This window comes from Solanum lycopersicum, chromosome 6 (assembly GCF_036512215.1).
Source record: "Solanum lycopersicum chromosome 6, SLM_r2.1".
Lineage (NCBI taxonomy): Eukaryota > Viridiplantae > Streptophyta > Magnoliopsida > Solanales > Solanaceae > Solanum > Solanum lycopersicum.
This window is the reverse complement of record NC_090805.1, coordinates 2,606,621-2,719,539: the sequence shown is the minus strand read 5'-3', so window position 1 is coordinate 2,719,539 and position 112,919 is coordinate 2,606,621. Positions and strand designations below refer to the sequence as shown.

Below are 112,919 nucleotides of genomic sequence, written 5' to 3'. Positions count from 1 at the left end.
ACAGAACCACATAAAAGAGTTGTATGTTGTGAATTAAGTTAAATCTCTAAGGGCCTATGGGCAATTAAAGACTTTTATTGGGATCTAGCCCCAATAATCATTTGTTAAATAAGATTAAGAGTTAAAATAACGGTTATGAAAATTATGTCGAAATTTTGACTTTCAATTACTTCTCATCTCCTTTCTCTGTTCTAGTATCTCATCCCCTTCTTGTTACCTTCTTCTACGTTAATCTATATGTAATTAGTTTATGACTTTGTTATGCGTATTATACATTGTAATTTATATTTTCCAAATAGTATTTAAATATAGAAGTGACATCTATATTAAAAGTAGCATATAATAATAGTTGCACCTCTCTAAACAAAGATAGAAATTTAAATCTTATATCTATTTTATTTTTTTAGCTACTCCTCGAAGTGGTTTTTCAGAAACACTTATGGCTTCCAAGCATCTTTTTTGTTTGTTTTTTATTTCATTATTTTCAAGTGTGTTATATTGAAAATTCCTAAATAAAATAGTAGCGTGAATCTTTTTTTATAATTAAATCTATATATTAAAATTTAAAACTAGTAGTATTATATTTACTGGACCTATAATTTTTAAAATTTAACGGTTCAATGTTAAGAACATAAAGGTCAAATCAATTAAATTTATATCTTTGATGCATTTTTTTCGTAATAGTGCACACATCCTTCCGAAATCCTAGATACGCCTCTGCATGTATTATATCATGTAGGAAGCGTGTGTTTACCTCTTCAATTTTATACAAGTTTAAGTGTCTACTTGCGTGCTCATCCAAAGTTGGAAGGCGTAGATGTCCGTTGAAGCCAAGTTAAAAGGACATATTTATGTATCATATCATACAAAAATAGGTCTTTTAACTTAGCCACACTTTATATTGGATACATAAATATGACCTTTAACTTTGGCATCATTTCACATTTGATTCTGTCACGACCCAAATTTTGCAAGTCGTGATGGCACCTATGTTCCCAACCAATAGGTAAGTCAACCCAACATATTAACCCAACTAAACCAACAAATGAGTAAAAAAGACCAACGCTTAGCAAGAATCTTCAACATTGAGTTCCTTATAAGTACGAAATGCGGAAGATAAAATATATCACCCCAAGAATTGGTGTCTTAAGTACAAGAGCTTCTAAAATTTGATGCAAGTCTGAAACTAAATGACAAATCTAACATAAGGGATATCCTGTTTGAATACTAATAACAGAATAAATAAAAGATAGAGGGAGGTGTGGGTCACGGAACAGCCAAGCAGCTCACCACAACTCCAAGCTCGGACTCAAATTGCTCCACGAGATGTGCTTCTACTCGAAATCGAATCTGCACCACAAAGAGTGCAACAAGCGTAGTATGAGTACGAAACCACGTGTACCCAGTATGTCTCATTGACCAACAACGAAGAAGTAGTGACGGGAGTTATATAAGAAAATAAATTCTTAGATTGTACAAGTATATATATATATATATATATATATATATATATATATATATATTACACTTACTATTTAAGTTTCATCAATAAAGGAAATCAACATTTAATACTTTCCAAACACCAAACGAAACATATAGTCATCAAGAATGAATGATGGGATGAAATGCAATGCAATATGATGCCATGTAATGATATGTCTCAGAATACCCAGTATTCACTCAACCGTATATACATGATACTCCTCGGAAATACATCGAGAGTTCATGACCCATGGGGGACTCGCGAGGTCCATATACCGACGCGGACGATCTTCACGTGTCTGTGCGGACGATCTCAACGCACTATCATAATATCAAACAATTTTCGCACGGACGGTCTCCACGTGCCCAAATTACAATCTTAACATCTCACCATCCCCAGTACGGACGATCTCCACGTGCCCAACTTATACTCAGTCTCATATCTATGCATGTGCACAATATTGTTTCAATAGAGGGAATGATGATGCATCTCAATCAATCAATATGAATATAATACATAACCACCTCAATTATCTCAACTATACGGGTGAAATAAATAAAACACAATCACACAAGGAATTCAAGTCAATAATATATCAGCTAATGCCCATATGCTTTGGCATTCTCAAATTTCAACCCACATTCTATAATAGAAATTTTCCGTTTTATAACACCGGTACTCGTACAAATGCCCGTCACACCATTGATACGAGACCACCATATTTTCCCCTTACCCCTTTGTCTATTTTTATTTTTAATCTTTAATTAGGAAAACGTCCTTCAACAAGTCTAACAAGTCTTAACATACCTTAGATGCCGAGCTTGTGCCACGAATCTTTTAAGATTTTTCCTTTCCTTTTCGCAAGGTTTTGGAACGTTCCCAATCTACCAATTTTGCAAAATTCGTAAGTAAGCAATTTTTGTAGACATTCAAATTATTATATGTCTATCATAGACGCTAACACTCACTCATTTTTTTCAACAAACTCCAAATCTTGATATATATTGGCATGCCAAATTTTTCATACTTGCTAAATTTCAAGCCAAGAACTTAACTCTAACCTCTTCAAATGGACTAAAATTCAATGTTAGATCATATAAAATAACACCAAATAATTAATTACCAAACCCAATATATATTAAAAACTAGTATTTTAATATACGAATAAAACACGAATCAACTTCCAACTCATTGGCAGAAGCGGAACGCCCCTCCCCCCCTTTTCACGTTTTTTTTTCTTTCTTCGTTGGCACTGCCCATTTCAAACATCTCCCATGCCAATCATTGGCATATGGTTGCCCAATGATTGGCATCCATTTTTATCATCCCCACTATATAATCCAAACATAAAAACATAAAAAAAAACTTCCACCATTAATTTCCAATTAAAAAATCTATTATCATTGTATACATTATTATTATTTTTTTGCAGAAACCCATTTGTAAACAAGTGCCAATTTTCTAGAATATTTATCAAATTCCAATCATTGGCAATCATTGACAATGATTGGCTCAATCTTATTCCTACCATTCTGAAACTAACAATATATATAATAAATTCTTTTGACAAAATCACAGAAAACATTAACCTGCAGCCATTCAACTATTCGACTTCGATCGACTTTTATATATATATATATATATATATATATATATATATATATATTTTTGAATACTAACCCAATTGCTAACAATGTAATATAATTTAGTAATCATCACCAACTTACCCATTATCTCTTATCACCCATTATCAATATAGCATAAAATAATAACATAATCCCAAGCACTCCGACAATATATTAATATATATAGAATTGAAAAGAACGAATATCTCATATCTTTACCTGAACAATGGCTATGATTTTTCTCCCTCTCGCTGGTCGCCTGTGGTAAGGTTTCGTCTCCCCACTTCTCGTTTTCCTTTTCTTCTAAATAAGAAATTATTAACCGTGAGACTCCACTAACCTATTATCTAATTATTTATTTAATAAAAGTTTCATCAATTGGGTACTCATAGTTATCTAATAGTTTAAAAATACCCCTTTAAATTTTCAAAAGGAGTCAAACTAGTCCTAGTTCTCAAAACGACCTAGCGGGTCGTTACATCACCTACCACTTAAACAAATGTTCGTCCTCGAACGGAAAAAGAAAAGAGCTAACCTGGACGCTCAAAAAGATGAGGATATTTGCTCCTCATGTCTGCCTCTGTCTCCCATGTAGCCTCCTCCACTGGACGATGCTTCCACTGAACCTTTACTGAATCAATCTCTTTGGACCTTAGCTTCCGAATTTGCCTATCCAAAATGGTGATCGGCTCTTCCTCAAAAGTCAAATTCTGATCAAGTAACACTGAATCCCATTGAATCACGTGATCACCACCCTGATGATACTTCTTAAGCATTGAAATATGAAATACAGGAAGGACACCTGACAACCCAGGTGGCAAAGCCAACTGATATGCCACCTCACCAATACGCTCCACAACCTCGAAAGGACCAATGTACCTTGGACTCAACTTGCCCTTCTTTCCAAATCTCATCACACCCTTCATGGGTGAAACCTTAATTAGAACCCTCTCTCCAACCATAAACTCTAAATCACGAATCTTTCGATCTGCATAACTCTTTTGCCTACTCTGAGCCATGAGAAGTCTATCTTGGATCAACTTGACCTTGTCCAAGGACTCCCTCAACAAATCTGTACCCCATGGTCTAACCTCAAATGCATCAAACCAGCCAATTGGAGATCGACATCTCCTGCCATACAGAGCCTCAAATGGTGCCATCTCAATGCTCGAGTGAAAACTATTATTGTAAGCAAACTCCGCTAGAGGCAAGAACTGGTCCCACTGACCACCAAAGTCAATCACACACGCCCGCAACATATCCTCGAGAACCTGAATAGTACGCTCAGATTAACCATCAGTCTGAGGGTGAAAGGCTGTACTATGATCCACCCGAGTGCCCAACTCTTTCTGCATAGACCGCCAGAAATGAGAGGTAAATTGGGTGCCACGATCAGAAATAATAGATATAGGAACCCCATGCAAACGAACTATCTCTTGAATATAGATCTTGGCTAACTTCTCTGAGTTATAGGTAGTCTGAACTAGTACAAAGTGTGCAGACTTAGTCAGTCGATCCATGATGACCCATATAGCATCAAACTTACCCAAGGTACGTGGCAACCCTACCACAAAGTCCATAGCAATGCGCTCCCACTTCCACTCAGGTATGGGCATCCTCTAAGTCACACCTCCAGGCTTTTGATGTTCATACTTCACTTGCTTATAATTCAAACATCGAGATACAAAATCTACCATGTCCCTCTTCATAAGACACCACCAATAGTGTTGCTTCAAGTCACGATACATCTTAGTAGCCCCCGGATGAATAGAGTACCTCGAACTATGAGCCTCCTCCATGATCAATCTAGTCAAATCACCTGTACGAGGAACACATATACGACCCTTAATCCTCAAAACTCCCTCACCATCAAGAATTGCAGCCCTAGCTTCTCCTTTTAAAACCTTGTCCCTAATCTTACATAAATCACCATCATCAAACTGTTAAGCTCGAATTCGCTCCAACAAGGATGACCTAGCCTCCATATAAGCCAATACCTTACCAGATTCTGAAATATCAAGTCTCACAAAGCTATTGGCCAGGGATTGGACATCCCTAGCTAGGGGACGCTCGCCAACCGGTAACATGGCTAGGCTACCCATACTTACCGCCTTCCAACTCAAGGCATCTGCTACAACATTTGCTTTGCCTGGGTGATAAAGAATAGTCATATCGTAGTCTTTGAGCAACTCCAACCATCTCCTCTGCCTCAAATTTAGATCCCTCTGATTGAATATATACTGGAGACTATGATGATCCGTGAACACCTCACAATGCACACCATAAAGATAATGCCTCCAAATCTTTAATGCAAACACCACAGCCGCCAATTCTAAATCATGAATAGGGTAGTTCTTCTCATGAACCTTTAACTGCCTCGAAGCATAAGCTATCACCCTTCCATTCTGCATCAACACACAACCAAGACCAACCCGAGAAGCATCACAATATACGACAAAACCCTCTCCCTCCACGGGTAGGGTCAAAATCGGAGCAGTAGTCAATAAAGTCTTGAGCTTTTGGAAACTAACCTCACATTCGTCAGACCACTGAAAAGTCACCTCCTTCTGTGTCAATCTAGTTAATGGAGATGCAATGGATGAGAAACCCTCAACAAACCGTCGATAATAACCTGCAAGGCCCAAGAAACTCCGAATCTCAGTAACTGAAGTAGGTCTGACCCAATCTCTAACCGCCTCAATCTTCTTAGAATCCACCATGATACCCTCCTTCGACACTACATGTCCCAAGAATGCTACCGAACTAAGCCAAAACTCACACTTTGAAAACTTTGCATAAAGCTTCTTCTCCTTTAGAATCCCAAGAACAATCCTCAAATGATGCTCATGCTCCTCCTTAGTGTGTGAGTATATCAATATATCATCTATGAAGACAATAACAAAGGAATCTAAATACGGTTTGAACACTCCATTCATCAAGTCCATAAAAGCTGCTGGGGCATTAGTCAGTCCGAAAGACATCACCAAAAACTCGTAATGACCATAACGTGTTTGAAAAGTCGTCTTAGGGATATCCTCCGCCCTAACCTTCAGCTGATGATAGCCAGATCTCAAGTCAATTTTGGAGAAAACTGAAGCACCCTGCAACTGATCAAATAAATCATCAATACGAGGTATCGGATACTTATTTCTGATGGTTACCTTGTTCAAATGCCGATAGTCAATACACATACGCATATATCCATCTTTCTTCTTCATAAATAACACTGGAGCACCCCGAGGAGATACACTTGGTCTAATAAAACCTTTGCTCAACAAATCCTGCAGCTACTCCTTCAACTCTTTCAATTCAGCTAGTGCCATACGATAAAGAGGAAATGGAAATAGGCCGAGTGCCTGGCTCCACATCAATACAAAAATCAATATCTCAATCTGGTGGAAGACCTGGCAAATCTGTCGGAAATACTTCTGAAAATTCACTCACTACTGGAATAGACTCAAGCATAGGAGTCTCAATACTGGTATCTCGAATGTGGGCCAAGTACGCCAAACATCCTCTCTGTACCAACTGACGAGCCTTAAGGAATGATATCACACCCTTAGAAGGATGACTAAGAGTACCTCTCCATTCTACTATAGGAATTCCAGGCATAGCTAAAGTGATGGTCTTAGCATGACAATTTAAAATTGAGTGGTAAGAAGATAACCAATACATACCAAGAATCACATCAAAATCTATCATTTCTAAGACCTTTAAATCTGCATGAGTGTCATACCCCATCAAAGTAACAGTACATAAACGATACACTTGATCTACAACTACAGAATCCCCGACAGGAGTAGAAACACGTATCGGCAAATCAAGATACTCACACAATATATCTAGACTAGGAGCAAAATATGTGGACACATAAGAATAAGTATAGCCTGGATCAAATAATACAGTAGATGGTCGATGACAAACCAGAATAATACCTGTGATAACAGCATCTGAGGCTTCAGCCTCTGGCCTACCTGGAAAAGCATAACAGTGAGAACGACCTCCATCAAATTGTGAACCTCCACAACCACCACCTCGACCAGAACGAGAACCACCTCTACCTGAATGAGAACCACCTCTACCATTCTGTGCACCACCCCTAGCTGGAGGTTGTGCAGCCCTGGAAGTCGAAACCTGAGAACCCTGATGTAAGCCACCATGTCTGGTCCTAGGGCAGTCTCTCACAAAGTGTCCCATATCACCACACTCAAAGCAACCCCTACGAGACGCCGGCTGATGAGAGGAACCGGAATGACCGGAATGCCCTCCACGAACTACAGGTCTAGAAGATGAACCCTGCGAAGTATGTACCGAGCTCGAAGAGTTATGCCCAGCGTAACCAGCCTCAGACGCTGGTATAGCAGCATGAATGGGTCTGCTGGACTAAGGGTGATAACCTCTGCCCAAGTAACCCCGACTCCTAGGCGGAGCACCACCATAATCACCTGAATAACGAGTCCTCTTGCCCTCTTGCTGCTCAAATTCCTCACGTCGAATCATCTCCAACTCCTTAGCAGCATCTACCACTTTCTGGAATGGAACACCAGAAGCAGCAACCTGAGAAACTCCTAGACGGATCGGAATAATCAGCCCCTTAACAAACCTTCTCACTCTCTCAGCCTCTATGGGATGTATCATCGAAGCATCCTAGCCAAGGCATGTAATTTACCCTCATACTCCGCAACTGACATACCATTTTGCTGTAAACACTCAAACTCGGCCCTCTTGCGCTCCCTCTCACTGCATGGAACAAAGTTGGATAGAAATACTTGAGTAAACTAAGTCCAGGAAAGTGGATGGGATACAGCTGGCCTACTACTAATATAATCCCTCCACCACTGCTTAGCAGAGCAAGTTATCTGAAACGCTGTGTAGTCAACTCCATGAGACTCCACTAATCCAAGATTATGCAACCTCTCATGACAACTAACTATGAATTCATATGCATCCTCAGCTAAGTCACCAGTATAAGTAGGAGGATTCATTAGTCTGAACCTCCCAAACATCTTTTGCTCATCAATAGTCATAGAAGGCCTGTTCACCAAATGTGATGTCATATCTGGAAACTCCATACTATCCAAACGAGGAGCTACAGCGGCAGCTGGCTGAGTCCTGGGAGTTTGAAAATCTGGAGCAACTATCGGATCTGGAGTTTGACCTCCAACACGGGTCTGTGAGCCATCAGAAGTGACAGGCAAAGCTCCTGCCTGGGCCATCCCCTCTAGGATTCCTAACATACGAGCCAAGGTATCTTGAAGCACTGGGGGGACAATAGTACTGGTTGGAGCTTGAGCTGGCCCATCCCCATCGACACGATCTTGCACATCCCCATGAATAACCTCTGCATCAGGAGGTACGGTCCTATCACGACCCTGAGTAGCTACTGGTACTTGAACATCCACAGGTGCTGCAACACGGCCCCTACCCCGACCTCGAGCTCGTCTCCTACCTCTACCTCGGACAGTGTTCCCAGAAGCAGGCGCAGGAATAGGATCCTGACCACCACTTGCCGATGTACGATTCCTCGCCATCTGAGAGAGAATGAGAAATCAAGATTATAATTTCTACAAGGTCAAGTGTGCACGATAAGGAATAAAAGAACAAAATATTTCCTAAATGTCCTATAGCCTCTCGAAGATAGGTATGGACGTTCATACCGATCCGCAAGACTCTACTAGACATTGCTCTTGTACTTTTGAGACCGATGAACCTAGCACTCTGATACATAATTTGTCACGACGCAAATTTTGCAAGTCGTGATAGCACCTATGTTCCCAACCAATAGGTAAGCCAACCCAACATATTAACCCAACTAAACCAACAAATGAGTAAAAAAAGACCAACGCTTAGCAAGAATCTCCAACATTGAGTTCCTTATAAGTACGAAATGCGGAATATAAAATATATCACCCCAAGAATTGGTGTCTTAAGTACAAGAGCTTCTAAAATTCGATGCAAGTCTGAAACTAAATGACAAATCTAACATAAGCGATATCCTGTTTGAATACTAATAACAGAATAAATAAATGATAGAGGGAGGTGTGGGCCACGAAATAGCCAAGCAGCTCACCACAACTCTAAGCTCGGACTCAAATTGCTCCACGAGATGTGCTTCTACTCGGAATCGAATCTGCACCACAAAGAGTGCAACAAGCGCAGTATGAGTACGAAACCACGTGTACCCAGTATGTCTCATTGACCGACGATAAAGAAGTAGTGACGGGAGTTATATAAGAAAATAAATTCTTAGACTGTACAAGTATATATATATATATATATATATATATATATATATATATATATATATATTACACTTACTATTTAAGTTTCATCAATAAAGGAAATCAACATTTAATATTTTCCAAACACCAAACGCAACATATAGTCATCAAGAATGAATGATGGGATGAAATGCAATGCAATATGATGCCATGTAATGATATGTCTCAGAATACCCAGTATTCACTCAACCGTATATACATGATACTCCTCGGAAATACATCGAGAGTTCATGACCCATGGGGGACTCGCGAGGTCCATATACCGACACGGACGATCTCCATGTGTCTGTGCGGACGATCTCAACGCACTATCATAATATCAAAAAATTTTTGCACGGACGGTCTCCACGTGCCCAAATTACAATCTTAACATCTCACCATCCCCAGCACGGACGATCTCCACGTGCCCAACTTATACTCAGTCTCATCTCTATGCATGTGCACAATATTGTTTCAATAGAGGGAATGATGATGCATCTCAATCAATCAATATGAATATAATACATAACCACCTCAATTATCTCAACTATACGGGTGAAATAAATAAAACACAATCACACAAGGAATTCAAGTCAATAATATATTAGCTAATGCCCATATGCTTTGGCATTCTCAAATTTCAACCCACATTCTATAATAGAAATTTTCCGTTTTATAACACCGGTACTCGTACCAATGTCCGTCACACCATTGATACGAGACCACCATATTTTCCCCTTACCCCTCTGTCTATTTTTATTTTTAATCTTTAATTAGGAAAACGTCCTTCAACAAGTCTAACAAGTCTTAACATACCTTAGATGTCGAGCTTGTGCCACGAATCTTTTAAGATTTTTCCTTTCCTTTTCGCAAGGTTTCGGAACGTTCCCAATCTACCAATTTTGCAATATTCGTAAGTAAGCAATTTTTGTAGACATTCAAATTATTATATGTCTATCATAGACGCTAACACTCACTCATTTTTTTCAACAAACTCCAAATCTTGATATATATTGGCATGCCAAATTTTTCATACTTGCTAAATTTCAAGCCAAGAACTTAACTCTAACCTCTTCAAATGGACTAAAATTCAATGTTAGATCATATAAAATAACACCAAATAATTAATTGTCAAACCCAATATATATTAAAAACTAGCATTTTAATATACGAATAAAACACGAACCAACTTCCCACCCATTGGCAGCAGTGGAACGCCCCTCCCCCCCTTTTCACGTTTTGTTTTCTTTCTTCGTTGGCACTGCCCATTTCAAACATCTCCCATGCCAATCATTGGCATATGGTTGCCCAATGATTGGCATCCATTTTTATCACCCCCACTATATAATCCAAACATAAAAACATAAAAAAAAAATTCCACCATTAATTTCCAATTAAAAAATCTATTATCATTGTATACATTATTATTATTTTTTTGGAGAAACTCATTTGTAAACAAGTGTCAATTTTCTAGAATATTTATCAAATTTCAATCATTGGCAATCATTGACAATGATTGGCTCAATCTTATTCCTACCATTCTGAAACTAACAATATATATAATAAATTCTTTTGACAAAATCACAGAAAATATTAACCTGCAGCCATTCAATTATTCGACTTCGATCGACTTTTATATATATATATATATATATATATATATATATATATATATATATATATATATATATATATATATATATATATATATATATATATATATATATATTTGAATACTAACCCAATTGCTAACAATGTAATATAATTTAGTAATCATTACCAACTTAACCATTATTTCTTATCACCCATTATCAATATAGCATAAAATAATAACATAATCCCAAGCACTCTGACAATATATTACTATATATAGAATTGAAAAGAACGAATATCTCATATCTTTACCTGAACAATGACTATGATTTTTCTTCCTCTCGCTGGTCGCCTGTGGTAAGATTTCGTCTCCCCACTTTTCGTTTTCCTTTTCTTCTAAATAAGAAATTATTAACCGTGAAACTCCACTAACCTATTATCTAATTATTTATTTAATAAAAGTTTCATCAATTGGGTACTCATAGTTATCTAATAGTTTAAAAATACATCTTTAAATTTTCAAAAGTAGTCAAACTAGTCCTAGTTCTCAAAACGACCTAGCGGGTCGTTACAGATTCAACCCCCCCCCCTCTTTAACTTTCAACTTAAACTTGTATAAAGTTGAATATGTAGACACGTGAATAGGATTGCTCAAAAGTGAATTGGAACCGATAGCCCGAGCCAAAAAATCTTTATTGATTTATTGATAATGGTTTAGTGGTTTAATGGTATTGATTTTTTTATTATCGAGTTATTAGTTTTTAATGGTTTGAGGTTTTTTCTTTACGGGTTAATTGATAACCCAATAGTAATTAATAAATTGTATTTATACAATTATGTAAATAAAGTCCTTGACTTAGAATTTAATTTCATATTGTTTTGTTTATTCTACAACTAGTTCTGGAAACGTGTCTTGCACGTTTGACCTCTGTTGCTGTTATAATTTATATAGGACCAACTCTTGTTGATATGAAATTGCTCAACATTGTCTAAAGTACTCCTATATGTGTTTTTGTGCATATAAAATAAACTCTTTTTAGTGTTTGTTTTCTTCCTAGAATTTAAACATCAACAATTTTTTGGGGAGATAATGAGCAACTTGTAAGGATAGAACAATATTTTACCAATTAGAATTATCATTCAAAAATTCTAAGCCCCAAGGCTTAACTTTCTTGGGACATAAATACTCCAACTATCATTAAAATAAAAAGTTGAATGAAGGGCACAAACCAATAAGAAAAATAGTAATCAATGGAAAAATATTACATGAGATCTATTAGATGATGTGTTTCTCCAACAATCATGAAAATAAAAAATGAACAAACGCACAAATCAATAAGAAAAATAGTGGCCAATAAAAAAATATGTACATAAGAACTATTAGATGATGAAACACAAAGTGCAGTGGATTAATATTTTTTGTCCAATTTATAAAGGGAGAAATTAAGTATATGAAAGGTTGTGAATGAATGTGTTTAGTGGTAGAAACTAAAAGGTTTAACAATCAAATTATTAAGAAATGAAAAATGATAAGTTGTAACATCTAATCATGTATTTGGTCAAGTTAAATTGTCATTATTGATTTAATTTTAAAAATTAGTAAAAGATTTTTTAATTTTTTTTAAAAAAAAAAAGAAAAATTAGCAAACTAGTCAAAATCCAATATGTCAAAAATATCATTATTTTTAAAAACAATATGTATCCTAATTAAATCCCTATTTTATCTCCTATTGCCTACATGTTTTCCAACTAATTTTATGAAAAAAATTACTTTATTTAACTCCACTTATTCAAGTTTCCCATGTATATCCCATTCATACGTGTTACCCAACTATTTTAATTTTTAAAAAAATAAAAATCTTTAGTTTTCATTTATTCATGTTTCCTACGTATCTCTCTTCCAATTTGGCTCATATATAAAATAAATCGTTTTTCTCTCTCTTTCATTTTTTCTATTTCATATTCTCATTCAACTTTCAAATTTCTCATATCTCTCTACCGTAATTTTTGATGTTTTTTATCTTCAGAAATTGAATTCACACAAATTCCATTAATTAAGGTATTCATCTTTATCTTTTTTTTTAGATTTATTTTCTGATTTTATATTTATCTAAATCATTCATAATTGTTGAAAGTAGAAGAAATCTCTATTAGACCTCTATAAAAATCTTCAATGGATGAATCTAAGAGACTTACTAGAGTTATTCAACTTAATCGTCAAATTTCTAGTGATTTTTCACCTTTACTCTATGTATTATTCAAGAAATAGCGGATAATATAGGATCCACTTTTAAAATGAGGGAAGAGAGACGATCAGAATAAATTCTTCCTCAAATTCTGATAAAAAAATGTAGTATCTTCATCTACCCGTGGGGTACTTGAAAAGGACGGAGAAAACCAAATAGTTGTGAAGAGGTATATAATTATTTTTGCATATTGAGCTGAAGTTAAAAAGTAATTTTTTTTCAACAATGTAGTTTGATTTTATTTTTTATCTATATCCAAAATCAATTTAGTATGTGTATTGAATATATTTACAAATTTCTTATGTAGACCGTGCAACTTTTGCTAGTTTTTATTTGTATTCCTTTTTTATTTTGTTCTTGTATTTTGGCGACAATTATTGTTATTTTTGATAATGTATTAAATTTTTAATCATTCCTTTATTTGTTTTTTTCCATTGGTAGATATTCAATAATTTAAGAATACATTTTACATGAATATGATATTTCAGATTTATTAATGAATTCTAATTGGATGATTTTGTATTCGATGTGGTGTATTTGTTGTATTTGTGTTGTATGCTATGTAATTTTCATGTATTTGTATTGTATGATATTTATTAATGAATTCATTTTGGATGACTTTGTATATAAATGTGTTTATATTCATTATGTTTTGTGAGACTCTTGTTTGTATCAGTAAAGTAAACATACATATAAACTATATACATTTTTTTGACAGATAGTAATGCTATTTGAATGTTTTCAAAGTTACATTATTATCTATATTGTTTTTATGTGATGTAGTTTCTATGTTATATTATGTATACTTATTATATTTTTATGCTTGCCAAGTTGAATACTTTTTCTTACATATATCATTTATTCAGGGAACTGCATTTGCATTCAAAGATTATAGTTTTTTTGTATCCAAGCAACAAATGTATGTATTCACAATAGTACTTGCATCATGTTATGAACAAAATTGCATTCAATTAACAAATGTATGTATTCATAATAGTACTTGCATCGTGTTATGAATAAAAATGTATTTTTCATATTTCAATGTAGTCTGCCAACATATATGTGTACTAAACAAATATTGAAATTGTATTCAGAACTATCACTTACAAAATACATTACATTGATCATATCTATTTCAATAAGGGTTACAACATATTTAAATAAACTGAAATTAAAAAAAACTAAATAAATAAATGAAATTGAAGATTTGTAACGACCTGTTTAGTCGTTTTGAGCAGCAGATTTTATTTCTGGAAAAACTGGTAGAAGCGACGGACCCCACGACGGACCGTCATGGGCACGACGGACCGTCGAGGGGTCTCGTTTCAAAATACTTAGAAAATCTGAAATTGGATACTGAAAATCGACTTTCTGAACTTCGTGACGGAATGGCAGGACGGACCGTCACAGGCGTGACGGACCGTCACAGAGCCTTCAGTGTAAATCCATTCTCTGAACCTTGCGACGACCTGCAGGACGGACCGTCGCAGGCACGACGGGCCGTCGCAGGTTGCGTAATCCCAGTCTGGGTCGGATTTCTTGATACGTTTTAAGGGACGTTTTTGACTATTCCTGCTTTAATTATAAAGTTAGTGAGTTAATGTTAATAAGTCTAATTACTTGGGGTTAAAAGAGGTAACCTTAAGTTAATTAGTGGGTCATTATTACCATATTTTATTCTTAATTATATACTAATTAGGGCAAAAGAAAGAGGGTTTGAATAAAGAAAATAGAAAGAACAAGAGAGAGAGGGAGAATCGAACGAAGAAGAGAGAAACAAAACTTGGGAAATTGCTTGTTTGATCACGAATCTTCGGTGGAGGTAGGTTATGGTTTTCATGCTTTCATAGTAAACTCTTAATAGCGAATGATATGTATTGATAGTATTGTAAAACCCTGCTATGTGCTTAATTGTATGCATGCATGAACGTGATTATATAATTGTGATTATATAATCACAAATCTTGCAAAACCCTAATCTACTTTGTTAATGATGATGCCTTGGTATAAAAGAAGGCGTAATGAACGAAAGTAGTGAGATTAGGGGATCGGGTGCCACGTTCCGGTACCAGGATAGTATATGAGGATCGGAGTGTCACGTTCCGACACCAGGATAGAATATGGATCGGGTGCCACGTTCCGGTACCAGGATAGAATGAGGATTGGAGTGTCACGTTCCGACACCAGGATAGAATATGGATTGGAGTGTCACGTTCCGACACCAGGATAGAATATGGATCGGGTGTCACGTTCCGGTACCAGGATAGAATGAGGATCGGAGTGTCACGTTCCGACATCAGGATAGAATATGGATCGGGTGCCACGTTCCGGTACCAGGATAGAATATGGGTCGGGTGCCACGTTCCGGTACCAGGATAGAATGAGGATCGGAGTGTCACGTTCCGACACCAGGATAGTATATTGAGGAGCGGAGTGTCACGTACCGACACGAGAGGAATAAAGATAATGAATCTTGAAAGATGTTAATATATTCAATCTAATGAACTTAATTCCCAAATGAGTATGATGAGGAGGCGTGAGTCCTCATTGATGAGCTTGGTGTTGTAACCAAGGTTTACGGTAATTGTTAATGATATAGTACTTGCTGTTGCTACATGTTGAGTATCATAGTTGATTTTATGATATTACTTGGTATATATTGTTTTCTGTTTTGAGTTGACCGATGATATCTACTCAGTACCCGTGTTTTGTACTGACCCCTACTTTTATGTTTTCTTCTTGTTATTTGTGGAGTGCAGCAAACGTGCCGTCGTCTTCAACTCAACAGTAATTCTAGCCAGTCTTCGTCACACCAGATCTTCAGGGTGAGCTAACGCTTCTAGCTTGGACTGAATCTTCTCCTTCATGTCTTGATGCCTTGAAGTTCCGGCATGGACTAGCTTTTACTTGTTTTAGCTTTTAGTATACTCTTAGATTTAGTAATTTGATCATAGATGTTCTTGTGATGATGACTTCCAGATTTTGTGGATAATAATAGTAATTGGTTTTTATTAATGAGTTTAAGTCTTCCGCATTACTTTATGTTGATATTACATTGAAATGTTAAGGTATAGATTGGTTGGTTCGCTCACATAGGAGGGTAAGTGTGGGTGCCAGTCGCGGCTCGATTTTGGGTCGTGACAAAATTATCATAAAAAATTGCATTTGCTCCTATTCGTATTCTGTTACAGATACAATTTATTTCAATTCATTAAAAACAAACATACAGTTAACAAAATCATGTCTTCAAACAAAACATAAACAACCAAAAAAAAAGTCAACAAATCAATTATTCATACGTTGTTCATAGTTCTTAGAATTTACAAAGAAAATAGAATACAGACGAAAACAAATAATGTTTTACAATTATTTTCAAAATTTCATATCAAAATTATGAGCAATTAGAAAAAAATATGAAGCAGCAATTAGCTTGTTAAATTTGTATTCAAACAATTTGATCGAACTTGTAGTAGAAAAATCTTTCTCCAAACATTGTTTATCACGTTTGATCTAAAATTGTTCCTATCAAACAAAAACTAAAAAGAGGTTTTCAATTGTATGAGAATCTTAAAAATCAAAATTTGAAAGAATTCATCAGCTATGGAATTGTCGATTGATTATTTTTATTTTTGAATTTTTGTAACTGATGAAAGTTTTAGTCAATCATTCATCTTTAGTATTTTTCTCTTCCCTTAATTTCTCCTTTTTGTTTTTTAACATTTAATTCTCTCAATTCATCTTTTGTATTTTTCTCTTCCCTTAATTTCTCCTTTTTGTTTTTTAACATTTAATTCTCTCAATTAAAACAAATAAAAAAATAAACAAATGAGATACATAATAAATTAAAACTTTGACATTTTTATCAAATAATAAAAGTATTGACAATGGGTCCTATTAAATGTCAAAATATTGACATTTTGAAAAATTTAAAAATTAGTGAAGGACATTTTCGTAATCTAACTTTGAACTTAAAATTTTCCCACTTATAATAATATATGATATATGATATGATATATGATATGATATATGATGTGTTAGTGTTACTTTTGAGCAAGACACGATATATCAATTCATGCATGGTTTATTTGATCTGTTACCATGTTTCTAAGTAATTTTCAATCATTTGTTTTTTGTGTCAAATCTTTATGGTTAAACTGATATCAATAACAGATAAACTGATAATCGATAAATCAATATCTTAATGGTCCTAAACGGTTTAGCATGTCTACAAATCGATAATCAATAAGTCGAATCAATAAACTTCAAAACCAAACCAAAACGACCAATACACAATCTGGCCTACACATGAATCATACATGACATAATGCAGTTATCAAGTATGATACCACATAGGACACATATATATATAGTTCATGATAGGTAATTATCAAATGACTAATAATTAGGATCAATTAATATCTCACAAAATACATATAATCACAAACTATTACAACATTGATCATATACTATACCATGACCTTGATCTACATGACTAGTGTCATTAGTCGATTGAGCCATTAACTTTTATTCGTTTGTTATTTTAACCTTTAAATTTCTTTAATATTATATATCCTCCTAATTCATTAAGTACTTTCTTTTTCTTATTTCCCTTTAAAGGTGAATAATTTCACTCTCCAATTCTCCAATTTATTTTATTTTAATCAGGTAGATATGGCTTGAGGAGTTGAATTAGGGATCCTTTGAGATGAAGTGACATAACTTCATTTGTTGATCCAACTAATTTCCCCCCTATAAAAACTGCTGGAACTGAGACATTACAACCCATCCTCACAAGAGCTTTTTCCATATCTTTTCCCTCAGAATCATGATCAAGTTCATGCACATATGGATCAACACCAAGATCTCGAAATAGTATAGTGACCGCGTAGCATAAACAACACGTACTCTTGCTGAAAATCATCACCCCGTGCTCTGATGACATTCGTTGTACCTTATCAGCCATTTACAACGACTAGCAGTACGATGAAATATGAGTAAAAAAGGTGGTAGGGTTAGTTTTCAAATATTAGGGTTTTTTTTCCTTATTTGATTTGATCGGCCTAGAAGTTCAACGGATAGATTGTTACGAGCTATACTTGATATTTTGGTATATACGTAAAGTTGTTGAAATATAGGGGTAAATATGGAGGTACTCTTTAGTATACCATCGGATCTTAAGTTCAACAGAATTTGAACATCGATCCGATGGTTATAAAATTTGATGCTAGAAGAGATGAAGGAATTAAGAAGAAAAATAGCAAGAAAAAACTTGTTAATTTTTTTTTTTAAAGAGATTGCTTGGAAATAGAGGGTTTTAATAGCTACACTATTTATAAAAGAAAAAAAAATTGGAACATCTAAAAATGAAAGTGGAGTTCTCTGTCTAAATTGTAAAGATTCAAAAGATGGTGTGCTTTATTTAGATGCTCCAAGAACTGGACTACAGCTCTACTAAAGAGAATTTTAATAAATATAAAGAAAAGATTTTTAATAAATAAATAGTAAAGAAGAGAATTTTAATAAATAAATAATAAAGAAGAGAATTTTAATTAATAAATATAAAGAAAAGAATTTTAATAAATAAATAATAAAGAAGAGAATTTTAATAAATATAATAAAGAAGAGAATTTTAATAAATAAATATAAAGAAAAGAATTTTAATAAATAAATAATAAAGAAGAGAATTGTAATAAATAAATAATAAGGAAGAGAATTTTTAATAAATATAAATAATAAAGAAGAGAATATTAATATATAACTAAAAAAGAAGAGAATTTTAATCATAAAAAATGAAAATAAAAAGATACTGTTTCATTCCCCAAATCAACTTTGAGCAAGTTGGAAGATAATACATATATTCTATATGGTCATGCACTTTTTGAATAGAATCTTTTTGGTGGAAAAAGCTTATTTGGAACACCTAAAAATATATACCTACATGCACTTTCCACATAACTAATTAGGATTTTGTTAATTTCTTTAGTACATATATAATTAGATATTTTTATAATCAGTGGCGAAGTTACGTGATTATCAAGATATTTTTGTCAAAAAAAAAATATCGTATATATAAGTAAAATAATATACGAAGTGATTGAATACATATTTTAGACACTCTTGATCCAATAGATTGTTATAGCATAGTAATTTCAGACGCCTCGAATGAGACAATACTTGCGTGTTTAAATTTGACTAGCAACAATTTCTTTTTACTTTTTTAAAAGAGCTTTTATCGTGTAATATCGTAAATCTGATGGGTGGCCTCTGAAATTATCCCATATACTTAATATAATTTCATAAATGGCATCGAAGGGAGTATTTATATGTTATTTATAGTAACACTTTAAATATTGTGTGTTCGTGTTAAGATAAATAATTAGATTGATGATTATCCATAATTAGTCATTAATTCATACTATAAGAAGTTCTCTAGACACGTGGACACAAAACTAGCCCTATATTATAAAAGTTTTATTCTTGAAGATACATATTATAATATATAATAATGATTTTTCTATAATATAATATGTTGTCAATTTTTTGAGATTCTTTTCCCAATATTCTTGGATTATATTCTTTGCTCGAATATATAGCAAAAAAATTGAAAAGTTTTTTGGTGGCTTCGATTCTTTCTTCATGTGTCCACTTCCAACTTGAGTTATTCTTCACACACAAAATTTGATCATTGACCGTACACTTGTACATACACTATTATTAAACGTGTAAAAAATAGTAACGAAATTCAGAATTTTATCAAGTGAAGAATTCGAAAAATAAAATTTTAGCACATAGGATTTGAACATTAAAATGAATTTTGAACCTCTAGATCACTAAGTCAATCTGTAGTCTTATTTTCAGAAAATTTAAATCTATACATATGTTAAAATTAAATTTTATATATATATAACACAAATTTTAATCGAACGATTCAGGATAATATCCTAGCTCCTACCTAGATCCACCCCTGACGATGCAACTGCGAGTTTTAGCCTAATTAATTGGGAGCATAAAAATATGTATTTCTTATGTTCAATGGGAGTTAAAAGGGGTTAATTAACTAATTAATTAAATTTCTACTTACCATCTCATTTGATGCGAAAGTATTTAACTAGACATAATGATAAAATAATTATATAGCGACAATAATGTAATAAATTGGCCCTAATTTGAGTATTTATGTTAAAGTTGCACTGTCAAATCATTCTAGTCTAAGAAATATTTGAAATTGATTGAGTTGGTAATATTACAATAAAATTATCTGAAAATATACTATTCAACACACATAATTAAAAATAGTATAACTTACATAAATATCATAGTGTAAAATCTAAATTACCTTCTATCTCTATTACTTTTATGATTATATAAATCTCATATTTTTTAGACATTTCAGATACATAATTAAGGATCCAGATACAGTATTGTTGATACATTATGTATCAATTGTTGCACTTATTAAGGGGGGAAAAACTGTAAAATCAATTTAAAATCTCATAGTATCCATTTGTTCCATTAATTAAGGGGGAAAACTGAAAATTAAATTAAGATTCCACAAATTATGTTATTCCATTTAAAATTATTATCAAGAATTCAAAATCCTATAGTGCTACAATCCAAAAAAAATAAAAAGATAAATTTCTTCTTGTTGTTCATTGTTCTCTCTGTTTCATAGAAAAAATTTGTCAAAATTTTGAAAAGCGGGATAAGTTATGAAGGACTGTATGAATTTGTTGTTGGACAAACGATTTCTTTTATAAATCTTCAAGTTCATCGAATATCTTTTTTATTTTGATTCAAGATTATCGAAAATTTTGAGATTCTAAATTCTTCTCCAGTCATTGAAGATCCTTTCCATTTTGATTCAAAATTGACGAAAATTTTGAATTTCAAAATTATTCTCCTAGTTCATTGAAGATTCTTTCAATTTTGATTAAAAATTATCAAAATTTTTGAGACGATACATCATGAAGATCCTTTCAATTTTAAATTGACAAGTGTTGTATTTCAACTAGGTACACTAAATAAGAAAGTGTTGCCCAAAATATTTTAGGTTTGAGATCAATACATTATTATTTGGTTATGTTACAGATACATTTAGTATAAATTCAAATTTACGTATCATAACTAAAAAATTAGTGCATTATTATTATTTATGTATGTTCTTTTTTGTTTGAGATCATGAAGATCCTTTCGATTGAATTGATAAGTATTATATTTTTACTAGATACATCAAATAAGTAAGTGTTGCCCATAAGATTTTAAGTTTGAGATTGATAGATTATTGTTTGGTAATAGTTATGTATAAGATACATCTAGTATAATTTGAATTTACTTATCATAACTAAAAAAAATAGTGTTTGATACATTATTATTATTTATGTTTGTTATTTTATTTGAGAAATACTACACTTTAATATTTTTTTTGAATGCATTATAGTAATTGTTTGAGATTGATACATTATTGTTTAGTAATTGTTATGTATCAGATACATTTAGTATAAATTTGAATTTACGTATCATAACTAAAATAAGCGTTGATACATTAATCGTTAAGTAAGATACATTACATTTTATACATGATACATCAATCTGATGTGTGAGATACATTAATCTGCTGCGCTGATATATTAATTTAATGCGCAAAAATGAGGAATTTTGAAAATTTGTAAAACAATAGATTTAAAGCTCGAGCATCTGTCCTTTCTCGATTTCTTCGCTCATAAATATATCACGAATATAATTTGATATTATGTACGGATACATATTCTTCTAAATTTGAATAACCGTAGAAGATACATAGCAACACTTGATACATGATAAAGTGATACATTTGGTAGAAACTACTTTTTTTCATTTCATAATATACTTTCCCCCGCAAAAGAGGATCTCCTAAAACTAATTTTTTTTTTCCAGGAAACAATATGAATAGATTTTTGGTGGCTTGGATTCTTTCTTCATTTGTCCACTTCCAACTTGACTTATTCTTCACACACACAATTTGATAAATGACCGTACACTTGTACATACACTATTAGTATACGTGTAAGAAATAGTGAGGAATTCAGAGTTTTTATCAAGAGAAGAATTCGAAAAATAAAATTTTAATACGTAGGATTTGAATATTAAGATAAATTTTGAACCCCTAGATCACTAAGACAATCTATAGTCTTATTTTCAGGAAATCTAAAATCTATACATATGCTAAAGATTAAATTATTTATATATATATATATATATATATATATATAACGCAAATTTTAATCGAAGGACTCGAGATAATATTCCTAGCTCCCTCCTAGATCCACCCCTGACGATGCAAATACGAGATTTAGTCTAATTAATTGGGAGCATAAAAATATGTATTTCTTATGTTCAATGGGTGTTAAAAGGGGTTAATTAACTAATTAATTAAATTCCTACTCACCATCTCATTTGATGCGAAAGTATTTGGCTAGACATAATGACAAAATAATTATATAGCGACAATAATATAATAAATTGGCCCTAATTTGAGTATTTATGTTAAAGTTGCACTGTCAAATCATTCTAGTCTAAGAAATATTTGAAATTGATTAAGTTGGTAATATTACAATAAAATTATCTGAAAATACAATTATACTATTCAACACACAAATAATTAAAAATAACCAATTTTTCTAGTTTAAACATTCCCCCCTAATTAATTATTAACTATATTATAGTTTCTTTCATTGTAGTACAAATTAAAACAACTACCAATGAACCAAATTAAAGAATATCAGGCCAAAATACATTGGCAAAACTCGATTAGTGTCGAAATTAAAAAAAAAAATTAAAGGTGTTCAAAAGTATTTAAATATTGAAGTATACATATAAATAACAAAAAATTAGCATTAATTTAAAATATTTGACCATCTCTTCCATCTTAGTGTGTGCTGCATGAATATTTTTATCATCACTTTACTATAAAGTGAGTTGAGGGATCGAATATATGAATACATATCTCAAGTTCTTGTCCATCTTTAGCTTTTATTCCAAAAAAAATATGATAATTAAGTTCTTCTCATGGTTATTTCTTTATATTCTTTTCCTCACTATCCGGAGAAAAAGATAAGATATTATATTCCTTCGAGAAGTAACGAACTCAGAATTTAGATTTTATAAATTTTATATTTTTTATATATATAGTATGTGTTAATTCTTTTCTCACACATGATATTCATTCACGTTTATTCTGGCTTATAAAGTGATTTCGGATGCTCCTTGTCCTAAGCCATTACCTTTATGAGTGTATATTGCTTATTTTTTGTGTCAATTCTTACGCAAATTATAAAGCTAGTATGCTTAATATAGTTACTACCTTATGCCTCAATTAGCAGTCATAAGGTCAACATGTGCTCTTCGATCTGAAATAATTTTATTTAAAGGAGAGTAAAAAAGTTACTTAACTGTAAGGAGAGGAGCTCTAACCTCTCTACTATTGAACACCGTGACATCCTTCCATCCCTCATTCAATATTAAACCTTTGCTTTCAATGCCTTGAAGACTCAACAACAATTCAGAGTTCATGATTATTGACTAATTAGTCATTGTTTTCTAAGGATCGAAATAAGAGGTTTTGGCTTTTCGGAATATTTAATATGACTAACAAAAGAAATTTGTTCTTTAAAAAATTATATAATTAATAACATGTAAGATTTTGAAAATAAATTTTTTATCACAATTCATGTTGGAACTTCAATACGTAGTAAAGTTTTTGATGAGTAACTTATGCATATAATAAGAAAGATGGTCAGTCTATAAGTTCAAATGACTTTTTGTAACTCGAAAATATAAAGTCGAAATAGCTAGTAATCATATATCAAAACATGTAGTAAATGTCTTGGGCCCTAAATGCATAGCCCATCACACTTCAAAAATTGATTTTCCTTGTATCGCATCAATGATTAGTCAAGACTCTTTTGGCACTCTTCCATGAAAATTGATTAAAAAAATAGGATAAATTACTTATATACATACCTTTATTTTTTATAATTTCTATTATTACCTTCCATTTTAAAATATCTCCAAAATTCCTCTTTTTCCTCCCAAACCTCACTTTTCAGATACAGAAAGTTTCAATATTCAAAACACACGTTTTTATTCCTAATTTCACTCTCTTAATCTCTCCCTACTTGACTTTCTCAATCCATTCCTATTTTCACTCCCTCAATCTTTACTTCCTTTCTTTTTAGTTTTCAGATTTTGTTCTCTCTCCTGTCATTAAGTTCCCTACATAACTTTTTTCAACAACTCAATTAAGTTTCTCTCCACAATTTTTTACCAGATAACTATCGGATCTCCTCCCTTCCCACCTTCACAAAATGTATAAGGGAAAGGTGAAAGAGTTAGTGTATCGACATTAACAAAATTGTTTCCAATGAATCCTCTTTTGTGGGTGAAATCTCTTTTCATTGTTGACGGTGGAAAAAAAGATACAGAAGTTGATATAGGGAAAAGAAAAAAGTGCGGGGAATTTCTCAGTAATTTTTTTACTTTCCGCAGATCAAATTGTTGATTTTTTTTCGATTCTTTGTTGTTCATTCTATATAATACATATGGATTCAAATTTTAATGTATCTAGTTGATTTTGTTTCTTAAACTAATGTATAATGCCTTCGTTGATTTTCAATTTATCTCGTTTATTTTGATTCTTAAATTAGTCTACTTTTGTTTTATGTAATGTGTCATATTCATATATAAGGTGTTGATACATAACCCTGATGTTGTTCAATATTCTATTAGTTTTTATCACATTTAATATAAATATTGTTGATACATAAATACTACCGAATGTATCATTTACATGTTTCAAGTTTTTTAATGTATCATCAATCTTATTCAAATTTGAAAGGTTATATAGCAGTAACAAATTAGTTGTGTGTTATATATCTGCACTCTTTAATATTTGTTCAGTCTTACCCAACTTAGAAAGCGATATATATGTAAATTTACCCAATAATAATCTTGATACATAAATCATAATGTTCTATAACTGGAGCACTATGTATCAAACCCAACAATAGGTATATGATCCATTTTCATTCTTTGAAAAATTAAAATTATATTTATATGATACTTAATAACTACCACACAGTAATGTATAAATCTAAAATCAAACATTTTACTGGCAACTTTTACTTATCTAATGTATTTAATAATAGATTACAATACTTAGCAATGTACTTAATATTTTAAGAATAGTAATGTATCATGAGTAATATATCCTTCCTGTCCACAACGCCCACAAGGTATCTCGTCTAGCTAGTTGAAATCTACTACAATTACATATTTTCGCTTAAGGCAAACAATGTATTTTCTTCCAGCATCAAATTAACACATAGCGACACAATTTTGTAACCATTTTGTAACATCTTTCACTAGATACATTATAATAACCAATGATACAAATTCAACAAAATTCGAGATGGATATATATTAATGTATCACCCACAATTGTTTCTTGATTAAAACAATTAATTTACATATCTTGATTGTTACACTATTATATGTACAATATGCACAATAATAGCCTGATACATTTATACGAATTTGTTATACACACACTTGATTAAAGACGTATTTGATCCATTTCAATTGTTAATCCAAATATTACATGTATCCTATACAATATATTATAATGATACATTTTTATACAAATCATATTCAGATACAAAAAAAATGACCACGTCATAATTCATAGATTCAAAATTACAATATACGGCGTCGTTTACTGCCAATGTATCATGACTTACATTTTAACATCAAAATGACAAAGAAAAAATGTCTTCTTCAACCTTTTGCAACAAAGTCTAAACTTGTCCCATCAATAAATTCTCAATAGATCTAGGAGTAACCAAACATTTGTCTTGATAAAGAATCATTTTTTGGACATTTCTGAATAAGGTGTCTCTAAAATCCCCATAGAAAGATCAACAATCGGGGAATTGTTCTTTATATCGATCTGATTGGTTTCCAGTTCTTTTTCATGATTTCGCCAATAATTTCTTCTCGATTTCATTAATTTCTCTGAACAAGTAATTGAATGACTTTCCAAAATCAAATTAAATAAATGTTAATAAAGGAAAGATGAAAAAAGGGGATAAAAACATACTAGTTGGCAGAGAGATCTTGTTAGCAATGGTAGCAACAACCAAGGTTGTTCAATCAGATTTTTGTGATACATTGACTTCAAATTACTCAACGATTAATTATATTAACGATTTTGAATTAATGATTCAAAATCGTGAATCATTTGTCCAATCATCTACGACAACAGATTTAAGATTCAAGATTTCGAATTGATGGAGAAGACGAAAAAAATGATTTTTGAATATTGTGAAGTTGTTATAGATTGGAATAGATGGATATAAATCAATCTTTGTGATTTGTGGGAAAAGAAAATTTGTATAACGTGATTTGTGGAAAAAAACTGTTATGCGTTATTTTGGGAAAGAAAATCAATTTTATGTTACCATTCCATATTAAGCACAAGAAACAAGTTTATAAGGTATCATATATAATGTATCTGGATGAAATTTATGTATCCGGATGACTAATATTTTAAGGGATTTTTGTAAAATAGAAAAGAGTAGGAATAGAATGTAATTTAGGATCTAACACTATGCTATATAAATCGTCATTATCATAAAAAAACTTTTAGCGGCAAAAAATATATACATTAACAAAGAGTGCTAAATACTTTACTGGCATTAGTTGAATGTCATTGAATTTGATGTCGCTATAGGCTTTAGTGACATTTACAAAGAATACTAATTGACGCAAAAAAATATATGTTTATCGACAATTAAACTAGTGTCATTAATTAAATATTGTTGCTAAAGATCATTTATGGTGTAGTGCGCATGTCAAATGGTTTTGAGTACGCAGATGATTCAAACAAGTTGAAATTGCCTAAATATTAAATTTTATAAGTTATAATATATTGCACCCTAAACTTGGTTTCAAATTTTAACTTTGACCTCCAACTTTCATAGTGTACAAATAGGCACTTTAATTATCCTACCTTTTAATAAATAAACACGCGAGTCCTATTTGTTAAAGTGTCTATTTGTGCACTATGAAAGTTGGAGGTCAAAGTTAAAATTTGAAGTCAAGTTAAGGGTCTAATATATGTATTATGCCTTTATGTTTCTTCTGAACGTGTACGGTTAAGTAACCGAGATTTAAATCCAAACGTGAATTTAAAATTTTAAGTTTATGAATTCTCGCAATTTTTTGTTGGTCCCTGCACCCGCAATCCATAGGGTTCGATCGCAATTTATTATACATGTACTTCGGTAAATTCTTTCACATATACTAAGTTCTTCCAAATTTATACCATAATAACTTGAGAATATATACAACAACAACAATTATTATTATGTTTCAGTCTCAAACAAATCAAAATTGACGAAAACTAAATTTTTTACAAGTCTGAGAAAAGTTTTCCATTGAGCCATTTTGACAAAATATGGCTTCCTTTTCTCCCTCAACCTCCATTTCTTTAAAAGGAAAAAGAGGATTAATTAATTAGAAAGAAAAAATAATAACATTGGGTTAAAATTGACACACAAAAAAAAAGTTGTGTACAAGCTAAGAACCTAGATGTTATTTTTAGTACAAAAACTTACAATAAACCTAATTTGGTCCGACCTTTTTTCGGACCTACCCACACGCATTAGACTATTCTTTTTCTTCTTTCTTTTTCACTACTAGAAATCAATCAATTTCGACTTACAACCCGTCAAACTCTAATCGAATTTTCGATAAAAAGTCTGTCGAAAACATTCCCGCGAGTGCTTTTTTGATGGTTTTTAGATTGAATTCCCAATTAAAGTCCGTTGGAAACATCTCAATTGAGTGTGTTCTTCGATCGAAACACCTTCGGAAACATCCCGTACAAGTGCTTTTTTGACGGTTTTTCGACCGAATTCCCAATTAAAAGTCCGTTGGAAAAATCCCAATTGAGTGTATTTTCCGATCGAAATACCTTCAAAAACATTCTGTACGAGTACTTTTAAGACGTTTTTTTGATGGAATTTTCAATTAAATGTCCGTCAGAAACATCTCAATCGAGTGCTCCAATCGAAAGACCGTCAGAAACATCCCCTAGAGTGCTTTCCCGACGATCTTTCGACCAAATTCCCATCCAAAAAAACATCTCAGACGGGTGCTTTTTTGACGGAATTTTCAATTAGAAGTCCGTCAGAAACATCTCAATCGAGTGCTCCAATCGAAAGACCGTCAGAAACATCCCCCAGAGTGCTTTCCCGACGATCTATCGACCGAATTCCCATCCAAAAAAACATTTCAGGCGTGTGCTTTTTTGACGGATTTTCGATTGATACGCGATCGAAAAATTGATTGATTATTGTGTTTTTTTTTGGTTAGTTATAACCAAATAGCTTTGGCATCAATGAGCATTTGTTTGAGTGAACCATCAACTTGTAAGGATATAACATCCTTACATGATCCAACATATTTTCCACCAATAAAAACAGCAGGAACACATGGATTACAACCTAAACTTCTCAATGCCCACTCCATTTCTTTCCCTTTTGGATCTTCATCAAGTTCATGAATTGCTGGACTTGCTCCAATATCATAAAATAGTGCTTTAATACTATGACACATAAAACATGAACTCTTTGTGAAAATTACTGCTGCCTTCTTTGATGCCAACTCTCCTATTCTATCCATAGCTAACTCGATATCGATCGATACAAATAATTAATTGATATGTATGACCAAAATTATCAGAGAAAATTATGAAGAAAATATTGATTGATGATCACTAGTGTTATAAACTTTGTGTGGTAGATGGTGATGATATTTTGAGGTTATTTATAGAGATTTTTTACATATAGTAGATATGGATTACATTGTTTATCCAGAAAAGGCAAAAAAAAAAAAATTATATTGATGCATAAATGAAAAGGCAATGTTCCTTAAAGATATTTTTCCTTTGGCTAAAGGAAAGAAAAAGTTATAAAGGAAAAAATAAATGTCATACGCCCTTTGAGAACTGAGTTTAACTTATGTACACTAACAATAATATAATCTTTAAATGTTTTGATGATGAAAAATTTTATTACCTTTCATTTTTAAAAAAAAAAAAAATTGAAATGAGCTATATGAATTTTCACCGCTAATTTATAGCTAAATATTGTGTATAACCTGGTTCTTTTTTTATAATTTTGTTTAGCTGTGTAACTTGTCTATTGTAATTTGAATTTTATTAACTCAATATCTCTTCATTTGAAAATTACACTATGCATATAGGTCAATTTCTTTTCTTTTTTTAAATTGTATATATACTATTATCCCTTGGTGTATATTATTTTTTTAGCTAAGAGTTTCTTTAGTGAATACTCTAATTCGACCAATTAGTTTATAGTGAGATCATTTAAAAGACATATGTTACCAATTACAAAATATTAAATATGCACTCATATAGAGTAAACTATTTTCCATTTCGAGTGTACATTAAACTAATTAATTCTCTGGATAATGACCCCTTAATGGTATGAAAAGTTGATAGACCATAACGATCCCGTAGAATGTTAGGATCGAATCTATACACACACTTGATGAATTAAGAACACAAGAACTTTTCAGAGAAAGAAATGAGAGATCTAGAGAGAGAAACCAATGTCTCGTGGTAATACCCGTGAGTAAACTTCCATGGCGATGGGTATATATATTAATAATTCAGAGTATTTTAGAATGCAGAGAATAAATATTGCAGCCTAATCAGTACATCAAATATTAATCAGGCTCCACGAACTAACATAGAATTCCTACAACTTATTATATTAAAGGCAAAGATATTATTCCTTAAATCTTTTCTTGAAATTTTTTTTTGTTTAGTGGGAAAATTAAAGCACTTCTAATTTTGGAGATCTAGAAACTAACACAGTACGTAATAGATACTTTAATGATGTGTAAAGACAATGCTACTGGTACAGGAGATGTATAGGAATATCGAATAAAAATAATATATATATATATATGAAAAAAATTCTTTAATAATTGGTAATCTAAAAGATAATTAGAAGTAATTGCTCATAATGTTGGCTTAACTATATATATATGAAAAAAATTCTTTAATAATTGGTAATCTAAAAGATAATTAGAAGTAATTGCTCTTGGCTTAACTTAAAGAGATCAACTTATATCGACGGAGTGGATAAGAAAATTACACCGTCAGTTCATTTATAGAAATACCTATTCTCTTTCTCTAACTTAAATACGAATGATTAAAAAAAAAAATTGTTCATAGCATTAGATCAACGTAATGTTAATGTTGTATTATTAGTTATTTGAAATAATAATATGAAACTAAACAAAACATTCATGGTTAATGTGTATTAGGTTAAAGCATTATTGATATGTTGAAAAATTAAACAAAATCAACGTAATGTTATAGCAATATGATTATTATTGGTAGAGAACTTAGAGGATCTTCAGATGATGTGGAAAAAGATAAGAGCTTATCCAATATTTTTTGTTTTTATAACCTTGAGATTCAATATTCTTTGATCACTAGGGTCTGAGATGTGCCTCAATTTTAACCAAGTTGAGTACTCTTTTATTCTATTATATTTCCTTTTTTATTATTCTTATCGAATATCAAAACAAATCATGAAAATTATTTACTGTCAAGAGTTTACCGTTGACCTAAACACATTACGGTAAAATATTCATGTCTATGTACTCCTTGCATTTAAAGTTTCCTCTTCTACCTCAATCATCATTAGCATCGTTAGCACTTGGTAGTGTATACAAATAAAGTTGTTAAATAGAATATATTATTAATACTTACAGTTATAATTTTTGAATTAGTAATGCTTACATCAGTTATACATAGCTTATTTCATTTCTAATCCTTTGATTAATCTGATGTATTAAAAATAGCATGTCTCATAAAAATATTTATTTCTAAAATACCCTTCATAATTATGATGAAAAAGACGTAAAAAAAAAATATTATAAGGGGCAATAGAGTCTTTTACCGTGCTAAAACATGCATTAGCAACACGTAGAAGTCTATACACAATAGAGTACATAGCATGAAAAAATGTACCAAACAAGATATGACTAATACACAGAGTTACGCATGCATTATTTTTGTTAATATACTCTACCAAGCAATCCCTTAGTTCTAAAGAAACTAACAGAGATTTATATAGATCAAAACTAAGGGACAGAGAGTATCTTGTGGTGATAGAGATGCATCTTAATTTGCTTCATCTCTTACTCTACTGAAAAGTCTCTGGCGCAGAAAGCATCCCGCGTTTAAGCAGGGTGGGGGTAGGGCCGCAACCTAATTGGTCCAAATAATGACAAATTCCTATATTTGGATAAGTTGCAACTTCATACCATTGATAAAATGAGACAATGAGGAGATACTTCAATTTTAAAGAAGAAAACATTAAGCTATTTATTGTTGATAAATATACAGAAATTACCAGGAAAGCATTAAATAAGGCTTGATGTTTACATTAACTTCACTGGCCAACTTCCCCGACTCAACAGTTGCATATTCGGGATTGAAGAAGTACCAGATGCTGCACTATGAGAAGGGATCCGCCTTGGATCCTGTAACAAATCCGGGTTGTTACTCTGGCGATGAAATAGGAGCCAAAGTAAGGGAAGATCCCGACATCTAAGGGGCATTCGGTATATCAGGAAGAGAAGAAGCTGATGGACTATATCGTACTGTTCCCATAGGATGATCGAATTTACATGTGCCACCAAATTTGCAGAATCCTCTTTGCATGTAAAAGGAACAAGACTGCACCCCCTGCTTTCAGAATGAAATTTAGTCGAGTATCCAAACAGGTAACGAGTTACACACACAGCAATACTACAGACTCAAGAAAGATCATATAACAAGATGCTATCTTCTAGCTCAAATATGTAAAAGTTTCCGTAAAGGTTCAGATATGTTAAAACTCAGCTAGACAAAGGAGGATATAAGAAATACATAAAATGTACACCGATAATGAAACCTTTGAAGCCTGCATTCATAAGCCAGAGAAAAACAACACAGTAACCCTTTTAATAGTTATACAAGCAGACGAGTGTACTAGAAACTACAAGGATAATTAAAAAAACAGCCTGAAAGAAAGGAGAGGAATTTACACTTCTTCCAAGAAAGAAACAGAAAGAAGTATTCTTGTATCAGACTTAAGATGATAACAAGCATGCTTGCTTATACTGGAACAATCCAAGGAGACTGACATCTCTAGTGTTCTGAAGTTGGAAGATATGCTGCCATCATTTTGGCATTTGAAAATTAGACAATTGCAAAATTTCAACTGTTTGTAATCTGTAGGGACAGGCATTAACGCTAGATATCGTGACATTTTCAAATTGTAACAAATTATGTTTTCATTTCATGGGACTGATAACTAACAGCAGCCTAATAAGTCATAGGGTCCAGCTATAATTTCAAACGCAAGTTTGAACAGAGACTGCTGCAGAACAGATAAGAGAAGTCAGACTGCCCTTTTGCAGTTTCTCTACATGGCACAGAGCATGCAATAGGCAAGTATCTCCATAGCTCCAAGAAGAACCGTGAATATAGATTCAATAAACTAATACTTCTTGAATTCGGTAAACAACCAAGCGGAAGGCAAGCAAAGGACAGCATGCATACAAAATCTTCCAAATCACAATGCATCCAGCAGCATAATAAGTCTTGACATGATCTCAATTTTCAGGCAGGACCAGATGAACAACAATGTCCATCACAGAGTATCCATATTGGATTATTAATTAGTGATGCCAAGTCAAACAAAAGGGAGAACGAAGGATATTGGTCATACCGGACGCAAAGGAAGGCCTAAGGGACTGAAAGTACAATCTGTCTTTGATGCAATCCAGTCAGCAGGATGATGAAATTTACAGGACGATCCAAATTTACAGTCCCCAGTTTTCATGTAATATTGACATACTGGTTGGCCTGGTCTTTCTGGAAAACGATTTTCTCTCAGTGCACTGCTTGAAGGGCCAGCAGCAGAGTGTAACGGAGAGTAAGGTGCTGCAAAGGCAGCCGTAGAAGATGCTAGTTGTGGCATCCCATAAATAGTTGCCATCCCAGCAGAGGGTTGAGCACCAGGAGAAAGTGCAGGACTCACTGGTCCCTGCAAAAAAGCAAATTAATCACCCCATAAGATTATTATTTAAGTCATATCAGAATGTTGATTGAGAGAATATCTCTATCATTACCGAGTAAGTGCTCCAGTTCTGAATGGTCACCACTCCTGGGTGAAGCAAAACTGGACCATAAGTACCAGGTACATAAGGACCGGGTAAGAGTTGAGGTCCTGCTACTCTAGAGCTAGTTGATGTACTGTTATATTCTTCAGGAGGAACAGGAAGAGAAGGCGATGTTGGATAAAATGGACGTGCAGTCACTGGCGCTGATACCTCAGCATGGTCAGGATGATGGAATTTACATGTTATACCAAATTTGCATTGCCCCGTTTTCAAATAATAGGAGCATTCTCTTTCCTCCTGTTGCAATTGATGAAGTTCAAGAGATCTTAGATAACCTTATTGGTAGAAAACACAAACGCATACATACATGATACGACACAACAGATCAATTACCGGATGTAATGGGTATCCATAAACATTTAGTGATATATTGCTCAACGATCCACCTAAGTTTCTTGGATGGTGGAACTTGCATGATGCACCAAATTTACAGGTTGCTGTTCTTAGATAGTACTGCAAACAGAAATTATCCATTCATCACACATTAAATCAATATTCTATCCACATAATGAAAAGAAAAAACAGAAATGAAGGACACACATACTTGATCAAACACGAACAATCTCAGGAAGAGAAATAGAGTTACCTGGCATGTAGGCTCTCCTATTCGTTCTGGATATTCACTACTTTCCAACAGCACAGCACCAACCTGAAATCCAAGCGACTCCCAAGTAAGGGTTGAAAGAACTCATGCTTGCAGCTTGCCATTCCAAGAAACTACTAGAATATCCACAAGATGAAAAAATCTAATAAAAAAAGCCCATTATAGTCTTTCCTCACGCACTCAAGTTTTAATTAGATGCCTTAGCTTTTCTCAGGAACTCACTCTTACTAGGTGTCAGTCCAGTGGCTACTCACTCTAAACTAGGCCTAGTTAAAATGTAAAGTTAACTCCAAGTTACTAACGGTGTATAGTTTTCTTTTACATCACCAATGTGACATTAACCTGTCCGTGTACACAAGTTAAATCCAATTGAATAAGCTTGTGGGTTCACGATTCTCTATGAAACTATAGGCATTACACAACTAATGACTATAGTAAGCAGGGGCGGATCTAGCCTCTTATCCACAACCTTCCGTTTAAACTCTATATATGACTGTGAATTCAGTTGCTGAAGTATATTAACTTGAGGACGCGTAGTTGAAATCCATACACTTCAAATCCAGAATTCGTCTATTGATAGTAAGCTTAATTAAGACAAACATACAACTATTACACGAGATCAACAACTTACAGAGCTACGATCAGGAGGATGATTATACCGGCATTTAGCACCATATCCACAAGACCCTGTACGCATATAGAAAGAACAGTTCGATGTCCCGGACCTTTCCGGGTATGGTTCCCTCCTCCACAACCCCAACCTCCTCATTGATTCTACATTGTCAAAAAAAAACACTCATTTGAGTCATCAAAAACCCTAAAAAAAAATTAAAAAAATCAACCCAAAATTCAAATTCATCATACCAAAAATACAAATGGAAAGTTGTTCCTTTCAATGAAATGAACAAATGAAAAGATAAAAACTGTATTTTTTTAATTTTTTTTTTTTAATTTCTCTGCCATGCTGGTGCAATGACCATGCCGGGAATCTAAGTAACTCAATCCATTAGCTACTAGAAATTTCATCTTGTTGGCCAGAATATTCTCATTATATTTAAAAATTTATCAAAAAAAAAATTATTAAATTTAGTTTATATGAAAACCTACCTTCAAGACCGGTCTCGGGTCCAACAGGAACCCATTCCGACTGTCGATCGGAGTGTGACCCACCGTATAACTCCATTTTTACCTGAATCTGCTTAGCTTCAGCTAACAAAAACTGGAAGAATCAACCAAAAAAAAAAACCTAAACTGATGAAAAAAAGTAGATCGTGTATATATATGTACAGAAAAAAAAATCAATTTGTGTGTAGATTATGAGTTCAGAGTAAAACACAGAGTGAGTGAGTGTTTTTGGTGTTTTCTCTCTCTAGAAGTAGAGAGAAAGAGACTGTTTGTACAGTGAGTTCAGCTCTGTGAACTGTGAAGTGAAGCTATTTTGTTTCTTTGACAGCATTTTGCCTTTATATTTTCTTTCATTTTCTATTTTCTTCTTCTCTGTACCCGCCAAAGTATGGAAAAATGGGGCTATGCATTAAATTACATCCAAAATTGATATAGAAAACACCGTTAAATTTGATGTAAATTATTAATTTTATTTTTGAATTATTGATATTTTAGAAAATATTAAATTTAGATATATTTTGATTTGACATATGACATAACAAAAAAATTCAGAAAAATATCAAAATAATTCTTAAACTTGATGATTATAGGTGTATTTCACTCTAGTCGCAAAATTGGCGATTCATTTAGGTTAACTTGATTAATCTTAAGTCAGTCAATAGTTTGGGGTGAAATTAATTATAATTTGCGTTAAGTTTAAGAGTATTTTTAATATTTCACTCTTGAATACTCTTTGAGTTTCTTTATAATAGTCATGATAGAGTTTCGCACGACTCTTCAAAAAAATAATGATAGAAAGTTATTGTTATACTAATATGTCTCTTATTAATTCTTTAAGTGCCTCATGTACAACCTTAGCTTGGCATTCACCTTGTTGTTAATCATATTTTGAAAAAAGAATAATACATAAATATGATCTTTAATTTGACATTAGCTGAAAATTATGTTAACTTTGGTATGTACATTTAAACTTGTATAAAATTAAATAAATGAATACATTCATCCTGCAAGGCACCCTATATAACAATTTTGTGTCCTACGCGATGTCCTACATGTATTATGTCATATAGGATATGTATGTCTACTTGTTCAATTTTATACAAATTTAAGTGTCTGTTTATGTACACTTAAAGTTCGATGGCATAATTGTCCGTTGAAGTCAAGTTAAGGGTCATGTTTATGTATTATGCCTTTGGAAAATGTTGTTGACACACTTTATCATAGTTTATTTACTACTTCGCTTATTTCATCCTTACTCCATATTGGGATACAGATTAAGGGGGAAAGACTTTGATTGGAAAAGGAGTCTCTTTGCGTATGGTCTGTTCGTAATTCACCTGGTTGACTACGACATTAGCCATAAGAAATTGAGCTACTACTTCTAACTTCGATGTCCTGGACTTTACATATTTAGATTAATTACGATCTGAATCTTCATCTATATCTATATGCCTCTTAATTCTAAAATAATTAATGTCAAGGACAAAATTGAAAAAAAAATTAATTAATTCTCTTCTTAATTGTGTAAATTGACAACTACTTTAAATAAATATTTTTGATATACGTGATAATTAAAAAATATATATTTTTCAATAGAGTCTAAGTTAAAACTACTCAATTTTAATCAATACGTATGTAATGTTATGCATTTGTACTTTCATGAGATGTGTATGACTCACATTATGAATGTAGTTGTTCAGAATAGTTTAATAACAAAAATTGTTGTGTTAGAAAATATTTTTTAATGTCTCAAGTTCCAACTATTCATAAAAAATAAATAAATAAATTGGATATTCTTTAATGTACCAACTATTCACAAAATGTGAAAAGCACCTAAATAATCACTTGCTTTCAAAATAATCAATTTCTTTGCTTTCGAAATAAATCAATTTTCAAAATAAAGCACTAGAGAGAATATATGTTTAAAGTCGAATGATAAAGAAATATAATTTTTTTGAAATAAAATATAAAACTAAGACCTTTTTTAATTGTTATTCTTTCTCAATTTGATAAATAGTTATTTAAATTCGTAATTTACACGAAGTTTGATCAAAAATTGAAAACGGTTGAAAAACAATAACTAATTCCTTTTTATTAATAATATTCAAAATAATTTTACGGTAGCTTATTCAAATTTATTGACTTTTAAATTGATTATTTAGTAATATTTCAAATATTTATTGAATTCCACTTAAAGCCACTAAAATTTTTAATGGATTATCTCTATATATTCCCTTGCACTTTCATGTGAGCTATATTACTCACCTCATAAATATTATTGTTTAAAATAATTTTTTAAAAAAAGATTCTATCTATTAAACGTGTTTGGCATGCAGTGAAATACATTAAGAATGTGGTTTTTATTTTATTATATTTTTTGTGTCTATTAAATATAATAGACGCATGATAAAATCTAATAAAAAATTTGCTTCGATAGTTAAACTAATTGCATAAATTATGTCATTGAATTATATACCTTTAACTAGATAAATTATAAATATTCATATATTTTCTACGCGAAATAAATGTATATAACTAAAAAAGATGGAAGTGTTAAATTAAAGCATTCTATTAAAGTTTCATGCATTCAATTAAAATATGAATAAAATATTTTGATAACTAATTTATGGGAACTTAAAAAAAAAAATATATATATATATATATATATATTCTTAATTAATTAAATAAAATAAAATCAGCGACCGACACTTGTTTTAATTGAAAATTTGAAATTACTATTATGACCTTCACCGTAGTTGTTACGATTGTGTTTCGTCATAGAGCATCCGTGATAGTGTTTGATCATCAAAGTACATTGGAATTATGTTTAAAGGTCCCCACTATATTTGTCTTTTTCCAAGTAATTGAATGAATATGACATTTAATGTTTAAGTTTTTACTTGATTAGAGTAGTAGTTAGTTAACATTTGCTACTAATTGTTATTACATGTGTACTTTTGAGACGTTTCGTTACTGGTTAGAGTTATGCAGATATTAGTTATGCATGTATTAGCAATGCGGAGTTTATTATGCAGAGTTTAGTTATCTTTCTCTTCTTAGTTCTCCTTCTTTTTGGTCGTATTCCTCTAAGTGCATTAAGAAGAGACTTGCGGTTATAATAAATCTTGATGGACTGAAAGTGCATAAGTAGTTTCTAAAGTTGTTGAGTTTAACTTCTATTAGGGGAAGAAATCATCTTTAAGAGAACAAATCTCTCTGTCTAGGAAATATGCGCTTACTAAGTTTATATTTGAGCTCTATATTTTTACTTTAGCATGTCTTTAATTTAAGGATTTTCTAAAGAACAATGACAAAATTTGGGATTTTAAAGTTGAGGATGTTTTGAAAGTGACAGAACTAAAAATATAAAAAAGACATGTTTATAGTAAGATTCGAAACCAGACTTCAACAATACAAAAAGGACCTTAAACACCCACCAAGAGCCAATGCACCAATCATATCATTTGTTCATTAGATGCTTTATGTTGATTTTATGCAAATACTTTTTAATTTCTCTCTATATATATTTATATATTCCGAAATGAGATTAATGGATGCTCAAGCATCGAACAGACTCTACATAGGTCCGACCCTATCAAAGACGAGGGTGGAGAGAATTTAAGGACGTTTTTTAATTCTTGTTAGCAGGAGACATAGACGGTGGAGAGAATTGAGTTGACTATTGCTTTGGATCATCGAGAAACTTTGTTAGAGTGGAAAAACACAGAAAGATTGTTGTGTACACACACGTCATATACTATATTTTACGTGACAATTTGCGTCTATGTGATATTCTACATGTATCATGTTATATAAAACTCATATGTCTACTTACTCAATTTTAAAAAGTGCCTATTAAGACATACAAAAAATTAAACAGCATAAATATAAGATAAAATCAAATTAAATAACATATTTATATATTACGCCTATTTTGTATTTTGTTTACTTTGTTCAAAATTTATAACAAAGAAAATAAAAAGTGGTATAATTGTTATTACGTTGTTTTTAAGGGTTGAAATAGTAATTAGACATGAAGTGAAAAAAGGCAATGATATCATGACACAGTGACAGTTTGGTAGGCTTCTGAAGGAACCAATTAAAGATATACACGTGTAATTGTACTAATATTACAACTTGTGGGGCCTATTAATTAAATCTCTTCTGAAACAAGAGCCACCTCATGTGTGTTATTGGTTAGAGTCCACTTGACATAATAGGTAACTTCTGCATATACAAGTTAATCCTAAATAAAATTGTGAGGATATAATATCGTATATTAAATCATCTGCGATCTCTTAAAAAAAATTTATTATATAAACAATTAAGCTAAGAATGATCAAAAATAAATTTGTCAATTCAAAAAGATTCTAAAATATTTCTTTTTATGTTATGGTATCAAGAAATTTCTGTAATAGATTTATAATGACAAAATAATCAAATATTTTAAATTAATAATTTGTTAAGACCTAAAAAATTGATTTACGTGATGTTTATCTAAAAAATCAGATTAATATGTTAAATTTAATATGATTAATTGAGTTGATAACTTATTTTAAGTAATATTCCTCTATATTATAAAGTAAAGACCTTCTTACTACGAGGACATATTACTCATACCACTTTTTTTTTATAAAACATCAAATTTTTAATTTTCAAATTAAAATAAATTACATATTAATATAAGTAAATAAATTTATTGTGCGAAAATTCTTTACATTAATATGTAAATGGCATATTAAAATATATAATTTGTACTCCATTTTTCAAATATATATATATATATATATATAGTCATAATGAAACAATATGAAAAATTATAAGAGATAATTTATTTATAGTTGAAAATTATTTATGAAAAATGGAGTACAAATTATATATTTTAATATGTCATATATATATTAATGTAAAGAATTTTCACACAATAAATTTATTTACTTATATATATATAATGAGTGACAATTAACTCACAACGACCTTCATATAATTGTGAGTTGCACTTTTTAGTCTTGATTTTCTACTTCTTATAATCTTGAATTATAATAAATTAGTGTCATTCGTCGAATGTAAGGTGCATATAAATAATAGATCATGAATGTTTTATAACAAAAAAATAAATGTTTCCACAATTGATATCTATACTTGAATTTCAAATTAAGTTATTTTATTATAATTTGGGTTATTATCGGCAGAATATTAATAAAAATATACTATTAAAAATAATAATGAAAAAGCTTTAGTATTTTCATTTTTAATTTTGTTAAAAGGCAAAATAGTTATAGAAACTTAAATTTCATAAATATAAAATGGATCTAAAGTGTGTACTCACTCCATTTCGATTTATGTAATGTTTATTTGACTTAACATGACGTTTTTTTTAAAAAAAAATACTTTTAAAACTCGTAGTCTAAAACAAACCATAGATGTTCATATGATTATAAATCATCTTACTAAGAATAAACGAATATTTTGAAGTCAAATATTATTGAACATATTAATATATCATTCTTTTGAAACTGACTACAGAGAAAAATATGTCGTATAAATAAAATAAAATTTACATAAATTTTTATAGTGTTAAGAGCTAATTACATTATTCATACTCTTTTTCAAATTACAAAAAAAAATTAGAATTAAATTTTTTTGGATGCATCAATAGAAATGTAGATACATCGATCGTGATACTATTCAAAAAGACTTGCAGACACATATCTCACGGATGAATTCGAGAGGGGAGGAGTGTATTCAAGAGAAAATATGGGTGTACCTGAGAGGAGAGATGTATTCAAGAGGGGATAAAGATGTACTCGAGAGGAGATAGTGATGTATCTGACCGAGAATAGAGATGTACCTGAGGAGATTTTTGTAATTTTTTTAAATGGTAGAAATTTTTTAGAAACTATAATAAATAAAATGAGAATTTATGTTACAAAAATTAAATTTAACTTAAAGATAATTAATTATATTGGGCATGTGAACGGACCTTCAATTATTTAGTGTTTATATAAGTCATTTGGACATCTTAATCAAAATTTGTATCTATTGAATATTTCAATCTTTACGAATTTGAATTATTCAAATATTTTTTGCCTAAATGACATATGATTTATGATTCACGTCATATAAATGCGTGAAAGATATCTATTTAGCCGTTTTTTAATAAAAGAGTAATGATTTTTCTTCTTCCTTCTTTTTGTAATCACTATTCCTCCACCACACCACTAATTTGTTATTGTTGTCACTACTCTACGTTCTTCTTCTTCCTTTTTTTTGCAAAACACTTTTAGGGATGACAATGGGACGGTGCAAGACAGATATTGGGTAGATCAATTTTAGCCCGCAAAATTTCTTATTTGACTTTCAATCTGCTCACTCCACCTCGCGTAGACTCACTCCGCATGATTTTTATAATATTTTCTTCTAGTTAAGTTTGATACTAAAACTAAAAAATTTACATATAACTTTATTTTCATTAACTTGTATTAATTTAACGGAAAAGGCTCAAAAGTATCCCTAAATTATTCGAAATAGCTCATATATACCCTTAAACTTTATTTCGGCTCAAGACTAGCCTTCCCGTCATACTATTAGGGTCAAAGTATCCTTCTTATTAATGGAAGTTGTTAAATGCCACGTAGATGTCATATGGATGCCACATTGCATGCCAATAGCATTCCATTGCCACATAGACTAAACAGAAAGGGTCCAAAATACCCTTAAACTATCCGAAATAGCTCATATTTATCCTTAAATTATATTTCAGCTCAAAACTACCATTTTCGTCAAACTATTGGGTCAAAAGTACCCTTCTGACGAAAATCGTTGGTGGCACTTATTTGTTGTTTTACTCCATTTAGAGTTATTGTTTGGCGGAATGACCTGGGAGACCCTTATACTTGGCTTCGTTGGTCACCTGGATCCTTCTACTCGCGACTTTGTCAACTGAACACTTAAAGTTATTAAATCACACTATTTTAAACCCCTGTGATCATGTGTGTCTCTAATTGCAGTGATGTGGATAACACCTCACTATCCACATTAGATATATATTGCCACGTCATTTTTTTAAATTATAAATAATGATTTTAAAAAGAAATCTCAAACTTATCTCTAAAATCATTTCTTTCCATTTGAAATTCATATCTATTTCACAATTTAGAACCTCTTTTTTACCAAAATCTAAATAAATATATTTCCCCCAATCATTGTAGTACTCTCAAATGATAGAAAGCATATGAGAAAGAGAAAGAGGAAGAATTGTGTGTAAGAGCATTGGAAGAAATCTAAGAAGATGTGTATGGTGATGGTGGGTGTTGGGTGAAATTGTTAAAGATGACAAAAGTCCCACGTCTGTTGTTAATGAGATGGGTGAATAGCTTTTGGGGTGTGAGTTAGTCCTAAGACCTAATTTCACATGGTATTAGAACAGGGCCCGTCTCACCCGATGTTGGGGCCCCCCAAAATAAAAAATTGTCCATGTACCAGATGCTAAGCATTGGGCATGAGGTGGGGTGTTAAAGAATGACAAAAGTCCCACATCGGTGGTTAATGAGATGGGAGGACTCCTTATAAGACTTGGACAATCCTCTTCCCTTTGACCTAGCTTTTGGGGTGTGAGTAGGCTTAAGATCTAATTTCACAGAAATTATGAAGAAAAAGAAGAAAAAATGTACAACATATTGGGAATGGAGTTCTCTTTCTTTTTTCTTTTTAATTTTTTTAAAATTGTAATATCATTCTTTTAATTTAAATATTTTTTAAAATTTAAATAATTATCTTCACTTGCTTTTGAACGTGTGTAACCACACTTTTGATTCGATATAGCAAAAAAATGCCATATCTTTTTAGTCAACGGTTAAAGGATTTAAAATAGTGTGTTTTAATAACTTTAAGTGTTCAATTGAAAAATTCGTGAGTAAAAGGGTCTAGGTGACAAACGAAGTCAAGTACAAGGGTCCTTCATGAATTACAAATCCATTTGTCGTTGGTTGCTTTTGCCTTACTATCATTATCTCACTCTTTATTTCTCCTGTTTCATAAATATCGTGGATTAACTAGTATACAATTACAAACAAATAAAATATAGAAGAAGAATAACATAAGGATTTAATCAGGTTCGATCAGGCCTACTCCTCTCAGCAAAAGCAGATCTTGAGAGTTTCCACTATGAACGAAAAGAAAAAGTTTACAATGCTTTAGCATCTCCAATTATATCCTCTATATATAGATCCCAAATAGTCTTAAACCTAAATGCAAAAATATTTATCAATCAAAAAGGACAAATTTCATTTTCCAAATCTATTAGGACAAAGGGTCTCTTACACTAATAGGAATTATAGTTTCCCAAAAAATACAAAGAAATAATTTAAGACATAATTAACACCTCCTTTTAACCTATGTATTCAAAATAATATGCATTGTATAAGATTTAAGAACAAAATATTTATTTATAAAAATATCCTTCATGAATATAAAAAGTGATGTATAAAAAGAGTTTAAAGAAAGGTGTTTGTCATTTACCTATTTTATTTCGATTACTATACCACCCAAGGGAAAAAATAACTTATTCTAGACTTGTAAACCAAACAATACTTTAAGCGACACTATAATATAATTCCAAAACTATTTGATGTTATATTTCACATCAAACAACCCCTAATTGAATAATATTTCATGATTTGAATAAAAATGTTTGCAAATAATCACTATTTAACTCAAATGGAATTTTTTCGCAAATAGCCACTTTAACTCAAAACCCTTTTTCCTATTCTTTTTAACTCATGTGACTAAAAAATATTATTATCATGAAATTTCAAATTTATAAGTAGAGTTTCTAAGTTAATGATTTTATTTCTAAAGTCGTGCCAAATGAACATTATTTTTTCCTCAAAGTGGAGAAATTATATTCGATAACAATTAAAAAATAAGTGATCATCAACTTTAAAACAAAAATGATCCTCAACTTTTGATCTTTATTTATCCCATAGACAATTCTTTAAAATAAAAAATCAACAATATTGCTCTTGAATCAAAACTGAATAAATATAGGTGAAAAAGAGTGGGTACATTTACTATGTATTACTAATATATAAATGATAATAAACAGTTATGTGAGTATTTACTTATTTGGTCGATTGATTGAAACATGACACTACGAATATAAAAATGGTAATAAATAATTATGTGTATATTTAGCTACTTGGGCTGTTGGTTGGAGCTTGACACTACATATCACGGGTCTCCAGTTCGAGCATGAGTGACAACATTATTTTTATTTCACTGTCCATTTTGGACCTTCGGTTCGAACCGGAGACGTCTGACATGTAGTGTCACACTACAAACCAACAGCCCAAATACTGAATATGTTGTGAAACATGTAATTAAAGCATACATGTTGACACATGTGGTAAAACATACATGTTGACGCCCTGTGCTTATTGTCACTTATATATTTGTTGTAGAAATTCAGCCATACATTTTACTGATATATAAGTGGTAATAAACAATTATATGAGTATTTAGTTATTTGATCGGTTGATTGAAACTTAACTCTACTAATATATAAATGGTAATAAACAATTATGTGCATATTTAGCTACTTGGGCTGTTGGTCGGAGCTTGACACTACATGTCACGGATCTCCGGTTCGAACATGAGTGACAACATTATTTTTATTTCACTGTCCATTTTGGACCTCAGGTTCGAACCGGAGACGTTTGACATGTAGCGTCACACTGCGAACCAATAGCCCAAGTACTGTATATGTTGTGAAACATGCAATTAAAGCATACATGTTGACACATGTGGTAAAACATACATGTTGACGCCCTGTGCTTATTGTCACTTATTTATTTGTAGTAGAAATTCAGCCGTACATTTCGCAAAAAATATTTAGAATTTGAATGCACTTTCAAAAAGTAAAAAGTGAAAGCACAATAATTAATAACCTATAATAGTTGAAAAACATATTAAAATGTGATTAACTTCTGAAATTTCACACGTGTCACATAAATTGGGACAACATGAATAAAGTATATTATTTTAAAATTATGTTAAGAGTACTATAAAGCGCAACTTAAAATATTTAAAATATATTTAATAATTAATTAATTCTCAAAATTTCCTTGTGCCATATATAAATTGAGACATGAAAAATAACATATATTATTATAAAATTACATACTTAAAATATATTAAATAATTGACTAAACCATAAATTAGCATATGTGTCACATATATATTATTTATAAAAAGTATGTTTAAAATATTATAAAAAAGTAATTAATAATAAAATCATCAAATTAAAATAAATAAAATAACATATATTAAATCCAAATCGGTCCAGAATTTTGTATCTAGTCTAGTACTAAACATAAAATCTCATCAATAAAGCAAACTTACTGCTATATTGACTACTTTTGTCCTGTTTTTAATTTTGTTATCTTTGAATAATTAATTTTTCAATAATTTCTAAAAAAATTTAAGATAGAAATAAAATTTACACATATTTTATCTTATGTATATTTCACTTGTAAAATTTTAGTAAATATATTTCTATCATAAACGAAAATAATAATTATTCATTTTAAAGATAATTTCGATAATCACCCCCACAGTGATTATTTTTGTAAGAGATCCGACCCAAATATAAAACCCGACCCAAATATTATGCTGACAACAAAATTACAAAAGTTTGAAAGTGTGATGAACTCTCCTTTCTTGATTTGCTCAATTTGCTTGCTGGAACAAAATTCAATCACCCAAAAACCCATCTTTTCTACTCAATTTCCCCAATTAACTGCAAATTGGAACTAGGGTTCTAACAGAATTTCAATTATGGTGGAAAAAAGGAAGCCTTTAATTCTTTCTTCCACCAAAAATCTGCTAAATTCACTCCTGAATTCAGAAACCCAAACCCAGATTTCATTATTGTCAACAGTACAATTGAGAGCTGGAATTCTTCAAGTATCAAAAGATGCAAGCAAGATTTCAAACCCCAAATTTGTTAATTTTGATGATTCTGCATTGGTGGGGTTAACTACTTCTCAGCTTAGAAGACTTTGTGTAACTTCTGGTTCACTGGTATGATATACTTATACTCATGTTTTTCATTTTACGTGCCAGTATGATTCCTTTAGGGCCAGAATTTGAAACTTATGGGGTCGGGATTCTAATCATTTTAAGTTATTGAGTTCTAAAGTAGCAATAATTTTGTACAATTTACAAAATCCGTATTCCAACTGCGTCTCTGGAGGAGAATCGAATAATATGTTGGAATAGATATTGGCTCGTCTAAAGACTTAAACTTGGCAAAAAATTATTGGTGTGATGGATGATGATGAAAAACCCGTGTCAGAGCCAGAATTTGAAGCTTATGGGGTCGGGACTCTAGTTATTTTAAGTTACTAGGTTCTAAATTAATAATTTGTACATTTTTTGGACCAAATCCATAGTCTAGCTGCTTCTCGAGAGGAGGCTTGAATAGAATTGATATAGCCTCGTCTAAAGTTATTGGTGTTGATGGATGATGATGAGAGCTGAGTCAGAGCCGGAATTAGAAGCTTATGGGGTTGGGATTCAAGTCTTTTTAAGTTACGGGGTTTTAAATTAATGAATTCTGCATTTTCGATGTATTTTGTAAGAAAAATACAGGTTCGAACCTATAACCAATTGGGTTCAGACGAATCCGTAACTCGTATTCTAGCAATGTCCGTGGAGGAGACTCAAAGAATATGTTGAGTTGGTTGAAAGACTTAAAATTAGTAAATAAGTTATTGTTGTTGACGGATGAGGACGAGACATGAGCTTTTACTCTAATACCATATGTCGAATTGAGTATAAAACCTGAACTTTGGAGAATGATATTTCTATTTAAGCATTAAGTTTTTTGCCCTTACTCTTCATTGTATTATGCCAAAGATGGAAACTTTAAACTAGGACTCGGAGGATCATCATTTTTTCTGTGAAGTGTTGACATAAGTGTTCTTGGTTTCTTCTTGTTTGTTATCTTTTTTTATTCTTGGATGCAATGCTGGCTTCCAGAAGTGTGTAGTTTTGTCCCCAAATGACAAGTATTAAGATGGAGACTGTTTAGAGAGTGATTTATTGTTCATTATACATTCATTTATTTGTTTATCTGAAACTGGAATGTTACTTGGCATGCTGATTGCTATTGTTGATTTAGCTTCTTCCTTTCATACTTCCACATAATTGAACTTCCGAGCATTAATTTTCGGCTAACTAACAAATTCAGTAAGGCTAATTGTGAAATAATAAGCAGTAAAGATATAGCAGTATTTGCATTTGCAAATACCATAGTCTAGCTGATAAAATTACCATCAATAGCTTACTCCTTTTATTGATCTTGTTTTAACTTGTTACTGCCTCACCAACTTAGACATACATGATTCTGTATGACTTTGTGCTCCATGTTTGCCATAGGTACTCATCAAGAATGTCAATACAAGTCAACAAAGAATTGGACAAGTGGTAGTTCTAGATCCTCCCAGTTCGGACAAAGTTTTATCTGAGCGTAGCTCACTGTCACATTCTTCCCTGACAACATTTCTCTTGCCATTACATAGCTATCCTGATTGTCACGGTATTAAACCAGATGGAGAAGTTGCTTATTTATCTCCAATTCTGGCATTTAACCTTAATTTACATTTGTCATGCTTGAGATCAATGATTCACCAAGGCAAAGAGGCTTTGTCACCAATATTTGAGGCCAAATCAGATAACATAGTGAGTGGAAAAGATAATACTCTCATTACTTTAGGACTTGAACCTTTAGATCAGTTGCCAAAATATGCCACACACCTGAGGGCTTCTTTTGTGAAGATACCAGAGTGTGGCACTGTTGACTCAGCCAAAAAAGATTCATCTATAGAAGCTGAAGATCGTCAAGAGTTGATTGATATGGAATTGAATAAGTACTTTGGAGTAGATAGATTTCTTTCTAGAGGTGATCTTTTCAGTGTATGCATCAATTGGAACTGCAAATCGGCTCTCTGCATTCCTTGCAGTCAGAAGAAGCAAAATGATGGTTCAGACCTTATATATTTCAAGGTTTTAGTTTTATTTCTTAATGTCACAGGTGCATGAGTAACTTAAATGCCTTGACACTCACTCTTATTAGTAAGCATCCCAGGTTGTAGGTATGGAACCTTCTGAAGAACCTGTTCTAAAAGTCAACCGTACTCGAACCGCCCTTGTACTTGGAGGGAATGTACCTTCTGCTGTTCCTCCAGATTTCTTGATTCCTCGGCCACAAGGTTCCCTGCCTTTACAAGTGAGCACGGTGAAGACTTTAGCCTCCATACTTATACCACCATTATGTCCATCAGCCCTTTCATCAAAATTTCGGGTTGTTGTGTTGTTGCATGGCTTGACTGGTACGTTTAGACTTTGTCATCTGTTGGTTAATTGGAAAGATGCTACTTACTATATGCATTTTGATCTTCTTTTCTTTTCTTAACTGCTTTATGTTATTTTCTTTTATCTTGTTTTACTCGACGTGCAGTAGCATGATGGTTCTCAAGTTTGTTACATATCTGCGCATAATTTCTAGGTCTGGAGTTCAGCGTTTAGATTTTTAAAAAAATGAACTTGGTTTATATGTCTATAGTGGATGAGTAGGATAATGTTTAAGTTATTAAAAATGTGATAATATAGTTTTCTTTAATAGATTTTTTACATGTACTTTACAATTTTTTTTTATACAGGTAGAAGTTACAGCTTCATCTATTTATGAAGTTATTGTTCATTGATGGGTGATTTGAAATTTCCTGCAGGATGTGGGAAGAGAACTGTGGTTAAATTTGTTGCTCGTCAGTTAGGCCTCCATGTAGTGGAATACAATTGTCAGAGCATATTTGCAAATTCTGATAGAAAAACATCTGCTGCCCTTGCTGAAGCCTTCAGCATGGCTCGCAGGTATTTTGGACTGCCTAGGATTTATTGTGTATTACCTAACTGCGTTGGAGCTCTACCATCAGGTTGTTGATTAAAATTGGAAATCAATATGTCAGGAACCTGATTTTCATTGTTCCCTGTTAGATTGACTACATAAGGCTAACTTAAGATTTTCTAACTTATACAATGCGACTCAGCCCTCAATTATTTGTCTTTTCCTCTACCTTAATGTCCTGCCTTGTAGGAATAACTTTTTGTAATTGAGAACATACAATAGAGAATTGATCACAGGTTTCATGAGAATAAATTACATATGAAAATCTTCACGTTTAAGTAATTACTTGTTATTATGATTCTCATCTATATTTCATGATTGTCTTTAAATGGTTCCTCTGAATTAATTTATATAAGCTACTTCCCCTTTCACTTTTTTGCAAGTTTATTTGGGCCTTTTTTTATAAGGTGAAAAAGTTCAAAAGGATTACTTGGCCCAAAAAAAGTTCCCACAGAGAAGCTGAAGGTAAATTTACTGAACCTATAAGGATTTAAACCAAAGACTCAATTGAATCCCACTCAATTTCAATTTACTCAGCAAAAAGCTCAGTTTCTAGTTTATTTGGGCCCTATCTTAAAGGAATCATCTTCCATATCTGATAAATCAAAATTGATAAAGTACACCAAATTTATATTCTTAACTATCTTTTTTCACATGGTCCATGTAGACCAACGCCAACCAACCACTTTTACAACATTTCGACAATGAAATTGAACATGTGTTAAACCAACCTCAGTTCAGGAGGTTACACCGTCTACATTGGCCTTCCCCCGAGCCTGCATAGGTGGGGACCTTTTGGCCCTGGTGTCCGCCTGTTAAACTAACCTCAATTAAGTCCATTCCAACTCTATTTCAAATTCATCTTGTCAAACAGTGTCAAGTAAATTAACATAAAAAAACTGGTTATCTTTAATGTGTTCTTTTATTCCTTTGAAATCAAATGTCACTATAGGTACTCTCCTACTATTCTACTTCTTCGCCATTTTGAGGCCTTCCGCAACTTGGCCTCTAACGAGGGTTCACCACATGACCAAGTTGGTATGAATTTAGAAGTTGCATCTGTCATAAAGGAATTTACTGAGCCAATTACTGAAGATGAAGAAAATTACTCAGAAGGAAAGTCAAATGCTCATGATGTAAGATAATATCCAAGTTCCTTTGAGTTTTATTTCTTTGTGCTATTCATATCACACCGAACAATGTTGATGAATTTTCTTATGAATTATAGGTATCATCATCAATTGGATTATTTTGTTTTTTTCCTGTTCTCTTTTCCAATGTTTTCATGTTGTTCTAATTTACTTGGGTTCATCTGCATTTTTTGAATTTTTTCTACCACAACTCACCTTATGTTCTTTCCTTATATAATGAATTTCTTCTACCGCAACTTACCCCATGTTCTTTCCTTAGAAATAAAATAAAAACTTATCCCGTGCTCTTCCTCATCAAGTCCATTATGCATATGGTTATTATCATATCCTTTGTTCTTTGGGAGTCGGGTGGACCTCTTGACAGATAGAAAGGCAATGACAGAAACATTACTTCCTTTTACCAGCCCTCTTTCTGAAAGGTGCTGCTTCACACGATATACGGGAGAAGAGTCAGTTTAATGCTTATTCTTGTCTTTTGTTGATGCAGCAAGTAAAGGTTGCTCAACCCATAAATCGGCACCCGGTGCTGTTAGTTGCTGCTGCTGATAGTCCTGAAGGCCTTCCACCAACTATTAGGCGTTGTTTCAGTCATGAGATTAGCATGGATCCATTGAATGAAGAACAAAGGAAGGAAATGCTCTCCCAGTCTCTTCAACATGTTAGTGAACTACTTCCAAATGTAGGTAAACCTGATGTTTTCTTTTCTAGTGTTTGTGATCTTAATATTCACTACTATGTACGATACACTGGCACTGGGTATGTTGTTGTTGTTGTTGTACGGTACAGTGGTCCTAATGTCTTATATTACTCTTTAGTGGCTATAGGCCAAAAGAGCCCTAGTGCATTGAAACTCTGTGCATGAGAATGCCCATGAAATTGAGAAACTTGAGGAGTATAAAGGGTGAGAGAAAAGGAGGTGGTTTGGGGAGAAGACGAGCAATGGAAGTACTCTCATCTATTCCTTTCTGTTATTTTCTAATTACTGAAGTTATGGACGTCAATTGTCATCATTTCTGTTGCAGACTTCTTTGGAGGACCTTGTGAAAGATTTGGTTGGTCAGACATCAGGATTCATGCCAAGGGATCTGCGAGCTTTAGTTGCTGATGTTGGTGCAAATCTAGTCCATAGTCACGCTAGTCAGGATGTGAAGGTTGTGCATGGAGATCTGAAAGAGGGTTCTCATGAGAGCAAGCCAATTGAGAATGATGGCTCACATGACTCGGCAAAGTCACTAAGCAAAGAAGATGTGATGAAATCTCTGGAACGATCAAAGAAAAGAAATGCAACAGCATTGGGTACTCCAAAGGTAAAACCAGAAAATGCTTACGACAAACAAAACTAATCTTCTTGTGCTTCTTTTGGGTTGGTTGGACTCACTCAGCATTTTAATGTTTTCTGCAAGAAAGAGAAGCATCAAAGTTTCCTTCTATTTTTTTTTGTGTTTGTTGGCTTGGGTTCGGGGGCAATAAAATTTGGTGGAAGTTCAGATATTCACAATTGGATTCTTATGTGCTGACTGCTTATGTTGGTTTGGTACATCTTTTCTCGTTCAGTATTGGATTGTAATACAGGCAGTCAAATATTGTCTTGAAAAATCTCTTCTGCTTGAGAAAATGCTTATATATATGGTTTACGGTAGTTTAGGTTCCAAATGTCAAATGGGAAGATGTTGGTGGGCTTGAGGACGTGAAGAAATCAATTTTGGACACTGTACAGGTATTGCTTTATCTTACTCCTTCATAACACTTGGAAAAACTAAAGTGAATAAGCTTTCTATTAAAGTTGACACTTGGTTATGCTGATGTGTGTCGAATCGAAAGTCACACTTTTCATTTCTGTTATCTTTCGGATGATATGACTTCCTTTGGGCTTCTTCATTTGTAATGCAGCTGCCTCTTTTACATAAGGACTTGTTTTCGTCTGGATTGCGCAAGCGATCTGGGGTTCTTTTCTATGGACCTCCTGGTACAGGAAAAGTGAGTTTATGAGTTGCTTTATATGGTGTCATATCATCCGTATTGTTCAGTTATGTTCCCAGACGTTTATAAGTCTTTTTATTAACATTTTGTTGAAATGTTCAGACTTTACTGGCAAAAGCTGTTGCTACTGAATGCTCCCTGAATTTTCTCAGTGTGAAAGGGCCTGAGTTGATTAACATGTACATAGGAGAATCAGAAAAAAATGTTCGGGACATTTTTCAGAAGGTAATCTATTTTTTGCTTTTGCTAGGATGCTTTCAAAAAATATGCTGCTTATTAGCAATTTTTCTGCAATATTGCAGGCCAGATCAGCTCGACCATGTGTCATCTTCTTCGATGAACTTGACTCGCTTGCTCCTGCCAGGGGTGCTTCTGGGGACTCCGGGGGCGTTATGGATCGAGTGGTTTCTCAGATGCTTGCTGAGATTGATGGCCTGAACGACTCTACCCAGGTTAGCTACTCTATTCAATCACAAAATAGATTTTTGTTCTCTTTTTTGATAATCGAGAAATACCCAATGTCTAGCTGGGGTACATTTTGAAATTTTGGTGGAGAATGGGCCCGCCCTCTACCCTTCTTAAATAACCCACTTTTGTCTGCATTAGGATTCAATATCGTGACGTACACCTAATTTACACTTCACAGTTTGCACTCTTACCACTAGACCAAAGCCTTGGGGCTAGCGTTTTGTTCTCCTTGGTACTTATAAACTAATTTGTGGCCCCTCGTCTATACAGGACTTGTTTATTATTGGAGCTAGCAACAGGCCAGATCTTATTGATCCTGCCCTTTTGAGGCCAGGGCGATTCGATAAGCTCCTTTATGTTGGTGTTAATTCTGAAGCCTCGTACAGGGAGAGGTACTCTTGTATTCTGACCCTCTTCTGTACTTATCTTTGTATTCTCCATTTGATTTCTTGAGTTTTCTATGATATTTAGGGTCCTTAAAGCACTTACGCGGAAGTTTAAATTGAAAGAAGATATATCTTTACTCTCAATAGCAAAAAGGTGTCCTCCAAACTTCACGGGAGCCGACATGTATGCACTGTGTGCTGATGCTTGGTTTCATGCTGCGAAGCGCAAGGTGAGGGCTTGAATCCCATATTTCTAATTTTCAAATACTTTACTTAATAGTGTCAGTGCAATAGGTAATAGAGAACAACTTGGCAGTTCTAACCAACCAATGGTATCTCGATTTTGTTAAGCATGTGTAAAGTCTTTTCTGCATTATTGTCATATTTGTTTCGTGAAAGATATTGAGCAATTTAGTGTTTCTTCTGTAGGCATTAGCTTCAGATTCGGATTCAACTGGCTCAGAGGAAATGGATGTCTCAATTATCGTGGAATACGAGGATTTTTTAAAGGTAAGACAGCCACTAATTGAATGTTTTGAGGTTTCTCTATGGGTGGACAGAGGTGGATCCAGAATTACGCATGAGTTCAATGTTTGAATTCGTACCATTTAGTCCGTTGCATTTGTTATAATCGATAGTAATTGTCTTAACATATATATTACGCTCCGTGTTGATTTAAGTTGAACCAGTATACATCTGCCTCTGGGAGTGGATATATATCCTATGCTACTGGTTAAATGATCATCTTTCTCCATTTTGAAGGTCTTGGGAGAGATCTCCCCCTCGTTGTCAATGGCGGAGCTTAAAAAGTATGAGTTGCTCCGGGAACAGTTTGAAGGACCATCAAGATGACAGAGGCGTTGCTCAGGAACACTGAAGTGTCCCGTGCACGGATAGGGTTCTTCCTACCAATGGGTCAGGGATTCGAGTCGTGACTCACCCAAATGCCCCCCAGTTGGCCCTCTCTCCTTTATTTTGTGTCATTTCAGTCGTTTCGACAGGAAGAAAGATAAAAAGGATACTCAAGATAGATTATGGATCTGCTTTCTACTTCCCATTTTGAGCAAGAGTTGATAATAATTGTCATTCAGCATTTGTTTTTGTGTATAGAGTAAAATAAAATAACGTACTAGTTGATTTTAGCAATGAAGAACTGTATATTTCTACATGGTTATTCACTACAGTTCTTTCTATGTCAATTAAACTTTACTTCAGAAATGGAACGAAATAAAGAATGAGATAGTGTTTATCCTGTTTCGATTATAAGATTACTGTAGTATCTCACCATTTACGACATCCCTGTTTCTTGCAAGAACGGCTCCTAGATGGAAGAGTAGAAGTGTTGGTCTTCTTCGGATAATTTGTTCCTATTGTTACCTATCGCGAAGCTAAGAAAGAGGAGCAAGAACAAGAGGTTGTCCTCTCCTAGCTTAGTAGTTCTGCAATTAAGCTAATAAATGCTTGATTTTCCTTTAATTAACTTAACCACAATTAATTAATGTGCATTTTAATTTATATTCATAATCCTTTAGGTCAAATTAAAGGGATGCTGGCCTCAAGAATATGAGGGATCACAAGAAGAATATTCAGTGTCATCATCTCTTTTGGATTTATAATTTTGATATATCAACAAATATGTACAGACAAAATTAATTTCAACGGAAATGTTTTTCTTTATGATTATGTAATCGCTTTAAATAAATGGACCAGCAAAGTTAATAAAGGCATGCAAAAAGATGGAGAAAATGCTAAATTAAAACATTTGTGAGGTGATTAGGTTATATTTACATCATCAGCGTTAGAGAATAGAGATTGAGACTTCATAACTAGTAGCTATTACCATCAATCATATTTGCTGTTAGTGATAATGATTAATTTTGTTAATTACGTTACTGTTAGTTGCTATAACATTTATCACTTTTGTTATTATAATATTACTAGTTTTCGATACGTGCTTTGCATGATAGTATCAAAAAAGTAAATTATATATATGTAACACTATTATTATGTATTTATTTAAATAACTTCTATTTAAACAAAAACATATTTTGCATAAACTATTCAAATATTATCAAATTTATCATGTACTAATAGAAGTTTTGTCAATTAAATAACACTTAAAAGCTTAATAACACAAAAACAAAGAAATTCTTTTTCATAATAATACAAGTATATAATTACATAAAAATATGGGTTGCATACCAAATCCATTTTGAACAACCATACCTTAACTCCAAAATGAAAACGAAAAACATAAAATCATAATCTAACATAAAATGATTTAAAGAAATATATAAGTCATATCTTATATTGTTAACTTTAACCGTTCAACTATTCTGTAAGAAAGCTTCTCTTGCTTCTCTTTTAATTTCAAAATGAAACTATTTGTTCTTCTCCCCGGTTAGCTTCTTGATGGCACGTAGTTCTATCATAATTTAGTAAGAAAAAAAAGAGAATAGTAGATGACAGGAAAAAAGAGAATATGATGATCTAGGAAGCAATTAACTGGTATTTATAGTGATATTTGATTGTCTTTCATCTACCAAATTTTTTTAATAGGGCATTGAACCATGATAGATACATTTATTTTAGTTTCTAAATTCAATGAATCACAAACTTTGAAGAGTTTCATACATTATAGTTTTATGACAGATAAATTTATGTTAATTTCAAAATTCAAAGAATCAGAAAATTTGAAGAGTTTCATACATTATTGTTTTTTACTCTAATTTAATTTAATCTATTTAATTACAATTATAATGTCATAACTAAAAAACTAAAGTAGTTGTTGGATCTCATATTATACCATTATGTAATTAAATATTAGTATTTAAAAATAAATTAATTTATTTTGATTTAGTGGAGGGGCAAAATGGTAATACAACTTTGAAGGTTGGAGCTTCCCACTTATAATAATATATGATATTCAATGTGATCAATTCTTACTATTATGATCAGGAGCGGCTCAACTTAGTGGCCTAAAACAAAAATCTACGAGACCTTAAACTTAAAATGTTAATAACTTTTATATAATTGATTTCTTCTAGTTTTCAATTCATAAAACCATTCTTATTTAAATTATTTTTCATAAGATATAGTATTTCAAATATGTCAATTTTTTTCTAATAATTCCTTCAATTTCATGAAAATTTTACTTTTTCTACTAATAGTATTCAATATTTTTTTAAAAAAATAATAACTTATTGTAACGACCCGTTTAGTCGTTTTGAGCAACAGATTTTATTTCTGGAAAAACTGGCTGAGATGACGGATCCCACGACGGACCGTCATGGGCACGACGGACCGTCGAGGGGGTCTCGTTACAAAACACTTAGAATTCTGAAATTTGGGTGTTGAAATCGACTCTCTGAACTTCGTAACGGAATGGAAGGACGGACCGTCGTGGGCACGACGGACCGTCACACATCTTCCACAGAAATTTAGTCTCTGAACTCTGTGACGACCCAGCAGGACAGACCGTCGCAAGCACGACGGCCCGTCATAGACTGCGTAATCCCAGGCTGAGTCGGATTTCTTTAAATGTTCTAAGGGGGCATTTTGGACTATTCCTGCTATAATTATAAATTTAGTGGGTTAATATTAAGAATTTAACTACTTGAGGGTTAAAAGAGATAACCTTGAATTAATTAATGGGTTAAATTCAGCATCTTTCATACTTAATTATATGCTAATTAGGGTAAAAGAAAGAGGGTTTGAATAAGAAAAAGAAAAGAACAGAAAGAGAGGGAGAAACGATCTCGAGAGAGAGGAACGAAGAGGAAAGCAAAGATCTTGAGGAGATTGCTGCTTGATCACGAATCTTCGGTTATGATTTTTATACTATTCGTAGTTAACTCTTAATAGCGAATGATATGTGTTGGGTTGTATTGTAAAGTCTTCTATATGCTTAATTGTATGCTTGCATGAATATGATTATATAATTGTGATGAAATAAGCATGATGAAGCTATTGAATCCCAAATCTTGAAAACCCCTTGTTAATGATGATGCCTTGGTATAAAAGAAGGCTTGATGAACTAAAGTAATGAGATTGATGATGCCTTGGTATAAAAGAAGGCTTGATGAATTAATAGAATGAGATTAGTGGAGCGGGTGTCACGAACCGACACGTAGAATTAGGGGATCGGGTGTCACGAACCGACACGTAGAATTACGGGATCGGGTGTCACGAACCGACACGTAGAACTAGGGGATCGGAGTGTCACGTTCCGACACATAGTAGTAGGGGAGCGGAGTGTCACATACCGACACAAGAATAAAGGTGATGAATCTTGAAAGATATTAATATACTCAATCTAATGAACCTAATTCCTAAATGAGTATGGTATTGAGGCTTGAGTCCTCATGTGTGAACTTGGCTGTACTTATTAACGATTATAGTACTTGTTGTTGCTATATGTTGAGTAGTGTAGTTGATTTTATATTATTACTTGATATATATTGTTTTCTATTTTGAGTTGGCCGATGATACCTACTCAGTACTTGTGTTTTGTACTGACCCCTACTTGTATGTTTCTTTCTTTGTTATATGTGGGGTGTAGCAAATATACCGTCGTCTTCAACTCAACCGCAACTCTAGCCCGTCTTCATTACTCTGGATTTCAGGGTGAGCTAATGCTTCTAGCTTAGACTGGATCTTCCTCTTCATGTCTTGATGCCTTGAAGTTCCGGCATGGACTAGCTTTTTTATGTATTTTAGCTTCTTAGATACTCTTAGATTAGTAATTTGAGGATAGATGTTCTTGTGACGATGACTTCCAGATTTTGGAGATATTAATTGATAAATTTTAGAAGTTGTTAATTGATTTCATTAATGAGTTTAAGTCTTCCGCATTGTTTTCTATTTATTATGTTTGAAATGTTGGGGTTTAGATTGGTTGATTCGCTCACACAGTGGGATAAGTCTGGGTGCCACTCGCGGTCCGTTTTGGGTCGTGACACTTATGACCTATTTTATTTTTAAAAATGAGGCCCCTAAATTTAAGGTGCCTAAGACACATGTCTTTTTTAAACACTGTCGAGCCACCCCTGACTACGATCACGATCACTCACTGCCATCAAAGGGATCAATTCTTACCATCAAATATTAATCACCTCCACTATCACAACTAGCACTGTCTTCAACCACCGCCAACACCATCATCAATCATCACACAATCTTCAAACCCCATTACACCACAAATTACTAACTTCAATCGACCCCATTATCACAACAACTTTCATTGCTATCAATTTCCACCGTCGCTTCAGTCATTACAACACCAACCGTCCCATCTCTATCGTCACTAACAAACATAACAATATCATTTCTTTTATCAAATAATGCTTTTGTTGTTGAATTTATATATTTCTCTAAAGTTAAATTACTTTTAAATTTGAATCACATATTTATTATGTCTAAACATAATATACATTTAAATTTACAAATGCCAAAAGTGAAAAGGAAAGTTCAACAATTGAGAGGTAGTAAACAACCAACTTTTTACAGTTTAGGTATAAAGAAAAACAAAATTATATCACAAAAAAAAACTATCTTTTACAGTTTAAGAAAAAAAAAACAGTTCTTTTTCTTTATTTAGAAAAAAACAGTTAACCAAACAAAATGAGGAAAAAAAAAAAAGAAGTAAAAGGAGGCTTTTTCTCTCTCTTTCATTTCTCTTTTTCTCTCATCATTTTTGAGCTAAACTGAGATCGCACTAATTCGATCCAATATATATTAGAAATTGAGATATTTTGAGCTTTTCATATACAGTTTTTTTTTTGTTTTTTTGGTGAATTTGATTGATTGTTTAAAAAGGTCAACTTTGTTGGTAAAAGATTGTTTTTTGTCCCACTTTTTTTGATTGGTTGAGCAGATTTTTTTGGGGTTTTCTGGGTTTTTGCTTGGTTGTAATTGGGTGAAGGAATTTTTATTTTTTAATTTTTATGTTGTAGTTTTTTTTTTTTTATGTTGTAGTTGAATTTAGTGATTTGGGGGTTTGAGAATATTCTTTGAAATTTCATTTTTATACGATTAGATTTGGTTCTGAAGCAAGTTTTTGTTTTATTATTTATGGGTTTTTGTTGTTTCATTTTGTAATTTGGTTAATATATTTTCTTTTTATTTATTTTTTGTAGTTAAAGTAAGGGGCTTTGAGAGTTTTGAAAGTGTTCATAAATTCCATATTTTCTAGATTTTGATTTGGTTCTGAAGCAAGTTCTTCTGGGGTTTTGTTGTTCCATGTTGTAATACTTTGGTGTATATTTTAGTTTTTTTTTTTGTAGTTGAAGTAAAGGGGACCTGAGGGTTTGAAGATTCTTGAAATTCCATTTTTTTCTATAATTTTGATTTGGTTCTGAAGCAAGTTTTTGTTTTTGTTGTTCCATATTGTAATTTGGTGTAGTTGAAGTAAAGGGGATTGAAGGTTTGAAAATTCTTGAAATTCCAGCTTTGGTTGAATGATTTCTGTAGGGAGTGGGATGGAAAGAAAGGGGTTAATTTAAGAATTTGGTGTTAAAACAGAGATGAATAAGAATAAGTTTGAAGAAGGAGAGACTTGTGATGATTCGACTGTTGACCCTGATATTGCACTCTCATATATTGTATGTTTTTTTCCTTCCTTTTTCTTATTTACTTTCCAAGATTACATTTTTATTAATCAATGTTACATAGGGATATATGTCGTTAGAAAATGTAGAGAGAACTTCTAATACTTGTGTAATAGTTGTCTATGATGAGCTTATATGGAGTGACAGGGTTAGTGAGGATTCATTAAGGTGTAGTAGTTGTTGCAGCAACAGTAGTAGAATATATAGGTTGCGTCGAAGCTAGAGTATAGCTTGTTGACCATGATATTGTTCTCTATTATATTATATGCTTTTTGTCCTTCCTTTTCTTGTTCACTTTCCATGCTTACATTTTTATTAATCAATGTTACATCGGGATATCCATATGTCAGTAGATATTGTGGAGAGAACTTCTAATGCTTGTGTAATAGTTGTCCGAGATGACTTTAAATAGAGTGACAGGGTTAGTGAGGATTCATTAAGGCGCAGTTGTTGTTGCAGTAGTAGTAGTAGATTAAATAGGCTGCATCGGAGCTTGAATATAGCTTGTTGTTTTGGTCGAATCCAGTAGCTTTGGTCCAAATCCTATACTTGTCTTAAAAAAGTTCAGTGAATATGTGCAAATTATTGATTTGAAATCCAGTAGTTTAAAAGAGCTAGAACCCCGAAATCATAAGCTGAAATCCTGGCTTTGCTTAACATGGGGAATCAGGCAAGGGTAGAAGTCGGAATTGGACCCATACGGATTGTGTGATAGATTTCAAGCAGTAACACTAGACTATAAGTGTTGGTTAGTGTTACATTTTCTAGCTTTGAACTAAGATTTGGACTTCAACTTCTTATAATCAGATCATTAACTTTCCCTGTGTCCCGAACTTGATGAGTCCGCCTCGTGATACTTTTCATGAATCCTTTGTTCATTTAACAGTAGACTCGGGTGCCTATTTCTTGCTTGTACCATAATAATTGTAATTTGTTTAGTTTATATTTAATTTGCTTTGTCTTGATTTTTATGCTTTGCCTAATCTTTAGTCAAGCCTCAATCAAGCTCTAAACTTTGTCATCGCCATGTTTATGCTTTTAATATCAATTTTGTGATTTACCTTACCAAGGAAGTATCTTTCTGCATATAATTCTTGCGCCATCTTAACTTTCTCACTTTTATTTTCAACTGGCTGTCATGTTGAAAGTTGAAACTGTTAAAAGAACTTGCTGTTGCAACAGCCCGTTTCATACAATTGTATTATGCACTTTCCAGCTTCTCACATAGCTGTTCTTATTCTTTCAAGGATGAGAAACTCCAAGATGTTTTGGGACATTTCCAAAAGGATTTTGAGGATGGAGTTTCATCTGAGAACTTGGGTATTACAATGGCATATCCTTAGAATCAGAAGTTCGTGGTGACGTGCCTCGAAATAATGACTATCAATTTGTATGTGTTGCAGGGTCAAAATTTGGTGGATACGGTTCATTTTTACCTACATATCAGCGTTCACCTTCTTGGACTTGTACAAAGACTCCACCAGATGCCTACAACAATAACAGATCAACATCACCGAGCAGTTTGCGCCCAGAGGTAGCTACTGTTGAGAATATAAATAAGTAAATAAAAGTGTGCTCTCTATAATAACATAAGCTTTTAAATGTGATGGTCACACACTTCCACTGCTCCACATAGTATCAAAGCAGATAGAGGTCCTGGGATCGAATAATTGATTAAGCTTTTTAGATGAGATAGTCACATACTTCAACTACCTTCTAATGAAGTTGTGTTTTATTAACAAGTACAATTGCTTTCCTCACATATTTCTACTTTGACTAAGCAATATGCATCATCTTGTTATGCAGGGTGGTCGTCGACCCTCATCAGCCTCCTCATCTGCTTCTCTATCAGGAAAGCCCCTAGCATCTTCTGCCTATTCATCAACAATAGTACCTACACTGAAGGCTCCAGCAGCTAATGGGAAAACAAATTCATCTCTGCAACCTGCGCAAGATGAAGACTCCACTTCAAGAAGTGAACTAGTCAAGAAGCCAACAAATCTCTCAGACAAGAAAACTCCCAAGTTGCATGCGAGAATTGGTATTAAAAAATTCTCAACCCAAAAGAAAGCTGAAATCTACAGCGGCCTTGGCCTTGATGTATCTCCATCATCGTCGCTGGATGATAGCCCGATAAGCAGTGAAGGCTTATCCCATGACCTTAGGGATTCCCGATATGAATCTCCAACAAGTATACTTCAGGTGAATGCTCTCACCCTCTGCTAAAAGCGTAATCTTTTTCTTTACATCTCTCCTTTTTTTGGTCAACTTGACCTTGGGTTCTGCATTTTTTTCGTCCATGTATTGAGGCAGATTATGACCTCATATCCAATGCATGATGGACTATTGTTATCCCCGCTTTCGGATGATCTGCTTTGCTTGACTGAAAAAGAAAAGGTACGGGGGGGATCCACATCTGAATGTATGATCCAGGAAAGCCTAGAAACTTCTGTTACCTTAGTAAATGGAGCTCATTATGCAAATAGGAGATCTTCGGAAGCTAGGAAATGGAAATCGTACAATAAAGATGTTTTAGGAACTGGCTATGGCAGTGACAATCAAAATGGTAGCACAGTGCAATCAAAGGAGCTTGATCTAAAGGTTATCACCTGTGAAGAACTTGTTTCTGAGGCATTAAAACTCCCTCTATTATCTAATCCAAATCATAATGTTGCTGATCCTCTAAAAGATGCTGGCAGAGTAAGTGACAGTCCAAGAGCAGCCGTTAGGGATAAGACAGCAGAATGCTCATCCTATAAAGCTGGTTCACAGGAAAGTCGTTCACCAGAAATGTTGAAGGTTTCTGATGCTGTCGGTAATAAAAGTTTGGTTGAACATAACTGCTTGACAAAGGAAAGAGTTAATGTTGGAAAAACTGAGAAGCCATGTTCATCCGGGGAGTATCCGATATTGGCTTCAAATGAATCAACTTCCCTTGATGCTTTGCATGCCAGCCAAGACAACCGGGATCATAGTGTACAAGGTATCGATTCCAGTGGCAGGAAAAGATATGGATCAAAAGGTTCGTCAAGTGGAACCAAAGAAGACGGCTCACAATCTTCCAACTACGTTATGATGAACCATCAGGAGAACCCGAATTGTAGAAGCTCAAGTGGTACTTCTCGTTCACTGGATAAAACTTGCAACCAACACACCGGCGTTCCAAATAGCTCAGTTGTAGAGAAGAGGAGACATAAAAACAAAGAGAAGAAAATTTCTCATGATAACCACTCTGATGGAGGTATTCATCTTTAGTAGTCACATTTTGAACTTGCTGCCATCGTGAAATTCTGGTCTTTATCTTTATTTTCTGTATGGGATGTTTGACAGGTACGAAGGATGCAAATACAAGGAACACAAGTGAAGTGGAATCAGATGTATCTTCCAAAAAAATTATACAAGATGATGCACTCGATGACGAGAACCAGACCTTTTGCCCTGTTGTTGAAAAGTCTAGATGGAGTTCAAGCAGTAAAATGCCAGAGATGATTCGTGACAAATGTAAGAACAGGGACTCAGAGGATGATTCAAAGAAAGACTTGGTTTCAGCAAAGAACCCAGAAGCTTATATTTCCGATGTGTCAACGCATAAGGGGAAGTGTGACAATAATGATTCTCCGATTAAGAGAAAAGGGAGAGAACTGCGAGATTCCTTGACATGTAATCCCCAGGATTCTATGGAAAAAATATGTGATGACATCTCTAGGAAGGAAAAGGTAGCAAGGGTCTCCTTGTCTGACCGGAAGGACACTAGTGCAAGCAAAGGTAGTGCTGGAACAGGTCAAGTTAAAAAGGAACAGCAGGCTGGGCAAGATCTGGATAGTACTCTATCTTTGTTGAGTGTTAAAGCTGCAGATTCTTCACAAAAGGATCTATGCAATTCGCGACCTTCTGTTGCTCCCTCTTCAGCCTTACCCACTTCTAGTCCCAAGAGGTCTTCTGATGGTGAAAATGATGTGTTCTCCAATAAATCCAGTATGGTTAAGAAGGATAATGCCTGCAATGGCAAGAGTTATGATCTATTATCTGAAGCTGAATTAGAGGAGAAAGATGTTCATCGTGAATCAGGTAAAAAAGTCAAAGCAAAGTCCATGGTTTCTGGTTATGCAACTCAACAGGATACCGATGTAAGTGCAGATCCCTTACGTCAAGCTAGTCACTTTGCTTGCAAGACTGGAAACTCAGACCAAGGCTCCGATAAGGAGAGAAAGAATGACCATCAGTTTCAGAATAGTGGGTCTGTGTCAAATAGGAAAAGAGGTTCCTCGTCACGGCGTAAAGAGAAGAATCGGGCTCCAAAATCTGATTCTGACCAATGTAAGACCAAAGATACTGATATCTTAAATTTATCTTCAGAGCAAATGCCATTTAATGAAGAGAAGACGGCACCAGGAAAAAATAAGTCTCAGGGGAAATCTGTTGTTGGTTCAGATAGATTAAAAAAGAGTTCTAAGAAGGATCCTTCTGGAAAATTATTGGAAAAAAATGTTAAAGGAGATAATGAATCAAGATTTGTTCATCGTGATGATGCAGAAGTTCAAATGGATGTTGTGGCCCGCCTGGATAAAAGGCAGGCTACACTACCTGAACGTGATGATGAGAGATCATCTAAGGTCATTTCCAACAAAAGTGAGCAGATTAACGTCTCTTCCAAGTCTCCTTTAACAAGAGATCAGAATGAGACAGCTGTATTTAAAGAGCCAGTTCCTGGATCTGAAAGGGAAAATGGCAATGCTTTTGAAAGGGAAAGGTCAAATACTTCAAGACAGGGTAAAAAAGCTAAAAGCCACCACGGAAATCTACCTAATAATACTGCTAATAAGGTCAGGTATCAAGATGTTCCCAGTCCTGTTCGGAAGGATTCATCAAGTCAAGCTGCTACAAATGCCATAAAAGAAGCCACAAACCTTAAACACCTGGCAGATCGTCTCAAGGTTAAAAGAATTTACACTTATGTCCAAAGAAAGGAGGGGATAAAATATGGTGGATATGCTTTATTATTTGTTTCATTTATTTATTTATGTTGGCATAACTTTGGCTATTTGTTTTAGAATTCTGGATCAAGCGAAAGTACGGGTATCTATTTCCAAGCGGCATTAAAGTTTCTCCATGGTGCCTCCTTACTAGAATTAGACAGCTCCAAGCATGGTGAACAGAACCAGTCAAGGAGCATCTATAGCAGCACTGCAAAACTCTGCCAGTGAGTTCCCTTTTAATTTGAACATGGGTTATTCATTGAGATGACATGCAAAGAACGGTTGCAAGCATGAATGTATTGTGTTAGAAAAGATTGTAGAGTATTTATTATTCCTACATGCCTAAGTTCTTAGAATTTGAGACACGTCTGCAGCATACCCAATGTAGTCGTTCATGTAAATCTCCCATTAAAGACCCAGTCTGGCCAAGTATGAAGTGTCTCAGCAACTCTTAGCAAATGCCATGCTGTTGAATAGCAAATAATTCCCTTAACTCAGACCTTACCCCTTAATAGCATTCTTTTACCCCCTCCATTTCAATTTGTTTGTCCTACTTCCCTTTTTAGTCCGTTTAAAATAAGAATGTCTCTTCTTTTTCGGCAACTCTTTGATTTCAACTTTCCTCATGGCATGTTTAAGAGCACATGATTAAAGAACATTTTGGTACATTCTGCATATCTTTAGTTTAAGACAACAAGCTTCAAAATTCTTCTTCATTTCTTAAACGCGGTGCCAAGTTAAAACTAGAGACGAACTAATTGAAACGGAGGGCGTATTTTTTTGAGTCTTTATTTGACTTATGAGAATGATGTTTCAAAATTACAGAATTTTCCTTGACACTATGTTTTCCCATTCTTTACATTTATGAAGGATCTAAGAATAATTGAAGATTTGGATTTTCTTGAAGCGACACTAGCTGTAAAATTTGGTTGATATGTTGGTAATTGTTCTGTATCAGCTACTTTATAAGTGTTGAACTTGTTAGCATATTCGTTTCTTGTTGACAACAACATTAGCAGCCAGATATAACAGTACAATTTTAGTGCGATTAAAAAATTTAATCCAAAGTTGTGTTTCAGTTTATATTCAGTTATACCTCATATAATTTTTGGACGCAATTTCCTTCTCTGGTGTCATGTATTATGAAAAACTTTGTGACCTAATCTACAACAATATTCCTGGTGTAATCCCACAAAGTGGGGTACACAAACCTTACCCCACCTTGGAGATAGAGAGGCTATTCCCACAGATACTGGTCTCTTTGTGACCTAATCTATTTTTCTGAATATGATAGTGCTTTTCAACTTCCACTATTTGAAGAGATGTCTATGCAGCCAAGGTTTATGGTGCTTTTTTACTCAATTGGAAGAGCAAATTTCATTGGGTAGTACTTTTCAAACATGTGGAATTTATGCTACTTATGGATATAGTTTGATGTATTTTCGATGTCAGTTGTTCCAATTTAATGAAAAACTTGACCTACCATCTGAAATGTCAACAAGGATGTATGTTGATTGTTGGTCCTTCTTATGTGCATAGGTTTTGTGGTCATGAATATGAGAAATTGAGAGACATGGCAGCTGCCGCACTTGCCTATAAATGCATGGAGGTTGCTTACATGCGAGTAATTTATTCTTCACAGTCCGACGCAAACAGATACAGAAACGAGTTACAAACAGCTCTACAAATTTTTCCTCCAGGTAATCTGGATTGAGATGTCTGGGAAATCTACATTTCATATCTTGGTGCTTCTTTAGGCCACTACTTTAACTTTTGATATTACTAATCTGCTCTTTGATGGTTACTCAATGAACATGTCAAATGATTTCTTTTTTTACTCCATAATCATCACATGTACGTATTGGTTAATGCGTATTTACACTTCTGTCCTTCTAGTCGGGGAAGTACGGCATATGTCAAAATTAGTGATATCCACTGTTGATGAACAGGATTGCTCAGGGAAGAAAGCATTAGTATAAAATATGACTACTGGAAATAGTTAAACTAGTTAGAATGTGTTACAACCATATTTATCTAATGAGGATGAGCTGCATTGAACTTTTCTTCTTAATGGTTATTACTCTTACCGAAGGGACCGTTTGCGTAATTTGTAAAGTTGTTTCCATGTGACTAGGAGGTCGCGGGTTCGAGCTGTGTAAAAGCCTCTTGCAGAAATGCAGGGTAAGGCCGCATACAATAGACTCTTGTAGTCCGGCCCTTCCCTGGATCCCACACATAGCGCGGGCCTTGTGCACCGGGCTGCCCCGTTTTTATTTTTTTCGTTATTACTCTTACCATACTCATTATTATATAATAGGTGAGTCTCCTTTCTCTTCTATCTCTGATGTTGACAATTTGAACAATCCAACAATAGTAGACATGGCTGCATCGGCAAAAGTTGTTGGTTCTCCTCAAGTAGCGGGAACTCATGTTATCTCAGCAGGAAATGGTTCCAGCTTCACGCAGCTAATCAACTTGGTAAGTAGACATATCTTATCATTTTAATGATGAACCAACACCTCAATTAAAGAAATGTTTTGTGATAACTAACACTGTGATTAGATATAATAATTGCCTAAAGAACGGCAAGACAAAATTAGCTGTTTGAACCGCATTCATTTGGCTTCATCATCTTTCTTCCAAGGGATTGAACTTTGTTTTCCTGTCCCCTTAATTGTTATCTACCATTTTATTTGCGCAAAGGACATGAAAAAATGGCTTACTTGTCAAAACCTTTTCCCATAAGTATCCGTTAAGAAGTCAGGTTCTAGGTTCTGATTTTTTGATAGTTTGACTATGCAATGTTGTTTCAATTTTCTAAACATATAGTTTTGTTATTTTACAGGCACAGGCAGTTAATTTTGCTATGGAGGCCTCCAGGAAATCACGTGTTGCTTTTGCAGCTGTTTATCCAGGGCCGGGAGATTCACAATGTAAAGAGGGTGCATTATCTGTTAAGAGGGCCCTTGATTTCAACTTCCAGGATGTGGATGGATTATTGCGTCTTGTGCGGGTCGCCATGGAAGCTATCAGCCATTAGAGTGCAAGCTGTTGTTGAAATTGTCCACTTCTTGGAACATAGTTTTGTACCTGCTCTCCATTACTGTCAGTTGAGCAAGTAAAAGCGAGGATCTCTTGGTTGGAGTTGTGGGTGGATTTTGCTCTATCATCTCCCAAAGTTTTATCTTCTCAATGCTTCTGTACAGTAATACCTGAATTTTACTGTTTGTAAGATGTTTTAGCAGAAGGGGAGTCTTGGAGTAACGGTAAAGTTGTCTCTATGTCACATGAACTGGGTTCAAGCCAAGGAATCAATCACTGATAAGCATCAGGGAAGGCTGCCTTCAACACACCCCTTGGAGAGTGGTCCATCTCCAGACCTAGTCTGAACGTGGATGCTTCATACACCGGGCTGTCAGAAATTCACATCATTCAGTTGCCCGTTACTTGTCCTACTGACTTGGTAAGATATTGCATCCGTATCTGTGTTAAATAAATTTCCTCAAGGGTCCTACTCTTAGACCAGATTACCTTTTTCTCAGGTACATAAGAAACCGAGATAACTTGTTGGTTTTGACACAGAAGGAAAGATGTAGGGAGTTTTACTTCAAGGAAAGTGCAGAAGTATAATGTAACCAATATATATGCTTCATATGAATTGTTGATTAGAGGAAGAGGAGTTACTATACCTTCTCCCTGTAAGTCGATTGCCCACAGCTGAATTCTACTTGCAAAACAAGAGAGATATTTGCCTAATATGTCTTGGTTTGTTTGTTGCAGCTCTACTTTTTGCAGATGGCTTACTTGGGTACTTGCAGTTTCACCTCTTCATTTGGTTAGTTTTCTTCTTTCATAGGAGTTTATCAAATCATATATCATCTTATATATAATAATAATAATCATATATCACATCATATCATATATTATTATAAGTGGGAAGAACTCAAGTCAAAAGTTGTCAAATATTAGAATTCTCAATAAGTTTTCTTCAATATATATTTGTATTCATAGCCGAATTTTTATGCTACCTATAATTACAATATTTAATATCTGTTAACCTCTCACAATTGAATAATAATCATAATAATCATAATAATAATAGTAATAATAATAATAATAATAATATTTTGCGCACCTTAAGTAAAAGTTAAATAAAATTCAATTAATTAATTTTTCAATTACATAAATTGAACGGGATTTGGAAGTGGAAATGTGGTACTTCAATGCCCAGAGTCATACATGAATTAATTGCTTTAAATTAACACATCGTGTATTACTTTACCTAACTCTTACAATTCCTATAATTTGTCCTTTTCATTTTCTTAACTTGACTTATCGAATTCTAACTCTTCTAAATTAGTAACTAATTTTTGTTAATATAACAATCAGTAGAATTTGAATAGTTCATTAATTATTATGTCAAAACGAATTTCAAAGAAAATAAAAAACACTATATAAAAGTAACGAATGATTTCCATTTTGTTCAAGTTTTGTTTCTTTAGTTGTGCATCTGGCCTTCTTTCTAAGTTTCTTTCTTTTCACTTAAATTTTTCCTTTTGCATGAACTAAAGAAAATGGGAAATGGAGAAACATGTAGAGTTGATACGTGTTGGAACTGAATAATTGTCATATCAATTTACATGCAACATTCATTGGATAATATATGAAGATCACTTTCTTTGTAAGGAGTGCTAGCAGAAATTGATTTGCTATGAAAAGGAGGAAGTTGATTTATTTGGAAGATTGATTTTAGAATTTTCATTAATTGATTTATTCTTATAAAATGTACTTTAATTATAATAGATAAATGCGATATTATTTGTGTATTTAGAGGGGTTTATAAAATGATATTTTGTAGTATGCTTTCATGGTATCATGTTTCTTTATATGTATCTTCATATTCATTTTCCGGAAAGAACAAGGAGTATTCGCATCATATATAAAAACAATATCAAATTTTAAAAGGAAAATTTTCTTTTATTTTGATATGATGTTATTGAATAAAAACTATTTTAGCTACCACAAAATATAGGGATCTTCACTATTTTAGCTCATTATTGTTGTTTCTTCTTTGTATCTAATTTTACTTTCTTGATGAAATATCAATGTAAGGTTAGATTTTTTGAACAAACGGTTAACAAGGTAAGAAAATTTTTATTGATTAGTGTATATGGAATTTTTTAATTACTGAAGATTGAAAAGATCTTTTTAATTTTCATACCTTGTATTACTGAAAATTGAAAAGATCTTTTTAATTTTTTTTTGTCAAGGAAAGAGAAGAGACTCTTGATGATTAGGAAAAAGAAAGGTCCACGTCCTTCTAGAAATCCGTTCTAATAGCTATGACATAATTACTATTTTATTCTAAAAGGATATCAAAAAATATGAATTTACCCTTGGTCATCTTCCAATTCGGCTCTTCTAAATATACTAGATGAGTGTTGCCCGTTCTAAGCACGAGCCCAACATTTAATATTTTATATATTTATTATCATTTTATTTTACGATATATATTTTATTTTATAAACGTTATTGGTCAAGTCTTGTTTTTTATTTTTGTTTGATTTACCTACGGTATCAAAACAAAATATTTCATCAAAATTTCTTAAGCACGGTGAAAATTCCCTTCAATACTAAAACTTCAATTGGGAATTACTTTCATACATACGAATTCATGTTAGCTATAAAACATTGTGGTCACTTCCTTTGTACATTTTGATTTGAAACAATAGGATATAAAAATGATAATTTTGTCTTTGAATTAAGGACAGTATATATCAAAGTGCAGGTATCAGCTCTGCTTGGCTGTTTTGTATTGGACTACTAGCATACTTAACAACATTAGATGACTATTTTGTATTGAACTATTAGCATACTTCACAACATTACATGGTTAAATAACATTTTGTTCACAAAACAAATGCACTGTTTATTAAGCAAATTGACAGTATGTGAACATCAAGAGTAGCTGAATGTTAACAAATTAGCAATTAACATTTACGAGTTGCTAAATTTGTATGCATAATACTGCTCCAGGCTTGCAGATATGCTTTCAGCTGATGATGCTATAGTTGGGAGCATTATAGGTATTTATAATGGACCTAAATTTAATTAGTTGCATATTAAACAAACAAAATTAATATTGCAACGAGAAAAATTAGTAATTCGAACGCATTATAGCTGCCAAATTTGTTCATAATATATTTTCATGTGAATGTCATACTACTGAATGTCGAAGTGAGATACTTACATAGTTTAACATTTTCATATGTGGGAATACTAATTACATACATTTACATACTGTATAGAATTAGACAAAAACAGATGCATCTTTCATGCTTGGATCTTCCGGATTATCTTTGATAAAAAATCACCTGTTAGGACAGAATCACATCACATAACTTATACAACACAAAATGAAAAAAATGTGGCAACATTAAGCTTCAACTAAGCCTCATCTTTGAAGCCCTATTTCACGATTGACATAAGACATTTTATATAAACTAAAGGATCATTATTTATAAAGAAATTGATTCATAATTGTGACATTAATGTTAAAGGTTTTAATCAATCTGGACAAAGAATTTATGAAATATCTTTAATATTTACCTTTAAACTTGTCTTGGAGAAATTCAGTTCAAGAGTTTCAAATTAGATCATCAGCAGATAGTAAATGGACATATGACGACGATATTAAAAATCTCAAGTTTCGATAAATCATGAAGAGGTGGAAACAGAATAACACAACCCAAATTTTAACCCTTAAGAGAAAGAAAAAATAGTATGATGTACAAATAAAATGCGATGAAAAATGTGAAAGAATCAGCAGATTACTATAGTTTTGAAAAGTAACATACCAGTAGTAGTGTTTGATCAAAAGCCTATTCCAGAGTTTAGATCAATTTTATAGGGTCATGATAAGCCAAATATATAATGACATAACTTGTGCAGGGTATATATTATACAGTACTAAGTGTCATTTGAAATTAGCATAAAGCTTTCTCGAGCTTTGCATATTGTAGAAGGATTATTCTCATCATTTCTTTCTAGATAAGTTTTACTAAACAGGTTTGATTTCAGAGGTTTTTAATTAGTAAATGTTATTTTGTATTGTAATTTTTGATTCTATCGATTTAAGGTGGTTATTCTGACAAAATCAATAGAGGAAAGTTACATCATTTTTTAGGAACTAAAAATGAACACAATAGCCTTCAACGATAGAAATAACTATAAAAACAAAAAGAAAGTATTTTCATTATGTTGATAAATGTAGTACCTGTAAAAAATGACTTTTAACTAACCTGCTATCATAGGAGAAAATATTTTCAGTTTCCATCAAAGAACAGGGACATAAGACATCCACATAGCAACATCAGAAGCTTGCAAAATTTGGCATTCAGTGGCAGCAGCAAAAAAGTGCAAAAACTGACTGCTTCGACAACTACAACAAAAATATTTCAACTGAAATTTGAAATAATAAGAAATAATCTGTCTAGAGACTGAATTGAATTCAAAGAAAATAAAAACAAAGATAGTAAATCCTATTTCTATTAGTCAATTGCAAAGAAAAAGTTTTAAACAAAGTACAAAATAATTTATATACCTTTTAATTTTTTTTCATGGGAGGATTAAATTTATTTGCGATGCGTGGATATTCTTTTTCCCTTGAATTAACATGTTCAATTGTGCGCTTTTTTCCTTCTGTAACATTGACTGTTGTAGATGCCATTGGTTCATGAACGACATCTTTTTTCTCCAGGTAAGCCAAAATGGATAATTTTTGCGTTGCATCCAATTTTTTTGTGAATAGCTTTTTCATTTTATTGTTGAATATCTTTCCATTCAGTTGATCTTCCACATTTTGCAGCGATAATGTTCCTTTCTGGTAAAAAATATTTGATTAATAATAACAAATTAAACAATAATAAGATATGCATTGATCATGAATTCTTAAATCAAAAGAAAAGTGGATGAAGAAAGGAAAGTTAATTACCCAAAAAAATTAATATTAAATTTATTTAAAGGAAAATAAATATTTCTATGTTTATGTATTTACATCTGAACTCAAATTCAATACTGAAGGTCTTTCGACTAATTAGAGTTAACACGTAATTATAGTTCTAAAAACGGTCATGCCTATTGTAGTAGGTGCACAACAGTTTGCACAAAGTTCTCAGTCAACAGAAAAAACTTGTAAGATGGATAAAAACTTAAAATTATATATACAATGATAATATTTTAATAAAGAAAGTTGACTGTAAATTCAACAACAAAAAGTGTAATTTGGATGTTGCAGAAAAGAAACATGAACTTAAGATATGAAATTTTGTATGAAAAAAGTTTTTTATTTCAAATTTTGTCATGCTAGAGTTCTAAGCTTATACAGCTACAATATTCTTTTCAAGTTAAGGAACTCATATGTTCACATAATCATATGTACATTAGTTTAAAACTCTTACAAGTTAGATAGTATATTATTCAAGATATATTTTTTTTCTTTTATAGTTCAGAATCGATACTTGAACCTTATGTTCAAGAGAAGAAATAAGAAAAAAATGAAAATATAAATTCATTACAAGTTCTTTGTTATTATTTGGTGTGAAAAAAATAATATATACCTTGACGAAGCAAATTTCATAAATTTCTGCGGAAGTGAGGTGCAACATTTTCTCTGCAATTTCATCTGAAACAATAGCTGTGGCAAAACCACTGTTGTCCTTAACAGTAACTTCAAAATTGACACCTGTTTTGATAATTAATGAAAAAATTTAAAATTAATGGTCAGTTAAGACATTTATTTGTTTGAATAAAGAAAATAAATAATCTTAATTAGTTCTTAGTAATTTTAATTTTGTAGAAGAGCAAATATACCTAGGAATAAGATGTGTGGATCGGTGACAACTTGTGCAGTAGATTTCCCTTCGCACATTATATCTTGTGAATAATTGCTTACAATTTGAGCATGCTAACACACTAAAGAGTTGTTCTTTACTTGCAAGACACAATTCAACCTCAATATTAAATATTTGTCCCTTCAAATTCAATGAAGAATTTACAAGTAACTTATTATTCTCAAATTTACTATAAAAAAACACATTTTAAAGAAACGTTGTATTCTTTTACATCATAGGCTAACATGTATACATGTTCAATATGCATATACTTCACCTCTCTCCCACTCTCGCTTGCCTCTCCCCCCCCCCCCTCCAATCTCGCCCGCCTCTCTCCTCTCTCTTCCACTCTCGGTTGTCATTTATACAAATGCATATGTAAAATATACAATTATCTAACCAATATACATATATAATTCACCTCTCTCCCACTCTCTGCCCTCTCTCGCTCGCCTTTCTCCCAAACTCACTTGCCTCTTTCCTCCCTTTCCCAATCTCGCTTGCTTTTTATACAAATAATATGTATAATATATAATTATCTAACCAATATACATATACAATTCACCTCTCTCCCACTTTCCCCCCACTCTCGCCTCTCTCCTATCTCTCCCAGTCTCGCTCACCTCTCTCCTCCCTATAACATGTTGCTACGAATTGTAATTATCAAACTATAGTTATGGAAAGTAATTAGGCTATTTTTAGTGGCTATATGTGAAAGTTTTCCTATTAATAAAATATTCTCTATTTGTTAGACGGTGATGGTATATATGTGCTAATTGTTTTAATAAGGAATATATAAGTTCTAAATCACAAAATTGAAGAGTATTTGTCTTTTTATATGTGCAGGGCGTAGCTACCCTTTGGCTAGGGTGTCCAATTGGATACCCTCCTTCAGAAAATTATACCGTATTTATAAGAAAAATAATAATTTAAATGGTTAAATAACACATTTTGGACACCATTGAAAAACAATAAAAAAAATTTAGCTTAGTGATTTTAGTCGTTCAACTCTTACTGAGTTCTTTGCAACTTGCAGTGCGCAGGTTCGATTCCCGTTATTTGACTTTGATTTTTTTCTTTTCATTAAAAATTTAAATAAAATTTAAAAGAATTATTTAATTTAAAGTTAATAAGAAAATCTTATTTAGTTATTCCATTAAGCTGCTAAAAGTGAAAATACTTTATATAAATTCTCTTTTAATATAACTCGTTTGATTCTATTTTTTATTTTTTATTAAGCTGCTAAAAGTGAAAATATTTTATATAAATTCTCTTCTAATATAACTCGTTTGATTCTATTATTTATTTTTCATTTCTCGTTTTTAGTCATTAGAGGTTTGTGAAATGTTGAAACGGAAAAGTGATTTAGTGAAATATCTTTCTTTTTCTTTATTTGTTACTTCCTATCAATAAATGTGACACTAAGCTAAATATTATGTAGTTTAATTTTTTAAAAAATTGGTACATTTTAATTAAAGAAATTAATCATTAATGTTATGTAGTTTGATTTACAAACATTTAAGTACACCCATTCTTTAAATTATTTTTACGAGCTATGAAATTTTTGAACACCGTTTCTAAAATTTCTGGCTACACCACTGTATGTGTGGTGAATTGTGTTATTCGCATGTTTGGTAGACCTAGAGTTTCAAAGTCGAATTGCACTAATCGCCAAGAAGTAAGGGAGGAAGAAGCAAGTTGTTTACAAAGCTTTGTTTCCCAACCCCACTCTATAGTTGTAATCCTCAAACTTGTTGCTACTTGATTCAAAAGAGAACCATTGGTCCCTCACTTTCTCTGTTTCCGCAATCATAACCACTTATCATTTCGATCACTTCATCCATAGTAACTTGAATTAGACAAACATTTCATAACTCCAATTATTCACTACGTCAAAATTCTGAATCCGCTAAGACAGACTAGATTTGGGTGAGGTAAGAGTACAGTTCTAGAAAAAGACAATCAATTGTAAATGTTGGCATTACTGCAACCACCAAAGCATAAGACTTATACAAAGATCCTCATTCCACAAATAACAACAAAGGGGAATACATAGTGATACTGCTAAGTATTGTAGTGATATCTAAAACTGCAAAAAGTTTCCTATTCATATAGGGGGGCAAGGTGCAGTGATTGTCAACATGAAACTGCAAAACGCGTTAGCTACAACCAAGAAACTAGCAGTACTTATTTGATGTATTGTCAGGCGCAGACAGTGTCAACCAGCCGAGGTATGAGATCAGCACCTCAAGCAATGTACTTGTATGTGTTTGTGTTCTCCAGGTCTCTTTCCAAGTAATCTCGAGTGATAAGATCTTCGATCCTCTTTTTGATTGCTTTGACATCAGGCTACGTAGGTAACAATTCAAGAATCAGACCGAGATAAAAGCTAGTAAATGAAATGTCCAATGTGAAGGTACTGATTTAAAATATGGATTTCGGGGTATTAACAAACGAAGCAACAACAACATAAGTGGGGTCTGGAGAAGGTAGGATGATGTACGCAGACCTTACCTCTACCTTCGTGGGGAAGAGAGGTTGTTTCTGATAGACCCCCGGCTCAGAAAAAGCAGGAAAGTAAAAGAAAGAAAACAAGACAGCAAAATAACTATGGAATACCTATGTTATACTACTAGAAGTACGAGAACACTCGACAACCTACTATGTATAGATATCCAAAGTGGTTGAAAAATTGTGGTTACCTTGAACATTTTGCTCAACTGCTCAACACACTCCAAAATTAGCTGTTGATGAGTTAGAACTTTCTTGGCCTTCATTATACGCACCAGACAGGCATCAATTGCATAACGTCTGTCCTTGCCAACTTCCTCAACCATTTTCTTCCTATCGTCAACAGGAGGCAAAGGGACCTGAAAGGTACAAACAAGTCGCGTTGCTGAAGTATAAATTCCAAGTATACCTTTATAAAATACATCATTGTGGAGTATCATGTGAAATTCTCAAGTATCTATACCCGAATCCTCCTCATTTTGTCAGTGAACTGGGAGTTGAACTCAAAATGATCAGTTGATGAAACAGTGCTACCACTAGGCTCCTTGTTAAGAATTTTGTACTTGGCACATGATACGGATGCCAGAACTCTGACCAAGTCATCATCAGCCAAGTTTAACTCAGTCTTGATGTCAGCGTAACTCCATTTATCAGAAGCATTAAATAGTAGTAGAGCAGCAGCCTGAAAAGAGGAAACATGTTAATTCAACAGCATATTTGCAATAGAAATACTTGACCAATCGATCACCTGGTATGTTCCCAGAATCAATTCAATAGTTTTCTGTTCAAACTTTCCGTTAAGGTTACATTGTCCCAATGAGAATATCCATGTTAGTTTCCTGTGTTTCGTTTTTTTCTGATAAAATTCCTTGAAGGATTCTACGCCCTTTGCCTGAGACAAATGAATGACAAAACCAAAGAGCTCAGAAACAATAAGAACAACAACATAACAAAGTTAGGGTAGAGTGTATAGCGACGATACCCCTATCTTAGAGATAAAGAGGTTGTTACCTATAGACCCTTGGGTCAAGAAAAAGCAGTCCAACAAGAAGTAATGGAAGTGAAAGCATAACAAAGTATTTTGGATCGTAACTAAAACTAAATAATGCGATAACTGAAGTACAAGAAACAATGTATAGTAACAGATATCAAAGGACAAGAAACTACAGGAAGGATACTACGACTACTAGTATGGACTGGATAGCGAGAGAAGCACATCTTACCATTTCTACAGGGAGACTCAGATCACAAGATTTATAACCAGGCCAGAATCCAGTAGTAAGAACAGTGACAGTCATATCGATTCCAGGATTTGTTGCAGTGTTGTTGCTGATATATTCCTGAAAGTGGGTCTGATTATCCTTCACCAATGACAAATCTGTCACCTGTTTTTACATTTTCCAACCACCCGTATTTTAGATATCTCAAAGGACGAGAAGAGACAAAATATAGAAGTCCATTGAACTATTCTAACCATTCCCTCCATCTTGGATGTAAACTGTCCACCACACTGCTGCTTTAGCTTTGATAAGATAAGCCTTTCATGTTCTTCATTGGCACTTCTATCAAAAAGCAATCGGCGAGAAAGCTTCTTCCTATCATTCATTAAGACAATTAGCATACCAAATGGTTAAACATGTAACAATCAACTCAACTGATTTTGTAAAAGGAACTGCTGCCAGTAGATTCAAACCTGTAGAACTCAGCAAACACATCTTTGTCGCTGATGTACGTAACAAGTTTGACCACCTACACAAAAAGTAAACCATTTTGACGGTGTTAGAGCAAGAATATGAAATTTTGACCACCAAACTGAAGAGGGATGTAAATTTTGTGCATACCTTTTCCAATGTATCCTCAATAACCTCGTCACTGAGTTGTTCACTCCCACCTTTTTTAAGGGTATTATCACAATAAGAAGCAAGGAGCTCTGCAGTTGAAGAGCCGGCAACACTTTTGTTACAGAAGACCTCAAATGCCTCTTTCAGAGCCTATGAAAGTCAAGAGTTTATACATCAGCTAGTAGGAGAATGAGTGAAGACGATGCTTGAGTCCTTCTATATTCACACTTTTCCTTGTGAACGTAACTCATATATATACTTTACCATATCATATCTAACTATTTTCTTTACATGGTACCAGAGTTAGGTACATCCCAATTTATGATTTATGATGTTGGGCTCCCCCATATTAAATTGTCCATGCTCCAGATGCCCATTCCTGGGCGTGAGGTCGGGTGTTAAGTCTCACGTCGGTGGGATGAGAAGAATTTTAACTCCTTACATGGACTTAGACAATCCTCCCCACAAGAGTTAGACTCAAAATACATTCCTTTACAATAATATCTGAAGTAATAGTGATAATGTCTCAAGTAATAATACATCATATAGGGATTAACACACAGTGGTTAACAACTAGAATACCTTGTGAAAGATAGAGTTATCAGCAAAACAGCCTTTCACATACACCATATACTTGTCATGTAGCTCAAATGCCTTCTTGACAAAGTCCTGAGGGAAGAGATGGGTCCATCATTGAACCAACTAACAATTACATAAAATGGACCTCTATTCACAATATAGGAGGTAGTCTTTTACCTGCTCGTGTGAACCACCCGAGCTTTCGGTCTGTAGAAGAACATACATATCATCATTTACAAATTACAACACCAATAAACTACAATGAAAAACAAGATTACTTGGAAACCATAAGCATAGCCAGTTGCAAAACCAACTTCAGATATATGTTACTTATTTTGCAAAAGCTTTTTACTCCACTCAGATTCTAGTTTCTCAGGAACTTTGAAAGTTTTCTCAGATTGGGATGCTTATACATATCTACCTTGTCCTTGTCACAGTTTATACAAAATCATCTCTCGTAGGGTTCAAATGAAGCATTAACTTTTTCCTGAAGCTTAAAAACTTTATCAAAGAAGAGGAGCTGATGGAAGCTAACAGTAAAGTCAACATACAGCATTGTCAAGTAAAGCACAAGTTTCGGTTATTGGATATTAAACCTTGTTATTTGCTACATCTGCAGCCTGTTGCACCACGATCATGCCTTCAGCAGCTACGTGCTGCACATATGTACCATCAGACGTTGCACAGTCCCAAATTGGAACAAAAGAAGAAAAGCAAAATCTTTAAGTGTTGGTTGCTCAGCATATGGTATGGATGATAAAACTACCTGCTTAAATATCTCTGCTACTAGTTCTATTCCTTTAGGAAATTTGTGGAATAGACTATACATTCGAGTTAAATCCTCAACCTGTGATGGGAGAGAGGAGGAATAAGAAAAAGCAAAACAGCTTCAAATACAATGTAAGATTCATAACAACAATTAAACACATAATGTTTTACAGAAAAAAAGAAACGAAAAAGGGGGTAGGGGTTTAATACCTTCTCATCTTTAAGCAAAGCTCGGCATCCAGAATCCTCCTTCTCAAGCAACTGATTGGTATACGTAATCAATACTTGATTTTGCATTTTCTGCAGAAAAAATGTTGGTCTCAGCTTTGAAAAATAAATCCAACCAAAGAAGTATAATCAACTGACTCTTTCTGAGTAAAAACTAAAACATTATATTTGTGCGTTTCGTTCAAGAAAGAAAAGGTTCCATAAGTAATAGAACAGTTAATAGTTGGCAAAGAGGTACAACTTCTCGAAACACAAGACACATCCGCTCTTCCCTCTCCCAACAGTAAAGAACATTCTTCTTCTTTTTTGATAACCGTGGTTGTCCGGGCATAAAGAACATTAAAAAAAGAAGGTTCTGTAAAACAAAATCCTTCCCTGTTACCAAGGGGGAAACATATACAATCAAGTACACAACATCAATAACCTGACAAAACTCCACAAAAGTAACCCCTTCATTCTTCCCTTCTTTAAGTTCTAGAGAACATAGAAATTATATCAAGCATCAGTTATAGTACCTGTGCGTAGTCTTGCTGTCCGTTCATATTATTAGTCGTACTATTGCTCCAGAAGTTTTGTCTCAGTGCTAGAGTGCAGATAATGAGACACTCTATCCTTCTCCTTTTGCAAGCACTCCTCTGCCTGTGTCAGCAAAGAACGGGCGTTGGAACCTATTCTAGTATAAGAATGGAATACAAGAGCAATCCTCGAGGTGAAAGAGTTGTGAAAATCATTTCTACCTTAAGCATATATTCTGGACAAGAATCTTCAACAATCCAGGTTGAAGCTTTTCGAGAATAATGACAGGCAGAATCTCGAAGCATCGCCTCTTCAAAGTCATTAACGTAATAATCCATCCTTCCCTTTCCCATATCAATATACAAATTTATCACACTCTTCAGTAACACTCTGTCTATTTTCTCACCCTCACGTTCCTGATCAATCTGATACAAAACGATACTTCATTAAACCTCATATCTAGCAGATAGAATTCTAACACATTGAGTCTAGCAGAAAAAAAAAAATGAAGAAAGAAACATTTACCAGTGCTATCACAGCATCTGTAACTCTATTTTTCACATCATGATAAACCTATTATCAACAAACAAAACGATATAAAGACTTTTTTTTATCCTAATAGTAACTCAGAGAAGACAAATATAGAAAGAAAAAATCCAACTGAAGAATAATCATTCCAAAAGCTAACCAGATCCCGGAAGCAACTCAGACCAACTTCATTAAGTGCAGGGACTTCAGCTCGTTTGATAAAAAACTTGTCAAGATAACGGAAAAACTTTAAAAGCCATTTGACCATAAGTTTATGAGATGCCCATCTTTTCTCAAGCTCCTTCAACAAGAATTCATCATGCTTCTTATTCAGAGAAGGCAAAACCTAACGGAGCAAATGGAGACTGGTTACTATTTGGAACATCATCACAAAACAATGAGATTGAGATAGCGAAATGCTCTTACAATAGTAAGGATGTAATATTCAACTGCTTCTTTGTACTTATCGTACAGTTGCTGAGAGTAATCATGAGGTGCTTTCTGAGTACACATGTTATAGATAGTGCTATGCTTCAAATTAAGGACAAACTTGTTCGACAAATAGAAATGATTATCGGAAAGGTCTAACTAAGATTGAAAACATGCAGACTAAGCTCAAGGAATGCTAAGGATACGTGTAGAGCATCACGTATTCATCTGAGGTGAATGACTCCGGCTCTCCTTCTATGATTATTTTCAACTTATTAAGTCCCTTTTGAACACACTCCATTCCTTCTTCCAACTCAATGGTCTTCTCCTCAGTCTCCTCCATCTCGGAAAATTCTTGTTAATACGATCTAAAATAACAATTAAAAACCACAAATAAAACGACATTTCATACTAAAAGAAATGCATTAAGTCTGGCTTATTAATGTTAGGAACATGCAAAAAGCTATTACAATGATCAAATTACAAATAAATATTGATATAAAACATCTAAACAACAACAACAAAAAAAAAAGAAACAATTTTTGGAACATCAATTCAGTTTTAAATCCTAGATCCGCCTCTGTTATTCGAGTAATTGTTAAACCAAAACGAGTTCAATTTTGACTCAAACCAATATAAAAACCACAAACATTTCAACAAAAAATAGATTCTGAACTAGTAATATCAAAAGGAGAGTGAGTTCATTTCTAATAAAAATCTTCAAATCCTAAATGCGACTCTGACATTCAAGTAATTGTTAAAGCAAAACAAGTTCAACCAAAACCCAATACTATCGACATCAGATCATATATATAAAAATAATGACTGAAATTTTCAACAAATATCAGATTCCGAACTCATAATGGCAATAAGTACAGTAAGTTCAGTTATAATAAAAACTTTTAAATTCTAAATCCGCCACTCTATTATTCGAGTAGTACTTTCGACTCAGACCATTTATATAAATTATACCATTAACATTTCAATAAAATACTCAACTTGTAATTTCAAAAGTAAAAGTGAGTTCAGTTATGATAAAAATATCAAATCCTAGATCCGCCTCGGTTATTGTTGAGCAAAACGAGTTCAATTTCAACGGTATCACTAAAATTTCAACATTCTGATCCCGTAATTTCAAAAGCAGAGTGAGTTCAATTCTAAATAGAACTTCAAATTCTAGATCGGCTTCTCGTAACTGTTTAAAAAAAGAAGCAAAATGAGTTCAATAAGAGAGAGAGCGAAAATCGTACTGTACCGGTGATTAACTGTAGCAAATGTGAATGGATTTTTTCAAACTTAGGAAAATGGTGATCGATTGAAGAAAGCAAATGGAGATAAATAAAACATGAATGCGTCGAATTCGGTTGCATTTTGGTTGAAAAAAAGCCTAAAAATCGCATCGTCAAAAAATAGCAAAAATGGCGCTACAAGATGTGGAATTCCTTCTATTTCTTTTCTTGTCAATTTTTATTTACACTAACCAACTTGACTGTCCTGCTTATTTTTTCTTTCTACTAGAAAAGGACAAATATACCCTTCAACTTTATTTCCGATATAATTTAAACACAATTAATATTACTAATATGTTTCAAAATTTTAATAAAACATTGATTTAATGTCTTCACTATCATAAATTTCTTTTTAACTATATTATAATTCGTTATGTGTATCTAAATGCTCTTTTGATAGTTTAATTGCTTGCTTTTACACATCACACGTTATATATTATGCTCAATTTTAAAACACAAGTCATTGTGGTTATATAATCATCACTGCCAAAATTGTAAATGCTCCTTCAGATTAACTAGAAATCAAAAAAAAAAAAACACTGATTATAGTTTCAAACAGAAAAGATTAATCAATATTGGACCAAAACAGATGAAGGCTTTTAAATTATGGCAATATCAAAAGCATAAAAATAAGCTACAGTAAGCACCAGAACTAATGCAAGGTAAACAATTAAAACAAGTTATAATGAGGGTGAAAATTTGTAAACAATACCATATCATATCACAAATCGTTATTAAAAGCAGAAAAAAAACTACTTCACAGCAAAGGCGAAATTTGATTTCTTTCATCAGCAGAACTGTTTACGAGCTCGAGCTGGAAAGCCACTACCTTGCTCACTGCTGGCAGCAAAATCAACTCGGCCTATAAATACTCTGATAACCTCCCACCAGCATACATACCATGTAACTTTGTCCACCGATCTCATTTTTTCTTATCTACTCTCTTGTCGTTCCTCCCTCTCTTTCTAAACTCTCGATTTTCAGAAGGGTACTGCTTCTTGATTAATAGATTACACATTGCAGTTTTCACTGCTTCTGCAGCCGCTGATAGTGCATCTTTCTCAATGAACGAACTCCCCTGCAACGTTTGAAGGAGTTGTTCACTACCTGGTAAATCTTTATCTTCTAAAACACGTGCCTCGTGCTCAACAGAGTCCTGGTTGCTCTCGCAGAAACCATTGAGAACCTTCACACAAGCCAAAGGTGCTGAATGGGAAGTACATAGAGTCGATGCACCCATGACCATCCACAACTGATTCGATGAAGAGGCAGCTGCTAAGCTTGTGGGAATAAAAGTCTCCCCAGGAATCGGAACCACCTGGAATTTACATCCAACGGAAAAGGTTAAACAAATACAAAATAAATGGGTAGCCCGGTGCACTAAAGCTTCCGCCATGCACGGGGTTCAGGGAAGGGCAGACCACAAGGGTCTATGCAGCCTTACCCTGCATTTCTGCAAGAGGCTGTTTCCACGGCTTGAACCCATGGCCTAAGTCACATGACAACAACTTCACTAGTTATGTCAAGGCTTCCCTTCCTTCAGAATTAAAAAAAAATAAAAAGATATTGTCAAATAGCATCATATAACATTTCCACTTGATGCTGGCTGTTGATACTTTGAACGATACAAAATCTAAATAGATTTTCGTGATTTAGAGATGGTAAAGAACCTACTCTTGCAACATGGAGAGATTTAGCTGAAAGGTTGCAACTCAAAAGCATGACGCCTGCCAAGCTACAGTTCAACGGAGAAAGGTATTATGATTCAAGAACAAATTAATAGAGCTCTTTAAAGGATGAAAAGTCAACATGTTGACATAACGAGAGACTTACCTCTGAATAGCCACCGCGATTAGAGATCCCCAAGGAGTGGCACAAAGATCAGTGACAGCCAGCAACCTGTCATCTATTCCTTCTTTTGACTGTAATAGTCCTGTCTTCACAATTGCAGAGAAAATTAAGAACTAAGCTAAACATTAAAGCTTTAATGCAGTTTCTTGTTTCAACACAAGAAACGTAGAGGAAGAAAGGAAATGGAACAAAGAAAGATCGATCGCTTCACGCCCTATTACACAATCACCACAAGCTTATGGATTGAAAATCAGCTAAATCAAATCACTAAAGATTTATTTTCTAGCAAGAGATTCAATCAGCCAATTAATTATTGTGATGGAGAGAGAAAACCAAATTAAATCTATCAAGTATCTCACTCCAAAAGAGATGAAGCTACCTCTCCAACATGACAGGTATCAAGAAGAGAACCACAAGTGAAGTCCCACAAGCGTACCTGGCATAAAGAAAAAAAGAAAGAAAGAGCAATGGTCAAAGTAGATAAAAAAAATGAAATTAAAATAAAATACTCATATAATTCTTAAGTAATTAATTTCATTTAACTAAACACTTCAGAAAAAGTATTTGTAGTTTACGTTGCCAATTTTGTTTTGTATCGAACTCGAGGGTGTGGCCTAGGAGTCACTGGTCAATGAAGTTGGAGGAGAATCATGAAAACTCAGGTTTAAATTTCAGCAGACACACACAAACAAAATAAATAAAAAAATGTGTGTGTGTGTGTGGGGGGGGGGGATTATTTCCTCCCATCTGCCAAAGTTATGGTGGCAGTTACACAATTGAATAATCGAGGTGCATGCAAGTTGGCCGAATACCATCATAAGAAAGTTGCTTATCTTTTCCAAATTTAGCCTTAAAAGGCGTAAAAAGGTGATTTGGGTTTTAAAAAAATTAGTTCGTTTTAAAAATTTACTCACAGTTGAATCACCACCTCCTGAAAGCAAATACCACTGCTGGGAATCCTGGTTGCAGATGAAGGCAAGGCAGGAAACAAACCTGACAATTGAGACAATAAATGAGCCATGACCATGATAACCAGTAAGCATTGTCAAAACTAGAATTTCTTCCTGTGGAAATGTATGCCGAAGTTCAATACTCAACAACTATTTTCATCTATCTTTTATTTATCCTTTGATTATTTTTTTTTTGAGGGGGGAGGGGAGGGGAGGATGAATAGAATTGCTGGAAGGCAATAAAATGCACTTTTAAAAACGAAAGAAGGTCGTCAACACAGGTACCGAAAGAGAAACACAGATAACAGTAACACCAAAGCCAATGCCATGTTTCTATCTCTAATTTTGGTACTCTCTTTTCTGTACTCATTAGTGGAATATCTCTGCTCCACACCGAGGATTAGGTCACATTAATTGAACCACATTATTTGTTTTATATACTGTGTATTTGCTTTTGTTATTGTCATTATAAGGCCACTTTTGTCTAATTCCACACAACCCGTGTTCACAAACCTACAAAACGTGTAAAAGAAGAATAAATTCGGCAAAGACATGCATGGTATAAATATTTCATCAGATGTAACAGTTGGATGACACAAAACGACCACCTAAATCATCCCGGTCAAAATGTTTTTCTCCTTTCTTGGGTTAAGTATCCTTATCAAATGTCAAGATTGGCTTTTATCAATAATGACCAGAGAACTGTCCCTAGATTTTAAAATTTATTAGTATAACCAATATTTCAACAGAAAAAGACTATTCTGGATCAGCTTGATCATCACTACCGAGGTGTTAGGACCACCAGAATTTCAAGAAATTCTTACTCTGAATGGCCAAGGCAAAAACTTTGAATCTCATGAGCCCCATCTGATGGCTTTTCTGGGAACACAGAGACCTGTAATTATGAACCAGAAGAAATTTTGATGTTAGCAAGAGATCATCAAGAAATCTTACTAAGATTCATGGTTAATAAGAAGCATGACATTACTCGGATTTTGAAGTCCCGATCGGCACTAATAATGTAACGTCCATCTGGTGAAAACTCCTGCAAAGATGGAAAATTCTCTTTGAGAAAAAATAACTAGCTTTTGAAACCAGAGGCCTTGATTAGGAGATCAATCTAGTTTGATTAAAAAAAAAGTGGGCATATGATCCGTGGGGGCTGAGAATAAGTTGAACTTAATCTTATATGGCGTAATCATAGACAATAGGAGTATCATGATCCATTCACCAGAATGAATAATGCTTTACACTTGACCACCAGAATGGACAAGGCTTGCAAGAAATTGTGCAAGAGATGTGCATCAAGACAGTAGATCTTTATCCATGATATTTGTGTAAAAGAGTTGAGCCAGGAATACAATTGCCAACCAGAAAACACAATTTCCATAGAAAACCGCTTAGAAGGACCACTCATGAGTATCACAACAATATCTGAGTAAATCACTAACCCTCGTATATGGAGGGTAAAAAAATAGATCCACGGAAAAATAAAGCAATTCACACAAAGGGGAAAAGAAAAGAAATACCAGACTAGTAATGATGCTGCAGTAGTGGGCGAGAATTGGGACTGCCTTCTTATTGGGCACACTTTGATTTTCATGAGAACCTTCTATTTCAACTGCATAAATTACACCAAATTTATCCGCGAAGGATACAAAACGCCCATCATTACTGATGGCAACAGCAGTAACTCTCTTCTCGGATGACCTATTAAAACCATAGCAGTTAGACAACTTCAACTCCTAATGAGGAAAAAATCTAAAACAAACAAAAAAGGGGAAAGAGGGGGAAGAAAAGGAACAAACATCTGCAGTGGTCGATGCAACCAATAATTATCAGTATAAGAAGAATTTACATAATCAACATACATCCACTTATCAAAAGATATTCTGACACAGAAAATTTAGAAGAAAAAATATTATTAGTATTGTTATTATTATTACATGAGATTTGTTCTATTTCAGCATCATTTTTGAAGAGTCCGGGCAACTTACTGTTAAGTATGTCTAAGAAAAAACAGAACTTGAACATCAGAAACTTACACCGAACTTATGCACCGCCAAGAATCAGTAACCCAAATCTTAACAAGTTTGTCATCGCCAGCAGATACAAACAGCTTTCCTTCAGCACCATATTGAATTGCTCTTATTGAATCCTTATGCATGTGCACTCCTGAATTATCCACCAATGAAACCGAACAACCTTCTCTGCATCAAAATTGTGGAATATAATATATAATCCAGCTGCAAACTGAAAGTCTTTGATAATGTTGTCAAACTTCCCTCTAATTTGTCTAAAGAAAAAATAAAATTGCATACCAATCTTAAAGTGACATCAGCCTAAAAAAAAACCAAACCTACATATAAGATTACATCCATTATTGACCAGAGATATAAAAATCTCTCCTTTAGCTATTGTTGTAAAGAACATTCATAATCTCCAGTAAAATCTTTATAAGAAACTTTTCTTTAAAATGTGTGAGAAGTTTTAAGACATAATACATAGATAAACACTTTAACTTAGTCTCAGCTGGTAACTAAAGCCCCAACTTTGAAAATGCACATCTAGAATGCACCCCCTCAAAGGAGTTTAGATTTGCATTTTCAAAGTTAAGGTGTTCTCCATACACACCTATATCATCTTGAAATGTGTAGATGGTTGCGATGAAAGTTCAGAAGTTCAACTACCCGTGGAGGTCAAATTAAAAGTCTGTCTATGTATTATACCAAGTTTTAATAATACTCACCCATTCCAAACCAAGTGTCACTTTAGCAAAAAAAATTGTCCCAAAAATAAGTATCACTCTAAGAATTCAAGACAATAATTAGTATGTCATTCCAACTATACACTTATAGTTCATTTTCTGAATATTGTTCAATTCTCAAGAGACATTTATCAAATAGAAGTAGTTTACACATCATATTTATTGATTTCTTAATGATTGTGATATTTTTTTAAGTAACACTTATTTTGGGACCGAGGGAGTATTTTACACCTCTAATTTCATTTTATCACTCTATTACTAGTCTATCGCAAAAATAATGACATCAATTTAACTTGAATACATGGTTTACTATCACAAGTTACAGAAAATCTCTCTTTTCCTAAATTTCGTGCCAATGTCCAACTAAGTCAACATCATCGAAATAGACAAGTACTAAGTTTGAACACATTATCATAATCATAAAAAAAAGTAGAAAATAAAATGATTATTTTTGCATAGTGACTTACTGAAGATTAAAGACGCGGAGATTCGAACCGACGGCAACGGCGACGGATTTCTGAGTTGGATGAACTGCAATTAACGCCGGAGCAACCTCAGATTCACGGTTGTGTTCACAATCATCCATGTTAGTTTCCTCCATTGTTGTTGAGTAGAGTTAAACCTTCGTCTTTCTTCTCCGCTAGGGTTTAAGGTTCTAAAGATTTAGCAGCGGATAGTATTCGGTTAAGTCCGTTATTTTTGGGCGGCCCATTTCTTTAGTGGTCCAGAATTCTCGGCCCACGATGACTTCCTTTTTTTTCCCCTCTTTTTGAGAGCCAATGGTCTATAGGAAACAAGGATGAATAAGAGAAGGCGAGGTATTCATTCGAATCTCCTCGATAAAAAGTTGTCACGTCATTGGAATAAAAATATATTCACTAGACGTAAGATAATAGGGATGGTGACATGGGAGTTAGCACCACATAATTAGGATAAAAATATATTCATCTAAGCATAAGCACTTCGTAATTAGAAATACGTTCTACCCTTCCTCAACTCCATTTATAAAACTACGATGATATGTTGTTGTTAGGACACATTGGGACAAACTTTAACTAATATTTTGAGAAACTAATGGATATACACCAATAGAGAATGAAAGGGCGACAATAACAATAATAACTATGCCTCAAGATTGACGAATAGTGCATCTTTAACGACAAGGATGGATTCAAGTATCCAAGTAAGCAACGAAAACTACAACAACGCAATAGTCTCAAACAAGTTGAGGTCAACTATGAATCCGACCCTATTACTTCATTTAAATTCATCTCATATTACAAAACACTAAGAAAACAAAATAATAGTGCTCCTTAATGCAAATACATGTATTTTATCATGTCAAAATCTCCAGTTCTCAAAGTCAGGGTGAACTTCATTCCACTCAAGAACTCAGCAAGGAAGCTGAACATCTTGTTGCTTCCATGTTTCTGGCGCAGGATTTCATTTACTGTAGCTTTTAGACAACTAATAAAATAAAGTCGATCACTACTAAGACACCTCATAGAAGTCATGTCAGATAGGATTTCCATCATTTTCAGTCTACGACAAAGGAGACAAAGGCAAGGCATGGAACATGTTTACCCTCAAACATCATCCACCATTAGTAATCTCAATTTGCTTTTTTCCTCTTCACTTGTCTACTTCATGCTATTCCTAGCAGCCACTTTAGTGCCAAATGTTCGTTGTAGCATTTATTTGAATTTCATCCCCATTTATGCATGTCTTAAATTCTCAGCTGTGTGCAGCCAAGGATTGTCCCTCTGCACCTTGTCAATGGAGCAACCTTACGCCATGCTGGCCTCTCACTTCCAAGGGTCAAGACATCAACATCAGATAGCACTTTCACGCTACAATTCCAGTAATCCGGTCCATTAACCCCTCCAACTATATAAATATCATCTCCCAACCCTATCATAGCATAACCGATTCTCCTACGAAAATCAGATGCTGAAACTATCATTCTTCTTGATTCTCCTTCCTGCTTATAAATGAACCAATTGCTCATAACATAAAGCTTTCCCCTAACGACAGTCATCGGGCCCTGGAGCCAAGAATACTCGTGAGCAATCCAACCCTGCTTGAAATTTTCTAAAACCTGAATAGTTGATAAACCTTTATGCAAGACATGAACTTTGCCACCAAAAACTACTCCCGAGCATGCAGAATTGTGCGCATGATGGAGATCAGGTAATTGTACCCAGACGTTCGTCTCAGGATCATAGATTTCTGCATTGCATATTGATTTTCGGCGGTTAGTAAAACCCCCTGCAGCGACTATCTTACCATCTAACACGCAACAAGCAAACATGGCACGAGGGACAAGCATAGATGCACGCGGATTCCATGCTCGGGTTGCAGGATCATATGACCAGACCTTGTCAGTTGCAAAAATTCCATCTTGGTCACCTGTCAATGGATCCACAGCATCACTGCCACCACCTAAAACAAACAGCTTCCCAGCAGTAGAAACAACACTGAAGCGAGCAAAATGACTGATGTTGGAGGGGAGAATCGGGAGAGTAATCCAAAGGTCATGCGTAGGATCATAGAGCTCCCATAAGTTTTCAGGTTCAAATGCGGATACACATAAAAATTCTTCAGATGAGTTGACCTCCTGTCTAGCTTTAAATAGTTCAGCACTTTGAATAGCAGCTCTCCACGAATGGGAAACAAGCTCTAACTTTGGATGAAGGTAGAATGGAACCCGTGCAAGGCACCTAATGGCAACAGCATCAGGAAGACCTTCAATGAGTGCAGTCATAACCACCAAGCTTGCACCTATTTTTATCAACAAATATAATGTTGGTGCACTACTATTGGTTGACGTTTACCTGAAATATGCAATTTGATTCATTTGATTGATAAGCAAATGAATTAACACGGAACTTACATTATTATCCTTACAGTAGAATAAAGTGAATCATAATGTGAATTGCTAGAATTTTATATATCACAAGTAACACTCTTCTAAATCGAAAAGGCCAACTTCTCTTCTCAGCCAGCAATACAATTAGTGCACTGAGGTTTTCAAAGGATTACAGAAGAACTCGTTCCACAGTGGCCTACCTTTATGGCTTTACCTATAACAGGTGTAAATGCCAAGCGCACATCACATTTAGAAACTTCCAATCCAAAAAAATCAAAACACTTGGCTATATAGTAGACAGAAACAACAAGATGAATAATCCTTTTTTTTTTTCTTTTGTAACCTTGCTCCATGATGAATTTAAACACATCAGTAGCTAAAAATGTCAATCATCTCAATTCACCAATTCCATGTTCAAGCTCACCATGCATTTGAATACCCTTCCCTCTGTCCTCCTTATGCCCATTCATTCAGGTACAAACTTGATGGTTACCTATTGGACCATAGTAGGTGGTAATTCAGGGTGATGCCCTTTAAATTTGCAAATATGGTCCCGTATGCATGATGTCTTTGGAATTTACCTAAGGGAATCATCCTTGTTTTCTTGGGTGTTCTAGTTTACAGATTATTTTCAGCACATAGAGATAGTGCTTAGTTGCTAAGCAAGTTCATTTGCCTGCAAATAAATCCAAGCGGAGTGCTTGGGGGTTGGATATACGAACTCTCTGAAGAAGTGAAGACTAACCGAAAATCGATGGTAAGGCTTTGAAGCCAAGCAAGCAGCTACTTGGAAAATAGTTAGTAGAAATGGAAAAAGAAAGCAGAATTGGCCATAATCATGCACCCAAGGGTGTAGCCTGGAGGGCAATTAAGTGTGATAAAACCTTGATCAGGGTTCACAAATCCTACTGGAGACAAAAAGAACTAGGTGATTGCCATCAACCTAAGCTTTGGCAAGGAGAATTACTTGATAGTTGATACTTGTGAGGGAAGAAGGTAGCAGGTATTCAGCAAAATAGTCAAGATGAGCACAAGACACCACCATTATGGCATTATCAAAGAGAAATTCGCTAGTCCTTTTCAATGAAGGAGCTGAAGGAATTCCTCAACCTCATATTCTATCACGGATGACAAATAAGAAATTATGGAAGATCAGCAGGCCCCTTACAATACCACTAAAGAAGGGATATTTCTTCACGGACTCCGTGAAGCCACCACTGCATTCCTAGACCTCAAAAGATCCATAATAGAGGCACACCGCACTACAGAATTTTACCAAAACCTTGAATGTGAAATTGCATAACTAAGACTAAACGGATAGGTGATATGGTGATGCAAGAAGGAAAACCTATTGCAATCCCTAGTCAAGCACTTAGCATTAAACATCAAGTTCTTTCAACCTTTGAAAAAGATCTCATAGACCTCTCACTGGCTGTATTAAAAAGGAGACAATATCTATACCTGTCTCATATTATCATTATGACTGAACATTTCAGCTTTTAAGTATCTAAAGAAGAACTCAAAGATGAATACATCTTAACACACAGTGTTGAGCAATCTATTGTAACTAAGATGCAGATGCAATAAGGGTAAAAGGAGAGAGATCCATTTGATGCAATGTTTAGAAGGGATGAAGAACAGTCTACTTGCAACACAATCAACACGATGCAACCAACATGAATAAAGAAGTCATAGACAACTATGCAGATGATGACGACACCATCAAGGCCATTGCAGCCCTAAGTAGTAGGCCAAATCCTATTTCTCATGTAACTCTTCAGATAAGGTGCTCAGATATCAAGGAAAAAACATGGGTGGAAAGGGCATACAAAGCCAGGAAACAGCTTATAGAAATCATGCACGCTTCAGTCCTTACTGCACACTGAAGTATAGTAGCAACTCAATAAAAACTCACTCAGTTTCAAATTGGCCCAAGTAATTAGATGATGCCAAAAAGGATGGTCCAATAGCAGTTTCAAAATGACCTAAACAAATAGATTATGCAAAAAGGGTTGTGCAGGATTGTGATATATGCCAAAAAAGTAAACCTGACAGCAAGAATATGATACATGTCAAAGAAGTAAACATACAAGTGTCATAAACTCAAGGTTCTAACAACCATTTTTTCTATTCCTACAAGCATTGGTGGGGCCAGGATTTTCACGAGAAACAGTCAAAATATAAAGAAGTAAGCACGAAAAGAATCCAACACACATAAAAAAAATTACCTATCTACACAATGCAATTTCCCATCGAATGGGTGTCAACTGACACCCCTTGGACAAGAGTGGCACTGCCACTGCCTATAAGAGCTTAAAAATATATTATAACCATCCATACTAGTTCTTAATCTTTCATACTCTCTTAAGTACATCCCATAAATGGTATTTTCCATCGAAATAGTATTCTTGTTTATTTTGATGATCATCGATACAGAAGAAAGACTTATGTAATCATGTATTGCATCATCAATGAAGTGAACTTGCTATAGTTTCACCTAATTTCAAAACATTTCTGACTCAATCTTCCCCTTACTGTTTTTCTCCCATTACACTTATTTTCTTCAGCTACAATAACTTAATGATTACAATACTTAAATTCTTTGAGCAAACCCAAAACCCCATCTACCTAAAGATTCCCCTAATTGAAACTCAACACTTAGACATAAAGTAAAAGAACACAAAAGAGCAAAACTTGGGGTGTTTCATATTTTGAAAAAGAACCAATCTTTACAAGAAACAGAAAAATTTATACTAATTCCACAATGAAGTAGCAACAATCCAGAAGAACAAAACTTGGGGTGTTTCAGATTTTGGAAAAGTACCAATCTTTACAAGAAATATAGAAATTTATGATAATTCCACAATGAAGTAGCAACAATCCAGAAGAACAACACTTGGGGGTGTTCCAGATATTGGGAAAAAAGCAAATCTTTACAAGAAAAACAGAAATTTATGTCAATTCCATAATGAAGTAGAAATAATCAAAGATTCCCATATGATTTCAATTGAATTGTTGAAAATTACCTTGCTAAGCAAAGAAGATAACTCAAGACAAAAGCCCCAAATAAAAATCAGATATAGTGCTGAAAAAGACGGTAGCAAATGGAATTGCTGTGAGTTTACAGATTTATTGCTTTTGTCAAATACAAGAAATTGACAAATTGAGAAACGTGTAAATTAAGTTAATACCTCATAAAGTTTTTTTTAAAAGAATAAATTAATTACTGATCAAAATATTTACTTGCTAACATATGCTAAAATTTGAAAAAATTATATATTTCCGATTATATGATTTCTAAATGCCAAAAAAGTGGTGGATCATAATCAGACTATATGTCTATGTTTTTCAATTCATTACGGAAGATTCCATAAAAAAAAAATTAAAAATTGAATGAAAGTTATATCACCATGGATTAACACACAAAAAATTAAGAAAATTACACAAATCCTCTTAAACGACTTCTAAATATCAAAATATATTGTCGATCAAAGTGAGACTATACGTATGGCTCCACATAATCAACTAGGTCGCTTCAAAAACCTAAATGCCTTAATATGAGGGTAAGGCTGGGCAATGGAACGGGATGTACTAGTATCGGTCTGGTACTATTTCGGTTCGTCCCGATTCGGTTGCCTACGGGACAGAATATGGCATTTTGAACCGGGACACGAAATGGAACGAAACCGAGGTTTGATACTGGTGTACCGATATCGGTTCATCCCGATTTATTCCAGTTCCAGTTCGAATCCCATCTGCTATCGTTTAATTAATATTTATTAATTAATTTATATTACATATTTATAAACTGTAATTTATATTTTATATTAAATAATAAATACTATCCAAGTAACCCAACTTCCCCTTATTAGTATTACATTCGAGACTTAGTTGAAACAGAACCCTTTCTAGAAGGTGGTTGCGTAACTATGCACTCTACTAGTAGTTGTAAATTGAAATTGTAATTTATAATATAAATTTAAATAAATTAAATTGATATTTTTTAATTTGTGTAATTATTTTATCTTTATTTTTATTTAATTTTTAATACAAATTTAATTTATTTAAATTACAAGTTATAAATATTAGTTATAAATTTAAAAATATTAATAAATAATAAGTAATAACTTATAAACTTCAAAAGATTTAAATTCTTGAAAACTTAATTAGACTTAACTTGCAAACTTAATAAGTAAAATTTTTATAATAAAGTATCTTTAAAATAACTTAAGTAAAAAATTACATTATAAATTTAAAAACTATTAATTTAAACTTAGAAAAATAAGAAAATATTCATATTTTCGTATTTCAAAAAAAATATTTTTTGAAATAACTAGATGTGTCGTCCCGTTATTCCATTCCGGTAAATAGTGAGACGGGACGGAACCAAATATTCGTCCTGATAATTCCGAACCGGTTCATCTCGATACCGGTCAACGAACCGATCAACTCATTCCATTCCGATGCGCTACTGATTCGTTCCGGTCCGTTGCCTAGTAATGAGGGTACATATGAACCTCATTACTTTAGCTGCCAATATCAAATTATGTTATTTTGAATTTTTTTTTTTTTTAAAAAAACTTATTAAAGAAACGTGTGGAAAATTCTCATAGCATTAAGATGTGTTGTTAAAGACAATGTTTTTGAATATATTTCATTTGGTAGTAGTAGTAGAATTGCGTATATTTGTTCAACTGATCGGCTAATGATCAATCCAAGATGATTAAACCCACTTAGGCAGTCTAGCACACTTAAACTCAACCCTTCTTTTTTTTTCTTTTTTTCTCATGATCTAGTTCAACACTTTGGCCAATGCTTACGAAAATAAAATAACACAAAAACTTAGTCATTATAGAACTATTAAGATATTGTTTTATTAGTTATTGACCATTGTCGATTCGATTATCGATTACTCGTTAAAATTTGTCACACACAAAAAATCACGTTGAAAATCATTTAGAGAAAAGGTGACAAACTAAATGAATCATGCACATGAGTTGACAGATTGTATCTTGTTCAAAAGCAAACACTGATACATAAAAAAAACCAAAAATTTGAGATAACCAAAACTAAAAGTAATATATCGAACAATATAAATATAGTTTATTGATTTACTATCGAATTATCTATTAACGTGTTAAGTATAATAAACATCCCGATAATAAAATAAATAAAATCATTAAACGAAAGCGCTAAATGAATAATCCAATATTTTTTTTATTCAAATTATCGATTTCGATTTATTGATAATTCCTAGTTTTTAGTAAAGTAAGTCTGTCCATACCAACTAAAAAGAAATCTCACACGACCAAAACCAATAATTCCCTACAAAATTGGTTATCAACCACTTTAATTTGAGGCATTTGATGTCCCAAAAACACCTATAAATTGAATATTCAAATCATCTAAAAAGCAAACACAAAACATATTTAAAAAAAACAAACAAAAAAAATGGAGGCATCAAAGAAGCTTTTTGGAATGTTTCTCATTTGCATTTTTGTGATTTCTGCATCTGTAGATGTCTCCATGGCTGACGAAGCAATTATCGATGAAAAATTCAGACCAACATATGAACATATTGGAAGTGAAATGGATAATTGCTACTATAAATGTCTCACTGTATGTGCCACCACTGACACACCTCAAAAAAAATGTAATACTCAATGTGGAGGTGATTGTGTTCAGAGGATTCTCCAAGGTAAATTTTTAACCCTCAACTATATACGTATACCCTCGGTCATATTTTTGGGACATTGATTGGTGCCTCTGTCGTTTAATTGACTAGAGCATATATATGTACCCTTTATATATATACTAACAGACATGCACGTGTCATAATCTTACCTATCGTCCCGACATTTATTAAATATATAAGATTGTGTAACTTGTCTCTATTTAGTCTTTCTTTAGAGTAAAGGACATATATGCTGTAATTTTTTAACGACAAGGGCACCAATGTCCCAAAAGTATGACGGAGCATATCTGCATACTATTTATGATAGTTCGGAATATATTTATCATAGCAATTAACAAGTACATGTGTCTCTATTTAGTCTTTTGTTAGAATGAATATATGCTATAGTTTTTGAACGACAAGAACATGAATGTATATCTGCATACCATGATAGCTCAGAGTATATTTTTTTTTTCTGTTTTCAATATAAATATGTTTATCATAGAAATTAACAAGTAACTATTATAGAAATGTTCTTATGTTTTCACTTTCTAATATATATATGTTTTTATCTATAGTTTTTGCAGAAGATATTGAGAAAATGAAACATTAATTTGAAGCCTCAAGATGGACCAAAGGATGCAAAATATATCTCTTTGAGAGAAAGAAGAATAAAACAATGTTTTTTTCATGTGTGACATTGTACTTTTTAATTTTCAAATTTAATAAATTCGTTTAATTTTCTAATTTTTAGATTCAAGAAAATAATATTATATATATATATAGACATGACAACGTTATTTTGGAAAGGGATTAGACTCAAATATGCCAACGAAAATAACATACATAAGCTAAAAATTTTAACGAATGACATAAATAAGTCTTTTCTCAAAGTTCAATCACAAATTTACCTTTAAAACTTAGTATCGTTCTGTTATGTTTACTTCTAAATTTTACGATCTTCCTATCATTCACATTAATTTATAGCAATAATTGCTAGACAAACGCGATATAGTTAATATTTTCTATTCTTTCAATGATATAATATGAGATACTTGTATCTATACGACGGTAGGTAGGGGTGTTCACAATTTAGATAAAAATTGATTCGAACTGATCAAATAAATTGATTTTATTTGAATTTGATTTTACATTTTTAAAAAACCAATAATATTTTATTTGATTTCAATTTTAGAATTTTTTTTTGAAAAATAACCGAAATAAATTGACAAATTATTGTTCTCTTGAAATTTTGTTTTCTACTCCATTTTAATTTGTTTGATAATATTTAAGTATTCTCCTTTTCATCAAAATGTTTCTATTAGTTTGGTTTTTCTCTTTTCTCTTTGACTTTTTAGTGGCATTAATCTGTCTCAATATTCTGTTTAATTTTCCCAAACTCCTAATCTATTCCTCAATTATGTAGTGGCATGTTGCAATTTCATGTGCTTTATGACTGAATAAAAATAATTTATATTGTCATCCCCCAATCTTATTCATGTTGCTTTGCTCCTCTATTGTACAAACAGTTCAACTAACTAAGAAGAGGTCCTGAGCTTTTGACATCTAACATTCTAACTGATGATACTCTATATTTTTTGGTAAGAACCCAGACAATTTTAAAAAAAAAAACTCTATTGGAACCCTGATTGTCAATAATTAATAAAAAAATAAAAATCATATTTGCAAGTTGAAAAATTATATAAACAAAGAGAAGTAATTATTTATATATATATATATATATATATATATATATATATATATATATATATATATATATATATATATATATATATATACACACCTTCCTCATATTATTATTATGATTTAGAATTTCAGCTTTACTTAAGGAAGAACCCAAAAATGAATACATCATCTTAACATAGTCTGTTGATCAACCTATTGTTACTAAGCTACAAGATGAAAGGGAAAAAAAATTAGACAATGATCCAATTGATTCAATGTACAGAAGGGAAGAAGAAGGGTCTACTTTCAAAGTTTGGTAAAAAAAAAATTGTGGTTTTTAGAAGTTTTGAAAGACTTGAGTTGGTTAAAAGTAATTTTTGGTGTCAATGGGAGTTTCAAGTCTCAAAATAAACTTTTATTAGTCTCATCAACTTCACAATGTGGAATTAGGTCTAGGAGAGTCGCCAGTTTAAAATTCAGAGTTGTTTCATGAATTTGAGGTCTTAACAATTCCATTGAATTCGGGGGATGATTTTAGGCCTAAGAGATGTCTTGGTTAAATTTTTAGAGATCCCAAGCTTAGTTTGGTCTTTTTATGCATTTTTAGTTATTGTGACTTTTATGAGTTTCGAATCAAGGATATCTCAGATTTGTAATTATGGTTTCCTGGAGTCCAAAACGTTGAGTTTAGTTGGATAATATATTTAGTTTGTGTGTATGGAGTTCCAAACGAATTGTGAAGGTCCTTTCGAAACTTTTGGTGGTTGTTGATTTTGTTGATAATTTGGGTCCCACTGCTTTGGCGGGTAGGCCATCATGTTCGAGTTGAATAACGATAGAGATCCAAAACAATTAGAGATAGAAGAATTGTGATTAGTTTTTTGAATAATAAAATTGTAGGATTTACAACATATTTATACAAGTAATAGAGTCCTAATTATCTACTAATTTCAAGCTAATGACCGTTAGCCATAACGAGAGATCCCTATTTGGGGGAAATCCCTGATTTAGTGTCGATAAATAAGCTATAATCAACACCCTCCCTCAAACTAATGTTTTATATCATAAAACATGAGTTTGGACAACATATAATTGTGTCTACTTCTTGACATGACCTTTGTAAATAAGCCTATACTTTAGGCTAATACTCCGATCTTCAACCAGTTATCTAATGTAGTGACAATATACATCTATGTGCTTGGTGTTTTCATGATGAACGGGTTTGTTACTATCCTAATTGCACTAATTTTGTCTACATACAATATGGTTGATCCATTCATTTCGATGCCATGTTCTGATAGCAACCTTCGCAGCCAAATGATTTCAGAGCATGCAACATACATACTTCTATATTCTGTCTTTGTAGATGACTTCGATGTTCGATATTGTTTCTTGCACTTCTAAGAAATCATGCACGATTCAAGCATCATGCACCACCTTATAGTGGATCGTCTTGAATCAGGCATCCTGCCTAATATGCGTCAGTGTATCCCACCATGTCCAACGATGAAGATGATGGGAAGAAGAGACTCTGATTCAGAGTACATTTTATGTATCTAACAACCCTGAGCAAAGCAGTGTAGTGCATCTTGTAAGGCTTGGTAACAAATTGGCTCAACACATGTATTGCATAAGAGATGTTAGGACGACTCATAGTAAGATATATAAGTGATACAACTATACGTCTATACAAGGTCTGATCTCCAAAAATCTTTCCTTCCTCCTTTTTGTATTTCGTATTCACTTCCATTGGAGTATAAATCTTCTTATGATAGATAAGGTTGGCTAACTGAATTAGATCTTGTGCATACTTTTGTTGACTCAATCATATGCCTTACTTTCCATAACTTACCTCCAAACCCAGAAAATATGTTAACTTTCCCAAGTCCTTCATTTTGAATGAGGAGTGTAACAGATCTTCCAAATGAGAGACTCCAACTTCGTCGTTTCCTCTGATAATCATGTCATCCACACAAAGATGAGAATAATAATAGTGAGGTAGTCCGAGGTAAGAGTTATGAATAATCTGAGCTATTTTGAGTAAAATCAACACCTAAGATTGTAGTGCGAAACTTTTTAAACCAAGAGTGAGGAGCGTGCTTTAATCCATAGAGAGATTTCATAAGACAACACACCTGATTTAGTTTAATTTCTTTATAACCTAGTGGTGGATTCATGTAGACCACTTCTTACAAGTTTCCATGCAGGAAAGCATTCTTGACGTGTAGTTGATGTAACTTCCAACCTTTTATTGATACTAAGTCAATCAGTATACATACGGTCGTCATCTTAGCTATTGTAGCAAATGTTTCATCATAGTCGATTCTATATTCTTGCTTGTATCCTTGAGCTACTAATCTTGCTTTGTATCGATCTAGGAAACCATCAACTTTCATCTTGATTGAGTACACCCATCTACTTCCAATAATTATTGCATTTGTTGGTCTATCCACCATATACCATGTATCATTCTCCTCAAGGGCAACTAATTCTTCATGCATTGCGTCCTCCTAACATTTCTGACCACTAGCCTACATGTAAAAGTTTGGTTTAACTATATAATTCAAGGTTGTTAGTAAGGCTTATGATCGACCATATTGACCTGTTGAGTATCCATATCATTCTGAAGAGGGAGCATGCCGAGATGATCGTCTAATGGGGTCAATGCTATTTTAACGAGTGGGAGAAGGTAATTGGTTGTTAAGATATTATGAGGAATTATGTGGGTGAGGTAAAGAATCAGTATTAGCCGAAGTAGTATCATTATAAAAAAAATGATCAAAGTCATAAGTAGAACCTGATGTGGTAGAGGACATGGTCGACGAAGGACTTGAGGAAAGGTGGTTATGGCAAGCAGCATCATGAGAAGAAAATTTATTCAGGAAAGACATAGTAGAGATTTGTGAGTCTTTGTTAGTATAAATAAAAGAATTCTCAAAGAAGATAACATGTCGTGAGATTCTTAATGAACGACGTGTTGAATCATAATACAAATACCCCTTTTGAATATCATTGTATCCTAAGAAAACACATTTAACAATTTTTGGAGATAATTATGACGTTCATGATCCGGAGGAAGAACAAAGCAGACATAACTAAATACTTTAAGATGTGAATATTCATGTAGTTTTTTGAAAAAAAATAAAATAAGGACAAATTTGTTTCATGATCGAGGATGATTTCTATTTATGAGATAAATATATGTTTGGATTGCTTCAAACCAAAAATATTTTCGGAACATTTGAAATATCAAGAAGGGCTAAGGCAGATTCATCAACATGTCTATTCTTACATTCTACTATGCCATTTTGTTCTTGTGTATACGCGCAAGAACGTTGATGAATTATGCCTTTTTCTTGAAAAGAATAATAGGTTTGTATTTACATATTCTCCTCCTAAATCTGAAAGAATAATCTTGATCTTTTTCTCAAATTGGGCTTCTATAAGGTTATAATTTGACAACACTTGGTACCTCAAACTTGTGTTTCAAGAAGAAAATTCATGTATAACGAGATACTTGATCAATGAATAGAATGAAATACTTGTATCCCAAATGAGATATAATTGGAGAAGGTCCCCAATCATCGCTATAAAATAAATCAAAAAGAGTAGAATAATTAGTACTGCTTAATTGAAAAGGAAGTTTATGACTCTTTGATTTTGCACAACTTTCACAAGGTAATTTAGAGGGAAAATCGGTGAATGTTTGCCCAACAAATTACAAAATTTAAGCATAAAATTTAACTGAGAAGCATGTGGATGACCTAAATGGAGATGCTACAAGTTCCACATTTTATTTGGAAATTGGATATCTTTATTTGAAGCTGAAAGAAAACACTGATGGAGTTTGGTATCCTAAGATTGAAGAAGAAACAACCTATCAACCTTACGTGCTATGGGCATCGTTTCCCCTGTCAATATGTTCTTAATAACACAACCATCACAACCATCAGGAGAAAAAGTAACCTAAAAATTTTCTTCTACAAGTTGCCTAACAGATAAAAGATTTGCAGTCAGCTTTGGTACACAAAGATCTTCTGAAAATGGTTATGGATCCAATAGCTGATGTAGTTAAAATATGGACATTTGTTGTAACAATTTCATGTCTAGAACGTGGTCTAGATAAGTCAAAAAACAATTTTTGATTTCCTGTCATATCATTAGATACAACAGAATCAATATGCCATACCGTTGAGTCTAAAAGTTTAGTCTTACCATTATACGTACCAGTCAGAGCTGAAGAGATTGTATTAGAAAGAGAAACCACCAATGATTCTTGTATTATTTTGTAGATAACATTGTGATCAAGCACTTTCGCGCTTGGTTTGTTAGAGTAAACCGAGGAAGAAGAACTTTTGTATGCATCCAAGGTCCATGGTGAGGGAATTCTCCATGGAAGCTTGAGAACTCAACTGAGTTTCTTCTCGAAGAACTTCATAAACTACCACCTCCAAAGCTGGTAGTCTTTCCCTGTTAAGAACACTAACACGCATATGCTCGAAGTCGGGCCTGAGTTTCATTAGAATTTGTAATGTCCTTGTCCTCTTTATCGTAGTCATGAAATCCTTCAATCCAGCCGGGGATAGAGGAGGCAAAAATCTGATCTTTCCATACATGGTATTCTGCCTAATTCAAATTCTCGAGCCAGATTTTGTTGGTTATCGAGGGTATGTAGATGACTCCATATTTCTGATGCTTTGTCAAAAGATGTCAGTTTCATGGCTATATCAACAGAGACGGAATCGACAAGCCATGTGATAATTTTGCCATTGTCAGCCTCCCAAGCCTTTTTTCTTTGTCTTCTATGGGTATAACCTTTGAGCCATCCAGAATACCAAGGAGGCTTTTGCCTCTAATGAAGGCTCTGAATGGAACTTCCAAATCGGATAGTTATGCCCATCAAATTTTGTTGACAAGGTATCTCGTGAATCCATCCTAATTGAAAGAGGAAAAAAATTGAAGGGATCAATCAAGGAATAGATTCAGAGATGACTATACGAATGATGGATATGGATTGAGAATCTGAACCAAAGATGAACGAAACAAATTTAATGGAGAAAAAAATTGAGTCATGAGAGTTTCCCTTCTTCATCATTCTCATATCGTGCCATAGAACTTAACTCTATAAGATCCCTCTCTTATGTTTTCTTGTCCGGTAGTCTTTTAGATGTGATCGCTTAGATGAGATCATACTTTATGATTGAGGGAGAAAAAGGCGAGTTTTGATATTATCTTGGTTTTATGGTTTGATGAGTATGTGTGAAGGTGAATTTTGGAATGTTTTGATAATGTGATGCCAATTATGGCTAAGTATGAGATTTATGTGAAATAGCATGTTATGTTGAGAAATGTATGTTATGATATTATTAAAGCATGTTAGATTTTATTATGGTTAAAATGAGTTTCTTTTGAAATGATGTGTTACTATATGGTTTTACATGATGGTAGCCTAATATTATGATTTGAGCTTGAAATGCTTAGTGACTACCTATCGAAGCATGCTACCCTAAGATTATGTGTTTAAAAATGTCCAATGTTTTCCCTTTGTTTATGTGTGGTCCTTGATAAGTTGCCTAGAATGAATTATGGTTGTTGGTATAGACTTGATCCTAGGTGTGAAGGTAGTATGTATGTTTATGTAGGTTGAGTTGGCAAAGTTTGTATCTCATATTGTCATGCTTCCCCGTCAATTGCCTAAATGTTGCATTTTTAGAATTTTGAAGCAAGTTCACTGTAATGCTGGCAGTTTACAGTAAGATTTTTAGGAAATCGACTAAATTGTTCTTTGATTGGGAGTTGTTGAAATATGTATATAAATGATTCATACGAGCATGATAATGAATGTAAAAAGGAGATTTTCTATTTGGAATGAAGAATGAGAGTCTTATGGCATGATGAGTCGTAGATTTGTTTATAACTTCTTATTGTGTTGTGAGTCCCTTGATGTTGTGGAATTGATGTTTCCCCTAAAATTGAGGGTGATATTCTTATCTTTGTAGGGTGATGGCGTGGGTTTGATTGACCTAGTAGTTACCTTACTTTAATGTTGAAAGAAAAAAAAGAGTCCTTATGACTAAGTTTTCTTTTTGTTTTCCCCTAATGTTGTATGGCCTTGGTGTCTATTATTTTGTATGAAAATCTTATGAGGTTAAATAGTACGACCTAACTTGATGATTGGGGATAAATTGCCTAGGTTCTAAAGTTTAGAATGCCTTGATTTACTTACTGTAATTCCTTTTAAAGTGGTAATCACTTTTAAGTGTGAAAATGAAGGTTGTTAAGTTAAGATCCTTTTAAGGTTGGGTTAGGTTACTCTTAATTGGATTTACCCTAAGTGGGGCATGGTGATGGAGTAGTAAGGTTGTAGATATTTCTACCTTGTCCTTCTATTTTTGCTTGAGCTTGAAATTAATGAAATCTTGGTAAGCTTGTTCATGAATATAGTATTGCATAAAGTATGAATTTCATAAACTTTATATGTTTGGGAAGTATTGATCAACATTACCTTAAGGATATTTTTAAGATTCCAAAGTGCCTGAAAGGAAATTTTGATAAAGTCCATGTTTTCTCATGTGTATTGTGCATCTTAACATGGTAATTGTGAATTTGTCTTCATGAGGTAAGATAAGAAACATGGCTGTAGTCACTTGTGAGGTCTAATGTTTAGCCTTATAATGAAAAATTGAGTCTCTTTAAAATTAAATATGTTGAGTCTCTTGAAAATTATGTGACTTGTATGGTTTGGGAAGCATGATTGTAGGCTCACTCTTGAAAAGTGAAAGCATGTGTAGCTAAGTATTCCGCGTGTGCCTATGATTTGTATTGTTTTCCCCAAATGATACTTACTGTGAAGGTGAGTACTATGTTAGAAATTGAAATTTTGTGATATGACTTCCTATTTGTAGTGATGTACTTGGTGTGACTTACCATTTAGACTTCACTAGGCAGGAAACATGAGCATGTCTTGGTTTGAGAAGTTGAGAAATTTTCATGTTACATTAAATATGACCTTTGTGCATTTGCTTGGGTGTGAACTCATGATACATGTAAGTGTGTTGAGGAGAAGGACATTCCTCCATGGACATCACTAAGCATGGTATGATTGAGCATGACCTTCATGACACTAGGTCTAACTAATAAAGATCTTTGTTGGAATCTGCCTTAGTATGACTTGAAGATGGTTGCAAGATGAGATCTTAATGAATTGAAGTGTAATGACCATTTTATAACTAGGAGAATTATGTTCTTCCTATAAACATGATAAGAGCCTTGGTGTTTAATGCATAAAAGAGTGAGTGAATAAAAGTCTTGCTTGTTTATGTGCATTGAGTGCTAAAATGATTTGAGGTTGCGTTCATTGTAAGTTTGGTGTATTAACTTATATGTGATGATTTTATGAATGTGATGAAATACTCTATGATGCCTTGAAGTCCTTGTTGTGATTAAAGTGTTCTAAGTGTCATTCGAGGACAAAAGTTCCCAAGTGGAGGATATTTTAAGACCCCCAAAATGAGTTAGGGTTTATAGATCCTAACATGTTCTCCTTAAGGTTCTAGGGTCCTAAAATGACTTATAATATGGTTTAGAGGCAGTGTGTAAAGTTTGAGGTGATTTGGAAGTCAAATGTCAAGTGACGACCAAGTCGTTCGACGATTAGTCGCCTATGTGCCTCATGTGTCTATATGTGCTTATATGTGTATTTCATGATCTTATTAAGTCTTAGAATGATTTATGATGATTTTTATAGATAGTATATGGAGTTTCGTGAAGTTTTGAGGTCAATTGTCCAAGAAACTCTAAGACGTTCGAAAGATAGCCCTTGAGACGTTCATGTGTGTTTTGATGGGTCCTTGCATGTTTGCACGAGTTGCGAGCATTTATTTTTGCTGAAACTGATGTGGAAGGTCTATAACTTGTCAAGGGTTGTATTTACATTGAAACGTCCGGGTACGACTTCTAAAGGGCCCCGCAAAGGACCGACAAGAAAGACCCCAAGAACTGTTGAGACACTGCCTTGGCAGTGTCAATCGACTGAACCAAACGACGGCCATTTGGTTGACCAACGGCCTGTATGTGAGGTCTCGTCGATGGAAACTTAGCATGGTCAAGCATAAACCAAAGAACAGGCCAAGGTCCAATCGACGGAAGCAACAGACGGCCCGTCGATGGACCTGCTGGACGTCGATGATGATCCGTCGATGCAGCCTGGTGCCACTGTCTTGCGTGTGAATTGGAAATTCAAACCATGTGCTAACTGACCCTACATGATTTATTTGGTGATTTTTTGGGTGTATATAAGGGATAAAAAACGTGATCAACCCATTTCCAATCCCATGCTCAAGAAATAAACCTTCCCTCCAAAACCAATTCTCTCTAGAAACCTCCATTGTTGTTGAAGCTCAAGAACAGCTTGTAGATTGGATTCTCATGGGTTATTCACCATTTTTTAGACGTTTTCAACTTGACAAAGGTATGGTGATCCTTCATCTCTAAGTAACCTTTCACTTGGAGAAATCTTCTCAAAGTTTTCAAAGAGATTTCATGATCAAACTTTCAATCTTTCAATCTAGTCGTGGGTTCTTTCTAAAAATATTTTTAATGGTTAAATCATGATGAATTGATGTAAATGTATTGGTTTTAACGTGAATTTGAATCCAATTGCATTATGAACCCAAGTCCCTTCCTAATTCGATTTAGCCCTTGCATGGGCATTGTGATCATGGCTTGTTAATGATTGAATTGTGATTCTCTTACATTGAATTGTGTATACATACTTTTATTTACGTGAATTGATGATGAAGGATCCATGTGGCTCATTGTATGAAGAATTGAACATGCCTAGTTAGAATTCTAGGAGTATTCTAGGAGTTCAATGTAACATTGGTCCTTAATTGATTAAAGTAGATTTTTGAGTATGTTGAGAGTCTTGTAGCTACTGCCTAAGGTTAATATTATGATTTAATTATAAATATAAATTGTGGATGATAAATATGAAGAAGTATTGATATAAATTGATCTAGGTTCTTCTAGTCTACGGATTGATAATGTTATGTACATGATGAAATCTAAGTTCTAGATTTGATGAAGCATGATTTAGACTTGATTTATATGGCTTTATCTACTGCCTAGGTTGATATTATTAGTATATTATGAATGTTAGCCATGGTAATCAAAGTAAAGCATATTAGTATGTGATCTAAGACTCCTAACTTTCTTGTACATATGAGATGCCTTGTGATATGTTATAGTATGATGTTGTAGCAGCTTGTACATGGTTTCTTTTATTATTAAAGTACATATAGTTGCTTCCCCCTCTCTCTCTCTCTCTCTCTATATATATATATATATATATATATATATATATATATATTGTTGATTAACAAGGTGTATTGATCAATGATGATCAACAGGTGAGAAATTGGTAAGAATGCTTATTTATTATACTTTTCTATATTATTGTAGTTGATGAAGCCTTGTATGGCATTGTGTGGTATGATCCGCTTATGGTGGCGGCGTTTAATTATTGTCATTATATTTGCGTTGGCCATGGCCTTGAAGGCAAATTTAATGAATATACGAATAAGTGGTTATGATGATCACCTTATGTCTAACTTGTGCCTAGTTTTCCTCTCTAGTTGTGAATCTAGGTTATGTTACTATTATTATGAGCATGTAAATGGTTAGGTTAAAATCATGTGTAGGTGCTTCCATTAATTAAGTGTTAAAGATTGATGACCCCTACTTATGTACCCCTATGTGAAGGTATAAATAGCTAATGCTAGGAGTCTTAAAGTATAATATAAAGTTACCTTGCCTCCTATGATAAGTTGTGTTGTGTGGTCTATGCTTAAATAAATATGTATTGTGATCCTAAGAAGGTGGCTGCCTCAATAAGTTGTTGATAGCCATTATGTGATCATGTTGACCAATGTACACACATCCTTACTTTACATGCATGCTTACAAGTAGTATAAGTCATGGTGTCTAAATGAAAGGTAGTTCTCATGTTCACTAGTATCTACTACTATGCATGTTAAACTTATGTCTATGAAAGTATGATATGTGTTTCCTTATCTAGGATGACTTGATAGGTGTACTAGTATGGCAAGGGTATGTGACCTAGTCTATGCATTGCACATGTATACATTGATAGGATAGATCCTAGGTTTGGTTTCTATGTGCATGAATATGAATCTATGGTCATGTGTGGTCTTAATGTGTTATGTTAAAGGTTTTCTCACATATATGTATACACACACATGAATGATGATCTGGTCAATAGAGGGAACTTGAAAGGTGTACTCAAGTGTATCCTTAACTGGATAGTGCTAATACATATGTTATGTCCATGTGAAAGTATTTCTCACATGATGTAGGTTGATGAACTCTCATCTATGACCTATGAGCTAAACATATGAGGCGATGAATCTCCTAAGCCTATTTTTTTTTATAAAGTAATGTTAATAAAGACTTTTTAAATAAAGGGAACTTAGCTTAGCACCGAGTGAACTTGCAGATGAGGGGGTGGCACCTTCCTAAAGAGGGAAGGCTAAAGGGTCCACTAACGTTCCTTATGGGGTGGATAGCCTCATAACCCCAAAATGGTGTAGAGTTATATTTCCATGATGGACCCCAAGTTCCATAAACTATGCTTGCCACATAGGATCTAGCAAGTGATATCACCTAATATGCTAGCATGATACTCATGTCTTACTTTGGCAAGTAAGATACCCTCTTTTTAGTGTGTGGGGATGACACCAAATTCCATGTTTAGAACCCATGGTTTTAGTGTTGGTTAAGGCTATAGTTTCCCTAAAGTAAAATGGACAATGGAAGTAAAGTAAGGACCCTAACTAGGATAACCTAAGGGTATTTGCTTAGTGTAGGTGGGAGTATGGGACTTCACCTATTCATTGCACAAGTGGCTCTTGAGGGAATTCCTAGGAAGGTGTTCTAGTGCATGTGTTTATGTATATGTTCCTTATGCATGACTTTGTAGTATTAGTCTACTTGTTGTGATGAAATGCATGTTATGAGCCTATATGAAGTGGTCTTGACGTACATGCTTAATGTTGGTCTTAATGACTATGATAATGGTTGTTGACATGAATGAGGTTGTCTTCACTTAATATGTTGATGTATGAATTGAATGTTAAGGTTTTTGATCTCATGAAGGGTTTACTAGGTATGTGTGGGGTTATGGGGCTTCACATGTTCATTGCACTAGTAGACTAAGATTGGGGTCATGAACAAGGTCTTATAATGATGTATATGAAAAGAAATAAATATATGTATAAATTGATGTAGCTTAATATAAAGCCAAAGAAGCCTTGGCTTAAATGTGTCTGTGTTGTATTATATTCCTATGATGGTATGTGTTGGCTTATGTAGGTTGTATGTATGATTCCCTTGTGACCTTAATGTGATGCATTAAACCAAGTATCACTAGAGGGTTACTTGGGAGGTTAATAAATGAAAGAAAAGAATGCTCATAGTAAAGGAGGAAATAGTTCACTGTAATGTGATTTCAAAATGCCTTAAATTTTATATGTGATCTTATATGATGTTTGGACTTTGATTATGTTTATATGAAGTATGTGAATGATATAAATGCTATTGTATAAAAGGTTTTATGAAGATTTACTCAAAAAGGCATAAAGTACGATTTCAAGAAAATGTCGCTTTTAAATGCATGTTTTTGCATGGTTGTCATACTTAGCGCATTCTTGTACTAAATCCATTATTCTCTCCCTTTTTACGCAAAATGTAGGTTATAGATTCTTAGAGGATGCCTATATGATTGATGAGCTTGATACGTGATTCCCAAGCTCAAGGAAAGGAATTCTTAAGTCCAAGGATTCCTATGTTAAGTCTTTACTGTAAAGTGTATAAATTGGTACTTATGTTTTATGTCTTCAGGGTCGTGTCCCTAATGTACTCTAATGTTGTTGAGTCTAAGATGGAAAAGAGACTAAAGGTATAATTATGTATTATGACTTATGTTACATATATATATATATATATATATATATATATATATATATATATATATATATATATATATATATGAATTAAACTTTCTAGCATATGATGTGCTAAGAAAAATTTTAAATTTTCCGCTAAATTTACTATGACAATGCTATGAATGATAACTATGGGCTTGTAGAAAACCTTCGAGAGGTCAAGTACATCATGTTACTTCTAGGGGGTGCTCCCCGGATGTGAGAAGAGTCCTAATTATCTACTAATTTCAAGCTAATGACCATTAGCCATAATGGGAGATCCTGATTTTGGGGTGATCCCTGATCTAGTGTAGATAAATAAGGTATAATCAACAGTTCGCAGAGGTCCGAATTCGTGGGCTTCATGTTCTTCTGGAGGCCACCGTGTTCGCGTAGGGTTATTTAGTTAGCCTCTGTATTCACGAAAGGGAGTGTCGTGTTCATAGACTTTAATGAATTGTTGGTCCAAGTTCATGACCAGGGTTCGCATCCACTGGGAATTCCTGGATAGAAATGTTTTCCAAAATTTGGGATTCTTAAGATATTGGCTTCTTGGTTGTCGATCATTGTAGTTTTAACCGTTAAAAATTTATACACACAATAAATCACATCCAGAATCACTTAGAAACAAGGTGAAAACCCAAATGAACCATGCAGATCAGTTTATATATTGCATCTTGCTCTAAAGCAAACGCTGACACATTGTAGAAAATTCGAGAGCTTTCGACAACCAGAAATATAAGTATGAAAAGAAACCTTAAACCAAGAACTTTGTATACCAAATGGTATAAATATAATTTATTGATTTATATAAATTAAGAAAAACCTCGAACCACTAAAGAATCGATAACCCGATAGTTAAAAAATTAATAAAATTACATTATCAATAAATCAATAAAAAATGGTCTGAATTAATGATTTCGATTTGATTTGAACAATCCTAGATGTAAGTATATCCCCATAATCTAATAATTAAAATTTTCTGGTACAAAATTAACAACACAAGAACTAAAAATAAATAGATAATAAAAACCTAAGCAAATGTATAATCATGCCTTCTAACATTATAAATTGTAATAGAATAAAGAAATCAAAACAAGGAATTCATTTATAACAAATGCATAAAGATCATTAATAAGACTTTAATAAAGGGAGAATGGACAAATATACTCTCGAATTATCGTAAATGGTATGCAGATATCTTCCATAATGTTCTACGGACATTGGTGCCCCTACCATCCAAAATGTAGACCATATATGCCTTTCACTCTAACAAAAGACTAAATAGAGACACGTGAAACTATCTTATCCATCTATCTGATATTTAATAAAATGTTAGATTGATGGATAATATTATGACACGTGTATGTCCGTTTGTATAAAAGGTATATATGCTCTAGACTTTGGACGATAAGGGCACCAGTGTTCTAAAAGTACTATGATGGAAGGTATTCGCATACCATTTATGATAGTTTAGAGATATATTTGTCCTTTTTACCTTAAAATGAACATAGACAAAAAAAAATTCTAGGTGAGATATCATATAACTATTCCTAGTTTTTAGTAAATTAAGTCTCTAATACCAACTAAAATGAATGGTCACACAACCACAACCAAAAATTCCCTATAAAATTGGTTTTTAACCACTTTAATTTGAGGTATTTTGATGTCCCAAAACACCTATAAATAGGATATTCAATAACATTAATCAAATCATCTGAAAACCAAACAAAACAACAAAAAAAATATTTAAAAAACAAAAAAATAAAGATGGGGGCATCAAAGAAGTTTTTTTCATTGTTTCTCATTTGCATTTTTGTGATTTCTTCATGTGTGGACATCTCCATGGCTACCAAAGAAGTAAATGATGAAAGATTCAGAATGACATATGAAAATATGGCTGATGATTATGGAAAATGTCGCACTAAATGTGTAGCTTTATGTATTTCTAGTGGCAAGGAAAAATCTGCTTGTGAGACCCCTTGTGGAGGTGAATGTGTTGCTAAGATTCTCCGAGGTAAATCTTTTTTGTTTTATCAAAATATATATGTATAATTTAACATGTGATATATATTGCACTAAGTTATTGTTTTCATTTTCTAATAATATAAACATATGTTTTTATTTGTAGTTTTTGCAGAAGATATTGAAAAAATGAAAAGTTTAAGTTGAAGCCCTCAAGATGGACCAAAGGATGCAAAATATTTCTTAAGAGAGAAAGAAGAATAAAGCAATGTTTTTTCATCTGTTACATTGTTGTACTTTGTAATTTTTCAGATTCAATAATAAATTCATTTCATTTCTAGTTTTTAGATTCTCTAAAACAATGATATGTATGTATATATATATTAATCCAGAGTCAAAATTCAATAAAATTGATTAAAAAAATTAAATAAAAGGCAAATAATTTAAGGATGAAACCAAAAGGGTAACCATGTTGTTAAGGTCGTACTCAACAAGTAAACACCTAAATAAAACAAAATTATCTAGAATATGATGAGTACTCCTTTCATCCCAAATAAGCTGCCTCAACTACAACCTGCATAGAAATCAGTTTATATAGCAGTTTTTCTCATGCTCCGTGCCTACACCATGAGCGGGACATATACTTGAAGACCGTTGCTGGCCTCTAGCGAACCCTTGGTCTGACTTACTTACTCAGCGGAAGACTTAAACACAAAAGATATAACTCATGAAATAACTTAATGTGCGAAATTCGAGATAATACGAGAAAATATAAATGCAAAAAACAAGACAAC

At 33.3% G+C, this 112,919-nt stretch overlaps 9 protein-coding genes and 3 long non-coding RNA genes across 20 annotated transcripts; 4 read left to right on the top strand and 8 right to left on the bottom strand.

The window, feature by feature from the left end:
* Positions 1-17,591: 17,591 nt before the first annotated feature.
* Positions 17,592-18,523, bottom strand: LOC101251684 (glutaredoxin-C13). The gene has a single exon (XM_004240474.4). The coding sequence runs from the start codon at positions 18,168-18,170 to the stop codon at positions 17,865-17,867; it is 306 nt and encodes a 101-aa protein (XP_004240522.1). The 5' UTR covers positions 18,171-18,523; the 3' UTR covers positions 17,592-17,864.
* A 7,367-nt stretch (positions 18,524-25,890) lies between these two features.
* Positions 25,891-26,620, bottom strand: LOC109120504 (uncharacterized). The gene is made up of 2 exons (XR_002027913.3): positions 26,340-26,620; positions 25,891-26,254 (listed from the first exon to the last, which is right to left on the bottom strand). It is a non-coding gene; the product is annotated as an uncharacterized lncRNA (long non-coding RNA).
* A 964-nt stretch (positions 26,621-27,584) lies between these two features.
* On the bottom strand, positions 27,585-29,091 carry LOC101251187 (glutaredoxin-C11). Its single transcript, XM_010323537.4, has one exon. It carries the CDS (start codon positions 28,925-28,927, stop codon positions 28,619-28,621), a length of 309 nt encoding a protein of 102 aa, XP_010321839.1. The 5' UTR covers positions 28,928-29,091; the 3' UTR covers positions 27,585-28,618.
* Positions 29,092-31,585: 2,494 nt separating this feature from the next.
* LOC101250699 (zinc finger CCCH domain-containing protein 32) lies at positions 31,586-35,649 on the bottom strand. The gene is made up of 7 exons (XM_004240471.5): positions 35,226-35,649; positions 34,750-34,892; positions 34,101-34,163; positions 33,848-33,967; positions 33,464-33,751; positions 33,061-33,378; positions 31,586-32,033 (listed from the first exon to the last, which is right to left on the bottom strand). The coding sequence occupies exons 1-7, from the start codon at positions 35,299-35,301 to the stop codon at positions 31,896-31,898; spliced, it is 1,146 nt and encodes a 381-aa protein (XP_004240519.3). The 5' UTR covers positions 35,302-35,649; the 3' UTR covers positions 31,586-31,895.
* Positions 35,650-45,916: 10,267 nt separating this feature from the next.
* Positions 45,917-54,363, top strand: LOC101250222 (peroxisomal ATPase PEX6). The gene is made up of 15 exons (XM_004240469.5): positions 45,917-46,325; positions 47,685-48,311; positions 48,394-48,637; positions 49,037-49,178; positions 50,165-50,348; positions 50,851-51,042; positions 51,386-51,670; positions 52,009-52,080; positions 52,254-52,340; positions 52,446-52,568; positions 52,646-52,795; positions 53,082-53,203; positions 53,283-53,427; positions 53,627-53,707; positions 53,960-54,363. Exons 1-15 carry the CDS (start codon positions 46,080-46,082, stop codon positions 54,047-54,049), a joined length of 2,790 nt encoding a protein of 929 aa, XP_004240517.1. The 5' UTR covers positions 45,917-46,079; the 3' UTR covers positions 54,050-54,363.
* A 4,414-nt stretch (positions 54,364-58,777) lies between these two features.
* On the top strand, positions 58,778-69,641 carry LOC101266829 (cysteine-tryptophan domain-containing zinc finger protein 7). 7 transcript variants are annotated; one of them, XM_069299014.1, is made up of 14 exons: positions 58,778-59,799; positions 61,053-61,125; positions 61,209-61,339; positions 61,612-62,007; positions 62,119-63,046; positions 63,136-64,739; positions 64,857-65,005; positions 66,321-66,481; positions 67,156-67,259; positions 67,627-67,928; positions 68,027-68,244; positions 68,324-68,479; positions 68,562-68,616; positions 69,353-69,641. In XM_069299014.1, the coding sequence occupies exons 1-10, from the start codon at positions 59,722-59,724 to the stop codon at positions 67,819-67,821; spliced, it is 3,819 nt and encodes a 1,272-aa protein (XP_069155115.1). In that variant the 5' UTR covers positions 58,778-59,721; the 3' UTR covers positions 67,822-67,928; positions 68,027-68,244; positions 68,324-68,479; positions 68,562-68,616; positions 69,353-69,641. The 7 variants fall into 7 exon arrangements, with proteins under 7 accessions (XP_069155115.1, XP_069155113.1, XP_069155116.1 ...); XM_069299012.1 differs by having other exon boundaries at positions 67,099-67,259; XM_069299015.1 differs by having other exon boundaries at positions 67,159-67,259; positions 67,627-68,244.
* Positions 69,642-72,016: 2,375 nt separating this feature from the next.
* Positions 72,017-73,834, bottom strand: LOC138349098 (uncharacterized). Its single transcript, XM_069299010.1, has 3 exons — positions 73,653-73,834; positions 73,400-73,524; positions 72,017-72,663 (listed from the first exon to the last, which is right to left on the bottom strand). The coding sequence occupies exons 1-3, from the start codon at positions 73,708-73,710 to the stop codon at positions 72,388-72,390; spliced, it is 459 nt and encodes a 152-aa protein (XP_069155111.1). The 5' UTR covers positions 73,711-73,834; the 3' UTR covers positions 72,017-72,387.
* Positions 73,835-75,919: 2,085 nt separating this feature from the next.
* LOC100529127 (cullin 1) lies at positions 75,920-81,415 on the bottom strand. Its single transcript, NM_001306057.1, is given in 19 exon segments — positions 75,920-76,021; positions 76,375-76,542; positions 76,647-76,865; positions 76,932-77,075; positions 77,407-77,568; positions 77,658-77,778; positions 77,877-77,932; positions 78,025-78,174; positions 78,607-78,693; positions 78,781-78,810; positions 79,200-79,259; positions 79,370-79,450; positions 79,582-79,671; positions 80,115-80,238; positions 80,337-80,540; positions 80,641-80,688; positions 80,804-80,989; positions 81,070-81,169; positions 81,279-81,415. Coding segments are annotated over 15 exon segments (1,695 nt in total). The 5' UTR covers positions 80,438-80,540; positions 80,641-80,688; positions 80,804-80,989; positions 81,070-81,169; positions 81,279-81,415.
* Positions 81,416-82,936: 1,521 nt separating this feature from the next.
* On the bottom strand, positions 82,937-88,707 carry LOC101249926 (uncharacterized). 2 transcript variants are annotated; one of them, XM_004240468.5, is made up of 10 exons: positions 88,397-88,707; positions 87,208-87,372; positions 86,692-86,872; positions 86,151-86,207; positions 85,987-86,057; positions 85,127-85,205; positions 84,592-84,648; positions 84,195-84,298; positions 84,036-84,096; positions 82,937-83,679 (listed from the first exon to the last, which is right to left on the bottom strand). In XM_004240468.5, exons 1-10 carry the CDS (start codon positions 88,528-88,530, stop codon positions 83,284-83,286), a joined length of 1,305 nt encoding a protein of 434 aa, XP_004240516.1. In that variant the 5' UTR covers positions 88,531-88,707; the 3' UTR covers positions 82,937-83,283. The 2 variants fall into 2 exon arrangements, with proteins under 2 accessions (XP_004240516.1, XP_010321834.1); XM_010323532.3 differs by having other exon boundaries at positions 87,208-87,367; positions 88,397-88,586.
* A 357-nt stretch (positions 88,708-89,064) lies between these two features.
* LOC101249646 (F-box/kelch-repeat protein SKIP30-like) lies at positions 89,065-93,959 on the bottom strand. Of its 2 annotated transcripts, none has more exons than XM_004240467.5 (2): positions 93,825-93,959; positions 89,065-90,763 (listed from the first exon to the last, which is right to left on the bottom strand). In XM_004240467.5, exon 2 carries the CDS (start codon positions 90,691-90,693, stop codon positions 89,656-89,658), a length of 1,038 nt encoding a protein of 345 aa, XP_004240515.1. In that variant the 5' UTR covers positions 90,694-90,763; positions 93,825-93,959; the 3' UTR covers positions 89,065-89,655. The 2 variants fall into 2 exon arrangements, with proteins under 2 accessions (XP_004240515.1, XP_069155110.1); XM_069299009.1 differs by lacking the exon at positions 93,825-93,959 and adding an exon at positions 93,623-93,812.
* Positions 93,960-96,243: 2,284 nt separating this feature from the next.
* Positions 96,244-97,219, top strand: LOC138349097 (uncharacterized). Its single transcript, XR_011221626.1, has 2 exons — positions 96,244-96,496; positions 97,051-97,219. It is a non-coding gene; the product is annotated as an uncharacterized lncRNA (long non-coding RNA).
* A 14,670-nt stretch (positions 97,220-111,889) lies between these two features.
* LOC138349096 (uncharacterized) lies at positions 111,890-112,465 on the top strand. The gene is made up of 2 exons (XR_011221625.1): positions 111,890-112,177; positions 112,292-112,465. It is a non-coding gene; the product is annotated as an uncharacterized lncRNA (long non-coding RNA).
* Positions 112,466-112,919: the final 454 nt, after the last annotated feature.

Excerpts from the sequence above, each read along its gene's own strand:
- LOC101250699 (XM_004240471.5), bottom strand. The coding sequence starts at position 35,301 with ATGGAGTTATACGGTGGGTCACACTCCGATCGACAGTCGGAATGGGTT. Across the intron at positions 34,893-35,225 it reads ACCCGAGACCGGTCTTGAAG|AATCAATGAGGAGGTTGGGG; the intron begins GTAGGTTTTCAT and ends TTGACAATGTAG. Across the intron at positions 33,968-34,100 it reads TAGGAGAGCCTACATGCCAG|TACTATCTAAGAACAGCAAC; the intron begins GTAACTCTATTT and ends TTCTGTTTGCAG.
- LOC101249926 (XM_004240468.5), bottom strand. The coding sequence starts at position 88,530 with ATGGAGGAAACTAACATGGATGATTGTGAACACAACCGTGAATCTGAG. Across the intron at positions 86,208-86,691 it reads GCAGCATCATTACTAGTCTG|GAGTTTTCACCAGATGGACG; the intron begins GTATTTCTTTTC and ends CCATCTTTGCAG. Across the intron at positions 84,097-84,194 it reads ATCGCGGTGGCTATTCAGAG|CTTGGCAGGCGTCATGCTTT; the intron begins GTAAGTCTCTCG and ends GTTGAACTGTAG.
- LOC101250222 (XM_004240469.5), top strand. The coding sequence starts at position 46,080 with ATGGTGGAAAAAAGGAAGCCTTTAATTCTTTCTTCCACCAAAAATCTG. Across the intron at positions 51,671-52,008 it reads CAGCATTGGGTACTCCAAAG|GTTCCAAATGTCAAATGGGA; the intron begins GTAAAACCAGAA and ends ACGGTAGTTTAG. Across the intron at positions 53,204-53,282 it reads GAAGCCTCGTACAGGGAGAG|GGTCCTTAAAGCACTTACGC; the intron begins GTACTCTTGTAT and ends TATGATATTTAG.
- LOC101251187 (XM_010323537.4), bottom strand. The coding sequence starts at position 28,927 with ATGGATAGAATAGGAGAGTTGGCATCAAAGAAGGCAGCAGTAATTTTC.
- LOC101249646 (XM_004240467.5), bottom strand. The coding sequence starts at position 90,693 with ATGACTGCACTCATTGAAGGTCTTCCTGATGCTGTTGCCATTAGGTGC.
- LOC138349098 (XM_069299010.1), bottom strand. The coding sequence starts at position 73,710 with ATGTGCGAAGGGAAATCTACTGCACAAGTTGTCACCGATCCACACATC. Across the intron at positions 73,525-73,652 it reads TCCACACATCTTATTCCTAG|GTGTCAATTTTGAAGTTACT; the intron begins GTATATTTGCTC and ends TTATCAAAACAG. Across the intron at positions 72,664-73,399 it reads ATGAAATTTGCTTCGTCAAG|AAAGGAACATTATCGCTGCA; the intron begins GTATATATTATT and ends ATTTTTTACCAG.
- LOC101251684 (XM_004240474.4), bottom strand. The coding sequence starts at position 18,170 with ATGGCTGATAAGGTACAACGAATGTCATCAGAGCACGGGGTGATGATT.
- LOC101266829 (XM_069299012.1), top strand. The coding sequence starts at position 59,722 with ATGAATAAGAATAAGTTTGAAGAAGGAGAGACTTGTGATGATTCGACT. Across the intron at positions 66,482-67,098 it reads TCTACAAATTTTTCCTCCAG|GTGAGTCTCCTTTCTCTTCT; the intron begins GTAATCTGGATT and ends ATTATATAATAG. Across the intron at positions 67,260-67,626 it reads TCACGCAGCTAATCAACTTG|GCACAGGCAGTTAATTTTGC; the intron begins GTAAGTAGACAT and ends GTTATTTTACAG.